This window comes from Cavia porcellus, unplaced genomic scaffold (assembly GCF_034190915.1).
Source record: "Cavia porcellus strain 051 isolate PalLab524CR breed Dunkin Hartley unplaced genomic scaffold, mCavPor4.1 scaffold_3, whole genome shotgun sequence".
NCBI lineage: Eukaryota > Metazoa > Chordata > Mammalia > Rodentia > Caviidae > Cavia > Cavia porcellus.
In genome coordinates, this window is record NW_026947486.1 from 26,725,143 (window position 1) to 26,869,321 (window position 144,179).

General features: G+C 38.4%; 1 protein-coding gene and 1 pseudogene across 1 annotated transcript; both read right to left on the reverse strand.

The window, feature by feature from the left end:
• Nucleotides 1–2,001: 2,001 nt before the first annotated feature.
• LOC134475350 (protein argonaute-4-like) lies at nucleotides 2,002–4,545 on the reverse strand (annotated as a pseudogene).
• A 47,223-nt stretch (nucleotides 4,546–51,768) lies between these two features.
• Nucleotides 51,769–98,224, reverse strand: Itih6 (inter-alpha-trypsin inhibitor heavy chain family member 6; the record flags this gene model as incomplete). Its single annotated transcript, XM_063245552.1, is given in 17 exon segments — nucleotides 51,769–52,314; nucleotides 52,364–52,576; nucleotides 52,578–52,731; nucleotides 52,733–53,213; nucleotides 53,216–53,274; nucleotides 53,276–53,739; nucleotides 53,741–53,805; nucleotides 53,808–53,933; nucleotides 54,798–54,957; nucleotides 63,346–63,416; nucleotides 63,419–63,461; nucleotides 75,335–75,499; nucleotides 79,655–79,676; nucleotides 85,999–86,092; nucleotides 86,095–86,207; nucleotides 87,037–87,147; nucleotides 98,067–98,224. Coding segments are annotated over 17 exon segments (3,045 nt in total), but the record flags the coding sequence as incomplete, so codon positions are not given.
• Between the last annotated feature and the right edge of the window lie 45,955 nt (nucleotides 98,225–144,179).

The following is a 144,179-nucleotide window of genomic DNA, read 5'->3' on the forward strand; positions in this document are numbered from 1 at the left end:
GTATAAATACCATATTGTCTCCCTAGTGTAAGAAATGGTAAGAGTAGGCAAGAGTTTATGGTAATCATGATTTCCCCATTACATTGCTTTAAAGCCTTATAATGTTTTCATTCATTAGTTGGAATGGTCTTATCCTGGTTTGTTTGATTTTATTATCTGTGATGATATGAAGAGCTATTTTGAAGCAAACAAGGCATTATAATAGCCAGTGCTGATTTAACATCATCTTGCTCTGAAGTCCTACCATGCTTTTGTTCTTCTGTTTCCATTGGTTCTATCATGTTATATCTTACTCGATTTTATTATATGTGATAGTATAAACAAAATTTCTATGGAAAATGAGATACTATCATAGCCATTGTTCATTTTCTGTTATTTGGTTCTGAATGCCCTGTAATACTTTCATTCTCTTGAAAGGTTTTATACCATTTTGTTATGCTCGATACTATTGTAAACGAAATTTTGCTCAACTATTTCAAAGAAAGAGACAGTTACTGTTAATTATGGGTTGTCTTGTGGTGAAATAGTGTGCTGCTTACATTGTTCTGTTCTGATCTGGTTTGTTATGTCCTCTTTTGTCTTAATTTCTTTAAAATAAAAATTTTAAAAAAGCAAAATTGATGGAAAAGAGTTAGAAGTAATAAAACTGAAAAAAAGGGAAAGGAATCTCATCTCCCTATAAGTGGAACCCAGAATCTATTAAGAAAAAGCAACCATTTCTACAGTTTTATTTGAACAAAAGGGAAGAAAGCCCATCTCTTTCAGTTGGAAAAACAAGAAAAAGAAACATTGCACTGCAAATAACCGTGTGCATAGTCTTGATTTCCACTTGGAAAAAATAAATGCTGGTACTTTTTTGGAAGTGCAACATCACTCAAAGTGCCATTAAGGACTGGTAATGCCTGTCCAATAGGAAAGTATCCTAGTTCCAGCTTACTCTAAAACAAAGTAACATAACACTAACTGTGACTACAATATTATTGAAAACCATTCTTTCAAAAGGCACAGAAATATATATCTTTTCTGATTGGTTTTGGAAATGGCCGGATTATGATATATAAGAAACAGCTGATAACATCATAGCAAAATCTCATCTAGAAAACTATATCATCAGGGGGAAGAAAAGGCAGGACTTTGAAAAATGCTTATTGCCAAAGTTGATTTTCTATGAGAAAAGTTTAAAAATGATGCAGATCTAATATACTACACAGCAGCATAATATGGGCACTTTTGAAAACTTGGAAAAATACTAAAAGCTAACTTTTTTTTCTAAAGGGAGAGAAATGTGAGTACCTTGTTCATGGCAGTGTTATCTGTCTCTGTGGCAAAGTCAACCAAATAAGAGAACTGCCTGTTTGACTCTGCAGCCAAACAAAATACAGAGGCCTGACAGCCTGTACTTGCACCAACACAAGTCTGCAGAGATCAGTAAGATAAAGTAGTAAAATTAATAAAACTGTAAAACTTTCAGAAATTAATGCTCATTAAAGATATTTACAGTGGCAAAGTTAGAAATCTCCATTAAAAAGTTATGAGCCCACACAACTAAATAGTTACACTGAACTGAAATAGATTCATTGGTTTTTCTCTCTCACTTATGCACACACCCCACTCAATGGACACAGAAAGAAAGAATGCTCTTTCTTACAAGATGGGAGGGATGTCGTAAACACCACAGCTAGCAAAGTAATCCATAGAAATCCTTCTTCTACAGTCCTTTAGAAAGTTGGGGCTGATCAGCCTTTGAACACTGAGGTAAAAATTCTGTTCAGTGCAACAGAATCATCTACTACTCTTAAAAATGGCTCAATTTTGTCAATGCATCAGACAGTGCTGTGAAGTAGAAATTCAGTGCAACTATTCTGAGCTGCTGGTAGAAGATCACCTGAAGTCAACTTGGCTCTAACTAGAGGTGGTAGGAATTTGAAACATTTTTAGGCTTTGTGGGGTGCCAAACTGGTTGAGTTCCTTTCCTGAGACTCAGCCAATATATTTCATGTGTTAGGTATCATGGTGAATCTGCACCATTGAGGATCCCGATCATTGCTGTCTCCTGACACATGACTGCCTTCCACAGTGTCATGGTCTTTATCCACCAGATGATACCTTGCCCTGAATGCCACAAGCTGGGCATAATATGCAGTGGATGGAATAGAGACTGAGTGTGTGCACCTCACATAGATGTGACATAGTTGGTAAGTCAGTAGCTGGAGCTCATCTGCAGTGAACCAGTTGTCATCCTGTAAGACTTGGTAACGTGAAGGATGACTGGTTCCATGAATTCCTGCATTAGTACAGAGGTAAAAGTCAAACTCAAGTGGATGTGTGATGATGCTATTCATTGTAGTTCCTGCTGATATGTTACCACTTTTCCCCACCCTCTCTGTGTTATCTGCACAGAAGTAGCGTGTTATGTCTGTTTTACACAATGTATGTTTTTTTTCCCTAGACAATAATCTTCTTCCAAGCTAACACATGCCTTTTGAATTGCTATTAGTTCTAGCCAAGCTACCTGCTTCATCTGTCCCTCAGCTATCCCTCCATGATAGTAGATGAGAATGATTGAAGAGCATGGATTTGTAGAACTGGACCAGCAGTTCCCTAACCATGTTGATCAGGTCCCGGATGACCTCCTGGCTATAGAGGAGATCCTGAAAGATCTTCTGCCAAAAAGTCTGTGCCCGGGCTGTGTCACAGTACTGGTTGGGGTGGCTGTCCATACTGCCTACCACTGCAGCAATGGAGTGTTTCTTCCCATCTCCTGCTGGCAGGTGTATGACATCTGCTCCCAGGAAGATGACAGGCTGCTAGAATACTGAGGGCTTTTGAAGTGGAACAAGCACATTGTTGATTCTTCCAACCTATGCATTTATCTTCAGGCAAAGTTTGGAAAGTGTTTGAGGTGAGATTTTCACTACGTCTTTTACCTGGACACACTGTGTGGCCATACCCCCAAGACTATCTCTAACAGGTTTCACTTCCACATGTACTCGTGCCTTTCCAGGCAAGATAACCACTATTAGCTGCAGACCCACATATGTCATCCTCAGATGTTAAACATGGACTCCATCCTGTCTGCAACTTGTGCATACTTGCAGAAGCATGGCTGACCCTGGATGGGCATCCCTAAGTCCTTGGAGATTTTATGCAGTTGGTGAGTGATACTCAATAGTAAATCTTCCCTACATTGTTTTTGAGGCACAAAACAAGCAACTTCACAAACTTTAATTTCAGTGCCAGCATAAAACTGCTTTCCTTTCATGTCCCAGACACCCTGGGTGGATGTGGCTACTGTTTTATTCCTGCCTCCATATTGCAGCATTGGTGCTGGAAGTACCCTGCCTGTAAGCTCTGTCATTTTGTTGCGGACAACATTGCCAAGTTCTTTAAGGTATGGATCAGGTCCACCCACCATTCTGTTTACTCATCACCAGTCTACTGATTTCTTCCTTCCTACCTGTCATGAGTAGATCTTGCTGCGGCTTTGATCATCACAGATGTATGATTGTCTGTGAGCTTCTTTATACGTCATCGTCCTGCCACTATATTATACACCTCAAGTCGTAAGTATGTATGTTTTGGATCTTGTCGCACTTGGAGACAGGGAAGATGGGGGTATTTCAGCTGCAGAATAAAGAGATTTTAGTGTTGAACTATACTGTACAATCCATAGCTTGAACATTTTCTAGCTGCAAAGGAAAAGTTTGATGACTGGCTGGCCATCTGGTCACTTTACAAACTCGGCATTGTTGTTTCATTTGTCCACAGTGAGTCACCACCACTTTGAGTCCTCTGATTTCTTTTGCAAACTTGACATGCTGAGAATCTATTAGAGGTTTGGTCTGTTCAATGATGTTTTGAATGTCTAAAACCTAACACATGAACTCAATGATGGCTATCCTGGTAGAAAGCAACTGCAGATACATCAATATTAAGCATCATATTCCAAATGGCAGGTCTCACAGACTGATGAAAGCCAGACCAAATGTCTCTTCCCCCTCCCAGATGGTGGTATTAACCTTCAGGAGGTGAGAACAAAGATCCATCAGCCCTCCAGAGTATACCTCATAAAGGGAAGGTGTCTTGTGATAACATTGAGTGCTTGAAATGAATCACTTGGGACTTCATTCAGCTGCCCAGATAAAGGTGCTAAAAGCTCCTAAAGGCTCACAAAGGACACCCAATTAATGGATACTTTGAAGTTTTGGCCTTTGCCCTCACCTGGGAGAGTCACTTGCATGTCAATCCTATCACATCTGATTGGCAGTGGGTGTGTTGTGTACATGTTTCTTTTGCCATCATTGCCAGGCTGTCAATCATCAAATATCTGCATTTTGAAATGCCAAACCATTGTATCTACTACCTCCCTCTTGACTCTAGGAGGCTGTTTTTCTAGTTTAATATCCACATCATGGTGATACACCTCTATTTTCGGGATATGATCCTGAAGTGATTGACTAACAGTCAAACTGGTTTTCCAACAGTTCCAGGGTGACAGGGAGGCTGAAAGAGGCTGGTTTGAGGCCCAGGTCCCCGCACTGCCATGGTGGCAGTGGGGGCCACCTCACCCTGTCCCCAGTGCTCTGGGGCCCACCACCACCCTATAATACGTCATCTCTGAAATATTGGTACTGGAGTGGTGTTGCAGAGTTGTGGGCATTGGGCAGAGGGAGGCAGTTGTGCCCAGCCTGGGGACAGGGACCCAGCTCCTGAGGTTCTTCCAGCCTTGGCAACAGCAAAAAAAAAAAAAAAAAAAAAAAAAAAAAATCATTGCTGCTGCCATGGCTGCCAGTGGGAGTGGAAGTTGTACATGTCTGCCAGGTTCACTCCTGCATTTTCATTCACACTTATCAAGCTTATATTGTTTTTCTTTGCATCATCTTGGAGCTGTTGCATTGTTATTTCATAGTTCCCTGTTATTTTTAAGAATTCTTGCCTTTCGTGATCACTAGCTACAATACTGTCTTTATGGTCTGAAAGTCTATCTTCAGTTTCATTCAGGAGATTTTGACAGCTCTCAATTTTCATTTCCTGGATGTTGTGGATTGTGTGTGGGTGTCCCTGCAAAGCCTTGCAGTCACAGAGATGGCTGAATCTAGTGTTTGTGATCTGCTCATTGTCTAGTGCTGGGATTGGTGGTGAGATCATTGCACCTGCCCAAGGGCAGGTAGCTTGCATACAATATATGGGAAGGAAGAAGCCATGCTTGCCCATTTTTGCGCTTTTCACTCTTGTCACTTGTAGCTATCATGAATGGTTGACCCGCAGCCATGCTTCTCTGCCTTGGAGAAAGCTGAGTATGGACTGCAACCTCCAAAAACTCTAAATAAAGCTTTGCTTCCTACATTTTGGGTGTCAAGTATATTGTCTTAGCAACAAGAGAAAAGTAGTCAAGACACAATTTGGGACCATAGGAGTGGGGTTGTTGCTGTGACTGTGCCTGACCATGTGGCTTAAGATCCTTTGGGAATGGCTTGTGGGAAGAGTTTGGGAAGGGTCAGAGATGTCACCTGAAAGAGTCATGCTGGAACACCTTAGATTGTTCTGCATGGGAGATTCTGGTCAAAGCTCAGGAGACCAGAAGGCTGATGGAAAGCCTGTTGGTAAAGACCAGGCTTAGGAGGTTTCTGCTGGGAAGAAGGACTGCATTGGGTGATTGACTCCAGACAATGCATGTTACGGCTTGGCACAAAGTTTATCTGCATTTTTCTTGTATCCAGAGACTTTGCCTGAGACTAAGATTCAGGGAAGCAGACTAATTAATCTGGTCAGACAAATTTCAAGGCAGTCAAATGTTGAGATGTTGGCACGGCTATTTTTGTGGCCTTTTAGCCAGATTTATGTTGCAAATCTAGAGCAAAGAGCCCAGCAGATTAATTTAAAATGTGAGTTTGGCCAGACAGCTATGAACTGTAAAGATAGAGCTGAGACCTCCATTGCTGAGAAGGAACAGAAATAAAAAAGATGGTCTGTGAGCATCATGAGAAGCAGTGGGTCTCCATGCTTTGTAGTCCCCAAACTTTAAAAGTCAAAGACTTTGCTTAGAGGAGAAAGTTGCCTAGCACCATCTTCCAGAATGGTGGTGGTGGCCATGCAAGGTTCCAAAATGGCAACTGCCGTACCAGATTTCAGAATGGCAGCAACGTAGAGAATTTGTTCCTCACAATCTGATTCAAAGTGCTCAGTGATCCAGGCACTTGGCCCTTATGGCCAAGAGAGAGAAAGAGAGAACCCTGGCTACTTCTCTAACTGATAAGGGACCTTAGTCACATCCACATAGTGCTGATTTTAAGAGTGCAGAATGCATGAGTTCAGGGGTTAAAACAAAGCTTCCACTGTGATTTCAGAGGGCCTCAGAGGCTAGGCAGTCTGCCCTTAGAGGGAAGTGGTGAAGCTGTGAGTGTGAAGCCAAAGGTACAAAGGAGGGCCCAGAAGTTTGGAAAAGCCGGGAGTGTGGATTATGTAAAGAAATCTGCAAGGATTGAGCAGAGTAGGCCAAAAAGAACAGCCCTGGGAGCTATAACTACTGGAAATGCCACTAGGATGTAGTCACTCAAGCCTTTTGGAGCTAACAACCAGATCGCTTCAGATGCTGAGCGTGGAACGCCAGGACTTGCCGACAGCTTTCAGACTTGTTTTGGTTTTGATCTTTTGTATCCTGTTTGTACCTGTTTAAATGATGATGTTTATTTTGCACCACTGTGTGTTGAGAGTGTTTAACTTTCTTTTCTTTCTTTACAGGGAGTTACAGCTATGAGTTTGCCTTGGGTCTTGAAGGAGACTTGGGACTTGGACTTTTCAGCAATGTTGAAACTGTTAGGATTTGGCAACTCTTGGAGATGGACTAAATACCTTTTGCATGAAGGATTTGCATGAGTCTTTAGGGGACAAAGGTGAAATGTTATGGTTTGTGTCTGGGCATCCCTCCAAAGACTCATGCAGTCACAGAGGCAGCTAAATCTACCATCTGTGATTGGTTCATTGTCTAGTTATGGGATTGGTGGTGTGATTGCTGTACTCACCAACCCAGAGGCAGGTAGCTGGCATACAATATAAGGGAAGGAAGAAGGTATGATTGCCCCTTTTAACTCTTTTTGCTCTTGTTGCTTGCAGCCACCATGAATGGTTGCCTCTTGGTGATGCCACCCTGCCTTGGAGAAGGCTGAGTATGGACTGCAACCTCCAAAATCTGTAACCTTTGCTTCCTTAATTTTGGGCATCAAGTATTTTGTCTCAACAGTGTGAGAAAAGTAACCAAGACGCTATCTTTTTAAAATTGTTTTATGCATTCTGGTTCTTTCTTATATTGTTCATTCAAGGTTTGCATCATTTCCCCATGCTCCTGTACATTTTTATCTGTCTTCTCTAGCTATGCTGTGCAACTCTTCTCTTAAGGTTGTCATTTCTTTCCTTACCTAAGTGATTATTTCTAATTTAACTTCCTCTATAGCCTCATGGGGTTTTTTTCTTTATTTCGCTTGCTACCTTTTCCAAAATTTCAGCCATGTGACCTCCAATGTCCTCTGTTTCAATGTACTTGTTCCTGATGGCTGGACATTTGAGATTGCCATTTTGCTGTGTTTTTTTTTATTAAGATGTTAAAATCCAGCCAAACAAAACAGAACAAAGTGAATCAAAACAAAGCAACATAATTGGTACAGAACTTCAAAGCAGGGAGACAACAACAGCTACCGTAAGAAAACAACAATAGCTACCATAGTATATCTTATTGTCTTCACAATAGTTGTCCATTCCATCAGGTATAGCAAAATCAAACCAAAATCAAAATAGAATAAAACCAATCAAAACAGAGCACTGAGTAAAGCAAAACAGTGAGAACAACATTGGGTTTCAAAGACAAGATAGAAGGAAATCCCCCATATTTGCTCTATTGCATACTGTCATTCTCCTAAGAGATGATCAGACCGATGGCCCCAGGCCCGCAATACAAGCATTTAATTGCTTTATGTACCTTAGTTGCTATCATCTCAGCCTGTTCTCCAAAATGTTGGGTTGCATATGGGGCTGAGGGGTGGTGTTTGGTGGGCCAGTAGGCTCACAGGAGGCACTGACTTTTCTCTTCCTGGAAACCACATGGCTTGCATGGCTTACCAGAAAGACTGGCTGCCTGGCTTCTTCTTGGATCCTCCAAGTCCCAGTGTGGTGGATTCCTGGGAGGCGCTGGCTTTTCTCTTTCTAGAAGCCGCATGGCTCGCATAGTTTACCAGAAAGGTTGGCTGCTTGAATTCTTGTGGGATCCTCCCAATCCCAGCATTGCATTTTGTTTTTTATTTTGTCATTTTCACCTCTTGGGTTAATATTTTGGTTTTTCAAATCTGCTAGTCTCAATTGTCTGTCATGTGTATCTTGGGGTTCTATTCTGTGGCTGACTTTCACCCAATCACTGGGTTCCACAATGTAGGGGATGGGCCAGTCACCTGAACTTATCCTGCAGGCCAATTGCATCAGTCCTATATTCTTTCTAGGCTAACTAGCCCAGAGGTATTGATGTGAACCAATCCTTTGCTCATATTGTTACTGTGGCTTCAGGCTGTTCCAGGCTGCCAGACCCACTAGTCTATAATGTGTGCTTCAGCAGGGACCCTACTGTGCCACTGGATGTCTAGCAGCCCCAGTCAAGTTCCTCTGGATGAGATGAGGCCTTGCTGAAACTCTTGTCAACCCTCCTGGGGTTCTCTATATGGAAAGACTCACCTGTGGTCTCAACAGCTCCCAAGATTCTCTGGGTTGTGCGAGGGTTTGCTGAAGCTCCTGTTGACTGACTGAAGTCCTGTGTTTTGATGGAAGATCACCACATTCTGACTGGCCTGCTGAGGTCCTCCAGGTATGTGCAGCTGGGCCTTGATGCAAGATGACACAACAACTGTGCATATTGCTGCATGATCAACTTTGAACCTGTGGATTCTGTGCGCGGGCTTTGGACATCTAGGAGCTTTTGATTGGTTCTATCTTTTGTTTTTTCTTGGTCTGGGGCAACAAAGGCACCAACTAAACTGGCTGACCTGATCATAGAAGGAGCTGCTGTCCTGGGAGGGAATGTAAACTGGGAGGATCAGCAGACGTGGAGAGAAAATACAGACCTGAGCTGCCATGCTAGCAAGGGAAACAATTGCTGTAAACTACAAAAACAGGGTAAGGTTTTACTACTTCATGGCACACTGGAGTTAGAAAAGAGACCCAGTGGAGTGGAGTTTCATACTGACAGGAAGTTTAGTCAAGCTCCATTATGGGAAGGGGTTGTTTAAAACTGTGCCACAGATCAAGTACAGAACAAATTTACTTCACAGTTTCCAGTGTTAGCCTCCAATAGTGACTAGGTGAGAGACAGTCACAGAGAGGGTGTGAGCTGGACATAGTCCCTCCCAAGAATTTAAACTCAGGCCAGGGACATAGACTTTGCCCTCCTTGGTTTGAAACCAGACCTGCCAACTGTGACTTTCAGAGGAGACTGCATCTAAAAGCATTGGCCCATTGAACCATTATGCTATGATCTAAATCCAGCTGAGACCAGAAGGCTGATTGTTTTCCCATCTACCAAAGTGGGCAAAGATATGTCTCAGAATGGATGACTGTCACAGTCAGGAGTGAAGGAACGGAAGATTCTCTGAAGTATGGAGGACACCTTACATATTCACAGGCCTTAAAGATAGGTAGAGAACATTGTGAGTTTCTGAATTCCAAGACTAAAGATCCTGGAAATAGACTATTTATTCAAAAACACTTAGGAGCCAGGCATGGTGGTACATGCCTGTAATCACACCACTGGGGGAGACTGAGGCAGAAGGCTCATTGTGATCTCCAGGCTATTCTAGGCTACAAAGTGAATTTAAAGTCAGCCTGAATTGCACTGTGAAACCCTGTCTCAAAAATGACACACCCAAAAAACCCTCAAAAATTCATTTTTTTGCTCAATTTTCTCTCTCTCTGATTCTGTCTCTGTCTCTCTGATTCTGTCTCTGTCTCTGTCTTTGTCTCTGTCTCTCTCTCTCTGTCTCTCTCTCTCTCTCGTCTCTCTCTCTCTCTGGCTGTCTCTCTAAGTTGTCTTCCCTTAATGAATTTTTGGGAATTTGCATTTTTCCCCTCTTTTTCTTTTATCTTCTCCTTTTGAACATTTTTCCTTTTTATCCTTATTTTTCTCCCTTTTATTCTTTTATTGTTGCATTTCCTTATTCCTTTTGTTTACTGGTATGTAATATTACTAATTTCTGTTTATTGCTAAATAACATCTTTTATCTCAATATTCTCTTTTCTCTTTTTCCAATCATTAATTTTTAAAATTTTATTTTTCTTATTTTCCAATTCCCTAACCCCATCTAACTGTACTAGTATAACCACTAAGCTTTAAATACATAACTATGCTGTGCCTGTGCATCCCATTTAATTTTTATTGGTGGAAAGTTATTCCAATAAGTAAAAATATACTGCAGGTCAATATTTTATTTATCTTAGCATTCAAGCTATAATTATAAACCTTTTTTCTATGGTTAAAGGTAACACATTATTCCTTCTAGGTATGTAAATATCCAGTTATCTTTTCATTATATTTGTGTTGCTGGTTTCATTGCTGTATTTAAGCTGACATACTTATTGCTACTAATATTTTTTCTCCATATGCCAATGTGTGCATTGCCTTTGAGTCTTTCACAATACTGCCACTCACTCCTGGTAAACTGGATACTGAATCAAAGATGCTGCAACCTCCCTTGTCATGTAAAAATGGGTGGCTGGATTCTAGGAAAGAGTCAAAGAACTATAGTTAACCACAGGCAGAATACACTGCTAAACATTGGACATTAACTAAAGAGGTTTTCTTTCTAACAAAAGACTTCCATTAGAGTCAAGCTCATAGCCCCGGTGTTCACATACACACACGTGCATACACACACAGACACACACACACACACACTCACAAAGAAAAACAGATGACAAAGAAAAGAAGTAAGACAGGACAAGGCAATAAAACAACCCCCCAAACTCCCAGCTACACGCATCAATGCTGATCCATGCAGCATGAAAAGGAAGGAAATCAAAAGCCACAAAACTGAATTATGCAAAGGGATAAGAAAGATAACTTTTAAAAATCCCAGATCAGTAATGTGTTTGGCAAAATCAAAAAGTCATAGCTAAATAGACAGCGAATCCAGTAAGCAAAATGTGCAAAAGGGCTACAGCAAACACTAATGAAAAGCTAACTGAATTGAACAAAGTGAAACAAGACATAAATGTCCAATTTAGCAAAGAATTAGAATCCTAGAAAAGGCACCAAATAAAAATTCAGGAGCTTAAAAATTCTACTGAAAGTACGAGCACGTGAAACAACCAGTGTGAGTGCAGATATCAGAACTAGAAGATAGAGTTGTTTATATGGACTACTTATGGAGAGATGGCTGAAATACAAGATATCAAAAAATGGATAGAATAGCTACTAGATGGCACAAAAAGTCTAATCTTAGACTAGTTTCTTAGACTAGTTGGAATTGCTGAAAATCGGAAGACAATACAATGGCATAAAACCCCCCATGTTTACAGAAATTATAGCAGAAAATGTTGCAAGCATGGCAAAAGAATTTCACATGCAGATATGTTAAGCATATAAAACCCCCAATATCCACTATCAGAAAACCACTGATTCATAACATGTCATCAAAATCCAAGAAGTGCGGAACAAGGACAAAACTCTTAACAGCTGTTAGAAAAAAAACAAACAATGAATTTCTTATAAAAATCATTCGAATTATAGTAAACTTCTCAGCACAAACATGAAAGGCCAGAAAGCTGCGAGTAAAGTGTATAAAACCATAGAAAACAAATTTCAAATTGCAAATGATATATCCTAGAAAACTATCTTTTGAAATTGATGGAAACCAAGATACTACCAAAATATAGAGCACCTAAAGAAATTTGTGACTCCAAATCAGCACTACAAATTCTCAAAAATATCCTAGAAAGAGACATTGAAGTAAACAACACCAAAATGTCTAATAGAGTGAATACATTAGGTATGGTGAGTAGGTAAGTAGAAAATAAAGAAAAGTAATCAGCAATGGGAAAATAATGTAGTTAAAAGAATAAGTCAATAATTCAGTAATAACTCTCAATGGAAATGGTGTTACTTCCCCGGTCAAAAGACAAAGATTGGAAGAATGTATCAAGAAACATATTCATTGTTATGATGTATATAAGCAAAAACATTTAATCCCCCCAAAAACCTTCTGGACTGAAAAAAAAAAAAAAAAAACCTCATAGAGAGGCAAATGATATTCCATGCAGGGGAATCTGTAAACAGGCAGGGATACTGATCCTATTTTCACACAAAGTAGACTTTAACCCAAAACTGATCAGAAGAGGTAAAGATGACAGCTACATATTGATTAAGGGAACAATTTTACAGGAAGTGATAACAATTATAAATGTAAATGCACCAAACAACACTGCACTCAACTTCATAAACCCTCTTGGACATAAAAACTCAGATGAACATCAACAAAATTATAGTGGGACACATCAGATCCCCACTGTCACAAACAGATAGATCTAGTAGACAAAAAACAAGCAGAGGAATATCAGAAATGAGCCCAACCTTCAAGCCAGTGCACATACTAGACCTTTACAAAGTGTTCCACCCAAAATAAAAAAATATTCATTCTCAGCAGTGCATGAAATTTTTCCAAACTAAACCACGTGATGGTGATAAGTTATACTTAAATAAATGCAAAGGAGTCAAAATTATCCGAGGCATGTTATCAGATCACAGGACAAAGAAACTAGAATTTGATGGCAGAAGAAGCCACAGAAATTATACAATCATATGGAAATTAAGCAGCACACTCTTGAACAATCAATGAGTCACAGAAGAAATCAAGGAAGACATAACACAGTTCCTAGAAGCAAACAATAATATCAGTACAAAATACCAGAATCTATGAAAGCAGTAAGCAGAAATACAAAACCTAAGGATTCAACACAAGGTCTTACAGGAGCAATAACAATCCAAATCCAATACTGCTACAAGAAAGATAATAAGGATCAGTATTAAAACCAGAAATTCTTAACATTAAAACAGAAACTCTTAATCTTCCAGATGGTAAATTAGGTAAGACACTCAAGCACAGATGCAAAAGCAAGGATTTTCTGAACAGAAGTACAGTTGAGTGAAAAATAACACCAAGCATCAACAAATGTGGTCATATAAAGTTAAAAATATCTGCACAGCAAAGACACAACCAATAGAGCACTTCCACAGACAGTGGACTAATATAGAATATAGAAAGAACTCAAAGCATTTCAGCTGTCCAAATGTAAAGAACCAAACAAAAATGTGCATCTTAAATGAACAGACACTTCTCAGATGAAGCAGAACAAATGGCCATTAAATACCAGGGAAAATGCTCAGCATCGTTGGCCCTTAGAGAAAGGCAAGTTAAAACAACACGGAGCTTCCAGCTTTCTCCAGATCAAATAGCTACCATATTTCTCAAAAAATAAAAGTTGGTCTTACATTAATTTTTGCTCCAAAAGACACAATAGAGCTCCTTTTCATGGGATGTCTTATTTTTTCATTTACAGCAATCTACATTTATTCATCATGTACAGCAACCTATATTATTCAAATATAGTCACATCATCTTCTTCAGGACCACTTTCATAAATCTCCAAATCCCGAATACTGGCCTGAATTTCTTGTGACTCCATCTCCTGTAGAACCATTGGCTCCAGTCTCTCACGTCCAGCAAGAGACCCCTCCTAAAAATGAGCACTTCTTGTCTGTGTAGACTGCTTGTGGCCCATTGACAATACGCTTGACAGTGATTTTATGCCATGAACCCTTCATCCACATCACGACGTCCTGCATGCTAGGCTTCACAAAGTTTCCTTTAAATCAAGAGTTAATTGAAGACATATGAGACAGAAGTGGCAACAAAAATGGTGACAGTTCAGAATAATGGTCCACAGAAAGTGTCATAAAATGACATGCACCAAAATGCAGAAAACATTCCTTTATTTTGCAAGAGCGTACTAAGTATGTCCATTCCAACACACAAGATATTGAATTATGAAGATTTGTATTAGACACAGTCACGTTCATTCATTATCAAGTGCATATATCATTCATGTGTTCCATCTGTACTGATTGGTCACTCAGCAAAAGTCTTGAGTTGACCTGTTAATATAGGTGTTTACCTCTTGTCCAAATGTGGCTGCTTGGTTTTATAAATAATTATAGTTTATTTATCATTTGTTTTAATAATTAATGTCAATCATATTATTATCTATATTTAACTATATATCAATAATAATATTGTATAATTCAATATGTGTGCCATGTGCTGCAACAGATATGCTAAATGCATCAGTCTGGTTGAAAATCTTAATTGAGGTTTATTCTAAGTGCAGGGCTTGTATTACAACCACCCTGAAACATCATGCTAGGGTTTAGGGTCTGTTTGGGGGAAATGTGCTATTATCAGAGAATAAAAGAGCAGCAATTGCTAGTGAGGCTGTAGAAGAAAAAGGCATTCTTCTACATCACTGGTGAGAATCTAAAGTATTGCAACCATTATTTAAACTTGTGTGCCTGCTTTATTTCATGAAACATCATGGTCTTCAGGTGCATTCACTTTCTGACAAATGACTTAAGTTTATCCCTCTTTATGGCACATTAGTACTCCAGTGTATATAGGTATCACATTTTATCCATTTATCTGTGGATGGACACGTAGGCTGCTTCCAAGGTTTAGTTATTGTGAGTTGTGCTGGTATAAACATGTGTACGCATGAGTCACTCCAATGTGATGTGTTCAAACATTTAGGAGCAGTACCTAGAAGGGGACTCCTTGGGTCAAATAGAACTTCTTGTTTTAGGATTTTGAGAAATCTCCATGCTGATTTCCATAATGATTGCTCTAGGGCTAAATCAGTCCCACCAACAATGTAGAAGGGTTTCTTTTCCCTCTGTTCCTCACCAGCATTCACTATTATCTGATTTCTTGAAGATAGTCCTTGTTTCTGGAGTAGGATGGACTGTCAGTGTTGTTTCAATTTGCATTTTCATAATGGCCAGAGATCTGGACTTTTTTTTTTCTCTTTACCTATTTCTTTGTGTTTCTAACTCTTAGAAATGTCAGTTCATTTCACTTGCCCATATTTTTGATTGGGTCATTTATTGTGAGAGGTCTAGTTGTTTGAGTTAGTTACATATTATAGATATTAATCTTCATTTTGGTGGAATACCAGACAATAATGTATTTCTATTGTGTAACTTGTCTTTTCACTCTGTTGGTTGTTTCCTTTCCAATGCAGAAGGTTTGTTTTTGTTTTCTGTTTTTTTTTGGTACAGGGGATCAAACTCACCACCTCGCGCTTGCAAAGCAGGCACTTATGCCATTGAGCTAAATCCCTGTCTCTATGCAGAAGCTTTTAAATTTGATGTTATTTGTTAATTTGTGTATTATTTCTTGTGCAATTGGGTTTCTGTTCATAAATTCCTTGCCTATGCCTGCGTACTTAAGAGTTGTCCCTAGTTTACTCTCCAGTAGACAGTGTTTTAAGATTTACATCTTTGATTCATTTTGACTTTAGTTTAGTAAATGAGATATGGTATAGATTCAATCCTCTGCATATGAGTAGACAATATTCCCAGTGCCATTTTTTAAAACAAGCTATCGTCCCCCTAGCATAAGTTTTTGGACCCCTTGTCAAAGATTGGATATCTGAATGCGCATGTTGCATGCTGTGTTCTGTTCCACTGATTCACATGTCTCTTTACTTTATGTTTGCTTTTGTTTCTATTTCTGTTTATGATGTTGCTATGTTTTGCAATGCTATGTTGTTTTTCTAGTTTTTATCACTTGCTTTGTAGTACAGCTGGAAGTCTGAAACTGCCACGCCTCTCTCCTTGTTCTTGTTGCCCAGGATTGGTTTTGGTGATCTAGGTCTCTTCTGGTTCCATATGGATTTTAAGATTGTTTTCTCTAATTCATCGATGAATGCTATTGATATTTTGACTAAGATTGTTCAAATCTGTACATCACTTTTGAAAATGATACCCATTTTGACTATATTGGTTGTATGTATTCAGGAACCGGCAATATCTTTCCATTTTTTGATGTCCTCTTTGATCTCTTGTTTCACAGTAGTATGGTTTTTCTTTCCCTTCCTTCATTAGGTTAATCCTAAGTATTTGCATTTTCTTGATGTTATCATGAATGGTGTTGTTCCCATAATTTACTTTCATGAGTTAATTTGTGGAGTACAGAAACATGACTGATTTTTGTGTGTTGACTTCGTAACCTGCTGTGCTACTGAATTTGGATATCCATTGTAGGAGAATTTTGATGGATATTTTAGGGGTCTTCTATGTACAGGAATATGTCATCTGCAATAGTGTTAATTTATCTCCTTCCTTTGTATACATATCCCTGTTATTCCTTTCTCTTGCTTGGTTTCTCCAGCTAACATTTCAACAACTATGTTGAGCAATAGTGGTGACAGTGGCCACCTTTGTCCTGTTTCTGGTTTTAGAGGAAAGCCTTCAGTTTCTCCTTATTTTGTATGATGTTGCCCATTGGATTGACATAAACAGCTTTCATTGTATTGATATTAGGTTGTTCTGTATCCATTTTCTTTAGTGTTTTTACCATGAATAGATGTTGATCACTCTGCATCAATTGAGATGATTAAGTGATGTTTTCCTTGCCTATGTGTCATGTCTTACATTTGCTGATAGGCATAGTTTGAACCATCCCTTGCATCTCTGAGATGAATAACTTTACTTGATCATGATGTATGATCTTTTTCATAATTTGTTTCATCATGTTAGCCAGTATCTTGTTATGAATATTTTTGTCTGTATTCACTAAAAGAATTCGCCTGTAGTCTTCTTTTACGATTGGGTGCTTTTCTGGTTTTGGAATCAGTGCAATGGTCACTTAAAGGAATGATCTGGGGTATATGCCTTACTTTTTTATTTTATTAACGTCTTTGAGTAATTTTAAAAGAACTTTTTTTTCACTTTGTGAGTAGTATTCATGTAGATCTTTCCTTAAAACCTTGTTGAATTTGATATCAGATTCATTGGGACTTGAGGCTTTCTTTTTGGTAGTGTTTTTTCTTACTTCTTTAATTCCATGACCTGATATTGAATTATTCAGGGTTTTTATAGCATTTGGGTTCAGTATTGGATTTTGGTAGAGGCCACCATGATTTCCTTTTTTAATATTTCTTATTGCATTGATTTGTGTGGTTTTTAAAATTCCTTTTCATTTTATAGGATTGGCTAATAACTTGTCTACTTTGTTCATTCTTTCAAAGAAGCATGTGTTTGATTTATTCATTGTCTTTTTGTCTCAATTTCATGGGTTTCTGCTCTGATCTTTATAATTGCTTTCCTTGTAGTAACTTTGGATTTGGATAGTTCTTGTTTTTCTAGGACCTGGAGGTGCACAATTAGGTTATTTATTTGGACTTGTTCTGATTTCTGATGTGGGAATTCACGTGTATAGACGTCCCTCTTAGGACTGCTGTCATCGTGTCTGATAAGTTCTTGTGTGTTTTACTGGCATTATCATTTGATTCTAGAAACTGTCTTATGTCTTCCTTGATTTCTTCTGTGACATTGATTATTAAACAGGGTATTATTTAATTTCCATGTGTTTGGATAAGTTCTGTGGTTTGTCTCACATTGATTTCCAATTTCAGTGCACTATGATCTGATCATATGCATGGGATCAATTTGATTCTTTTGCTTTTACTTAGCATGCTTTATAGGATATCATGTGGTGTATTTTGGAACAAGTCTAGTGTTGATGACAAGAATGTGTATTCAGCTGTCAAGGCAGGGGGCACTCTGTAGATCTCTATTAAGTTCATTTTTTTCAAAGCTTTAGGTCAACTGATATTTCTTTGCTTATTTTGGAGGGAGGGTCTAATTGATCTATCTATTTATAACAGTTGTTTTGACCTCCTCCTTTATAATTCTTTTGGCATTTTGCTGATATTTTGTATGTCCAGTAGTGTTCATTTTATGAAGCTGTACATGCTGGTGTTTGGTACATATATGTTGTTTATGTTTGTTTGTGTTGCTTGCGCTTTGTTTTTGTACTGGAGATTAAATTCATGCCAGGCAGACACTGTTCCACTGAGCTTTATCCCCAGGCCCTTGCAATGATATTTATAATTGATATCTCTTACAGTGGAATTGCTCTTTGAGCCAAAATGTAGTGCACTTTTTTGCCTCTGCTACTCAATTTTGAGTTGAAATCAACTTTGTCTGGAATTAATAATTTGTATAATGCTTGTTCAGTGGTCATAAATTTCTCGAGGTCATGATTTTTTTTTTTGTCATAGGAGCACTTTATGTTCCACCCATTTTTAAAGAAAGTTTTGCAGGTTATATGCAAGTCAAGCTTGAAAGTTGGTATCTTTCAGTTCTAAAATGCTTCACTCCAACATCTCCTAACCCTTTGTGTTGTTTTGAGAGGTCCATTGTAATTTTAGTGGAATAATCCTCATAAATGTCTCATTGATTTTTCTCTAACACATTTAAAATTCTGTCTCTCTGCTTGACTTGTGGTTTTGACCATAAAGTTCTTTTTTGAGCATGGCTATTTGGTGTTCTACAAGCTTCACTTATCTGTATGTTTACTTATTTTCCCATATTTGTACCGTTTCCTGCTATTATTTCTGTAAAGTTGTGCTTTTCTTCATTCAATTTGTCTTGTCTTTCAGTTGTTTCATTCATTCCAATTAATCTTTTGTCAGTCTCCCTTGTGTCATATAGAAGCTTTTGGATCCATTTCGATGTTTTCTTGTTGTTTTTCAAGTATCTATGAGCAATTGGTCTTTGAAGACAACCTTATCCTCTAACTCTGATACTGTGTCCTCACATTGGGCCTTCTTTTGCCCATCTTTCAGTAAAGTTTTCAATCCTGAATTTCGCATTGAAACCTTTTCACATACTCTAATTGTTTACTAAACTGGTCATGTATGTTTTCTATAATTTTGTTTAGCCACCTGGCTTTCTATTAAGGTCTTCTGTCAGCTCCCTGAACATTTTATTGCCTCCATTATCTGATTATAGTTATATCTTCTATGAGCCTGCCAAGCATTTTATTGACCTGTTTTCTTTATGTCTTGTGTTTTCCATTGGAAAGTTTTAGCTGTGTAGCTTTTTCTTTCTTCCTCCACTATGTCCAATGGGTCAATATTGCAGGAGTTGGGAATTTGGGAAGGCATTTTGTTGCCTTGTCCTCTCATGTTTCTGTTGGGTTTTGCTTTGATGATTTAGTTTTGTGATTAGGTATGTGATTGCTTACAGTGAAGAGTATATGTTGCTAGTATGGATTTGTCTTTTGTTACTCTGCTTTTCAGCGATGCACTCATGACATGGCTAACTATATTCCTCTGCCCCCGTCTCAAGATCTGACCAACTCTGTTACTTTGGGGATGAGGGATTCAGTGTAACTGGCCCAGAATACAATTCTCTGGGAGTGGATTGCAGAATTTCTAATGTCACAAACAGAATATGGGTATTGGTATACAGAAAAAAACCTACAAAGAGCAACAACTCAAGAAATACCAAGTAAATCAGCAACAGTAATATCATGCAAGACAAAGTGGATATTCATTCCCATAAAAGCCAATATCGCATCACCCTTAACTTTAGAAAAAAATCTATAATTATGGCATAAAAACTAAGGCAAATTGAATATGGACATACAACAAATGTGCATTAATGTGATAATAATTATATCTCCACTAATGATAGAGAAGTATTCAACAGTAGTACCAGAGAGTTAACTGGCTACATAAATATTAGTAAACTTTAATGGCTATAGCATTGAGGATACAGGGCTTTGGAAATGGGAGAATGCTAGAAGAAAAATTCAAAAAAATTTTTAAAAGATGAGAAGAAAGACATAGAAGTGATAGAAGTAATCCTACCGAGGAGTAGAAGGATATTTATACATTTATTTAAAGGTAATAGGGAAATATACAGTAAAATATAAAAGATAAGACAAAGGGAGAGAAAAAGAATGAATAAGGAGACTAGTGAATCAAGAGATGGAGGAAGGGGGAAGGAGAGAAGGGAAAAACCAATCAAAAAGAATTGAGATAAGTCAGGTGCGTGTACAACTTCCCACAAGGAGCATTAAACATTATACACTGCAAAACAGTATTAATAATTTCTTAAAGAAATTAAAGTAAATAATGAAAACCTCAGAGCTAAATGTTCACCAATTGATGAATGTTTGATCTGTGATATATCTATAAGACCATATCATTCAGGTGAGAAAAAACTATTAAAAATTAAAATAAAGCATAAAAAACAAAAAGAGAAAAAAGACACATTGTAGTAAGAAAAACAAGAGTGAAAGAGGAAAAAAAGCAAGGACAAAGAAAATTCCTGAAGCCCGCAAAAACCAGTGAAAAAGGAAGAGGAAAGAGGCAATGGGGGTTTGAGGGTGGTAGTGGGGAGAAAATGCATCCATTAAGAGAAAAAAAATATTCCTTGTAGTTTAGAATAGTTCGTTTCTTTCCAGGATCCATGGTTTTGGAGCTCAGGCAGTCTTGGTTTTACTCTGCCTGGCCTTATGGCCCATGGGTTGTGAGGTGCTCCCACTATTCCAGAGGCACTATTCTGTTTACCCCAAGCTGTGGCAATGTCCATGCCAAGATAGGTCCTTGCTCATGTTGACAGATATGGAAGGCCTACAGATCTCAGATCTGTGCTGGATGTAAGCAGCAAGACAGTGGTACAATTACTCAATGTCAGCAGTTTCAAACTCAGTTGTTTCTGAGTACAACTCAGCTGGGCCTGGTTTCTCACTCCAGGAAGCAGGGCCCATGTCCTTCCTGACCTGAGTTTAACTTTCTCACAGGATCTCTTTCTAGCCCACTCCCTCTCTATGGCTGTCTCTCCCCTCCTCACCGTGGAAGGGCAACTCTTGGAGCCCTGAACTGAAGTTGGTTTTTAGTTGTTCTGAGTTCTAGATTTAAATAATCCATCCCTGCCTGAAATGGTGCCTGATTAAGCATTGTCTGGCTCTATGGGGGAGGGGGCCTGTGATGGAATTCCTTTTCAACTGTTACTTGCCTTGTGGAAGGAATACCCTCAGACTACAACCCCACACTGATTTTGCAGTTCATGAGGGCCATGGTCTCCACTGCCATTCCTGTTTGGATCTCCACCCATGGGAGCTTACCTCCCTTCTTGGGAACCAACACAACCTCCCTTCTGAACCAGGAGCCAGAGAAAGAGTCTAGATTGTTCTGTTTTATTTGTTTTGTTTTCCTGTGCACTCTTGACCAGCTCTCCAACTTCTCTGTAGCTTTTGATTTTCCTTCCATGCCCAGTTCCCAGCCACCTATCCTCTCTGTGTCTCTGTCTCTTGTCTCTGTCTCTGTCTCTATCTTGGTCTCTGTCTGTCTCTGTCTTTCTCTCTGTGTGTCCTCACAAAGTTGTTATTTTCCAGTGTCTGGAATGGATTCTAGATCTTAGAGAAGCTCAGTTTTCCTCCCAATCATCACTCTGCCCTTTTGCTACTTGGAGATAACGTTTTTCTGCTTCAGAAATTTTACAACCCACATGCCTTTATTCATGCTGTTTCCTTTGCGGGGGAGGCTCTTCCTTTGCTTGGGTGCTGAGGAAGCTTCTACTCTGGAAAGAGCAGTAAAATTTATGGACAATGAACTAGCAGGAAGTGAGGGCCTAGGACTTTCATGCATTGAAAGGAAACAAGCTGGACTTAGTTGTCTGGGATGTTACTGATTTAAAAATTCAGGCAGTCTCAGGATCATTTTTTGCTTGCATCTGAAAAACTTACTTTATAATTCACACACTCTAACATTTCCAAGTGAAAAATCAAAACAATTTAGTAAATGTATAGGGTTTTCTGATCATTGCTGCTATTTAATTTTTGAAAATTTCTATCACCTCCAAAAATTCTCTCTGCTGGCTAATATTTAGTCTGAATTTTCAACTCCCACCCTAGGCAATGATAGATTTGTTTTTTATCTTTATAAATTTGCCCTTTCATGATATTTCATATGGAAACTGTCATGAGGCAGTGTTGTTGTATATACCAATATTTCATTTCTTTTAATTGTAGAATGAAATACATATATACTACTTTTTGTTAATCAGTTTATTCATCAATGGACATATAGGGTGTTTCCATCTCTTGGCTTTTGTGAATAGCGCTGCTTTGAACATAGGTATATAGATACTGTTCTGAGATTCTGCCTTTGAGTTCTTTTCCTTGGCTCAGCAGTAGAATTGCTGAATCTTTTGGTATTCTACTTGCAAGTTTTGAGAAACCACTATAGTGGCTTCTATAGTAGCCATACCATTTTGCATTCCCACCAACAGTGCATAAAACTTCTAGTTTTATGCATATCCACACTAACGCTTCTTATTTTCTGTTTTGTTGGCATTGTGTGTGTGTGCACACATGTGTTACACTAGTAATCTTAATGTATGAGAGATAGTATCTCATTGTGATTTTGACTGAGATTTCTCTAATTATTTGTGATATAAAGCATGTTTTCATACGCTCACTGTCCATTTTTTATCTTTTTTTTAGAAATCTCTGTTCAAGTCATTTGCCCCATTTGTAAGTTGGATTGTTTTGAAAGTTTTTTATTGGCAAATACTTGAATGCTTTCCATATTTCTTTCTATTGTTTGTTTCTAAGTTATTTTGCTGCGGTCACAAAGAACACATACTTTTACAGTTTTACGACTCATTTTATGGCCTAGAGTATAGTTTATCTTGACTGTTTCCTATGTGGTTGCAAACAACGTATATCCTGTAACTGTTTGCTCTAGCTACCTATTGACACACCCTCAAGGCACGCACACATTACCTCCCCTTTTTTCCTTTTACTTACATGTCCATTGCATATTGATGTGTAATAAACCCAGTAACATAGTATCACAGTTTCGATTTAGTCAATATTAAGATTTCAATATCAGGTAATAGAATACATGAACATAAATTATATATATATGGTTATCTGTTCTTGTGGTTTTATCATCTGGTTTCATTTCTTTCAGCCTGAAGCATGCCCTTTAATGTTTCTGCCAGGGAGGTTTGGCTAGTCATAAATTCACCATCTTTGTGTATTTGAGAATGTCTTTATTAACCAGTTTTGATCATTTCATTTTTATTTCAACACTTTGAATATATCATTCTGCTGCTTTCTGGCCTCCACTGTTGATAAGAAATCAATTACTAACGTTGATTCCTTTGTATATTTTAATTTCATAATTTTCTTTTCATTTTTGATATTTAGAGGATTGACTATTATTTGTGAATGGCTCTTTGGTATTTATCCTCCTTAGAGTTTGTTGAGCTTCTTGAATTTGTAATAATTTACATATTTTTTTTATTTTCATAGTATTTGTGGAGTTTACATTATTTCTTCATCTATTTTTCTGTCACCTTCCCTCATCTTCTTCTGGAAATCCTATTACGCATCTTTTCTTTGTCCAATTGACATTGAGCTGCAGGATTTTGAATATCTGTTCATTTCTCTTCAATGTTTTATTCCCTATTCTTCAAACTGGGTTTGCATTTGGTCTTTCCTCAGGCTCACTGAGGCTCTTCTGCCATCTTGAATCCACTATCGAATTTTTCTACTAATGTTTCTATTAATGTTTTCTTTAAATCTATTGTGTTCATTAGTTCCAGTGTTTTCTTTTATCCCTATCACCTATATCCTATATTTTATTTTTCTCTTTAAATTATTCATCCTTCAGTTTTCTCATATAAGAGAAACCATGCCACACTTAACTTTCTTTCTGATTCATTTCACTTTGCAATATGGACCATTTTCCTGAAATGACTCAAATTTACCCTTATTTATGATTGCATACGTGTATAAATACCACAGTTTCTTTATCGGTTGAGAGACTGTTTTCAAGATTTCACTATTATGAGTTTTGCTACTACATTCATGGGTATGCGTGTATCATCATAATATAATGTCTTTAACATTTTCAGGAAGATATCCAGAAGAGGTACTGCTGGGTCCAATGGAATTTCTTTGCTTAGTTTTTTGAGGAGCTTCCATAATTATTTGCCCAGTGGTTTTACTACTTTACACCCCTATCAACACTGTACGAGATTCCATTTCCTCCTACAACCTCACAAGTATTTGTTGTGTTTTGAGTCCTCAACGATAACCATTCTTTATGGTGTCAGATGGAATCTCGGTGTTATTTTGATTTCCATTGTTCAAAGGTCCTGAATATTTTTCTTGTGTATATGGACCATGTGGTGGTCAGGGGCTTGCAAGGAGAACAAGACGATACAGGACATATAATTTATAGAATTATTTATAATGGTCACCCAAGGAGTCAAATACAAGAAGTGCAGGAAATCTGTCCACACATTAAAGACCTAGAAAATCCAGTCAAGGGCCTGGATCCCATGGCAATAACCTGTATGTATTCAGGTAAAGACCTAGAGCCCATGGCAATGTCTCCTACGAGTCCAGCTGGAGACCTAGAGCCCACGACAATGACTCATGCAAGTCTGCTTCACTGATCTGCACTGGGAAGACCCAAAGGTTAATGGCAGAAGCTAGAAGGTCTATGCCAGTGGACTGAAGGATCTGTGCTAGTAGGTTGAGGTTTTTGCACTGGAGCCAGGAAGCATTGCTCAAAGTAAGAACAAGGGCCCCCCAAAAAGTACCACAGTCATCCTTTGCAACAATGGGGTCCTGAGCTCCTCTGACGATGAGAACAGCTGACTTCATACAAGGAAGCCAGCATGACAAGCTTCTCCTGGAGATTGAACAGCACACATCTTCCTCTCTGGAGCCAGGAAGTGATGGTCCAAATGAAGACCAGAGCTCCCCAAAGTGAACCACAGTCATTCTCAGCAACAAGGTCCCAAGCTCCTCCAATGATAACAGCTGAGTACGTATCTGCAAAGCTAGCATGACAAGCTCCTCTAGGAGAACCAATAGCTCCAAAAGAACCAACAGCTCCAAACAACAACACTCAGGAGAACCCACATTGCTATTCTTCCTCTCCACTTCTTTTTATGTTGGCAACAGTCCTCAGATGGACCCTCTACACTCAGCACCATGCTGGTTCAGTTCAGCTGGAGTTTAAATTGACCATCACTTTTCAATCCACCACAGTCCATGTGTATTTCTCCTTTTGAGAAGAGTCTATTCATTTCAGTTGTCTTTTGTTGACAGGCTCTTTTGGGGTTTATTTTGGAGGGTCTACTTTTTTATTTCTGTGTACATTCTGGGTATTAATCCTCTGTCCAAAGGGAAATGTCCTTTGTTTTTAACAAACTAACTGCTGCCAGTACAGAATTGTTATATTTCCCCAAAAGTTTCTTATTTTGTGCCTTTTAACATTAACCATATTCAGTATTTACCCGTCCCCCCACCATGGCATGCAGCCACTGATGTCTATTTTCTTTTAAAGCAAAGATTAGCTTTCTTGTAATTACCCTTGTTTCTTTATAACTTATTGTTGAGCCAATGATTGGACAGAGCTTATGTTCTATGTCACCTTCAACTAGTAAGACTTTCTCCTTTCACAGTGTATCTGTGTATGTATAGGGAATGAATGAAAAGTTTAGACTGTTTCACACTCTGGTCTAGGTTTTACATTGTCTTGTAAGTCTCCTAGGTGCTTGCGCCCAATGTCAGGGGTGGGCAGGAGGACTGTAGACTCCTCAGGCTCTACTCACATTTATGTTGTCCCAACCATAGAACTGAAATAATAAGAATCTGAGCTGTTTGGGTCTCATCCACCTACCCACTATTAAGCAGTACTTCCACTGACAACGCTATGAGTCTCGGGCCTTACCTACCGCTTCAAACTGAGTGAGCTCACTTTAAGAGTGATAGAGGAAGTGCTGGTGCACGTGTCCTGTATTATCCTTGGCAGAACTTTTCCACCTGCCTGGCTGAGGGGGGGGGGTAGGAGCGAAGTGAAGCCAGAACTGGGGACATAGATTTCCTCTGTTCTTGATCCAGGTTCAGCAGTTTTTAAAATATCAACATTTCTTAAATCGTTGTATGTCTTTGTCCAACTGTTTAGTCACTTTTTGGTGGAAAGAAAGAATTCAGCCATAGCCTGAAGTCCCAGGTTTATTTTGTTTTAAAGATTATAATTAATTGTATAAGTGAAAAAGATTCATGAAGACATTTCCACATATGCATGTATTGTTGATTGATCATATGCACCCAACATTGTCTACCCAGCCCCCGGGCTCCTTCCTGGTACCCTAGTCCCTTAGAAATGCCTCTTCTACTTCAGATTGATTTGTTGTTGTTTCCATATATGAGAGAAAGCATATGGTACTTGTTGTTCTGTGTCTGGTCTGTTTCACTTAACGTGGTCTTCCAGTTCTATTCAGAATGATTTTAATTACAACTTGTTCAAGACTGAAAAATTGTAGTTATCCATATCAAAGAACATTATTGTCATTTGATATATGTGGAATGAATGTAACCGGATTTGCTACACCCAAAGTCCACCTGGAATGAAGACTTTTTTCTGTAAGTGTTAGATGAAAGAATGAATAAACTGCAGAAAGCAGGCCAACACCCATTAGAGGGGCAATCCATTGACTTTACTCTCATAGCATGGACTGCAAGAATAGGTCTTGATTTGTTCTCTGCCACCATTTGGTGTGAGCTCGTAGGCAAAGTGTTTTCATTCTCTGAGCCTCAGTGCCTCAACGTGCCAAAGTTATGTGTTGGAGTGGCTAGTCTTTGTGCTTCCTTCTAGCTCAGGAATAATAGCATCAGATAGCACTTGGGTGCTGGATATTTAAATGGGCACTGTAGATGCATACATATATGTGTATTTCATCCTCATAAAATTTCATAATAAAGTTCATTATCTTTGTTTTATAAAGAAGAGATGGAGATTCACAGGAAAGAATTGGCTGACCTGAAATGAAACACAGCAGGGGTGATGCAGGTGGTGTGTACATACCACTCAAGTGCATGACAGTGGAAGAGACCATTGCTGGACACTATTCTATACCATTCTGGTTGGTGTGTGTGTGTGTGTGTGTGTGTGTGTGTGTGTGTGTGTGTCTGTGTGTCTGTGTGTGTGTCTGTGTGTGTGTCTGTGTGTACCATGTGTCTGATGTTGGACCCAAAGTGGGTCTTGAGATCTGCTTTAACAATCGTCTAGCATCCTAGGTACACTCTGGCAACAATATGAACAGGCTTTCCGACAATCTGTGACAAAGTAGAGACCAAATAAAAAAGAAGAGTTAAGGGCAGAGACTACAATGCAATGTTTTTTTTTTTCCCTTCTTTCCTTTCTTTCTGAAGTCTTTCTGTCTCTCAAGGTCCAGATCAAGACTCACTTCCTCTGTAAGTCCTCCCAGCCTTATTCCAGAGTATTTGGTGCTGTTTTTCAAAGAGTTACTACATAGGTAAAGCATTCTACCCATCCTGGGATGAGGAAAATATGAATGATATTTTCCCAATGCTCACATTTCCCTGACAATGTTTGCTAGCCTTCCATACTTGGGAAGAGCTTATTGAATGTCTGGTTTCAGAGTAGATGACCCCTCTGTAGAGGCTCTGTGAAGTGGTTATACGGCTGGTAGAGTGGGCATTCCCTAATATTCTGGGTTACCCATTCCTTTCCTATGCTTGATAATCCACTGTCCAATGAGGCAGAGCCCACCTATACAGGAGCTTGAAAATATTGAAAAGGCTTCCCAGTTGCCCAAGATCATTTGAAAATAGGGCTTGGGCACATGATCAGATGCCAACCCTAAATTAATTTATCCTTTAGAATCAGGAACTAGTGCTTAAGGAAGAAGAACTGCATGGAATCCATTTTGGTGACCAGTGAATGCAGCTACAGAAGCTACATCTGGTTTCCAGAGATGGTTCAAATACTCAGTTTCAGTGATATGGCACTGCACACGGTAGTATCTCATTTGTAATAGTACGATCAGTGCTTCCTCTAGGAAATTTCTGAGGTGGGATTTTGGGCATCATTTTGGGGGTATTTTGTCTCCTGTACATAGCTGCTTATTACCTGTTTGTCAGCTGTTTTTCTGCTTAAACATCAGTTTATTTTTTTTCCTGACAACAAAGAATTGACACATTGGGGATTTTAGTCCTGGTTCTGCCATTGTCTTTCTTGGTCCTCCAAAGGAGGTCACGCACATTCTCTTGGCCTCATTTTTATCTTCTATTGGGAGTTGGATCGATAAACTGCAGATTCCACTTGACTCACTTTAAGGGAGGGAAGAAATATAAGCATTATGTTGACAGTCACTAGGTACTCTGTAGAACCAGGTATGTGAAGATTGCCTTCAAACTCATCAATATGTTGTCATTTTATGCCAGGTTTCTAAAATATTCAAGTTATTTGGCTGAATTGCTATAGTATTACCTTATCTGGATCTCCTGGTGCAATTGCTTCTTTATCAGTATTGCCTACTTATTCCTTTCACCTAGTTTATGGACTTTTAAAATAACTAAACCCTTTATTTATGCTTGTTAATCTATCCAGCATCCATTTCCCCCCCCATCTAATATGTAGAAACCACATATATAGTCGTGTGGGATTGCCAGGAACCTCAGATTCAACAGAGGGCCTACGTTTGTCCTAGATAAGTTAGCACAATCCCAGATCCCAGGATTGAGTGGCACTGCAGAAGGTAGAATAGAGAGATAGAAGTTTGATCTAAACTAGAAAAAGTGATCCTAAAACTCACACGAGACCAGAAGAGGCCCAGAATAACCAAAGCAATTCTGAGCAACAAAAGCAAGACTGGGGGCATCACTATACTGGATTTCAAGTTATGCCATCAAGCTATAGTAATAAAAATAGCATTGTAATAGCACAAAAACAGACAAGTGGGTCAATATTATGCAACAGAAGAGAAAAGATAAACAAACAAACAAGCAAGAAACTCCCTATGTACCTACAACCTCTTGATATTTTACAAAGGGGCCAAGAAACATGCGCTGGCTAAAAATGTAGAAAAGACTGAAGTTTGATCCCCATGCTTCACCTTTACTGAAATCAAATTAAAATGGGGCAAAGACTTAGATACAAAACAGAAACTTTAAAATTACTAGAAGATAACACAGAAAATAAGCCACAGCAAAGACTCTATGGATTATTAAAAGCTGTTGGAGAAAAGACACATAGCAAAGACTTTCTGAACAGGATGCTTATAACACAGAAAATAATATCAAGAACCAAAAAACCAAATGAGATTACCTCAAATTAAAAATTTTCTGCATAGAAAAGGGAACAACCAAGGCAGTGAATATACACCATGCAGGATGCAAAGAAACAACTATTTTCCGAGCTATTCTGATACCTAGAGTGTATAAAGAACTCAAAGAAATAAATCAATCCTCTCCTAAGCAAATGACCCAGTCAAAAAATGGGCCACTGAAGTGAGTAGACAATTCTGAAAAGCAAAAAGTAAAAATGGCCAATAAGTACAGGAAAAATATTCAATACTTTAGGCATTAGGGAAATTAAAGCAACTCTGTGATTCCTTCTTACCCTAGTCAGAATAGTTATCATTAAGAGCACAAAAAGTAACAAATGGTGGCCAAAAAGGAACCAGCTTACATTGTAGATAGGAACATAAATTAGTATGGCAACTATAGAAACCTCAAAAACCTAAGAATAGAAAATTCCACTTGACCCAGCTATATCTCTCCTGGATATATTCCTGAAAGAGCTGAAGAAATCATACTATAGTGATACATGCATGCTAATGTTTATAGCAGCACAATTTACAATAGCCAAGCTCTGAAAATTGCTTAGATGTTTGTTACCAGATGGATGAATGAAAAAAATGTGATTATAAACAATTATATATATATACTTTATATATACATATATGTGTGTATATGTAATGGAATGTTATTAAGCCATTAAGAAAAATTAAATATCATTTCCAAGAAAATGGATAGAACTAGAGACCATAACATCAAATAAAATAAGTCAGACACAGAAAGTTAAATATCATATGGTTTCTCTTACATGAGATAAATAAATGAATGAATAAAAATAAAGGAAAGATGGTAGCAAACAAGAAGACACACTTGGGTGATTGGAGGGAGCAAATCATAGGGAGAGGGAGGTGAGAAAAACGGGAGTAAAAGGGATAAAAAATGATCAAGGTGTGTTCTATGCATATACTAATTCCCCAAAATTCACATCACTATTGTGTATTGCAAGCATGCACTAATAAGAAAACAAAAACAAAAACCTTGAGTCCTTCATGACCTCAGTGAACAACCAAAAGGCCACAGTACATTTGTACATTTTTCAGTAACATGAGCCAATGCTTCCCCTTACTGAAGCACTTTGTGTTGGATTTTCCATTATTTACAACCAAAAACATCCTAACAAAGAGATCTATGAACTCTCAAAAGGTTTGGGGGAAGAGACAAGATCAGAGATCAATTAATGAATAAATAATTGAGTGGCCCACAGATAAATTATTATATGTTCCTCATCAAAGCCTGCTTCTTCTCCTGCATTCTCCCATCTCAGGAAACAACTCAACACTCAGTTACCAAAGCTAGGAATAAACAGAAAGTCATACCAGATTCCTTTCTCTCCCTCACCTCCAATCAAGCCACTTATGACAACTTCTATCTATTATCTCTGAAAAATTTCCTCATCTCTCCAACCCATTACCTTTGCCTTAGACCAAACATCATGGCTACAACAACCTCCATGATCTGGTTTCTGTCTCCTTTCACACATCTTCTCATCCTCCTCTCTCGCCTTCAATTTCTGTATTCCTGCTCTGCTGGACTGTTCCTTGCACTAAATGTGATTTCACCTACTGTTTTGCAAGAAGGTAAACTTGTATCATTAATTTCTAGTTTCATGGCACTATGACCTGATAACATGCATGGGATAAATTCAATTCTTTTGCATTTATTTAAATATGCTATGAGGGCTAGTATATGGTCTATTTTAGAGAATGACCGATGTTCCACTGAGAAGAATTTGTATTCTGATGCTTTTGGATGGAAAACTCTGTATATGTCTATCAAGTCCATTTGTTCACAGGTGTGATTCAGTTCTGTTATTTCTTTGCTGATTTTCTGTCTGGTTCATCTGTCCCTTGGTGTCAATGGTGTGTTAAGGTCCCTATTATAATTGTGTTATTGCTAATTTGATTTTCATTTCTATTAATACTTGCTTTGTATAACTGGGTGCTCTGCAATTTGGTGCATTTGTACTTACGATTGTTATCTCTTCCTCTTGAAGTTTTCCCCTAACCAGTATGTAGTGACCTTCTTTGTCTCTTAGGATCATTCTTGGTTTGAAATTCACATTGTCTGCACGCAGAATAGTTACCACACTTTCTTTTCAGTTCCTGTTGCCTGAAGTATTGTTTTCCATCCTTTGACTTTCAGTCTGAGTTTCCTTTTGGGTTAGATGGGTTTCTTGTAGACAGAATATGGTTGGATGTTGTTTCTTGATCCATTCTGCCAGTCTGTTTCTTTTAATTGGTGCATTTAGACCATTTAGATTAATGGCTGTTACTGTTACATATTGGCTTATTGTTGACATGTTACCTTTCTGCTGTTGCATCTTTATCTTTCCATTCTGTTTAATTGTCTGCCTTGCTTAGTGGTTTTCTCCTAAGTGTATCTAAACTGTCTTTCAGTATTCTTTTCAGGGTTGTCTTGGTGATCATGTAGTTCTTCAGCTGTTCTTTGTCATGGAATTATCTTATTTCTTCATCCATTTTGAAGAATAGTTATGCATGGTACATCGTTCTAGGTTTGAAATCATTTTCCTTTAGGATCTGAAATACTTCACTCCATGCTCTTCTTGACTTCATTGTTGGTGTTGAGAGGTTTGCTGTGATTCTGAAAGGTTTTCCTTTATACGTGATCTGTCTTTTCTCTCTAACAGCTTTTAATATTCTATTCTTATGTTGGAATTCTAGGATGGTGATTATTGTATGTCTGGGTGTAGTTTTATTTTGGTTATGGCTATTTGGGGTTCTAAATGCTTCACTAAACCATATGTCAGTTCCCATTCTCATGTTTGGGAAATCTTCAGCTATTACTTCTGTGATAGCCTCTTGATATCATTTGTGTTATCCCCTTGTTTTTCATTTATTCCCTTCAATCTTATGTTGTTTTTATTTGCATCATCTCACAGCTATTGAATTGCTATTTCCTGATTCCTTGTTATTTTTAAAAGCAAAAAACCAACAAATACATGGAAATTGAATAATACACTCAAGCAATCAGTGAGTCACAGGGGCAATTAAAGAAGAAATTAAAAAATACCTAAAGCAAATGAATATACAAGTAAACTTACCAGAATCTGTGGGATGCAATGAAAGCAGTCCTCAAAGGAAAATATATTGCACTGAGTTCCTATATCAGGAAAACAGAACAAATACAAATAAACAACCTGATACTACACCTCAAACGTCTAGAAAAAGAAAAGCAAGTCAAGCCCAAAGCCAAAAGGAGGGAGGAAATTATGAAAATCAGAGCAGAAATTAATGCAATAGAGATGAAGACAATAATCCAAAGAATCAATGAATCAAAGAGTTGGTTCTTTGAAAGAATAAATAAAATAGATGAGCCCCTAGCAACCCTTATTTAAGAAAAGAAAGAAAAGCTCAAATTTAAGCAACAGCAAATGAAAAAAGTGAAATCACTACAGACTCTGTGGAAATACAGAAGATCATCAACACCTATTTCAAAAACTTCTACTCTCATAGGTTAGAAGACAGAACAAATGGACAGAGTCCTAGAAATACATGAAGTACCAAAGCTGGGTCAAGAGTATGTAAAACTGCTGAATAACCCTATTTCTATTAATGAAATTGAAAATGTCATTAAGTCCTTACCTACAAAGAGGAGACCAGGCCCAGATAGATTCACTGCGGAATTCCACAAGAAAAACAAGGAAGACTTAATGCTGACACTCCTCAAACTTTTCAATGAAATCAAAAGGGAAGCAACTCTTCGTAAGTCATTCTTGGAAGCAAATATTACTCTAGTACCAGAATCTGACAAAGACCCAACTAAAAAAGAGAACTAGAGGCCAATCTCCCTAATGAAGATAGATGCAAAATTCCTCAATAAAATATTGGCAAACAGGATGCAGCAAATCATCAGGAAGTTTATACACCACGACCCAGTGGGATTCATTCCAGGCATGCAGGGATGACTCAACATACACAAATCAAAAAATGTAATCCACCGTATCAATAAAGCCAAAAGTAAGAATCACATGGTCATTTATGTAGATGCAGAAAAAGCTTTTGATAAGGTCCAACACTCAAGCATGACAGAAAATTGGAATAGACGGTCTTTACTTCAATATAATAAAGGCCATCCTTGACAAACCAACAGCCAACACCATATTAAATGGCCAAAAATGGAATTCCTTTATCTTAAAATCAGGCACAAATCAAGGATGTCCCTTATCATTTCTTCTATTCAACGTAGTACTGGAGATACTAGCCAGAGCAATTAGACAAGAGAGAGAAATAAAAAGAGTAAAGATAGGAAGAGCAGTTCAATTACAATTATTTGCATATGACATGATATTCTATGTAGAAGCTCCCCAAAATTCCATTTAAAGAGTCCTAGATATAGTAAATAAATTTATCAATGTAGCTGGATTCAAAAATCAATATTCAAAAAGCAATAGCATTTCTATACACTAAGTACAAAATCACAGAGAGAGAAATAAGAGAAGCCACACCCTTCTCACTAGCATCCAAAAAATGAAATGCCTAGGAATTAATCTCAGGAAAGAAGCAAAAGTTCTATACAGGGAATAATACCCTGAAAACAGAAATTGAAGAGGACCTCAGAAAATGGAAGGACATCCCTTGTTTATGGATAAGAAGAATAAATATGTTGAAAATAGCCTTTCTCCAAAAACTGTTATACAGGTTCAATGCAATCCCAATGAAAATACCATCAACATACCTCATAGATGTAGAGAAATCGCTCCTAAAATCATCTAGCCCCAGAAGAGACCTAGAATAGCAAAGGCAATTCTAATCAGCAAGGGCAAGGCAGGAGGCATCACAATCCCTGACTTGAAGTTACACTACAAGCAACTGTAGTAAAATCAACATGGTACTGGAATAAAAACAGATCTGAAGATCAATGGAATGTATTAGAAGATACAACCACAACTACCAACACACTCAACCACCTTATGTTTGATAATGGGACCAAACATGTTCACTGGAAGAACAACAGTCTTTTACTAAATGGTGCTGGAAAAATTGGCTCTCTATATGCCCAGAAGTAAAACTAGACCCATGCCTATCACCATGCAATAAACTAAAATTTAAATGGATCAAAGATCTGAATAGTAAAACAGAAACACTAAATCTGTTGGAGGACAAATTAGGTAAAACTCTTAAAGGTAGCTAGGGAACTCATGAACAGGAATCAAACCGCACAGGAAATACTTCCCAGAAGCAATAACTGGGATCATGTCTTATTAAAAAGTGTCTGCATGTCAAAAGAAATTTCCAGCACAGTGAAAAGAAAACCCACAAACTGGGAAAAAATCTTAGTGATTTTCCCTTAGACAAAGGACTTCTGTCTAAAACATGTAAAGAATTAAAAAAAATCAGATCCCCTAAATTCAACGACCCAATCCAAAAATGGGCATCTGAGATGAATACACACTTCTCAGATGAAGAAATACAAATGGCAAATAAATACGTGAAAAAAAAGTTCATCATCATTGGTCATTAGAGAAATATAAGTTAAAACAACACTGAGATTCCATCGCACTCCAGAAAGAATGGCCAGGATCAAGAAAACTACCAACAACAAATGCTGGAGAGGCTGTGGGGAAAAAGGAAATCTCCTGTACTGTTGGTGGGAGTGTAGACTGGTCCAACTACTGTGGAGATCAGTCTGGAGATTCCGCAAGAGATGGGATTGGAAGTCCCATTTGACCCAGGTATTCCACTTGAATGCATTTTGGCAGAATAACTGAAAACATCATACCACAGTGATATATGTGCACCCATGTTTATAGCAGCACAATATGTAATAGCCAGATCTTGGAAACAACCTAAATGCCCATCAACTGAGGACTGGATAAAATAGATGTGGTATTTTTACATAGTAGAGTGCTACTCAGCTATAAAGATTGATCACGTTGAGGTATTTATAAATAAATGGATGCAACTTGAGACCACACTCATAATTGAAATAAATCAAACTCACATGTATAAATGCCATATAGTCTTGCTAGTGTGAGAAATGGCAAGAGTACATAATATTTTATGTTAATCATGATTCCCCATTGCATTGCTTTGAAGCCTTATAATGTTTGCATTCATTAGCTGGAATTATTGTATTCTGGTTTGATTTAATTGTCTGTGATGGTATGAACGGCTGTTTTGAAGAAAACAAGACGTTACAATAGCCAGTGCCAATTTAATCTCATCTTGCTTTGAAGACCTACCATACTTTTGTTCTTCTGTTCCATTGGTTCTATCATGTTGTATCTTACTGGATTTTATTATGTGTGGTAGTATAAACAAATTTTTTGTGGGCAATGAGATAATATAGTAACCATTGTTCATTTTCTGTTATTGGATTCTGAATGCCCTGTAATACTTTCATTCTCTTTTTTTATATTATTTTGTTATGTTTGATACTATTGTGTATGAAGGTATGCTCAACTTTTTCTAGGAAAGACATGTTATAGTAGCTACTGTCATGTTGAGTTGTCTTGTGGTGAAATACTGTGTTGCTTACATTGTTCTGTTCTGATCTGCCTTGTTATGTCCTCTTCTGTCTTAATCTCTTTTTAAAAAATCTACCAAAGAATATAAACTTTTTGTGTGTATAGACGATGTCCAGTTTCTTGCTTCAGAATTCTTGCATGTAGCACAGTGCTTGGCACATATTAGCTTCTCTCCAATGTTAGTGGAGTTAATCAGTGAACAGAAGAGCTAATCTTCAGCCTTGCCTCAAGATAAACTTTATGTCTGAAATGTCCTTCCCTGCCATTGTCTTCTCCTTCACTAACTCTCTCTTCTTCCTGAGTACACCTTGCCTCCTCTGGAAAGCCCATCCTGACCCTTAGGTTGGATACCCTGAGCACTGGGTGCTCCCACGGAATATTTTCCTTTCCTATATCCTGGCACTGGCCACATTGTGTCATCCTGGTCACATTACCTGTTTTGTTCCAAAAGGCCATCGCATGGTTATGGCACAGAGGAAGGCTGTGATGAAGTTTGTTGAATGAATGAATGAATGAATGAGGGTGTGCACATGAGCTGAAAATGAAGACTTCGCATTTGTTTATTCTCACCCACTGACACATTTGCAAGCCCTCTTCTTTCCCTTTCTCCTGTCCTCTCCCTCATCTGGCTCCAAATGCCTCCATTCTTTGCCCTAGGCTATGCTGGTTTTACTGTCCCCAGCAGAAAGTTCACATTTCTCATTCACACTACTTCTTTCCACTTCACTTGCTTCCCTAGACATCCACTTTCCTCTCTATTCCCTACTCTCCTTATGCAGAACACTACCATGCTCTCTCCTGTCTCAGGGCTCAGGATGAGTACCTTCCTCCCCTAAATTTTTCCTTCTGTCTTCTTTAACAGCAGTAAAACACATGGGTCAGCAAGGTCTTGAGTCAAGAGCACCTCGGGTGCTTTATATTCCATCATCTGTGTACTGTGCTATCTGCGCGTTCCATTGTTTGTGCATTCCAGTGTCTTGTGTCCCAATGTCTTAGTGTTACAGTGCTCGAGTACATCCAGTGACTGTGTCCAAATATTAGTATATTTTGGCTTCTGTGTGTCCTAGTGTCTTTATGTTTCAGTTCGCTGTATGTCCTAGTTTCTCTCTATGCCTAAGTGTCTATATGTCTTAAAGTCAGTATTTGTAACAGCTCATCATCTGTATTTCCTGGCACTGGTATTTATCCCGATGTGTAGATGCTTATATCTTTGCGTCCCCATGTCTGTGTGTGTCTCAGTGTATTGTCTCTAGTTTCAGTAGTTGCGTGTCCTTCAGTATCTGCATCCCTGTGTCTCAGTGTACCACTGCCCGTGTCATATATACGTGTGTGTCCATGTTCAACTGTCTGTATGTTCGAGTGTCTGTGTATTTCATGATTTCTGCCCTAGCATTTGGACATCTTGGCGTCTGGAGTGCCAATATCTCTATATCTCAGTGGTTTACATGTGTCCTAATATCTATATATCTGAGTGCCGATGGAGCACCAATATCTGTCCTAGTATCTGTATTTCTAACGCAGCATATCCCGTTTCCTGTTTACTCTAGTTTCTGTACATTTGTGTGGTCCAGAGGAAGAATGTCACATTGTACCTATGAGGCTCAGTGTTTTTGTCTGCCTTGGTTTCTGTATCCCAGTTTCTGATTGTGTGTGCATACTCCAGCATCTATATGTCCCAGAATTTCTGTATTCCCATGTGTGAGTATTTTCCACTGTTTCTATGTACCATTTTATGAGTACCGCAGAGTTTGTGTGTCCCACTATCTGTGTGATGTAATAATATCCGTGTGTGTCAGTATGTGTGTGTCTCAGTGCCTGTATGTCCCAGTGTTTATTGCAGAGTTTGTGCATCAACAACCTCCATTTCTCTGGGTGTGAGTGTGTCAAGGAGCGTATCCTCCAAGACTCTGTGCATGCAAGTGTGTATATGTATCAGGGATGTGTTCCAATAGAGATATAGCTCAGTGTTTCTGTATCCTGGTGTCTATATACCCCAATGACTGTGAGTTCTAATTTATGTCTTTACCCTTGATTATGTACCAATGTCTATGGGTCTGAGTGTCTGCTCTCGGTGTTTACATGTCCTAATGACTGTGCGTCACAGTGTATAATTCCCCAGTGTCTATAGATCACGGCCTTTCTGTTCTCTAATAACCTGGTTGTCCCAGTATCTGTTTATATCCTGACTATTTGTTCTAGTGTAACTGTCCCAGTATTTGAATTCCTCAGTGTCTGTATGTTCCAGCGCTTGTACACCCTGGTGACCTACACATTGCATTCTGTCTCTTAGTTTCATGTGTATCTCCATATCTGCATCCCAACTGCTTATGTGTCACAATGTCCCTATGTTCTGTGTTATTCCATGCCTGTACGTGTATGCATCAATGATTATATATGTCAGAATGCATCTCACTTTTGTGTGTCCCAGTGTCAGTGTATCTCAGTGTATGCATATTCTGATGTTTGCTTGTACCACCATGAATCTCAGAGTCTGCATTTCTCAGTGATTTTTATGTCCTTTGTCTTTGCAGCTTAGTGTCTGTGTGTTCTAGTGTTAGCAAATTGTTCTATCTCTGAGCTTCAGTGGTTATGTGCTTCAGATTCTGTACTTCATTTTCCTAAGTCACATCTCAGGTTCTAGATGTCCCTCTGTCTGTGTATCTCAGTATCTATGTGTCTTGGTGTCTGTGTAAGAGTGTCTGTTCCCATTGATTCTGAGTGCCAGTGTGTCTGGTATCTGTTTTGGTGTTAGTGTGTTCAATATTTGATCTTACTTGTGTCTGTGTGTTTTAGCAGTTGCCTATGTTTCCCTTTGGCCACACACATCTTAATATCTGTATAGAAAGCATCTGGCTGGAATTCAATACTTACAATGCATTATAATTTCCTACAGTTTATATGTCCCAGTGTTTCTTTGTTTGAGTGTCTGTGGTTTCCTTTGTGTATTGTGGTCCAATATCTGTATGCTTGTGGTTCTCTGAGTTTCTGTGTCCCTTTCTCTATTCATCCTTATGTCATATCCTATAAGTCTCTCTATTGAACTGCTTGTATGTTCTACCTCTGGATGTGCCTAAGACTCTATATTCTTTACTTCTGCCTTTGTCTTAGGGTCCTTAATGTCTGTGGTTAGGTGTCTGTGCATCCTCATGTTGAAAGTATTTGAGGGTTTTTTTATATCCCACCCCTCTGTTCTAGCATCTGTGTCTCCCAGGTTCTGCGTGCCAGTGAGTCTGTATGTTTGATCATCCACTTGGCTTATGTGTTTGACTGCATGTTTGGGCATGTGTGTCCTGTTTTCTGCACATCACTGAGTTTTTGTGTACTCCTGATTCCTTGTATGTTCATGACTCTTTACACATCTCTGAATATTTTCATGATTTGAAATCTCTGTGTCCTTGAATTTTTATATGCCCCCAGATCTGTTTGACCTTGAATCCTTATATATCTCTGGTCCTCTCATATAACCTAGTAGGTATGTGTCTCTCTGTGTGGATACATGTAGACATTTTTTGGTCTTTTTTGGACATGGTTTCACTGTGCAGGTCAGGCTGAATCAGTTCAGTTTTTATCCCAGGATGACCTTAAACTCACACTGATACTCCTGCCTCAGTTTCACAAGTGCTATGATTACAGGTATGCACCAAACCCATAAACTTTCATGTTCAACTATTTGTTTCTGTCTCTTTGCATCACCAAGTCTTTGTATGTCCATGAAAGCCTGTGACCCAATGTACATGTGTCCCTGGGTTTCTGTACCCTTGTGTCTGGGTGTCCCTGAGTCTCTGTGTTCCAGTGTTTGTATGCTCATGAATCTGTATATGCCTCCTTCCAAGTGCCTAATGTTGACGAGTCCTTGAGTCTCTGTGTCTCCAGAACTTTGTTCTTCAGGCCCATGTCTCCATCTGTGTTTTGGTATTCATACTCATCTTCAGCACCTATTTCTCCCATATTTTGCAAATGTCTGTGTATTATTGTTTCTCCTTGTTACCATGGCTAGTCTTGTTTCATTATTTGAGGTCTTTCTTAGTGGCTGGGTCATTTGCCCAGGTCCCCATGAATATGTTCTTGTTTGAAAGAGTTGGGTTGGGCCTGGGGTTTAGTTCAGTGGTGTAAGTGCCTGCTTGGCACTTCCTCTTGACCCAGCTTTGGTACTTCATACATTTCTAGGACTCTAGAATATATTTCTAGGACTCCAAAAATTTAGGTCAAAAATCTAGGTCAGAAAATTAAAAACTGCTGAATAACACAATTTCTATTGAAGAAATTTAAAATGTCAGTAAGTCCTTACTTACAAAGAGAGCCCAGGCCCAGGTGGATTCACTGCAGAATTCTACAAGCAATACAAAGAAGACCTAATGCCAACACTCCTCAAACTCTTCAATGAAATTGAAAGGGAAGCAATCCTTCCTAAGTCATTCCTGGAAGCAAATCTTACTGTAGTACCAAACCTGAGAAAGACCCAGCTGAAAAAGAGAACTGTAGATCAATCTTCCTAATGAATACAGATGCAAAAATCCTCAATAAAATAATGACAAATGCGAAACAGCAAATCATCAAGAAGATTATACACCATGACCAAGTGGGATTCATCCCAGGCATACAGGGATGTTTCAACAAACATAAAACAATAAATGTAATCCACCACATCAATAAAACCAAAATTAAGAATCACATGATCATTTCCATAGATGCAGAAAAAGCATTTGATAAGGTCAAACATTCATTTATGATAAGAACCTTGCAGAAAATTGGGATAGATGGTCTTTACCTCAAAATAATAAAGGCCACCTATGACAAACCAACAGCCAGTATCGTACTAAAAGGCCAGAAATTGAAGGCCTTTACTTTAAAATCAGGCACAAGACAAGGATGTCCCTTATCACCGCTCCTATTTAATATAGTACTGGAAATACTAGCCAGAGAATTTAGATAGGAGAGAGAAATAAAAGGGGTAAAGATAGGAAAAGAAGTTAAATTATCATTATTTGCAGATGACATGATACTCTATGTGGTAGACCCCCAAAATTCCATTTAAAGAGTCCTAGATATAATAAATAAATTTATCAGTGTAGCTGGATTCAAAATGAATACTCAAAAAGCAATAGCATTTCTACACACTAACTTCAAAGTCACTGAGGGAGAAATAAGAGAAGCCACACCCATCACAATAGCAACCAAAAAAATGAAATATTTAGGAATTACTCTCATGAAAGAAGTGAAAGACCTATAGAGGGAAAATAATAATGCACTGAAAAATGAAATCGAAGATGATCTCAGAAAATGGAAAGACATCCCTTGCTCATGGATAGGAAGAATAAATATTGTGAAAATGGCCATTCTCCCGAAACTCATACAGATTCAATGCAATCCCGATAAAAATACCATCAACATACCTCAATGATCTTGAGAATCACTCCTAAAATTCATCTGGAGTTAGAAGAGACGTAGAATAGCAAAGACAGTTCTAAGCAGCAAAGGCAAGGCAGGAAGCATCACAATCCCTGACTTGAAATTATACTACAAAGCAACTGTAGTAAAATCAACACGGTACTAGAACCAAAACAGAGCCGAAGAACAGTCGAATAGATTAGAAGATACAAATACAACTACAAACACACTCAACCATCTTATCTTTAATAAAGGGGCCAAACATGTTCACTGGAAGAATGACAGTCTCTTGAATAAGTGGTGTTGGAAAAACTGGCTCTCCATATGCTGAAAACTAAAACTAGGCCCATGCCTCTCACCATGTACTAAAACAAAATGTAAATGGACCAAAGATCTAAATATTAAAACAGTAACATTAAATCTATTGGAAGACAAATTGGGTAAAAAACTTGAAGACATTGGAGTAGGTAGAGAATTCATGAACAGGACTCAAAATACATAGGAAGTACTTCCCAGAATCAATAACTGAGATCACCTCTTATTAAAAAGTTTCTGCATGTCAAAAGAAATCTCTAGCATAGTGAAAAGAAAACCCACAAACTGGGAAAAAATATCTTAGTGAACTGCCCCTCAGACTAAAGTAATTCTCTTTAAAACATATAAAGAATTTAAAAAATCAGACCCCCAAAATTCAAAGACCCAATCCAACAGTGGACATCTCAGATGAATACCCAATTCTCAGATGAAAAACTACAAATGGCAAATACATACATGAAAAAATGTACATCATCCTGAGTCATTAGAGAAATGCAAATTAAAACCACACTGCGATTTCATCTCACTCCTGAAAGAATGACCAAGATCAAGAAAACCACCACCAACAAATGCTAGAGAGGCTGTGGGGAAAAAGGAACTCTCCTGCACTGTTGGTGGTAGTGTAGACTGGTGCAACCATTATGGAGGTCAGTCTGGAGATTTCTCAGAAAGCTGGGATTGGAAGCCCCATTATACACAGCTATTCCACTTCCAGACATATTCCCAGAGGAACTGAAAGCATCATACCACAGTGATATATGTGTACCCATGTTTATAGCAGCACAATTTGTAGTAGCCAGATCTTGGAAACAACCTAAGTGTCCATCAACTGAGGAATGGATAAAAAGTTGTGGTGTTTTTATACAATGGAGTACTACTCAGCTATAAAGAATGACCAGATTGAGATATTTATAAATAAATGGACGCAGCTTGAGACCATACTCATAAGTGAAATAAATCAAACTCCCATGCATAAATACCGAATAGTTTCCCTATTGTAAGAAATTATAAGAATGCATAAGAGTATATGATAATCATGATTCCCAATTTTATTGATTTGAAGCCATATAATGTTTTCACTCATTAATTGGAATAGTTTTAATCTGGGTTGTTTGATTTTATTGTCTGTGATAGTACAAATAGATATTTTGAAGAAAACAAGACATCATAATAGCTAGTGCTGATTTAATATCATCTTGTTTTGAAGTCTCATTAAGCTGTCATTCATCTGTTTACATCAGTTATAACATGTTGTATCTTATTATATTTTAATATATGTGATAGTAAAAACAATAATTTTTATAGGCAAAGAGATAATTCAGAAACTGTTTTTTTTTTTTTTTTGGTTAGCTGTCTCTAAATACCCTGTAATGCTTTCATTCTCTTGAATGGTTTCAAACTGTCTTGATATGTTTGATGCTATAGTATACAAACTTATACTCAAATATTTCAAGGAAAGTGACACTGTGGTAACTACTATTATGTCAGGTTATTTGGTGGTGAAACACAATGATGCTTAAATTGTTCTGTTCTGACCTGTGTTGTTCCGTTGTTATGTCCTCTTTTATCTCAATCTCCCAGTTTTTTTCCATTTTTAAAAAAAAATAATTTATTTTTTCTTATTATTTTTAATTAAGGGAAAAATAAACTATAAAATAGCAGATTGTGTTATAGTAACTTTTTTGTTTTCCTATTAACCTGAATTGAATTCCTGTATTGCTCTCCCAATCTTGTTTTGACTGATTTTACTCTATTCTGTTTTGTTTCATAGTATCAAATTTGAGGGTATAGGCAACCATTTTGAAGGCAATAAGACTTATTATGGTGCCCATTATGGTTAGACTATTATCTTCTTTTGAAGTCCTGTAAGATATCCAATGTTTATGTTTTATTGGTTTTGTTCTGTACTGTTTTGATCAATTCTATTATACCTGATGATATAGGCAACTATTTTAAGATAGCAAGAGGCATAATGGTTACCATTGTTGATCACCTGGTATTCTGTTTTTACATCATGTACTATGTCCATCCTTCTGTTCTAACTGACTGTTTTGCTTTGTCATATTTGGTTTTTTTCTCTTCAAAAAAAGTAATAAGAACTGTGGGAGCAATAAAACCCAAAACGTATAATTGTTATTGTAAAAAAGAGAGGAAAAAAAGTGATCTGAAGGATATAACTGCATGTATATTTAAGTGTGTAAGATAGAAAACCATATTACTAATTTTGGCTCATTGAACAGAAATGTTTGCAATCTCACTTTTTGAATGTCCAATTTGTATGCTTTAATTTTGTAATTTGAACAATTATTTATAAGATGACAATACATAATCTATTAACTAGTGATTTTTTACTGCATATTTTTTCTTGACATTCTGTATTACTTGTACCCTTTCATTGTTTTGTTTTGTTTTGTTTTTCTCTTTAAATAAAAAGAAAACAGAATTCTTCAGGGATTCCATTTGGGCCTGGGCTCTACTTTGTAGATAAGGACTTAATGACATTTTCAATTTCATTAATAGAAATTGGGTTACTCAGTAGTTTTACAACTTCTTGATCTAGCTTCAGTACTTCTTCATATGTTTTTAGGAATCTGTCAATATCTTCTATATTATCAAACCTATGAGAGTAGAGGTTTTCAAAATAGGTGTTGATTCTATTCTGCGTTTCTACAGAGTATGTATTGATTTCACATTTTTCATTCCTTATTGCATGAATTTCAGCTTTTTCTTCCCTTTTTAAAAAACATGGTTGACTAGGGGCTGATCAATTTTATTTTTTCTTTCAAAGAAACAACTCTTTTATTCCCTGATTCTTTGATTGTTTTCTTTGTATCTGTTGTATTAATTTCTGCTCTGATTTTTATAATTTCCTCTCTTCTTTTGGCTCTAGGCTTGACTTGCTCTTCTTCTTCTAGATGTTTGAGGTGTAACATCAGGTTACTTACTTATATATTCATTCTGTTTTCCTGATATGGGAACTCAGTGCAATAAATTTTCCTCTGAGGAAAACTTTCATTGCATCCCACAGATTCTAGTAGGTTGTATTTGTATTTTCGTTTGCTTGTAGGTATTGTTTAATTTCTTCTTTAACTGCCCTTGTGACCCAGGGATTACTCGACAGAGTGTTATTCAGTTTCCATGTTTTTGTGGTATTTTTGCAGTGTCTTTTATCATTAATTTCTAATTTCATGGCACTATAATCTGATAACACGCATGGGATAATTTCAACTCCTTGAATTTATTTAAATATGTTCTGTGAACTAATATATGGCCTGTTTTAGAGAATGTTCTGCTGAGAAGAATTTGTATTCTGATGTTGAATGGAACATTCTGTATATGTCTATCAAGTCCATTTGTTCACAGAAGTGATGCAGTTTTGCTATTTCTTTGCTGATTTTCTGTCTGGTGGATCTGTCCCTTGCTGTCAATGGTGTGTTAAGGTCTCCTGTTATAATTGTGTTACTGCTAATTTGGTTTTTCAATTCTGTTAATACTTGTTTTATATAACTGGGTGCTCTGCAATTTGGTGCATATATATATATTTAACATTGTTATCTCTTCCTCTTGCAATTTTCCCCTAACCAATATGTAATGATCTTTTTTATCTCTTCTGATCATTCTTGGTTTGAAGTTCACATTGTCTGCAAAGACAATATCTACCCTGCTTTTCTTTTCAGTTCCTGTTGCCTGAAGTATTGTTTTCGATCCTTTGACTTTCAGTCTGAGTTTCCTTTTGGGTTAGATGGGTATCTTGTAGACAGAATATGGTTGGATGTTGTTTCTTGATCCGTTCTGCCAGTCTGTTTGTTTTAATTGGTGCATTTAGACCGTTTAGATTAATGGCTGTAACTGTTACATATGGGCCTATTGTTGACACGTTATCTTTCTGCTGTTGAATCTTTATCTTTCCATTCTGTTTAATTGTCTGCCTTGCTTAGCAGTTTTTTCCTAAATGTATCTAAACTGTCTTTCAGTATTCTTTTCAGGGTTGTCTTGGTGATCATGAAGTTCTTCAGCTGTTCTTTGTCAGGGAAGTATCTTATTTCTCCATCCATTTTGAAGGACAGTTTTGCAGGGTACCTCAGTCTACGTTGGAAATCACTTTCCTTTTGGATCTGAAATACTTCACTCCATGCTCTTCTTAACTTTATTGTTTGTGCTGAGAAGTCTGCTAATGATTCTGATAGGTTTTCCTTTGTAAGTGATCTGTCACTACTCTCTGACAGCTTTTAATATTCTGTTCTTATGTTGGATTTCTGGGATGGTGATTATTGTATGTTTGAGTGTAGTTTTATTTTGGTTATGGCTATTTGGTGTTCTCTATTTAATGATTCTGATGTCAGTTTACAATCTCGTGTTTGGGAAACTTTCAGCTATTTCTTCTCTAAATATCCTCTTGACATCCTTTATATTTTCCCCTTCTTTTTCATTTATCCCCTTCAATCTTATGTTGTTTCTCTTTGCATCATCTTGCAGTTGTTTAATTGTTATTTCCTCATTACTTATTATTTTTAAAATATCTTTCCTGTTCACTAGCTGCAATATTGTTTTCAAGGTCTGACAGTCTATCTTCACTTTCGGTGAGCCAGTTTTTACAATTTTCAATGGAATTTTTGATTTCCTGTATATCTCTTTGCATCTACTTTATGTATTCTGTTTGTTTCTTATATTGTTCATCCAGGGATTCTATCTTTTGGTTTAGTTCCTCCAATTTTTTAACTGTGTGTTCTTTCGCTATGTTCAGCATCTCTTTCATTTCTTTTATTATTTCTTCTTTTACCTGGGAGATAATTTCTAGTTTGAATTCCTTTAAAGCCTCCCACAGTTGCTTCTTTATTTCAATTATTATTATGTCCAATATTTCAGGTGTATGCCATGCATTTTCTTCTATGTACTTAGCTCCTAAGGTTTCCTGGGATGGGCTAGAGTTTTAAGATTGTAATTTGGTCTTTTGTTTTGTCATTTTCCTATATTTCTGTGTTTCAAGTGTTATTCCAAGGCTTCCTGAAGGCCCGTTGAAAATCCTCTTCTATGCCTTCAGCTCCTGGGACTATGGACGCCCAGTTCCCCGGATTGAGAAAGGATCACTGGGGTGGGGAGGCTGGTTCAAGACCTGCCAAGCTGGTCCAATGCAACCTGATGTGGACTTCCCTGTCCCAGGCCAAGTGAGGATCCCAAAATAGCTGGGCTTGGGGATGGTGCGGTGACACTCTCCCCAGGCTGCCCACCCTCTGAACTCAATGGCACCAGCAGGCCTAGAACTCTAGAATCCACCAAGCACAGCAGGGAGTGGCAAGGCTGTTCCAGACCCGCTGAGCTAGTCCAGTGCAACAGTAAGGCATGGAGTTTCCTTTCCGGGACCAAGCAAGGATCACACACTAGCTGGGCTTGGGGATCATGCAGGAACTCTCACCCCAGGCTGCCCAGCCTCTGGAAGTGATGGTGCCAGCAAACCTAGAACTCAAGAGTCCGCTAAGCATGGCAGGGGGGAGCGAGGCCCCCTCAAGCCCCGCCGAGCCCGTCCAGTACAACAGAAATTGTGGAATTTCCCATCCGGAGTCAAGCTAGGATCCCAAACTAGCTGGGCTTGGGGATCGGGTGGAGACACTCATCTCAGGCTGCCCCACCTCTTGGAGTGATGGCACCTGTACACCTAGAACTCCAGAGTCTGCTAAGCATGGCAGGGAGCAGCGAGGCCCACTCAAGTCCCACTGAGCGTGTGCAGGGCAACAGGAAGATGTAAAGTTCCCTGCCCGGGCAGAGTGAGGATACCAAACTAGCTGGGCTTGGGGATCATGTGGGGACACTCACCCCAGGCCGACCAGCCTCTGGGAGCAATGGTGCAGGCTCAACATGCCCAAATTTGCATCCCCATGACTTACAGTCACCCTCAACCCAACCCCACCCTGTAAAGTCACCCAGCAAATGGCACATCTTGCCTTAAGAAAGCAGAATAAGAGGAGGAGCAAAGATGGAGGGATACATAACAACTGGCTACAGAGGTTCCCTGAGATAGTCAACTTAGAATTCAGCATAGTACAGAGTGGGGAATCCCAAACAGAGGGAGATGAATTCTCTCGTCTCAAGAAGAAATTAAGGTGACTTGCTAACCACTTGAGGTTCTGCTGTGACTTGCCGAGGTCCCACTGTGATTTGCCAAGGTCTCACCATGATTTGTCAAGGTCCCACTGCGACATGCTGAGGTCGCACCATGAGTTGCCGAGCCATCTGAGGTGCCGTGGCTTCGACATTGAGTTTGGGGTTCGGTAAGCCTAAAGGAGAGCTGAGTTGGTGAGCCAAAAGGAAAGTTGCGTTGGCAGGGTGCCTACATTGACCTGTGGTGAGTGACAGGACTAAAAGCATTCCATAAATAGGGGGGATCCAGCGAATGACATTCTGGGACTGGGCAGGACTGGCAAGTACAAGGGGCAGCAGTGACTTCAGTCAATTTTTCCTTTCCTGAACAGGATTGGTGGAATGAGGTAGGTCTGGGTCACATGACGTGGCTGAGACCCAATAGGTTATCCAAACTCAAGTCCTTACAACAGTGGCATGCACTAACCACACTAACTCAGTGAAACCTCAGAAGTTTGACTGACAGTGTAGGTGACAGTAGCTTGACTGGCCTGGAAGGGAGGTGGCACAAACAAATACAGTGTATGCCACAGCAGCTTGAATTGTCTGGCACCATCAAGCTCCAACCACTGCCTCCGGTGCCTCTAGGCCACTGGTGAGAACTGTCACCATGGGCCGCCAGAGGCTGAGGGAGCTGAGAGACTTGGCGACCTTTGGCTGCAGCCACCCCTGCCCCCTCTACCCCCTCCAGTCTGGAAGGGAGGTGGCACAAAGTAATACAGTGCAGGAAACAGCAGCTGGACTGATTCGGAGGGGAGGGGCCAGTATATGCTGTCCCTGTCTGCAACTGACTAGCACATGGCAGTGTGATGGGTCATCTAGGCAGCATGCTTCAGAAGAATTATAATGAACAAAGAAAGAAACCTGGGCCTCCTGCAAGAAGCAAAAAAGATGGGAAGAGGAAGCAACAACAAAAAGTCCCCAGGTCCCAACCTTGAGAACATTGACCCAGGACAGGTAAATAGAAAGGAGAATGAGAACAACAAACATGAGTATCAGACACAACACCAGTGGACATAAAGAGATATATTCAGGACCTCATAGAAGAGTTCAAAACTGAAATATTTAGCCAAATAAAGACAGATATAAGAAGATTACTAAAAGAGACACTAACTTGGAGACACCTTCAAGCAGACACAGAGGGAAGAAGGGAGGAACTTAAACAATAGAGAGAACCATTTGATGAAGAATATAAAAAATATAGAATACATAAAGCAGATTCAAAAGGATCACCAGGAAATTATAAACTCTATGGAAAGATGGAAAAGCAGCTTGAAAGAAACTAAGGATAGATTATCCAAACTGGAGGACAGGTTTGCAATGTGGGATCATGAAAGGAAAAGTTTCTTAAAAAATAACAAGGAAGCAAGCAGTAACATTACAAAGGCTAGAAGATGAAAAGAGGGTCTATAACTTAAGAATAAAGAATGTGAATAAAGAAGTAGGGGTACAAACAGTGGACCTACAAACGCTATTCACAGAAATAATTAAGGAAAACTTCCCAAACACAGGAAAAGGAAATGATATTCAAGTGTATGAGGCATACAGAACTCCAGCCACGTACAACCAAAACAGAACTATACCCAGGCATAAAATAATCAAGATACCAGAAGTCCAATATAAGAACAGAATATTGAAAGCTGTCAGGGACAAGAAACAGATTACTTACAAGGGAAAGCCCTTCAGAATTATGGCAGACTTCTCGGCACAAACCATCAAATCAGTGGAGTGAAGTATTCCAAGCCCTGAAAGAAAATAAAGTCCAGCCCACATTGATTTACCCTGAATAATTGTCACTAGAAATTAATGGAGAAACAAGATGCTTCCAAGATAAAGAGGAACTTGGGAAATTCAAAACCACCAACACAACTCTACAGAGGATACTGCAGGGCATTCTAGGGAGAGAGAAAAGTACTAGGATACCAGGAACAGTGGCAAAGAGGCCCAAATGAATGGAACAGAAAACATAATAAAGAAGATGAGCAGACAACTGATGGCCAAAAAAGTGCTTAACAGAAGTGAAGTAGAGAAGATTTTATTCAAAACTGATAAGCTTGATAGTATCTAGTCTGAGAGTATAGTCAACTACATTGAAGATGACAAGACTCTACGATACACATGCTGGTTTGATAACTGCTGGTTTTTTGAAGTTATATACTATACACAAAGTTGTGTTTTTATTAATACTGTTATGTACTGATATATTCAATTATACAATGTCTGATGATACAGCCAATTCTATTGGAGATAACAAGAGACAACAGAGGAACCAGGTAGAACTCTTTGTACAATGGTCTTACATGTTTATTTCATTTCATGTGTTTATAGGAATATGTTTTGATTTTCCTTGCTTTGTTTTGTTTCTCCTTCTAATATAGAAAGGATGAAAATATATGTTAAGACTCATGCATGTGTAGAATCTATAAACAGTTTATGAGAACTGATTTTATTTTATTTTATTTTATTTTATTTTTTTTTTTGTCTTTTTCATTTTTATCGGTACCAGGGATCGAACTCACGACTGTCTGCTTGCAAGGCAGGCGCTTATGCCGCTGAGCTAAATCCCCAGCCCGAGAACTGATTTTATGACACATGATGAAATGAACAGCTACTTTGAAGAAAAAGAGACACTAAAGTATCCAGTGCTGATCCTGGAGTTTCATAATGTGAAACCCAGAAATAGTATTATACTTTGTTCAGAGTGATATTAGCCTGCTTGGGTTTGTTCAATCTCAACATAATTGAAGATATGGATAACTACGTGTATGTTTAAGTGTATAGGATTGATAACCATATTTCTAAGTTTTTGTTGGATAGTTGAACAGAACTGGTTGCCATCTCACTGTTCGAATCCACACTTTATATGCCCCACTTTAGAATCTTGAATAACTATTTGTAAGAAGACAATCTGGAATCATCTACTAGTGATTCCTTACTCTTTATTTTTTCTTTGAAACTATGTATTATTTCTACCCATTTTATGTTTTGTTTAGTCTTTCTTTAAATAAAATTTTAAAAAAGACTCTAAAGTTCCCAGTGCTGATCACAGAGTATCATGATGTGAAATCCAGCAATACTAATATTCTTTTTCAGAATGATTTTAATCTGCTTTAGTTTGTTTAATCTAAACATAAATGAAGCTATGGATAACTGCATGTATGTTTAAGTGTATAGTATTGACAACCATGCTACTAAGTTTTTGTTGGACAGTTGAACAGAACTGTTTGCGGTCTCATTGTTTGAATTCCCACTTTACATGGTCCATGCTTGTATCTTGAACAACTATATGTAAAATGACAATATGTAAGCATCAACGAGTGATTTCTTACTGTTTATTTCTTTCTTTGAACATATGTATTATTTCTACCTATTTTCTATTTTGTTTAGTCTTTCTTTAAATAAAATTTTTTTAAAAAAGCAGAATAGTAGAGTGGTAAACACATTTATTTTGGAACCAGATTGTAATGCTTCACACCTCTGACTAGCTATGTGACACTGAGCAAGTTACTTTTCCCTCTCTGTGCTTCTGTCTCCCATTTGTATAATGTGTGTATTGACAGTTTCTTGTAGGGATTAAATGAGAGACTACAGGCACATTATGTAGACAAGTACCTGCACATAGGAAGCCCCCAAAACTGTTGTTACTTGGTTCTGGGAATGTAACTGAGGGGTAGAGCACTTGCCTAGCATATAAGAATCTCTGGGTTTGATTCCCAGTGCTGCAAAAACAAGATAGTTATTACTTCACAGTCTTTGGGAAATTTAAGTATATTATCATCTTCCCAAATTTTTATACCCTTCTTATGATGCAAAGCTCTTTTTTTTTTTTTTTTGTCTTTTTTCCTTTTTATTGGTACCGGGGATCGAACACATGACCACCTGCTTGCAAAGGCAGGTGATTATGCCGCTGAGCTAAATCCCTAGCCCCGATGCAAAGCTCTTCACAGGGCATAGAAAGACCAATCAGATGTGCCTTTCCCAGTAGTGCTCCAATTTATACTCTTATGTCCCTCTCTTGTTTGGGAATCATTAGCAACTCACCTTTCCAACAATGTCAAAGCTATAACTTGTTCAGTGTGTTTCTATTCAGTCTTCCAAGTCTTATCTCTCAAGGCTCCAGAATCTGTGCCTATGTCTTGGGGCATGGTGGTGTTAAATAATTTGTCTGAAAATTCCAAAGCCATCAAGCAAGTAAGTGTCTCGACTATCACTACACCCTGAAATGCCTTGTAGAATTGCAGCTCCTGCTGCTCTCCATTCATATCTTCCCACCATAGCTTGACATCCCATCATGGGACTCACCATCTTTGTCAAGAGGAAGATATAGAAAGTCGATGGACTCAAGGACTCCACAAATTTATAATGCACCATCAACTCAGAAAGTGGCTCTACTTACCCTGGGAGAAGGAGCAGACTGATGGCTTCAGGAAGAGTGCTAGAAGGCAGCAAATTTGGCAGGTTTTGGAGTCTGCCTTCTGGCGTAGGTCTGGAGCCATTGAGTAGGCCCAGTGATGAGACTCTTGGGAAAGTTGTGCTCTGGCACCCTAGTGGCAGGCCTTGCCTGTGCCAGGGTTTCCCAGTATGCAACAGAGAGGGCATTCTTGTGGTAAAGTGAGAGATGTGGGGTTCTCCAGGGACAGAGGTGGTCATGGTACTGCTGGGACCTTTGCCACTGGAGACTCTGGGGAATCTGGGAATCTGGGGAATAGCACAGTTTTGGGCATATGGGGAATGGTGGGATTCCAACCATGGAAAATGATAATCTTGTGGAATTTTGGTGAGGTGATGCACTGGGTTTAAGAGGTGATGGGACTTTAGGGCTTCTGGGCAAGAGGATCACAAGTGTAGAGTGTGGCAAGTTGTTTTGGGTCTAGAGAGCAGGAATCTTAGATCTGGTGTGTGGTGAGTATTTGAGGATCTGAAGCATGGAGATTACAGATCAGGACTGTGGCAGGCTTTTTTGGCAACCATGATGTGAGTAGCCCAGGTTGGGGGTGTGATGGAGTGTCTGATTTAGGTTATGATGGAGCATCAGGTTTGGGATGCTGTGGAATAAAATGTTTCATGGTTCCAGCACTGAGCTGAGTTGGAGGTGGGACTTGTGTATTAGAATTCTAGGATGATATAATGATCTTGGTGTGATGGAGTGCGGGGCCTCAGAGGCAACAGAATGCTAGAGTTTCAAGGCATAAGGGCAACAAGTTTCATCATGGGAGTTGGCTGGGTCAAGGTACCAGAATCTTACTGTGCTGGATCTTGGAGCTTTACGTATAGTGAGGTTGATAGAGAACTAGAGTCCTGACTCAGTGGCTTCAGATCCTTGGAATTGAGCATCTTATTTGTAGAGGCACTTGTACCTGAGGTTGCTCTCACAGGCCTTGATTTGGGGGATACCCTGGGCATCAAGACTGCCTGAGCTGTGCCTGTTCTTAGACCATGGCCACTGCTGGAGGAGGATGTGATTCTGTCTGATGCAGATGTGTTGGATGACTGTCTCCCAGGCTCCTCACTGGCTTCCTTGGATTACACCACAATCACTGAAGTCAGAGATGTGACAATATTGTATTTAAGGGATATGTTGAGGACTTTGAAAGGCAAGTGGTGGTGTCACTGCCATGGAAGCATGCCTCCCGCAGCTCTCCAATGATGACATAGGCCAAGATGGCAAATAAAGCGCATCAGATTGAGGGCAGACTCCCCTGGGAAACCAAAGGCTTTCTGGCTGCTGTTTGTGGCTCCTTCACTCTGGTGGTCCACAAGAGGCAGACCATCAGGGTCACAGGTTGGCAGGCAGTCCAGCTCCTGCTCCCCTGGATGTGCCTGGCCAGCCACCATCAGCTCTGACCCACCAAAGCAGCTGGGGAAAAAAGGCCCAACTGGAGGTTCCAACAGGTAGTCCAGACACACATCTGCTAGTAGATGCATGGCGAACTCTTCATAGTAGTGCTCTAGCTGGAGGGCCATGTCAGCATCCTCGTATATGCATCAGGCTGCCCCCACTCTCACCCCGGTTCTTCAGGGACAGGTGATGCAGCAGTGGGGGAGTTCAGCATCACCTCCAAAGGCCAAGATGTAAAAGGGTGCCTTGTAGCCCAGCACCCATTGAATTTTGTGAAGGATCACTCACACTGGCTGTTGTCATGCTGGCTTTAGGCTCCCCATCAGTCACGAAGATGGCAAGTGGAACCATCCCACACTGGCGCCCTTCCCTGACTCATGGTTGTTATGGTCCAATACTGACACAGCTTCCAGCAGGGCTGCATTGATGCCGTCCCTAATTGGAGAACAGACTGTGGGACCATCTTCTCTAGTCATTTCTGTCCATACAATGGGTAGCCCACCAACCTTACTGTTTCAATCACATCTCAGTTTTTCTCACCCTGTTTCTGCGGCTTATCCCTCCCAACTCCTGTACCCCCACCCAGCCTACCTAAGATCGGAGAGGAGACCCACATGTCCTTGGCTCGTCACAACAGCTCAGACTCTTCTTTGCTTGTGCTCTGGGGGAATGTTTCATTCACTAGTCAGACTGGAAGCTATGCAAGAATACAGTCCCCACCTTCTTCATGCTACAGGAAAAGAAAAGGCTGAGATGACAGGTGGTAGGCAGGTGAGACTTTGGTAATTGAGAGAAGATTGATCAAAACCTGGAATCAGGGCAGCAGTTTGTTCAATGCATGGAAATAAATATCTAGGTAGTTGGTTTTTGAAATCTTAGCAAATTCTCTCCAGTGTTTACTTTAAGGAGGGGAAAACTCAGGACCAAAGAGAATGTGCCCTTTCAACCTGGAATCAGTTGTTTCCGCTAGGAAAGAAAGATGGGAGGGGAACACAAGACATGAAGGCACATAAGTGTGTAAAATACAATAGTGATATTTCAAGCACTGTGAGAGATAAAGAAGATGGGGGAATAAAGGGATGGTTTCAGGAACTTCTCATGTTTCCACAGCCTGCATGTTTGAGTAGGTAGGCTTAACACTTCCACTTAACCTGGAATCAGTTGTTTCCACTAGGAAAGGAAGATGGGAGGGGAACACAAGACATGAAGGCACATAAGTGAGTAAAATACAATAGTGATATTTCAAGCACTGTGAGAGATGAAGAAGATGGGGGAATAAAGGGATGGTTTCAGGAACTTCTCATGTTTCCAAAGCCTGCATGTTTGAGTAGGTAGGCTTAACCATCAGCTTCAGTGTGTCCCCTGGCACTGTGGATATTCTGCATAGTGGCCTGGATCAAGCTTTCAGATTTCCAGACACAAATTGCATCAGAAAAGTAGATGATGTGGAAGTAGTTATTGGTTTGCAGATCAATGAGGATCACATTGATGGCTTTTTCGGTCTGCAGGATATGGATGATAAGACAAGATTTAAAGTCTATGAGTGCGAAAGTCTCTTTGTACACTGAGGTACTGGATTTTATATGCTGTAAGATTCCAACACCTTCTAATTTAGGCATTCTGTGGGTCAAGGGTTATCAGGTCAAACTACTCTGGTGGGCTTTATGATCCAAGGGTTAGATCTAGAACTGCACTGGCCAATATTGCAGTTGCTAGCCATAAGTAACCATATAAATTGAAGTGCAAAATAGTTTTAAAATTTAGTTCTTCATTTTAAATAGCCATATTTCAAGTGTTCAATAACCACCTGTGGCCAGTCACTACCTTTTAAGCAGCACACAATTTTAAAACATCTTCAGGCGAGTGTGATAGTATGTACCTGTAATCCAAGCTATTTGGGAGGCCGAGACTGGATGACAGTGAGCCTAAGGCCAATGTGAGAAACTTAGTAAGACCCTGACTCAAAATAAAATGAAATAAATAAATAAAGAGCTAGGGTCTGGCTCAGTGGTAGAGTGCTTATTAGCATGTGCAAAGCCCTGAATTCAACCCCTCATACTGAAATAACACTAATACTACTAATACTAATAGTACTATCATCAAAAATGTTCTACTAGATACCAGTGGCCTCACGGGTTTGGGTTCTGCATTTTCAGAGGTCTAGTGTCCATTTCTGTTATGATTCCTGACCCCATAACCCAGGATTCAGTGATTTCAGAATCCTAAAGTTTGAGATCCTCATGATTACAGGTCTCTATATATGTCTCTCAGTGACTTCACACACTTTGGTTCTGCTCTACCCTGCTTTTCACTCTCATCCTCTGTTTCTTTCAGGCTAGTCTTCTTGCTAGACTCCTGATAACACAGATTCTATTTCACCTCCATAAATTTGCTCTTGTTGTGCCACCTAGATAATGTTATGATTTGTGTCTAGATGTCCCCCAAAAGCCTCATGTACTTTTAGATGGGGCTCTTTTGGAGGTAACTGAATCTAGAGTTTGTGATTGGTTCATGGTTCAATGCTAGGACTAAGGGTACTGAGATGAACGGTGAGTGATTGCTGGATCAGTCCACTGATTGTATTGGCAGCCAATCCCTAATCCCAGCTGTCTGTGTAAGACAAAACAGACAGAAAGAGGCTTGTTTCCCCCTTTTTCTCTCCTTGCATTTTCTGTCTTCCATCACCATGAACTGTTTGGTGCCTTTCTGCCATGAGCCACCCTGCCTTGGAGCCAGCTAATTATGGACTGAAACTTCTATGAACTGTAAGCAAAATGAACCTTTCCTCCCTTAAACTTGGCATCAGTATTTTGTCTCAGCAATGAGAGAAAAGTAGCTAAGACAGAATTTGGCACCGGAGAAGTGAGGTCGTTGTGATGGTTCAGGAGCCTTTGGGTATGGCTTGTGGGAAGAGATTGGAAAGATTGGAAAGATTTGGTCGTTGTGATGGTTCAGGAGCCTTTGGGTATGGCTTGTGGGAAGAGATTGGAAAGATTTGAAGAGATTGGAAAGATGCTGGCTGAAAAAGTAGATCTTGAATGCCTTAGGCTGTTCTGTATGGGAGACTGTGGTCAGAGTTCAGAAAACCAGAAGGCCGATAAAGGCCATGCTCAGGAAGGTTCTGATGAGAAGAAGGGATGCATCGGTTGTTGGAATCCGGACAATGTGTTATGGCTTGACAGAAAGTTTGTCTGCATTTTGCTTGTGTCCAGAGAGTTTGCCTGAGACTGAAATTAAGGGTGTGGGCTAAATAATCTGGCAGAAGAAGTTTCAAGGCAATCTAGTGTTGAAGTGGTGGCATGCCTACTGTTGGGGGTTTTAGCCAGGTTTAGGTTAAGAATCAAGAACAACGAGCCCAGCAGAATGATTTGAAACATTGTGAGTTTGACCAGAAAGGCATCTCCAGTAAATTCATGGACTGCAAAGATAGAGAAGAGGAGATCTTGATGGCTGAGAAGCAATAGGAAAATAGAAAAGATGGACTGCAGACATCACAACCAGCAGCAGGACCCCACCCTCTGCAGCCTCAAACCTGCAAAAGTGAAAGACTTTGCTGTGAGAAGAACGCTCCAGAGCACCATATTCCATAATGGCAGCAGCCTAGAGAATTTGTTCCTTGGAAATGGATTCATACCTTTCAGTGATCCAGGCACTTGACCCTTACAGCCAAGGGAGAGGAAAGCCTGGTTACTGCTCTTTCTGGCAGCAGACTTTGGCATCATCCATGGGGTACTGATTTTAGGTCCATGCAGAATGGAAGAGTTGTGGCATCAGGAAGGCTTCCACCCAGACTTCAGAAGGCCTGGGAGGCCAGGTAGTGTTCCCAAGAGGGCAGGGTGTGAAGCTGTGAATGTGAAGCCAAAGGTTCAGTGGAGGCCCCAGAAGGGTTTGGAGAAGCCAGGGATGAGGATCATCTGAGGAAAACTGCAAGGAGACAGCAGATTGGGCCCAAGAGATGAGGTATAGGAGCTGCAACCACTGGAGGTGCCACAGGGGCAGAGCCACCAAGCCCTTTGGAGTTCACATGTTGCCACCGATTGCCTCGGGTGCTTCACATAGAGCTGCTACAGGACTTAATCTTTGCCCTGTTGGATTTTGTACTTGTGTTAGTCCCATTCCTTTGTATCTTTCTCTTTGCAACTTTTGAGATGGAGATGTCTGTCTTGTGCCATCAAATGTCAGAAGTGTTTGACTTTCTTTTCCATTTGTTCAGGGCCTCACAGCTAAGTTTGCCTTAAATCTCAGAGACTTTCAACTTAGGCTTTTCAGCAACACTGAAACTGTTAGGACTTTGGCAGCTCTTGGAGATGAATGAAATGCCTTCATGAATAAAGAGATGAATAAAAGGATGGAGGGCTAGGGTTGGAGTGTTACGATTTGTGCCTGGATGTGACAGTAAAGCCTCATGCAGTCATAGGGTTTTTTGGGAGGTGGCTGAATCTGGAGTATGTGATCGACTGGTAGTGTGATGCTGGCATCAAGGGTGCTGGGACTAAGGGTGGGTGATTTTTGGATTAGTTCACTGGTTGGATTGGCACTACCCTAATCCCAGTAGACTGTATTCTATTTACAAGACAGAAAGAGACTTGTCTCTCTCTCCCTTGATTTTTGGCTACAGACTGCCTGCCATGAACTGCTTTTGTCTGTAATGGCCCTGTGCCAAGCCACCCTGCCTTGGAGCCAGCCAATTATGGACTGAAACTTCTACAGACTGTGAGCAAATTAAAAGTTTTCCTCCTCTAACTTTAGGTGTCAGCTATTTTGTCTCAGCAGTGAGAAAAGTAACTCAAACAGGTAACATTTGCATTAACGTATTCTTATCTTCATTGATGGTGGCATTTCTTCATCACTGATTGCTGCCATGGCAATCTGTCAATTACTGATAGAGGGGTGATGAAGTCTCCAACTACAGTAGTGAATTCATCTGTCTCTACTCCCTGTTCTAATGGATCGTACTTCATGCATTTTGGTACTGTTATTAGGTGCACACACATGAAGCACTGATATATCTTTTGGGAGAACTGAACTCTATCAAAATATTATGCACTTATTTCCCTGACAATTTCCTTGCTCTGAAGTCTTAGTTGTCATAAATTAACATAGTTACCCCAGATATCTTTTGATTTGTGTTTCCATTGTCCGTGTTTCTCTAGTGCTTTATTTTTAGTCTTACTTGTATCTTTATATTTAAAGTGAGTTTTAGCCAGGTATGGTGATAATCAGCAGGCCTGTAATCCTAGCACTCCGGAAGGATGAAGAAAGAGGATGGAGACTATGAGCCCAATTTGGGCAAGGTAGAGGCTTTGTGACACTCTGTTTCAGAAGAGAAAGAAAGAAAGAAAGAAAGAAAGAAAGAAAGAAAGAAAAATGAAAGAAAGAAAGAAAGAGAGGGAGAGAGAGAGAGAGAAAAGAAAGAAAAAAGAAGGAAAGAAAGGAGGCAGAGATGGAGAGAGACAGAAAACAAAGTGGATTTCTCCTAAATTAACATGCAGTGAATTTTTTTTGATCATTCACAATGATGATCTTGGCCATTTCATAGGTGTATTTAAACCATTCATAAATCTAGTGATGACTGATATAGTTGATTGATTTCTATTTGTTTCCCTTATTCTTTATTTGTGTGTGTGTCTTCCACTCATTTTCCACCTTTTTCAGTTTTAATTGTACATTCTGCATGATCTCATTTTTCTCTCATTTCTTAGCATATTTGATACACTTAAAAATAAAATTTTACTGGTGCCCTGAAATTCCTGATATACCTTTGCAACTAATTCAAGTTTACTTTCAAATAATACTATATAGCTTTATATCTAGTACAAGTATCTTGAAGCAGAGTGTTCCAAATTTTTCTGTCTCATCCCGTATCACATTGCTGTCATTAATTTCACTTTCTTAAACTGTGCTCACTGAATACGTTGTTGCTATTATTTTGAAGAAAATATTTTTTGTTTTACCTTCTCCTTTTCCTTCTCTAACACTTCTCCTCCCTTTATGTACATTCAAATTTCTAATATATGCCATTTTTCTCTTTGCTGAAAAGCTTTTAACATTACTTGCAAAACAGTCTACTGTTGATAATTCTCGCAATTTTTGATTCTCTGAGAAAGTCTTTCTTTCTTTTACACTGGAAGGATAATTTTGATGTATACACAGTTCTAGACTAGGGTGGTTTCTTTGATTTGACACTGGAAATATTGCCCTGCATTCTTCTTCTTTCCATGGTTTCTGAAGAGAAATCTGGTTAATTCATATCCTTGTTCCTCAGTAGGTAAGGAGTTTTTCCTATAGTGCTTTGTTTTTCAAGATTTTCTCTTTGTCTTTGATTCTTCTGTTGTTTGAATATGTGACACCTAGGTGTAGATTTTGAATATTTATCGTGCCTGTTGTTCCTCACGCTTCCTGGACCTGTGGTATGGTCTCCGTGGCTTGACTTGGAAAATTTGTATCTATCGTTATTTCAGATATTTCTTCTGTTACTTTCTTCTGTATGATTCCAATTCAATATGTGCTGTATCGTTGTAATGCCTTCACATTAGAAAATGTGATGTAAAAAGGAATGCTGTCTTCTATTCATTTTTCTTTCTATTTTTCAGTGTGAGAAGTGTCTGTTGACATATGTTCAAGTTCACTGATTCATCAGCCATGCCCATTCTCCCGATAAGCCACATTTCTTCACTCATTCTTCACTCCTGTTACTGTGTTTTGCATTTCTAGCATTTCCTTTGATTTTATTAGGAATTCCAGAACTCTTCTTACATCACACATGTGTTCTTGCATGTTGTCCACTTATTTCATTGGAGTACGTGGGATACTGATTATGCTTATTTTATTTCAACTGGGGAGGGGTGGTTACTAGGAACTGAACCCAGGACCTCACACTTGCCAAGCAGGCACTACAGCACTGAATCCCGGCTAAATATTTGTTCCCAATTATGCTTATTTTAAATTCCTCCTCTGATAATTTTAATGTCTGTCATATGTCAGGGTCTGCTTTAAATGCTACATTTATCTCTTCAGATTGTGAGTGTTATTCTTTCTTAGCATGCCATGCAATTTTATGCAGAAAGCATCCATAATGTATCAAGGAATGGGAAGTGAAGCAAACACTTTTCCCACCTGTACTGGAGACTGAACTCAGGAAGATGTGAGCTATCTCAGAAGCTCTTCTCATTTCAATTTTAATTGAAAAAAGGTCTTGCTAAATTGCTCAGGATGGGCTCAAATTTATGATGCTCCTGCCTCAACTTCCCTGGCAGCTAGAGTTACAAGTGCACACCACAGTGCAGGTTGTTCTTACGATGCTAGAACTTAGGCTATGGTTGTTGTTTGCAGTAGTTTTAAGGCCCACAGGCTATAGCTTCATCTAAAGTCTATACATGGGTCTCCATTTTTGCCTATGAGCTCCCATAAGGACTTTTTAAAAAAAAGAAGGGCTAAGGCTTACAGTTCTTTCAGCAACAACCTTCCTGTGTTATGTGGGAGCCTCAGTTGATGTGGTATTACTGTGTGTGGTAAGAGGAAGGATTCCATAATCCTGTAGCTAGGTATCATCCTTTCAACTGGGACACAAACTTCACAAATGGTACTGAGATCTGTCCCTCACCCTTCAGAAACAGACAGGAAAGCTGGAAAGGTTTTGAGTTGGGGAGGCCAAAGCTCTACTGAAGGTTGTGGAGTTGGCTTGGGATAGTTCCCTTCCCACATGTTGATGACCTCTGGTAAAACACCACTCAGTTAGATTGCAGTCTCAAGAGCTCTGAGGTTAAAAGCTCTATGCATGCAGGCTCTACTTTCCCAGGACACTTGAATCTTACTGCTTGGGAAATACTTCAAACAATCAACAACTGTGATCTCATCTTATTAAAAAGAAATCACCAACAGAGTAAAAGGAAAATGCATGAATTGGGAAAAAAATAGCCAATTTTCCCTCAGACAAAGGACTTCTAACTAGATCATAAAAATTCAGAGACCCAATCCAAAACTGGGCATCTAAGATGAATGCACACATCTAGATGAAGAAATACAAGTGGCAGACAAATACATGAAAAAAATGTTAACATTACTGGTCATTTGAGAAAAACAAATTAAAAACAACACTGAGATTGCATCTCAAATCAGAAAGAAGGTCTACTATCCAAAAATCATACAATGACAAGTGCTGGTGGGATTGTGGGGGAAAAGGAACCCTTCTCCTTTGCTGGTGGGAGTATAGACTGGTGAAAACACTGGAAATCAGTGTGGAGGTTTTTCAGAAAACTACGAATAGAGGTCCCATTTGACGTAGCAATTCCCCTTCTGGGTATTTTTCCAGAAGAATTCAAAACATCATCTCACATCGACATATGCATACCCATGTTTATTACAACACAATTTGTCATAGCTGAATCTTAGAAACAACTCAAAAGCCCTTCAGCCAATGAATGAATAAAAATGATGTGGTACTTTTACACTACTCAGTTATAAACCAAGATAAACTCGAGGCTTCTGTAGGTAAATGGATACAACTAGAGATCATATTCAAAAGTGAAATAAACCAGACTTGCATATTGTTTCCCTGTGTAGGAAGCTGAAAACTAAATATGATCAAAAAGGTATAATAAATATTGTGAAAGGGAAATAAATTGCTCAAAATGAAAGAAAAATAAGGATGTGAGATTAAAGAAAAAAGGTAGGGTAAACACACACACATATTTATATATAATATGATAATTAAGATCATTATCCTACTAATTGTATTAGTTCAGTGAAAGGAACAGTTAGTATTTATGTTGTTTGATCAGTTTTGCATGCCTATATCTGGTAATCTGAGCAAATATTTTGAAGATAGCAATATGCAATATAATAAGCACTGTTAATTTCCTATCATCTTGTTTTAAATTCTGTATTATTTTTATTGTTTTTATAAAATTTAAAACAAAGGGAAAAATTTAAAAAGTAACTGGAAAATAAAAAGCCCTAGATTATTATGGTTTGCAATACTCCTTCCAGACTATTGTCAACTGAAGTACTAACACCAAAGTCTGGCTCCAATATTCTGACTCAAGGGTAACTGGTAGAAGAGCTACAAGATCCAAATTGATAGCCCCAGAACTCTATGGTTTCTAAGCCTATAGTGCTAGTACCCTATTATATTTAAACTTTAAAAGATCAAACTAACAAAGCCTAGAAAACCCGTCATCTTATGAAATTTCAGAGCCTGTGTTATGTAAGGTTTGTATTGGATCATGAGTATATGATGGCAGGGTGCTCCAGTTCAAGGATTCCAAGACATGAGGACCTACAGAGTGATAGGATTTTCGGTGCAGTTAGAAGAGAGAACATAAAGTAAAAAGGGCCTGTATTCTAGGATGCAGAGAGAAACTTCATGACTTCATGACCACCGGGGATCTGGCTTTCTCTGCCCGACACATGGTGTGGGGGGCATACATATAGCTTGGGTCTGGGGTGGTGCCTAAAGGGAACATTGCTGATGCACAAGCAGCCTATTGGAATTCATTTCATTCCACAGGTAAATTGCCGAGGGGCGGGAAAGTGACTTCAATGTAAATGTCCCTTAGTCCTGCCTCACTCTGCTGTAGTGTCCTATCTAGGGCAAAACCCTTTCACAGAGCCCTGGAATTTTACAACTCAGGGAGTTGACAGTTTTAGGAAATATAGACCAATGTTGCAATGTTCCTAGGGCTCCTTGGTTCTAGATTTCTGTGGTTTCTGTTGTATGAGGTACCACGGCCCTATGGCAGGATCAGGCTCAGACAGAAGATCCAAGACTGATGGGCTGATGGGCTGATGAGAGCATAGAATCTCTGGTTCTAGGGCCTCACTGTTCCAGCATTCTCTGCTTTCTGGTCTTCTAAGGCCAAGACTAAAGTGATCCCCAGGGTCCTTGTTACCTGCTTCATTTTGGTACTAAACTTGGAGCTGCTCACATCAATAACAAGCACCACATTCTTCACCACATTTAGAGGCCTCTGGGGGCAAAGCAATGAATAAAATAATTGCCATAAATCTGGACAAAAAGAAAGGAGATCAAGAAGAGCTGTAAGAGTCAATCCAAATCGGACCTCTCTTATTCTCCTGCATAACACTCTGCCCTTTCCTACCTAAGACTTCTCACTGCTTACAGTTAAATAGTCTTCTGTGTGACTGTTTATTCAGTGTCTGTCTCCAAAAGAAGTATGTCTCTGCTGTTCAGATCTTCATCCTAGGCCTTGAACACAGCTGTGAAGCAAAAGAGACTGGCTTGTGGCCCAGGGCTCCAAGGATCAGGGTCTCCATAATTTGTGAGTTCCTGCCTGTGAGAGAACTGGTCTTGCACAGTGTTGAGATTCCCCAGGGACATGTGGCCTAGGCTCCAGGAATGGTAAGTATTGTTTTAACCTCCCTCAACACAGTGAGCCTGGGGCCTACCTCATTGCTGCCCAGGGCTGGGAGATTGCAGGGCCTTGCTCTGCTCCACAAGCCTTCTTTCTGGGTTGCTGGGCAGAGCAAGAGGGGGAGGAGGCAGCAGAGACCAGCTGAGTTCTTTGTTTCTAGAAGATTGGTTATACCACGTAAAGATGCTTGGGGGCTGTCCTGGATGTGACTGGATGTACACACACACACACACACACACACACACACACACACACAGTGCAAACACACACATGCCTTTCTCTGTCTCTGTCTCTGTCTCTGTCCCTGTCTCTCTCTTACTCTCTCTCTTCCCCTCCCTCCCCTATTTGTGTTTTGTCTCTCTCTTCTTGTCTCCCTCCCTCTCTCTCTGTCTCTCTCTCGCTCCCCATCTGTTTTTTCTCTTTCCTCCCCCTCTCTAACTCCCTCCCTCTCTCTATGTCTCTCTCTCAGTCTCTGTCTCTGTCTCTCTCTCTCTCTCTCTCTCTCTCTCTCTCTCTCTCTCTCTTTATCTATCTATCTCTCTGCAGAGCCTGAGGGCTGAGTCACCTGAGGGAAGGTCCCTCAGGACCAGTGTCAGCTCAGTCCAAAGATGTCTGTGTTTGCTGAGGGTTTGTGCTGTCCTGAAGCCTGAAGTATAAGCAATTCATGCCCAGTGAAACTGGCTCATCCTCCTCTCTACTCTAGGAACTATGTGACAACAAGCCTGGACACTGCGTTCTCTTTCCTCCGGGGAGAAGAGGAAATAGAAGTACATGGTGTTCTTCCCCTCACCCCAACCTGTGAATTCGCATGTGCTCAGCTATAGAACTGACCCTGTGCTATCTGGGCCCCAACTTCCTATTTCACAGCATGGGGATAGGACTCAGATTACCAACTTCTCAGAGTTCCCTCTGCAGTCATCTTAACCACCTTCTCAACTCAGAAAAGACATAGAGGTCATGAGGCTAGACACATCTAGACTGCCCACCCTGCTCTTGGGCAGGGTCTATCTGTATTCCCATAGCCTCTCTCCTCTGCAGAGAACTGCATGGTACTGCCACAGACCCTAGGCACTCTCAGGCCCCAGCACTCCCTATTCCTCAATCTACTTCTCACCACGCCACAACTACCCATATGACCTTTACTGGATTTTCCTTAGAATATAGAAATTAAATACCTTTCCCAGCCACTAAAATAGGCCCTCACTCCCGAACTTCCTGAAACTTCTAACTGGCCTTTTCCCTCCCCTTAGCATCCCGAGCTGAAGGGATGAGCACCTGCTATCCTCTGACACCTCCAGTTTATATGTGTGAATCTCACAGGACAATTCCCACCCCTGATTGCACTGAGACTGCTCTCACTAAAGGCAACTATGCATACCTTGTCTCCAAACCCAAGGGACATATTTGGGGTCCCTTCACACTGCACCTCCCTCATGTTCTCACTGCTGCTGATGACTTCTTTTTCTGAAACCATTTCTCCCTGAGACTCTGGGATGGGCTGCTCTCTGTGTTCTCCTGCCACCTCTGAGTCCACCTCGTTCAGTCTGTGTCTCTAAGTTCCCTTTACCTTCATACCCATTAGCAGTACTTCCAAAATTTGCCAGGTCACAGTATACAAAGAACATAATTATGACTTGCTCAAAGGAGTGAACAGGAGGGGGTTAGTGGGGAGGGGTGCCAGTCTGAGCAGGCTGTTTGCAGATGGTTGACCAGGCAGCCTGAGGCCTGAGGTCTATGACTGCTGGATTGGTAAACTCCACCTGAGTTGATGTCATAAGGGGCCCTCCCTCCTGGCTCTACACATTCCCCATGGGTGACTTCTCTCATTCCTCTGAATGATACCACTGAATTGCCACTAGTGACCCCACATCTCTTTCTGCAGTCTGGTCTGCTCATTCTTCCACCTCCACAACTAAGTACCCACTCAGTGGGGACCTGTTGACTCAGATGCCTCCAATGCATCCTAACCTGTATTGTCCACAGTGCCATGGACCAAGCCACGAGCAGAAGCTGCCTGGTCTCCTGGGTGTCCCCCATGTCTGAATGGCTAGACCTCTTGTAATCTACAAAGGAGCCCCCAAACTCAAGTTCAAAAAATGAGGCAAAACATATTTTAAAAAGCAGCACTGATTTATTTTGTCCTGGGCCCAGTGACACATTGCAGTTGGAGACGCAAAAGCTGTGCATTGTTCCTCTATACTTGCCACATTTAAGAACCTATCACAATTTATAAAGTAAGGGGTTCTGGGTGTGGATCAGGAAAACTGTTAATTAGGAAGGCCTTTGTCTTCCTAGGAGAGGATAGAGCAATCTAGCAGTAATTAAGAACCCCTGTTAGCTTATTAGGGAACCACACCTGTTATTTGTAGAGGGCAACAATGGTTAACATATCAATTAGGTTAGGTTTTACAATTCTTTACAGAAGACAGCATTGATTAACATGTCAATTAGGTCACCCAGAGGGAAAGAAACATGCACATAGAACAGTAGGCCACATTACAGGTATTTTGGTATAATACAAATATAATGAAGCTCTTTTTGCTAGTGTACAACATTCCCCACTGATTTTGGTCTGTGAGTCAAATCATTGACTCATAGGTATCTGTTTATAACCTTGTGTGCATCTTTAAAATCATAAGCTTTTAAGATCTTTGATATAGTTTATCAACTTGTTTACAATATAAGGCCCAATAGGAGGACTAACAAAGGTCTTGCAGCTGTCATTATTAAAGCTGTTAACCAAAAGGAGAAAGAAATTTAAATTTACTCTGTTCTGTCATACAAGTAACATTTATTTTTAAAGTCAGACAGAGGCCTCCTTGGGTTTTTATAAGGGAGAACACAAGATTACCAGTTACATTTGGCAATCTTAAGCTTTAAAGAGTCCATAGAGGGAACGATAGTCCACTTATCTGTAGGTTGATCGCCTCTGGAAGCCAGGACCTGCTTGAACTGGGAATGATGAATCCAGGCAGGCTTTTTCGCTAGTTTGATAGTCCATTGCAGCTCAAGAGATTCACTGTGACGCCTCTTGATAAGGGCCGGTGTCTAGGCTCTACAGCAAGGTGTTTGCCCTTGCAGTGGGCAGCAGTGAAATCACCAGTGGATGGAAGTCAGAACTGGCTGAAAAATCTGGGGGGGGGGGTGACTTAATAAGATCTTGATTAGCTAAATCAGCCAAGTTTTTTTAGAAACCTTAAGGATAAGAGGAAGAGGTCTTCCATATAAAGCCCCGAAAGGGGAAATACCTGCAACATAAGGGGTACAGCATGCACGCAAAAGAGCAAAGGGAAGGAGACTCACCCAGTTCTCGCCAGTTTTTAAGGCCATTAGTAATTATTGTCTTTAAGGTCTGATTCATCTTTTTTACTTGTCCTGAACTTTGAGGCCAGTAATCACTAAGCACAATAGAGTTTCCAATTGATCTGCAAAGCTTAGGTTGGTGTTTGACTTATCTGGGCTATAGAAGCTTGGCCATTGTTGGACCCCATGGATAAAGGGAAGCCAAATCGGGGAAACTGCTATCAGGGCTGACACAGACTTAGTAGGCAACACTTTAACCCATCTAGTAAAAAATATCTATCATTATTAATAAGTACTTACTTTCTTGAAGTCCAGGCTTTTCCCTTTTTGTAAAGTCTATGTCTCAATGTTTTTTAGGCATAGTCCCACATAGTGAGTGGTTTCTATTTGTTGCAGTTGGCCAATTGGCACTGAGGGCATCTGAGGCTCACAGACTGGGCTAGCTTTAATATTAGCCCCCAGGGATCACTCTGGAGTTGAGCTGCCAGACACAAGTCTTTTCAAGTGCAAATAGGCTCTGACAAAGTAGGTGGGATCAGCAGTAATGTCAGGGCTATCTCAATCCCCACTGGTTTTGTAGTTGCCTTTTGGGCGGTGGCATCTGCCAAGTTATTTTTTGTATAACAAGGCCATCTCCTGCCCAATGGGCTCTTCAGGGGATAATTGCCACTCTCCTTGACATCCAGATGACAGCCAACAAGTTTAAAATTTGGGGAGCAATTTTAATCTTTTGACCCCAGAAGTCAATAAAGCACCATTCTTGATAAATGGCCCCATGAACATGGGCAACAACAAATGCATATTTTGACAAATTTGGGCCTCAGTGAGGGCAATGAGTTCAGCCCGTCAGGCCAGTGTTTCCAGCTCCAGGGTTGGTTCCCATAGAATCTGAGAGTCTGTGGTTACAGCAGCTCCCGCGACTCATTTACCTTGATAGATGTAACAGCTTTCACTGGAAAAATATAAAGGAACTCTGAATAGTGACTCATCTGTCAAGTCTGGTCCCCAATACAGTCGTGGAGGGGCAAGGAGGGGCATCATCAGGTAGCAGAGTAGCAGGGTTTCAAGCTGCTGTTTTCTTGAAACTGATGTAGTCAGATCTAGAAGTAATATCTGATAATGCATGACTTGGGAATTGAGCAGCCATCAGTGCGGCAGAGCCTGATAAGAGTATCCAGCAAATAAGAAGGGAGAATTAAGAGTTTTTGTCCGAAAGTCAATTTTTAAGCCTCCCTTACCAGGAGGGCCACTAAAGAAATCACCCACAGACAGGGTGGCCATTTGGCTGCCACATAATCAAGTCTCTTAGAAAGATAGGCAACAGGCCTCTGTCAGGGTCCCAAAGTCTGGATCAGTCCTGTGGGTCCTAGAAATTTCTGCACTTGCCTTTAGTCACAGGGACTGGAATCTGTTGGATGGTTTGCATTTGCTGGGAGGAAAGAGTAGTTTTTTTTAATGGAGAGTCCAACAACCAATGTAGTCTTTCTGCCCAGCAGGCACCTCTTAAGCCTGGTCTTTAGGGTCTTTTCAGTTGTCAAATCTCTATTAAGCAACCTCTAATAACTGACTGAAGGGTATTTTTTAAAATCTCTCAAACTTTTGCAATTTTTTTCTAATGTCTGGTGCCAACTGAGTTACAAAGGCAATATTAATGGCCCTTGCATTTTTAGGTGCTACCGGTGTATAAATGTGATAGGCCTTTTGCAATCTTTTCAGAAAACCCTGAGGGAGACTTATTAGCCAATTGTCTCACCTTTGCTATTTTGGGCAAATTGGTGGATTTTCTGGTGTGCCTTAATGGCTACTGAGAACAACTGACAATACTGGGAAACCTCCTTAACTCTGGTTGTTCAATTGGGGTAGGACAAAAGGAAAACATGGTTCTGGCATTCTGGATCAGAGGGCAGGCTTCATTTGGATGCTGTATTGCTTTTTTTTGTCCCAGGGTGCCATGTGGCAGGCCATTGTTTTACTGAAATTACATACTTAACAAAAAAGGCTTTTTCATAGGTAACAAAATTAATTTTGCGGCATAACCTCCCAGATGTCCACAGCACATGCAAGAACTTGTATTTATCTGTATAATCACCAATCACATTAGGCGCAATCAGTATTTCTTTTAAACTTAGATGGCTTTTTCCAGTACAACACGAATTGTTTCTTTTTTTTTTTCTCTTTTCTATTTTAGCAATCAAAATCTGAACTCTGTCTTTATAATCTATAGCATTCCTGGAAATTCCCCTCCCCCAAACTCACAGTATTGCAAATTATCCTGTTTGGCTCTTTGCTCTGATAGCCATGCCACAGAAAGAAAGCATTTTCTCTTTTACATTTTTACTTTAAGACAAAACCACCTTCTTTTTTTTTACTTATTATCATTCAATTACTTTTCTCCTGCTTTTTAAACACCATTAAAACCTTTAACAAAATCCTTGAAGTGACCTTTTAGTAGTCTAAAACATATTTAATCATTTTATGTGTTTTTACCACATTAAAATGCTACATTTTAAAAACTGTAACTTTTTTAACTGGCTCAATTACAGTATGATCTGATTTTACTTGGTAAAGTTAATATGATTTTTAAAAACCATAAATATACATATATATGTGCATATATATTTATATTTTAACCAGAAAGAAAAAATACTTTTAAAAACATGCTGAGGTTGCAAGTAATCAATTGAGGACTAAAACATTAAACAATGTGCTACAAAAGACAAGACCTACATTAAAGCCACAAACAAAGGTTGTTTTGTGCAGTTTGATGAGCTAAATGAAATAATTTTTATTATGAACCTTGAGTCCAATGAGCCACCTGGATCCTGCAACAGAAATAGGCAACGAGCCCCTCAGTTAGTAACAAATTCAAGCAGTTCAGATGGCCAAAAAAACCCCCCAAAGTTAGTAATAGATTCAAACAGGCAGACAATTACCTAGTACAAACACACTGAACATAAATACACACAGGCAAAAGGCCCCAAAGATATGGATGGGCCAAAACCCCAAATGGGCCAAAACCACACACGTGGGATAAAGCCCCAAACAGGCCAAAGAACCACACACATGGGCCAAAGTCCCAAACGGGCAAAGCCACACATGGGCCGAATCCCCAAATGTGCCAAATCCACACACATGGCCGAAGCCCCACACTGCAAATGGTCAATAGTCCTCGGATTCCAGTGCAGAAGGAGCCCTAGCTCATCTGCAGTCATTGTGCGCATCCAATTACAAATGGGTAAAAACCCCTACATGGGCCGAAGCCCAAACAAAGTTACAAATGGGCCCCAGAAGCCCTAAAATACAAAAGGGGGAAAAAGGCCCCTAGAAGTTGTCACATTTTATCTGCAGTTACAAATGTGTGCACTCAGATTATAAACAGGCAAAAAAAGCCAAATACTTACAGAAGTGTAGCCGATCAGTGAGGGGGGGGTCCCCCATTAATCCAGAGCAAGCCTTCAAATCTTGTAATCCACAAATGAGCCCCCAAACTTAAATTCAAAAAACGAGGCAAAAACATATTTTAAAAAGCAGCACTGATTTATTTTGTCCTGGGCCCAGTGATACAGTGCAGTTGGAGATTGCAAAAGCTGTGTGTTGCTCCTCTATACTTGCCACCTTTAAGTACCTATCACAATTCACTTTTTTTATTTAAAAGGAAGAAGAGAAAAAACAAAACAAAACAAAGCGGTGTAAGGGTACAAGTAATACAGAACTACAAAAAAAAAAAAAAACAGTAAGAAATCACCAGTTAATAGATTACATATTATCATCTTAGACATAGTTGCTCAAAGCATACAAAGTGGACATTCAAACAGTGAGACTGCAAACAGTTGTGTTCAATGATCTAACCAAAAACATTAATATGGTCAGTTATTTAACACACTTGCTGTTGTATCCTTTAGAGCTCTTTTTTCCCTCTCTTTTTTACAACAAAATTGACACATTTTGGGTTTTATTACTCCTTAGTTCTTATTACTTTTTGGGGGGGAGAGAATAAAATCAAATGTGGCAAAACAAAGCTGTCAGTCAAAAGCAAGGATAGACATAGCACATGATGTAAAACAGAGTACAAGGTTATCAACAATGGTTATCAACGTTGTCTTTTGTTTCCTTAAAAAGAATTGTCTATCTCATTAGATATTATAAAATTGGACAAAACAGTAGAGAACAAGACCAATAAAACTTAAGCATTGTAAACATTACAGGACTTCCAAAGGAGACAATAGTCAAACCAGAATGGGCATCTTAGTGAATCTTATTGCCTTCAAAGTAGTTGCCTATACCCTCAAACTTGATACTATCATACAGAATGGAACAGAGTCTAATCAGTCAAAACAGGATCATGGGAGTATTACAGGACTTCAAAACAAGTTAATAGGAAAGCAAAAAAAGTTACTATTATATATCCTGCTAATTTTTTGAATTTTTCCCCTTAATTAAAAAAAACATAGGAAATAACTAAATAATTTTTTAATGAATAAGGGAGAGATTGAGATAAAACAGGACATAACAATATAACAATACAGGTCAAAGCATGACTGTTTCAGCAACCTAGTTCTTCACTGCGAAATAACCCGACTTAATAGTAGTTACCATAGTGTCTGTCTTTTTCCTTGAAATATTTGAATAAAACCTCATATACTATAGCTTCAAATATTTCCATATCAAGAAGCCCAGAACAAAGCCTTTCCAATTAATAAGTGAAAAGTTTCTAAGGTTTCAAGGCCACATAATGGGGAATCATGATTACCACATATTTTTATATATTTGAATCATTACTTACATTAGGGAAACTATTCGGTATTCACACATGTGAAATTGATTTATTTCACTTATGAGTATGGTCTCATGTTGCACCCATTTATCAATAATGATACGTATCTCAATGTGATCCTTCTTTATAGCTGAATAATACTCCATTGTATAGAAATACCACAACTTTTTTATCCATTTCTCAGTTGATGGACACTTGGGTTGTTTCCAAGATCTGGCGATTACAAATTGTGCTGCTGTAAACATAGGTGCACATATATCACTGTGGCATGATGCTTTCAGTTCTTCTGGGAATATGCCTAGAAGTGGAATAGCTGGAATAAATGGGACTTCCTATCCCAGCTTTTTGGGAAGTCTCCAGACTAAACTCCACAAAGGCTGCACCAGTCTACACTCCCACCAACAGTGTTGGAGAGTTCCTTTTTCCGCACAGCCTCTCCAGCATTTGTTGTTGTTGGTTTTCTTGATCCTGGCCATTCTTTCAGGAGTGAGATGGTATCTCAGTGTGGTTTTAATTTGCATTTCTCTAATGACCAATGATGATGAACATTTTTTCATGCATTTATTTGTCATTTGCATTTCTCATCTGAGAAGTGTGTATTCATCTCAGATGCCCATTTTTGGATTGGATCATTGAATTTTGGGGGTCTGAGTTTTTTTAATTCTTTGTATGTTTTAGACAAGAGTCCCTTGTCTGAGAGCGAGTTCACTAAAATTTTTTCCCACTTTGTGGGACCTATCACAATTTACAAAGTAAGGGGTTCTGGGTGTGGATTGGGAAAATTGTTAATGAGGAAGACCTTTGTCTTCCTTAGGAGAAGACAGAGCAGTCTAGCAGTAACTAAACAACCCCTGTTACCTTATTTTAGCACCACATCTATTATTTCTGGAGGGCAACAATGGTTAACATATCAATTAGGTTAGGTTTTACAATTATTTACAGAAGGGAGCATTGATTAACATGTCAGTTAGGTCACCCATAGGGAAAGAAACACGCATATAGAACAATAGGCCACATTACAGGTATTTTGGTATAATACAAATATAATGAAGTTCTTTTTGCTAGTGTACAACAGACCCACTGCTCAAATGATACATTCATTGCCACAGTCACACACTCTCTACAGCCCTTGCATGCTTTTTCTCTGTAAGGGCACCACCAACCCCAGGATCCCTCCTCACATAAAGCTGAGTGCCCCCTTTAATCTGCCTGTACCCATCCAGCCAGCCAGCCATCAATTCTGCAGGATACTTGTCAGGGTCACCTCACCTCTACATTCGAGATTTGTTTAAGCCTAACTTGTTTTAGGTTCCCTGTTCCTACTCACAGCCAACCCGCCCCCCCAATCCTGCTGGGTCTCCACACACACCAACTCACAGATTCATACTCTCTCTGGCTCCCCAGACACCTACACAACAAAATGCAAGTTTCTTGCCCTGTTTTTGCAAGACTTGCCAGGCTCCTGTATCTCTTACCATTTTGCATTCAAATGCATGCCCCTTGTAGTCCCCCCCACCATGAATACCTGGATATTTCCAGCCTCCATTCCTTTTATTGTAAACACCCACTTTAATAGAATGCTTTTTCCTTTCCTAGGGGCCCCCATATTGTCCACTTCCCTACATCCTTTAAAACCCAGGCCAGCCTTCACTTTCTCTGAGGAAAATTCTCTGGCTATTATCCTCCCCTTATTCTGGCTTCTACCATGTCTGGCTTCTACCTTGTCATGGGGGTGTTTCTGGCCTCCTTTTAGTATTGTCTTGATCTGTTACACCCACAGACCTGTGACTGATATCCTTCAGCATTCCCAATCCCAGCCAACATAGGCCATGACACAGAGTTGGCGGCCAGTGAATCCTGACTGAATGAGCAGGTGATGTTCAGGGTTTGAAAGGTGGGTCTGCTCAAAGAGGAACTAGGATATGGATAGAGAGATCCTCATGGGATGGCATCAGGAGTCAAAGTTCAGCTATCAGGACTATTGGTTGTACTACTGAATGATTAAAACTATCTATTCCATCTGAACTTTTTCCTCTGAGCAATTGTGAACAAAGTAGTTAATGAAGTAGCAGACATTTGCTCTATGAACTAAATACAATCACATGGCAAAGACCAGGTTAAAGTCCCTGTTGCCACTTCCTGGTATCCTTAGCTCTTCTTCTGAGAGGGTGAACTAATTTCATTTCCCCCACCTGACAGGCTTGCCATACCTCTGAGCCTCTGTGCCTGCTGTTCCCTCTGTCTGCATGCCTTTCCCTTCACCATATCCACTGACATGGAAGCAAGCCTTACTCATTTTTCCCATAGTAGCTGAGAGACCAACTCCTTGAGGAAAAATGTCCTAAGACCTTCCTTTATGCATGTCACCACATAACTCCTATGGGTATAGACACAGCACATAAAACCTTTGATGTCTATAATGGCCCTGTGAATCTGGCTGCTTCAAAACCAGGAGATACCAGAGTGAGATTAGGAGCTGAGTCCAACTAATTTGTGAGTTTCCAGATTCAGTAGATACAAAACTGGGCTACAGTAGCTGTGCTGGATGGAGATGTGCCAATGTATGAATACATGAATGATGCCTGAACAGAGATCTAACTGAAGCACTAATTTAGGGCAGGTCAGAGAGGAGAACTGTGGCTGGGTGGAGGGGAGACACGAAGGAGGAGTTGTTTGAACAGAGATTAAGTTGGTGGAGGACATTGATCAGGGAAGGAGGATGAGGAAGACACTCTCAGGGCAGCAGGTAGTTGAGCAATGCTCATACCCAGATAAGAGGCAGGTTCTGGTGCTTGTGGAGGATGGTAGCTTGGGGTGGCCAGGGGATACTTTGTGTGCTGGGGGCAAGGAGAGGTGTGGTTGCAATGGTGGGCCAGGAGAGGTCTTCTCATGCTGTCACCACCCTTTTCATTAAGCAAGGGTCTTGAATCAGTACTTCACATGCCAGTACAGCACAGAAGCCCCACAGTCTTCACAAGTGTGTGTGCTGAGAACTGGAGGGCTCCCTGTTTAGGCAGATGGCTCCACTGAAGCAAAAGGAATTTTTAGGAAATGAGAGACAGCAAGAAAGCTCAGCAAAACACAAGAATATCATAGCTATAGAAAGCATGAGAGAGGAATTACTGGCCAATGGTTCCCTTTGAAAGAGGGCTGGTTCAGACTCAGCTATGGCTTGATTCAATTAAGGATGTGCTCATTTGGACCCTGACTCAATATCTGAAGTTCCAAGCCTCCAACCATGTTGAGTATGCATGTGATTCCCAAGATGGAAGACATGTGTCTCTACCCAACATGCTGCCTTTTTTCATTTGCTCTCTTTATCCCTAGGGAGCCTCTGATCCAATGGACAGCTTTATGGACCAGAGCATTGCCTAGGCTTGTCTGGCTGCAGAACTCAAAAGGCTCCTTCCTCATCTTGGGGCCCCTCACCTGCACATCTGCAATGTCCTCCGAAACCACATCACACTGCACCACGAAGTCAGCCATAATGCCTGAGCTGCAGAAGACAGACTGGTCTTGTAATTTTGGGCAGAAGGTGATGCAGACACAGGTCTCTCCCTTCACCATTCTGGTGGATGGGAGTGAGCTGGCATCCTGTGTATGGGTGGGGCAGATTGGGGCAGGGTGACATGGAGGGCTCAGCAGACACAGAAGACAGGGATAAGGACACAAAAAGGGGCAAAGTCTGAGGAGGGTGAAAAATTGTGTCTAGTAGTTCTTGCTTCTCCTGGCCCCACACTCTTCCACCTGCCCCAATGTTACACTCTTCTCCAAATCTTATAACCAGCTCCTGCTCTGCCTGATGTACCCTCCCCTGCCCACACCTCCCAGCACTAGCGGTCTGTCCCTCACTTGCAACCTCACTTCCCTTCCAACCTAGCCAGGTCCTTGGGAGACTGTCATGTCCCAAGGTCAACCACAACCCTAGGTCTTCTCCCAGAGAGGCAATGTGTGTATGTTAGGACAGACACAGGCACACAGACAGGGCCTGGGCCTCCTCCCATTTCCCTTCCTACTATGGGAAACAGCAGTCTAACAAGGCTCTGATCTGAGGTAGAATTTCATGTTTTCTTTCCCCTCTGCCTCCAACTCCCAGCATCACGTATGTGAATAAGCCTTTTAGTGTCTCATGACATCACTGATGAATTACTGATCCCAGATGTTTGCTGAGCCGGCCACAAGATCAACTCCTCTGGAATTTTAGTCCAAGACAAGTGTCCATTTAGAAATGTCTCTGTGCCTCCTTCTTTCCATAAAATGGAGGCTTGGGAATTCTTGCTGTCCTCCCTCCCCACTGCAGCTGTCAGGAAGCTTAGGGGCAAACTGAGCCCCCATACTCTCTGAGGTGCCTAATCACATACATTCCCTAGGCTTCCTTCCTTTCAGAGCTCTTTGTTCTGTTTTATTCCCTCAGGAATGGTTCTACCCTCTGTTTTAACCTTTAAGGAGAAGGGGGAAGGGAGCTGCCATTTATAGCCCAGGGCTTAAGAGTGCAGGCTGCATGACTCAGATGGCCTGTGGCCTCAGGTCCCTGCTGCAGCTCCAAGTCCCTGGACAAGTTATTCCCTGTCTCTGAGCCTCAAGCTCCTCTTCTGTAGGGCAGTTTTGGTAACAACTCCTAGTTCAGAGACAGTGTTTGTGAGGATTAAATAAGCATTTGCAACTGTGCCTACATCCCTGTGAGTGCTAAATAACACTAAATCTAACTGACATGTTCTAACATTCATTAGTCTGTACCAAATAATTTGAAGGGAGAAGCACTTTCAAATTCTTGGACCATTGATGGACTCTCTCGTATTTTACAGATGGGGAAAGAGAAGCAGCATGCCGAGGTTACTTGTTGGGATAATTCCAGCAGAGTGTCAAAGCTGGAATTTGAACCCAGAATGAGTGTCTTTTCCTCTCCAGTTGCTTCTCTTGGTCAGCAGAGGCAAACTAGGCAGGACCTCCTATGCCAAACAGCTGTGTGTGTGTAATCACATGTGCTGGGGGCTTTCCTTCTGCCTCTCCATTCATCTCTCAGATGAGATGTATGGCTTGGTTCAGTGCTTTTCTAGCCTGGCTGGACTTTCAGGTTCACTTGAGACCAGTTGGACATGCAGATTCCCAGGCTCCACCTTGACTTCCTCAAACAGGCTCTAGAGGAATGAAGTCCAGGAATCTGTGCTCCTAAACCTCTGGTAGTGGTTCTGATGTAGCCAGTCTGGCTTTCACCATTCTGTTGGTCTCTGAGCTGGCAGGATCTCTTTTGTTAGGGGCACCATCTCTTTGGTGTTAGAGGGCATTGTGTCTTGGCTCTAGCTGATTCCTGCTGAGAAGGGGGCATTGCTGGGGCCTAGGGTGAAGGAGAATGTGACTGAAGGATCCCTTAAGTCCATGTCTGTGAGGTAGTGATTTTGCTCAGTAGTAGGATTTCTTTGGTAGTGAACACCTGTATTGTTGCTTGGTTAAACTGTGAGAGGAACTTGAAGGCACAGTGGACAAAATGCAAGAAATTATTATAGTAATTAGTGAACCCATAATGGGCATTAAAATGGGGGCCCATTTGTCTAGGGAGCCCCACCATGATGACCACGAGGTAGGTATTGAAAGGTAGTGTCTGCTTTGTATATTGTTTGCCATTTATTTTTTAATTTTGTACCTCGCCTTTACTATACCCAACTGGTTAACAAAATAGCAGCATTCTTTTCCCAACATGGCATAATATCCCCCTTTTTCTGCTGTGAATATACTGAGTGCCCTTCCTTGTTGGAGAACTACAATGGCCAATGAGTTTATTTGATCTTGGAGTGGATTAATATTTTGGGAGACTGATCACGTGATATCTGATACTAGCATGTGAGGCTGGTTTTTAATCTCCTTGGTCCAAGACTGATGGCTGAATATATACTTATCCCAGTCACAATAGGTGCTATGACCACTCTATGTGTGATAGTGTAATGAGGTAGGCCTTGTAGATGTTGGTGTAGGGTTTGTGAGTGAGTATTTAAAGTGACCTGTGGTGTTATTGCAGCCATGTGTATGATCCCTACCACAGGAAGGGAAGACACATGTAGGACCTATGTCGACAGACAAAAAATTATCTTGAGGTACAGGTGGTTGGCCTTTTTGTGTCAATCGTATGTATGTTTTGTAGGAAGTTAGGATTTTTTTTACCTAAAGAACATTTTGTGTGTTGTCAGGTTTGAATATATAAGTTATATCTATAGGCCATAGTTGTGATGGGGCAATTGTAAGTGGTCCCACAATTTTGGTTTGAGGTTTATTTTGGAATAGAGATTTGTTTAGTTTTTAAAATTTTATTTAAAGAGAAAAGAGCAAAACAAAAAGAAATTGGTTTAGTTTAATCAGAGAGGTCATATGAAGATTTTGATGATAGGGTAGACATAGCCAGCAGCTAGTGTCTGAGATATCTGAAGCATATAAAAGTTGAAAAATGTTGTTTAAAAGTTGAGGTATGGGAAGAGTTGTGAAATGTGTGTCTCTTAAGAGTGGGGAAGGTGTTAAGAGTTGAGATGTGAGGGGCTGGAGGTTTAGCTCAGTGACTTATGTGCTTGCCTGGCAAGTTCAAGGTCATTATTGTCCAAAATAGAAGATTATTATATCTTATGGATTCACATTTCCAGTAGGAACAATAAAAAATGGAATGGTCAAAACATGGTGTATAGTTTGGATTTTTAGGGCAGAGGTAAAAGTGAGGATCATAGGTTGCATACTTAAGTTGTTCATTATGGTAATCTTTAATAAGGAGCACACTCCAAGGGAAACCCCATATTGAAGGTCTTGACATCTAATTGGCTTGAGTAATACTTGTGTGAGAAGGACTCACTGTTGCCTCATGTTTAGTCAGGTAGAATTAGTATTTTTTTTTTGTCTTTTTCTTTTTTATCAGTACTAGGGATCGAACTCACGACCACACACTTGCAAGGCAGGCACTTATGCCGCTGAGCTAAATCCCAGTACCTAGAATTGGTATTTTGGGGTGTCTGAGTGTTGTAGGGTCAAGTGAAGGAATAGATTGACGTAGAGGAGTAAGCCTATCATGTTGAGGAATGTAAACAGTAATATTATTAATATGAAGAGTGTGATAACTGTAAGCCTTTGGAGAATGCTGTATTTTGGGGTGTAGAGTGTTAGAGCACCTGTGAGGAAAAGGCCAAACCAGGTAGGGTAGCAAAGCATTAGCATTTGTGTTGTGTCAATCTGAGATGGAAGTCCCTTCAAAGTGTTAGGAATGAGATTACTGGGCAGCAGATTATACCTCTTTGTTTGGGTAATGTGGAAGCAGCCTGGGAATCTCTCTAGCTTTACTGCAGTTGGAGTCTCAAGGTACACCAGGTAAGATCCATTTTACTTAGGTTGAAGAGGTGAAGTTGAACCTGTGGGCTTAAGAATGTTAATGTAGCTGGGAATTTAGCTTAGGGGAGTAAGTGCCTGCCTTGCAAGTGTGCAGCTGTGAGTTTGATCCCCAGTACTGCCAAAAAAAAAAAAAAAAAGAATGTTAATATAAATTAGCTCTCCTAGAGGCAAAGGAGGAGTTGGTGTGTGTTCCCCAGAGGACTGAGGCAGGCAAAGATCTGCATATTATTGAAGAAAGTGACAGAGAAGTGACAGAACCAGAATGTAGACAGCTAAGGGAGGAAGATTCGAAGGTGAAGGCAAGTTTTATAAGACAAACAGTCTACCATATATTGCTGTACCCTAGCAAAAAAAGCTTTGTTATGTCAAAGTACCTGTAATGCAGCCTACTGTTCTGTATGCGTTTTTTCTTCTGGATGACCTAACTGATATGTTAATCAACGCTCCCCTCTATAAAGAATTGTAAATCCCTGAGAATCTTACCTAATTGATATGTTAACCATTGTTGCCCTCTACAAATAACAGATGTGGTGCTAAAATAAGTTGACAAAGAATTGTTAATTAGTGCTAGACTACTCTATCCTCTGCTAAGGAAAACAAAGGTTTTTCTCATTTCCTCAGCAGATTTCCTGATCCATGCCCATAACTCCTTACTTTGTAAACTGTGATATATACATAAAAGCTGCAAGTATGGAGGAGCGACGCATAGCTTTTGCAAATTGCAACTGCACTGTGTGCTGGGTCCAGGATAAAATAAATCAGCACGGCTTTTTTAAAAAACAAGTTTTACCCTATTTTTGAAACTCGAGGTTGGGGCTGGGGATCATTTTGGGCTATAACATATATGGCATATGTGGGATTGGAGGAGTCTCATACTGTAAGATCAATGAGGGAGGAGGGAAGGTGAGGGGCTGAGTCAGTGACATATGATTATTGGGATTGAAGTATGAGAGCCATGGGGAGAGAGTATAAGAGAAATTGAGTTTTTGGAGTAGAATTTTTTATCAAAAAGAGGTACAGGACAGGTTAGGATGATAAGACAGCTGTTTTTAAAGAAAGGGTTTGGAATCTGCAGGGAGTAGGATTTTTTTTTCTGTGGTGGTCATGTACATTGGCTGTCAACTCCCACAACGGAGACTGCAGACCAGAAACATCAGCCTTAAAACTCAGGAAGAATATCATGGGTGGCTTACATATCAACAAGAAAAGAGAAGGTTTTATCTGAGATGTCCAGTGAGACTCAGAGCTCTGAGGGAGATAACCTTTGTGAGGCCAAGGGCCCCAAACCCCATCAATCCTCTTCAGCAGTGATGCCAAGCAGATCAGTGGTGATGAGTCCAGGACATCAGTGTCCTGTCCGATGAGGGCAGGGAAGATGGTGATTACCCACTCTCTGGTGAACATGGCAATCCAGTGGTCCTCTTGGTTGCAGATGGAACTGGTTCCCAGTCGTGGCTGCAGGTCAGGGAAAACTCATGTCCAGTGTTGTTTTTCTGCTGCACTTGAAGCATGATGGGGGGGAGGGGCTCGAGTTTTTAGATAATTTTTTCTTCAGCCTGTGTTTTATCTCAAGCCCCAAGTGCCACAGCTTCAGCTGCTGTGGCCACAAATTGATCTTGGAGTTTTAGCCTGGAATGTAACTTTTTTTATGGTTGTCTTGGAATGTAACCTTTTAAAAGTCATCCTATTTTTTTTGTTTTTGTCTATTGTTGAAGACATGGAAAGCCATAAGTAAGAGATCTCCCTGGGGAGATTGAGGACCAAGGTCTGACGTTTTGAATGTAGTCTGAATGTTTGGTGCTGTTTGGGAAATAAAATAGGAGTTTAGGAGCATGAGATTGAGTATGATGGACAGGGGGAGAGAGAAGAGAGGGCAGAGTTGGGTAAACAGAGGAGAAACTTACAGTGCTGTTGTCCTCTGAGAGTAACTTTGAGATGAGGAGGAGAAGGAAGATGATGGGGCCTCCACATTACTTATGGTGATAGAGGGGTGGAACTATTTCATGTATTAGGCCTGAGAAATAAGAAGGGGAAGAGTCATGGTGTTAAGCTGATAAAGGAGGAGGATCTGTGAAGGGAGTTAAAAGAATTTGGGAGGATTTACAGGTTTGGGTTAGATCAGGGTAAGCCCACAGCTGGACATAAGGTATTTACCCCCACTTGCCATTTCAGTAGTAAAGCTTATGTAAATCTCGTAATGTTAGCCTCGTTGGCCTGAGAGTTTGTTTTAGCCCAAGTGTATCTAAGTGCAGCCCAGAGGAGTGGTTTCATCAGGTAATGATTGATTATTACCTGTGCATTCAAATCAGAAAAGTGAGCCAGGAGTTGGAAGGGTCATGAGTCAGTGAAGAAATTTTACTCTCCAGTGAGGCACAACCAGTAGTAGTACCTTAATGGAGTAGAGTAGTCCCAGCAATGAATTCTCTAGTCATCACCAAAGACAAAGGATAACTCCTGAAAGACATATAGATCCTGAAGGAGTAGAGGTCCCAAAGGAGTAGAGAGGAGTAGAGGGATCCTGGAATTGACAGGATGGAGACCAGCATTGGATGTTGGCTAGAAACAGCAAGTTGGAGGTGTCCGTAGTCCCAGAGAGAGAGAGAGAGAGAGAGAGAGAGAGAGAGAGAGAGAGAGAAGCAGAAAGAAAAGTTCTATAGGGTGGGGGGCTCAGACCAGGGGACAGACCCCAACCACTGGAGTCACAGCAGTAACTGATTGAGTGAACACTTTGTACTTAATCTAGAGCAGTGCAGAATATTAAAAGAGAGGAGACAACTAGGAAAGAAAAGAGTTTAATGGGGGTGCATGGAGGGAGTCACAACAGAGAAGGCTGTAGTGGCTCTCTACACACAAAGAGCAAGTTCTGCCTCATATAGGCTTTGATGGGGGTAAGGCTCTGGGGACTGATGTGAACTGATTTGTTTTGTGAGAGTTCAGGGAACTAAGTAAACCTTTACATGCTTGAGGTTTGGCAGACTTTTGGGAGAGAGACGCTAGAGGGTCTTGCGGGAAGAAGGAGTTATGCCTTATCATGGCACAGGTTTGAACTGTCACCATGCTGATTCTGCTGTCTGTCAGATGGGAGGATCTAACACCTTCACCAAAAATTATTCTTTTTAATGAGAAAAATGAGAAAACTAGGCTATGAATTGTTATATAACTTGTCAGTGGGTGACAGCCTTCAAATTGGACTAATATTGGACTTATATTGTCTTCATTTCCAATCTTTCCTGTTTTTAATAACTGAAAAGAGCAATCTGATAAAAGCCATCTATGACAAACCAATGGCCATGTCATATTAAATGACCAAAAACTGAAAGTTTTTACTCTAAAACCAGGAACAAGACAAAGCTGTCCACTATCATCACTTCTATGCAATATAGTGCTGAAATATTAGCCAGTGCAATTAGCCAAGAAAGAGAAATAAAAGGAATAAGGTAGGAAAGGAAGAAGTTGAATTATCACTATTTGCATATGACATGATATACTACATAAAATGCCCCCAAAACTCCATTGAAAGTCTGCTACACATGATAACCAAATTTTGTAATGTAGCTGGATACAAAATCAATACTCAAAAATCAATTGGATTGCTGTAGACAAGCAATAAACTCACTGAGAGAAAATAAGAAAAACCATACCCTTCACACTAGCATCCAAGAAAATGAAATAGGAATCAATCTAACAAAATAAGTAAAAAAAACTATAAAGTGAAAATTGCAGTACTCTGAAAAAAGAAATCAAAGATGCTCTCAGAAATTGGAAAGACATTCCTTGTACATAGATAGGAAGAACAAATATTGTGAAAATGACCATTTTCCCAAAATTGCTATACAGATTTAATGCAATTCCAATCAAAACACAATTTAGCATACCTCACAAATCTAGAGAAATCATTCCTAAAATTTGTCTGAAACCTGAAGAGTCCTAGAATAGAAAAGGCAATTCTGAACACCAAAGGCAAGGCAGGAGGCATCACAGACCCTGACTTGAAGTTGTACTACAAATTTACTACAATAAAATCAGTGTGGTACTGGAATTAAGACAAACCTAAAGTAAATGGAATAGACTAGAAGATACAACCACAACTACAAACACACTCAGTCACACTCATGTTTGCAAAGGAGCCAAACATGTTCACTGCAAGAAAGATAGCCTCTTTAATATGTGGTGCTGGAAAAAACTGCCTTTCTATATGCTTAAAACTAAAACTAGACCCACGCCTATCACCATGCACTAAAGTAAAGTCAAAATGGATCAAATATCTAAATATTAAAACAGAAAAACTAAATCTGCTGGAAGACAAAGTAGGTAGCAATCTTGAAGACATAGGAGTCAGTTCTGTGTTCATGAAGAAAAATCAAACTTCCTGGGAAATACTTCCTAGAATCAACAACTGGGATCTCATAATATTAAAAAGCTTTTGCATGTCAAAAGAAGTCTCCAACAGATTGAAAAGAAAACCCATGAACTGGGAAAAAACTTAGTAAATTGTCCCTTAGACAAAGGAAATCTATCTAGAACACATAAAGAATTAACAAAAATCAGGGTCTCAAAATTCAAAGGCCCAATCCTAAAATGGGCATCTGAGATGGATATACACTTCCCAGATGAAGAAATGCAAATGACAAATAAATACATACAAAAGTATTCAGCATCATTTTTCATTAGAGAAATGCAAATTGCAACAGCAACACTGAGATTCCATCTCACTCCAGAATGAATGGTCAAGTTCAAGAAAACTACCAATGACAAACGCTGGAGAAGCTGTGGGTAAAAAGAACAATTTTCTGCACTATTGGTGGGAGTGTAGATTAGTGCAAACATTGTGGAAATCAGTGTGGAGTTTCCTCAAAAAGTTGAGGTTGGAGGTCCCACTTGACCCAGTTATTCCACTTCTGGTAATATTCCCAGAGGAATTGAAAACATCATAGCACAGTGATATATGTGCATCCAAGTTTTTAGCAGCACAATTTGTAATAGCTAAATCTTGGAAACAACCCAAATGTCCATTAACGAGGAATTGATAAAAATATGTGATTTTTTATGCAATTGAGTACTACTCAGGTATAACAAAGGATCACATTGAGGCTTTTATAGGTAACTGGATGTGACTTGAGACCATACCCATAAGTGAAATAAATCCATTGCTGATTTCATACTGTCATGCTGTGAAATATAGTAATGCTTTTACTCTTTGCTAGAGTGGTTTTAGTCTGTTTTGTATTGTTTAATTTCAACATACATGAAGGTACGGACAGCTATTTTGAAGAGAACAAGAAACATTACAGTAGCCATTGTTGATTTTCCTATTGTCTGGTTTTGAAGGCCTGTAATTCCTTCATTACTGTGTTCTGATCAGCTTAATACTATTTTGTTTTGTATAAATTCATTATGTGTGAAGATATAGACAACTATTTAGAAGAAAACAAGAGACATTATGGTAGCCACTGTGGATCTTCTGTTGTCTTATTTCGAAATCTATGTCACTTACATTGTTTTTTTCTGATCTGCTTTGTTCTGATTTGTTTTATCCTCCTTTAAAATAAAATAAAAAAGTAAAAAGTAAGTGAAATAAATCAAACTCACATGTATAAATACCACATTTTCTCCCTCGTGTAAGAATTTGAAAGAGTAAAGAAGATACAAAATCTTCAGTAAGTATTGTGAAGGGATAGTACACTGCTTAAAGTGAAAAATAACTCAGATAGGAAAAAGGAGAGGAGAAGGATGGGAAAAGAAAAAAGTTATACATTTGTATATATACACTTAAAATAGCTAAGATGATTGTACTACTAATTCTATTAGTTCTTGGAAAAAATAGTTAACATTCATAGGATTAGATCAATTTTGCAGGTAAATATATCTGGTAATATGAGTAACTCTTTATGATAACTATGTAAAATAACAACCTTTGTTATGTTCCTACCACCTTGTTTTGAAAGCCTAAATTGTTATTGTTTTGGGAGTTATGTTGTTTTTATTTATTTTTCTCTTTTGTTTCTTGTTTTTCTTACATTTTTGTTTTGATTTGTTTTTCCTCTAATATAGAAAGGACCAATGTATATTTATAGGTTTATACATGCCTAGAATTTCTTCTAAGTAGTTTACAAGAATCTATTTTATTATGTGTTATTGTATGAACAGCTATTTTGAAGAAAACAAGACATTATGGTAGCCATTGCTGATTTCCTATTGTCTTGTTATGAAGTCTTATAATGCTTTTGTTCTTTGTTTTGATTTGTTTTAGTCTGCTTTCTATTATTTGACTTCAGTAAGTGTGAGGGTATGGACAGCTATTTTGAAGAAAACAAGAGACATGGTAGCCATTGTTGATTTCCTATTGTCTGGTTTTGAAGTCCCGTAATGCTTTTGTTCTTTTGCTTTGATTAGTTTTGTAATATTTCATTTTGTTTGAATTTATTGTGTGTGAAGGTATGGACAACTATTTCTTAGAAAACAAGAGGCATTATGTAGCTATTGTTGATTTCCTGTTGTTTTGAAGTCCTGTGTTATTTCCATTGTTCTATTATGTTTTGTTCTGATCTGCTTTGTTTTGTTTTATTCTCTTTAAAATAAAAATAAATAAGTTGGAAAGAACTTATCAGTGGGTACAAAATAAAAATAGCCCTAGAGATATGCTTAGTTTAACAGAAAATGTTCCTATTCAGTGAAAGCCAGTATGCTGGTGGATCCCAAGTACTGCTCATGTACTTCAGCTTTCTTGTGTGCACAAATGACTGGCCCTCAGCAGTGGAATATGCACACAGGTGATGCCTCTCCTTCCTGATATGGTGAACTCTAAACTCAGCTTTCTTGCTAATTGACAAGCTATTACTGGCCTTGTTGCTAGTGCAACAGTTCTTCACAGGCTTGAGTAAAAGTCACCTCTGTGGTTGCTGCCAGTTTGATGGAGATGTGGAATTTCTCTGATTTCTGGTCCCTGGGCAGGAAAAAAGAAGGTTAGGAAGGTAATGGGGTTTCCTGAGGATTAGTGGACTTGCCAGTTGACCCATTATTTAATTGGTTATTCTCATCCATTCCCTCAACCCAGTAGACCTGGACAGACTTTTAGTTCACTTTTGTCTCTGGCCTACAGATAGTCATTCAGGCAGCTGCTCATCAATCTGCCTCCCAGTCTTGTTCCTTCTTCTAAAAACCCTGCCTGAGAAATTATGTCAAAGATAGCTCTTTCTTATGAAAACTCAGTTTATAAAAATCTGAATGTGGAACCAATGAGAGCTAATGCTTTGTTTTTTAAAAAACTTCAATTTTAATTTACACACAATGCTTCTTCCTCCCCAAGTTGCCCTTCATTCCCATCTCTATGCCCATGTTTCATACTGAGTTTGTTAATATGGCATTAACTCAGTTTTTAGTACAAAATATAAAATTTTGCCTGTAGAATAAAACTTTCTTGAAAGCTGGGAGGAAACACTAAAAGAAGAGTATGTATTTCTACTAGATGAATGGAACTCAGTTTAAACCACGGTTCAATTTAGAAAAATCCCTTTTACATCTACTCTTCCTGGTGGGTGTCACTTCTTAAACCAGCCACATCCTGCAATAAAGAAAAAATGAAAATGGAGAGGTACACTTCTATTTTTAAATGCCTACTGTGTTATGGGCTTCACTATTCATTATCTTACATAGTCTTCATGTAGAAATCATTATTTATAAAAGTACCGACTGAGGTCCAGAGAAAACATATGTCTCCCCTGATCATACAGCTAAAAAGCCTTAGTCATATTTCAGGCTGGATAGAACCTTACCTGATGCCTACATAAACAGCTGTCTTTCCTAGGTAGTGGGTTTCCACATAGGTTTTCTCTGGCTGGTGCTTCTCTTTGATTTCCACAATATAGACTTTATTGTTGATGATCCTGATGGAGCAGGAAAGAGAAGGGACAGCAGATCCACAGAAAGAAAAATAAAGAAAATTAAAGGCATAGAAAAACATAGACATACAAAACAGGAAGAGGATGAGGTGGGGAATGAAGAAAAAGAAAACAAAATAGTGCCATAAGGCCAAAATTTGAGTAGGAAGGAGAGGAGAGAAAGATAAAGTTTTATTAAGTGGGAAAGATTTATTAAATGGGGAAATAGAAATCACACTGTATATGGTGGACTGGTGTTACAGTTTTGTGTTTCTCAAAAAGGTTGAATTTATTTTACTTTTCTTTTTACTTTCTGAGCCAGTGGTCTTAATAAACAGTTCACGATGGCCTTCAGTTCACTTTATAGCCCAGGCTGGTCTCAAACTTGCAATGATCCTCCTGCCTCAGGCTCCTGAGTGCTGGGATTGCAGGCCTGCATCACTACACACATAGAATTTTGCTTTTTCATATGAAAACTTTTTAGATGCATCATTATTGAACATTTTAATTATAAATTGTTACACAGTTACAATAACATGCATTTTAAAACATAACATATTGAATATAAGAGCTCACAGATATTATTGTCTAGGATAAGACTAACAATCTTCAGCAGTGTTTCTAATTTAAAGAAAATGTACTAAGTGAGGGTGTGCACATAATAAAAGTTGCTAGAGTGGTGTGTGTGCATTACTGTGAGCACTACTGGGCTTGACTAGTGAAGGAGCTTTTTTCTGATGGAGTTCAGAGATGACTGACTTACAGATTTGCTTGCCTCCATTTGTCCTGTTTTTCTAGGAAAAGCAATAAAATGTAAAGGAATTTAAAGAAAGGATTGAACACTTTTGTCCAAATTTTCAGGAAAGGGACTGTAGAAAATGACTTTAAGCCTAGGCCTGAGAAAAAGGAGGATTCAGACAAATAATCTTCACTGGTTATGCCTTCTAAGTCTCCTCTGCTCTCTCTTTTACTTCCTGACATCTAAATCTGTGGACGATTCTGAAGCGCTGTTCTCTCCCCTTTCCTGTCTTTCTGTCCTCCAGTTCTTTATGCATTCACTTTCTAAGTCATATCCCATAGACTTACATACTATTTATACACAGATAACTCTTAAACCTGTATCTCAAACACAGATCTGTCCCCTGAACTACAGAACTATATATCCAACTGCTTACTTGAAGATTCCATTAGAATATCCAATTAACATCTCAAGCTTAACTATCCAAAACTCAGATTGTGGAGTCTTTTCCCAAGACTGCTCTCCCCTGGTATTTGTCTCAAGAAATAGTTTCTCTGCTAAAATCATATTCATGTTTTCCTCAGCTCTTCCTTTGACACTCTATATCCAATCCATCAGGGATTTTCAATTTCATTTATAGATGTAGCCACAATCTGACCACTTTTCACCACTCCCACAATTATTGCCATTATTCAAACTACCAACATCACTTGCTTGAGAAAATAAAATAACCAATGAACTGGTCTCTTTTTTTAAACTCTTGCTTTTCAGAGTCTGTTCTTCTATCAGCAATAAGAGATCTTATTAATCCTTAAGCAGGCCATGTGTTTCCGCTGCTCAATACTACCTGTGGTTTCCATCTCAACTCAGAATAAAAGCCAAACTCCTCACCAGGTTTCCTATGAACCTACACAATCAGGGTCACTGTCAGCTCTCTTCCACTCTTCTCATCACTCATTCTGTTCCAGCCACACTGTCCTCCTTATTATTTTCTATAAAATTAAAGTTACATTTATTGCTAATGGATAAATAAAAACATAAAAGTTGTGACAGCAGAAAAATAGCTGAGCAGTGAGTGGCAGCAATGCAGCTTCTCCAGGGCAAAGTGTCTAGAGTGTGGAAAACAATAATTTGGAGAGTAATCAAAGTGACAGAAGAGTACATGGGAGCTACAAGGGAACTGACAGAGGAGAAAAAATAGGATTAAGTGACATAGAAGAGGTGGACCACACTGCACAAGAGAGATCATGGAATCACTGCCAGCAGCTGGGAGACAAAGTGAAACTAACAACTTTTCTGCTCACAGAGAATGGAGAGCTATCTTGGGATCAGGAGGATCATATGCAGTTGGAGACAGCAAAATGAATGCTTCTCAAAAAGCCCTTGAGAGTCAATAGTTGCTGAGTGACTACAGTACAAACTCCTGTGGACACAGTCATGCAGAGCACAAGATAGTAGGAAATAGCATTGTAGAGAAGGGCTGGGTGTTTGAACATGGGTTCTAAAACAGCCATTTGACTGCTTCACACTGCCAAGTTTCCCAAGTGGATGAGGAAAGGACAGTTACAGGAGACTACTAGCATTTGGAGAGTAAACTGGGGGGAATACCCCTGAAAATCAGGGACTGGTGATCACAAACTTGATTCTGGCAGTGAGAGGCCAATTTCAACTTGAGTTACACTGGCTTGGATGCTCACATTGACACAGTGTTCCTTCTGCCAAAGGGAAATCTAAAACAAAGTCTTATGGCATGTTACTTCTCAACTAGCCCTGACAGATACCACTGTAACATATTAACCTGTGTCTGCTGTAGTTGAATTGATTCCATAGGAATAATCCTGGATCACTGGACAAGTTAGTACCAGTGAACTTGTCTGCTGAATCCACCACCACACTCAGAGAAAGGGACAGCAAACATTCCTAACTGAAGACCTTGGACTGGATCAGACTTTGCAAAAATGCCTGCATCCTGACAGAAAGAGGTCCTGAGTCTGAATTAACTTCAGTATTGTGGTGGAGGGATCAGAGACATAATTGGAGTATAAGCACACAGACTCTTTGGCAAGAAGCTTTCTTGTAATCACACAGGCAGTGTCTCATTGAAATATCTAATCTTTCTGTTCTCATCTTATTGGTTTAAGTTTTTGCATGTTTCTTTTATTTTTTTTATTTTTTTTGGTCTTTTTCCTTTTTACCGGTACCAGGGATCGAACTCACGACTGCCTGCTTTCAAGGCAGGTGCTTATGCCGCTGAGCTAAACCCCCAGCCCCTTTGCATGTTTCTTGAGCTATTTTGTAACACGAGTTATTTATGTTCTTATATGGTTTCATGTATTTATTAGATTATCACTTCTGTGTAACTGTTCTTTCATTGGCTCTGATTAGGCATCCAGTTTCTCTCCCTTGTCTCAGCTCTTTATGTAGTTTCTTCATTTGAGTTATTTAGTAACATGGGTTGTATTATATTCTCTTATGGTTTCATGTATTTATTAGATTGTGACTCATATATTCTTTTATTGGCTCTGATTTATTAGGTGTTTAGGTTCTCTCCCTCATCTCAATTTTTTATCTAGTTACTTCACCTCAACCTCCTGGAATATTGTAAGAATTATTAACATATTTCTTTATTCTTTTTTCAAATACATAAACTCCTTCTCCAAAGTTTTTAAATTTACAACACTTAACTTCCCAACAATCAATCGTATCTTCACTAGTATAATTCCTTGATCCTCCCCATGCTAAGTGTTTGGTTTCTTCATATATTACCTAACTTATTGTCCTCTTTATAAGCAAGTTTTGATATCACATCACTTTCCTCAATCACAAACTGAACTCTTTTTTCTCTCATATCATACCCTTACCCCCACAAAATAGTCTCTAAAAAGTCTCAAGACTAAACCTTCAGATAAACTAAAAGTAGTCCAATAGAATCCTTAAAGAAAATAACAGAAAGAGTAAATACCAGCACTGGACATACAAAAGCTGAAAATTATTCATGGAAAAGCAACATCTCACTAAAAATCTCCATATAAGCCAGAGGAATAATATCTAGAATATGCAAAGAACTCAAGAAAATTAAACCATGTAAAATTAAAGATCCAGTCAAAAATATGGATAAGTTAAATGAGCACACACCTCACGGTGGAAGAAATACAAATGGTCAGCAAATATATGAAAAAGAGTTCAACATCTCTGGGCATTAGAGAAATGCAAATTAAAACCACGCTAAGATTTCATCTCACTCTAGAAAAATAGCAATCATTAGGAAATCCAACAATAACAAATGAATGGCATGGCTGTGGTAAAAAAGGAACTCTCTTGCATTGTTGATATGAATGTAAACTATTACAACCATTATCAAAATTATGCAGATTTCTCAAAACCTGAAATTAGGAATTCCATGTGACCCAGGTATAGCCTTGCTAGGATCCCCAAAGAAATTAAGTTATCATACTACTATAATACATGCATACTAATGTTTATAACAACACAACTCATAATAGCTAAACCCTGAAAGCAGCTTGAATACCCATCAACAACAATTGGATAAAGAAAATGTGGTATTCCTATATAATGGGGTACTACTCAGCTATAAAGAATGATACACTTGAGACATTTATAGGAAAATGGATGCACCTGGAAAATACAATGTTAAGTGAAGTAAACCAGACACAGAAACTTAAATACCATATGGTACCTTTCATTTGAGTGAGGCAAAATAAAAACAAAGAAGATGACAAAGGATGAATAGAAAGTGACAAAGTTAATCCTCTTTTAGAATAAGAAAGTGGTCCAAGGGAGCAAGAGTGAGAGAGGAGGAGAAGGGGAAGTGGAAATCAGAGGAATAAAGATGCACCATGTACAGGAACCTAATAACTGTAATGTAAGCAGTATATGCCATAATATGAGCTAAGATGAATAATATTAAGAAGTACAAAAGAAAAGAAAGGGAAAATGGAGGGGGAGAGAAGAGAGTTAGGGAAAGGGAAGGGGATTTAAAAAAAGAAATAAACTGTAATATGTACATGTAATCACTATGCCAAGATGACTATAAACTGCACAAATTGAAAATATGTACTAATAACATTTTTAAAATTATAAACAAAATATAAAAATTCTATATATGATGGGTATCATATAATGTTTGGTACATGTGTACCTTGTGTATTTAAATTAGATGAAATATATTTACAAAACATTTATCATGTTTTTCCTTTTTCTATTTTGAAGAGAATAAAACCAAGCAAAATGAAACAGAATAGAGTCAATCAAACAAAACAATAAAAATGGGATATGACTTTAAAAAATACAAGGAAATAAAAAATAACTACCATACTGCCTCTTGTTATCTTATCAAGAATTGCCCCTACCATCAGGAATGATAAAATCAAACAAAATAGTACAGAATAAAACCAATAAAAGCAAAACAACTGAAGCAGTTCAGGACTTCAAAACAAGATAATAGTAAAGATACAGTTGGTACCATAATGCTTCTTGTTGTCTTCAAAGTAGTTGCCTATACCATCAGAAGTGATACAATAAAAAATAGGATAAAATCAGTTGATATAAAACAATGAAAGCAACACAGTGCTTCAAAACAAGCTAATAGGAAATCAATAATGGCTACCATAATATATTTTGTTATCTTTGAAATAGCTGTCCGTACCATCAAATATAACAAAATTAGACAAATCAAAACAGAATAAAACTAAATCAAACAGAACAATGAAAACAATATGTTTCAAGTCATGATAATAGATTAACAATGGCTACTGAGTTCCCTTTTTAGACACTTCTTCCCCTTTCACTTTCATAGTATACTGTGCATTTTGGATCCCACTAACTCCTTTAGTTTTTTTATACTAGGGAGACAACACAATATTCACCCATGTGACTCTGAACCATTTCACCCCTGAGCATGATTCAAGTTGTTTTATATCTGAGTAGCTTTCCATTGCATAAAAGTATCATGACATTCTTATCCATTGCATAAAAGTATCATGACAGTCTTCAGCTGATAAGCAAACTACCCTCACTTCTTTCTGTTTCCCTGTTACATAAAGCATTGTTCTTTTTCCTTTGACATTCAGTCTTTCGTGTTAAATGTGTTTCTTGTGTAAAACACATTGATGGACCCTGTCTCCTGATCCACTCTGCCTGTGTTTCTTTTTATTGGTGAATTGAAGACATCTATATTAGTTATTATGGCCAGCTCTGCCATGCTATTTTCCTGCTGTTGGTTGCCTACTTTTGCCTTCCATTCCCTTGTCTACCCCCACTCAGTGATCCCCCTCTACTGCTGTTCCTAGAACCATCATCTTTTGTTATCTCTCTCTAAAATGTCCTTCAGTATTCTTTGTATGGTTGGTTTGGTTGTCATGAGTTCCTTCAGTTGTTTTTTTTGTCATGGAAGTATTTTGAAAGTATATTTCCATTAATTCTGAAAGATAGGTTTTCAGGGTGCATCAGTCTGGGTTGAAAGTTGTTTTCTTTCAGGACTTGAAATACTTCACTCCAAGTTCTTCTGATTTGATGGTTTGTGTTAAGAAGTCTGTTGTGAGTCTGATGGGTTTTCATTTATAGATGACGTGTTTCTTTTCTCTAACAGCTTCTAATATTCTGTTCTTGTGTTAAATTTCTGGGATCTTTATCTCTGGGTGTAGATTTACTTTGATTACGGGTAGCAGGAGTTCTATATGCCTCACTTATCTGAATGTCACTTCCTTTTCCTATTCTTGGGAAGTTTTCCAGTATTATTTCTGTAAATAGACTTCTGTTGCCGTTTGTGTTGACCCCTGCTTTTTCACTCACATCTGTTATTCTTAAATTATGTTTCTTTGGGTTGTCTTGCAGTTGTTACTTGGAATGGTTCCTTGTTAGTTTTAAGAGATCTTTCCTTTCACAACCACAAGCGGCAAAGCTGTCTTCAAGGTTTGAAAGTCTATATTTAGTTTCTTTCAAGCAGTTTTGCCAGCTTTCAATGGAAGTTTTAATTTTCTGGATATCTCTGTGAATCTGATTCATGTTTTCTAAGTCTTTTTTATATTGTTCATTTAAGGTTTCCCTCATTTTTCTATGCTCTTCTATTTTTTATCTATGTCTTCTTTTGAGGTGCTTAGCAATTCTTTTCTTCTTTTACCTGAGATACTATTTCTATTCTAATTTCTTTTTAGACTTATGTTGTTTCTTTACTTCAGTTGCCATCACTTCAGAAATTTTAGGTATGTGACTCCTGATCTCTTCTGTGTTTACATCTCTTGGATCAGCTCTGCTTGGATTGGAGACTAGAGTCTGCCTTTTGCTTTTTCATCTTGACATATTACTGGGTCTTCTGGACAAGTGAGTAGTGGGGTCCCAGGCACTTCCTGCATTGGCTACAATTTCTCTGAAGCAAGACTTTGGTTCTTCAAGCCAGTGCTGGCTATGTGTATCTGATGGTGGCCATTGGGTGTGCTGGTGCAGGGCTTTCTACTGTTTTTACCAGCCTGCACTGGCTCACTGATGGCTGATAGAGTGCACACAGGGACAGGGCTGGCCACTGCCTTCTAGACGGTTACACCCATTTATCATTTTTATGTTTAAAAAGTTTCAAAATGAAAATATATTAGACACAATGAAACCTCCTCTCAGAAGTGTGAAATGGGGTGGGTCAAGGGAACGATGAAAATATGACGGAGTGTGTTATGTTCATGTACAAATCTGCCAAAGTGAAACCCATTAATCTGGCATAACTGATATGCACTAATAAAAATGTGGAAAGAAAACTTTCAAATTCATTTACTCCAGCATTTTGAAACATACAGTACATCACTGTTAGCTATAATCACTATACTGTGCAATAGTACCCCAGAGTTTCTTGCTCCTATTGAAGTGTAACTTTGTACTTGCTAGTCAACCATACCCCCATCCTACTGTCCTCAGCCTCTGGCAACCACCATTCTATTCTCAACTTCTATGAGATCAACTCTTTAGGTTTCACATATAAGTGACATCATGTAGCACTTCTCTTTCTGTTTCTGACTTATTTCACTTAATGATGTCCAGTTCCACTTATGTAGCTACAAATTATAGGATTTCATTCTTTTTATAATTTAATAGTGCTCTATTTTTCATATGTACCAAATTTTCTTTATCCATTCATTAGTTGCCTGGAACCTTGCCAATTACTGTTCCTTTTGTCTGAAGAACTCTTACTCCAAACTTTCACAAGTCTTCACATTGTCTCTCTTTTCAGGTCTTTGTTAAAATGTCACTTCTTCAAAGAGACATCTTTGTTCACTTGAAAGTACCACCTTTGACCCTGTCTCCCTTTTGTTCTATTTTGGGTGTGTGTGTGTGTGTGTGTGTGTGTGTGTGTGTGTGTGTGTGTTTTGGTAGCAATCCTCATCTAGGAATGGATATGTTATGTATTTGTTTAATTTTTCCTATTTGTATTTTCTCTATAAGGTTGTGAACTCCTTGAGGGCAAGGATCTATTTTTTGTTACTTGATATTGTATCCCAGTTGCCTGGAATATGGACTGGCACATAATAAGTTATGGAGAAAAATTAGTATGGTTGGGTAAGCCTAGTCAATCAGGAGCTTTGAACTCAAGATTCAGTGAGCTTATATGGCAGCAAAGAATTCTTGCTATGGAAAGTAGGGAGTCATGGATAAATCTCATAAGATAGATAACAGCTGTTGTTTTGTTTTGTTTAATGCCGGGGACCAAACTCATGATCTCGTGCTTGCCAGTCAGGCACTTATGCCACTGAGCTAAACCCCAAACCCTCAGCTGTCTTTTGAAAAGTGGGAGGCTAGTGTCCTAAAGGATATTAAAATAACTCTGTAGGAAGCAAGTACAACAGTTCCCATTTCACAAATGAAGTAAGGTATAGATATGGAGAAAGTAACTTGATCAAATGAGAAGCTTCCATGAACACTGAGGAAAGATATGTAATTGGCAGAAGGGATTTCTCAAGGTAGCAGTGTTTCAAGGTAGCTGAAACAGCATTACCATGATTGGGCTAGCATGGGGGTTGGTCACCGTAGGGTCCCACTGTGTCCTGAGGGTGTGGTGAGGTATAGTAGAGCTACTCTCATAGCAGCACTATGTGCACTGCCTCCAGCCAGCATGCTTTCCACAAATCTTCCCAAGAACATTTCTTCTAACTATCTTTGCTTAATTTTTTAAAAAAAATTTTTTTGGCATTTTCCCTATTGAAACAAAAATCCATTTGTAACTGATTGCTTGGCTATTGCATCATTTGACCACCAACCTCTCAGGTTAGCCCCCATACTGCACACCATGCCTGTTCCGGTGTGTGTCATTGTTGTTCTGTTTTTGTCTTTGGATACCTAGGTTCCCCATATTAATGATATTGGTCCCTTTGAATGTTATCTGTCTGGAAATCTTATTTCCAGATAACTATAATTGACTAACTCAGTGCTTCTTCTTTGTATCTCCAACTGATTCCATGCTACTTCCTCTAACCTAGCCACTCTACCATGCAGATGTAAGAGGTGTTTGATGGTGAAATGTAAGCTCCAGGGCTACCCCTCAAGGCTTCAAAGATTGTTTATGGCATAAGAACCTTTGTGCTAACAGTGGTGAGGCAACTGAGCAAAGGCAGAAATTCTACCTGTGCTGGGCTTGCTAATCTGTTATATCTGAGTGTCTCTACCTAAAGTCAAAAGCCTTTCTTTAATTCACATTAAGGTATTATATAGGCTAGTGGGGCCCCACTAAACTTTCTTTTCATCTGTACCTCATCCCTTATTCATCACCTCAACAAAGTCCTGATCATCTACCACATATAACAAGCAGTAAAAAGATAAGTACTATTATTAATTATGTACTCCCTACATACAATCAGATTGTTTCTCCCTCTGGTGGTCTCTAAAATCCCCCACCACTGCCACATTCCAGCTTGAGTGATCCCACAAGTGGACTCTGCCTCCATTTTCTTAGTTTCCCAGATCGGGCTCTCTGGTTCACCCCTAATTAACTATTGTCACTCATTTCTTACAACTTTGCTACATATACTTATTATGGGTCACAGTTATTTCTAAAGGAGGATGCAAATGCTCCAGAGGATACTGGAAAAAATTAACAAGGAGTGGTGCAAGAATATTGTAACTCTATAGGTTTTCCTCATGTTTTAATGAATTATATTTACATGCTTCATAATATACTTAGTATATTTGCCTTGTAGTGTATTTATATATGTAAATTAATAAACACACATACTTTGGCAGCACATTATTATGTTTCTCTTGATAAGTGTTTAAACCCTGAAGATAATACGGAGATCATGAAGTTTCAAGTACTTGCTTTAGCATTGGAAGTCCTGCACAGCCTTTCCCTAACTCTCAAGTTGTGTTTCTGACTGCTCTTCTATCTCATCTGTTCCCTACACTCCAGTAAATCAACACATGCAGGTCCCCATGAAAGGGTCTTTGTGCCTTTATTCATTTTGTCTTAGTTCCCCAGCCTCTGCTTTCATCCTGTTTGCTGGTGATCACCTCACATTTCAAACCTCAGGGAACTGACCACTGAACCTCAGATTTCCTGCTCACCCTCATATTCCCACCACTCTACATTCAGATTTCTCTTTTTAAATTTGTTTTTCTTTTTCTTTTTTTATCAGTACCGGGGACCGAACTCACGACCGTCTGCTTGCAAGGCAGGTGCTTATGCCACTGAGCTAAATCCCCAGCCCTCAAGATTTCTCTTTCTTCTTAGCATACTTTATTAAAATTAGTTGCTTCTTTTTTCATGACTTCGATAAGACTGCTGACTGTTTGGGAACAGAGATTGTATACAATCCATTTTTCTCTTTCTGTCATACCCAGTTGAGTGTAAGCCATATAATCAGCATCAGGAAACTACTGTTTATCTTTAGCTAATATTATGAAGTACTTGTTATGTACCTGGCACTGATTTTAGCATACATTTCCACATATTTTATCTAATTTAAGCCTTGAAAGTCAATATTGTTTTTACCTCCATTTTATAGATGTGTAAAATGAGACTGAGAAGCGAAACAATTTGTTTTAGATCTTATAACTGGCAGAACGGGATTCAAACTCAAGAAGTTTGACCTCAGAGTACACACTTCCAATCTCTATGTCCTGCTGAAGGGGCACGCAAAAGAATGAATGTGTACATAAATGAATTATGTGCTGAGTTTGGAAGCAGACTTACACAGTAAAATTGGAGATAACAGTGAGATAAGGCAGATCCAGATCAAAGATGGCACCATGCACCTCAGCATATGGATTGAACAAAACAGATGTGACCAAAGTGTGGGCACATCAAAACAACAGAGTGGAACATATGGAATAGCACATCAGTAGCAGCAAAGAGAGACAATAAGAGGTAAGTTAGGTGTACTCTATCTTTGCTCTAAATAGGCTGACATGTGGGATACCGAGATTCTCAGTCTGGCCCATAGAGTATTGTGGGAGAAAATGAGGCCCAGAAAGGGAATATGGCCTTTGTCATTCATTTAGTGGACCTACCTGCTATTTCAGTAAACTTTAGCAAGTTCCAAAACCAAAGGCTTGCAGAAGTTCATGTACTGAAGGACTTCTAGAACCAGATATGGTAATGTACGCTGGTAGTCTTAATTACTTTGGAGGCTGAAACATGGTTTCAAGTTCAAGCATCCCAGCCTGGACAATTTAGTGACTTAAAAATAAAAGAATAAAAATGGTTGGAAATGTAGTTCAGTGCAAAGAATTGAGTTAAATTCCTGTTACTGAAAAAAATAGATAAGTGCATCTCCAATCTTAATGTGCACATGAATCTCCTGAGAATCTTGTTAAAATTCTAATTCAGGAAGTTTCAAGTGAGGCCTAAGATTCTACCTTTGTAAGAAGCTCCCAGAAGATGCTGCTGCTGCTGCTACAAATAATAGATTTCTTTAGAACAAATGTAAGTAGTTTTAGAATATAACAGAGAGGCTGCTCATCAAGCCTTATTCTGTGTAAAGAACTAAAATAAACATAAAGTCTTTCTTCTCTAAAATTTCAGGTAATTACTTGGCATTCACCCTCATCTTTAACCCTCATATCAGTCCCGTGAGCTAAATACTATTATTACCTACAGTTTATAGCCGAGTCAACTGAGTCCTGGAGACTGAAGTCATACAACAAGTAAAAAGTCATAGTCTTGCCATCTACCTACACACAATGAAGGCATATTTCAAACCTACTAGGGGTCAGTGAAAAACGAAGGCAGTTTGAGATCAAATCAACTTATGTTTAAAATCTGGTTCTGTCACTTCCTTGTCTTAATCTCTGAGCCTCTTTTGCTCTTGATAATGGAGATAGCAATAGATCCTGGTTGCCAGGGATGTTGTGAGGATTAACATGAACAATAACTCTGAGACCTCCTCATGCAGCATGTGACCCCTGGTTCAGCTCAGTAAGTACCAACTGTTTTCGCTAGTCTTAGCTTCTGGGTCATAGGACTTCCCTATTTCTCCCTCCTACCAAGGAGCTAATTTTCTCACAAATAGCAAAAATTTGTTCCCTCATTCCAGAATTGGCCTTTGTGTTTGCTGAGAAGAGGCCAGAAGGTCTCTGGTATGTCATTCAAGGAGAATTGTGAACAAAAATCTGACATAAATGGGCACCTCCAACCAGACTTGGTGCCACTTCTGGCCTGGGTCTGTTGTTCACATCCAGAAGGTCAGGACTTGATTTCCAAACCCTTGGTCTTTTTCAACCTCCATGTAGCCCTTCTTTTGAGAGGGAGACCATCCTGAAGGATTGAGAAGTCTCTGAATGTGGTATTGAGGATCACAAAAGCCAGAATTGTCCAAGAGCTGGGACTGACATCTTGGCTGGAGAATGGCCAGTTCCATAGCTCCATTTATCCCTTCATCTAGCTGTAAGATGAATGGAAACTAAACACTCCAGAGTTCTGGGTCTGTTTATTTGCTATGTTGGCTCAGGGTGGGATTTTTCTTTCCTATAAACACCCACTGGAGACCGGTAATTGGGGCCAGAAAAAGGTCCCTCTGTGCTGATCATTTTAGAAAAGTAGTAGAGATGAAAGAGGGGTTGGAAATGCAAGTCTCCAAACTTGATCTTTTCTGTTAATGACTTTAATCTCAAGAAAGAAGAGATTTATTCAGGGTCCCATAACAATTTCCAGGTCCTACAGACAATGAGACTTGCAAGCTCAGAATAGTCAGACACCAAAGAAGGCCAAGACAAAGCTCATAAAGAATTTAATGAAGTGTTTCAAAGTACAGGTTCTGGGCTCAAAGCATCTGGGTTTAAATGTCAGTACTTGCACTTACTGACTTGTAATCTTAAGCAAATCAACTTACTTCTCTGTACCTACTTCATAAAGTTATTGTGAAGATTGAGTTTGTACTTTTGGCATGCTTGGCACAAGGTAATTGTTCAGTGAATAGCTTCAAAGATGAGGGCAGAATGACACATGAAAAAGGTCAAAAGTATAAGAAGCTCCCTGTCCTTCAGTGATTTGAATTGGTGGGGGAGTAAAGAGATGCATGGGGTGGGGGAGGTGCTGAGATAAAGAGGTCTGCATGGGGTAGAGATGGGAGTCAGTATTTGTCAAACCCTTTTCTTTCTCCTTTCTATCAATAAGCATAGGGATCACATGCATCTCCAGCACCCACTTTCATGGATAGAACTTAAAAGTCATTTTATGAACCATTAGCTGGTGTTCAGTTTTCCCCTATGGCATTTGGCATCACACAAGAAAATCTTTTCATTATGCCACATGGGGCTTCCAAAGCCCATAATTTGCCATCTCCCCCAAATCCACATAAAGTTTCCTGTTGTAATTTCCTCTCAGGGGAGAATAATTGCTAGAGAAGAGCTTTGCTTTACAGCAAAAGAGAAAAACCATGTCAAGCATTAGTCACTTTTCTTACAGTTAAATAGACAATGAAAAACTCTCAAGCAAATAAAGAAAAGGACTGCAGCAAGAAAGTGAAGACTAAAATGAAGAAATAGAAAAACTGGAGAGCAGTTGGGAAATTTGGAAAACCAAAAAGAACTTCAGGGGAAAAATGGTAATATTCTCAGTGACACTGAAGAAGATACTACACACATAAGAACTAGGAGAAACCAAACAAAATAATAAATAGACATCTCAGAAATTAAAGTTTCTAAATTTTTTCTAATAAGTTTCTAAATTTTTAAAAATTCAAGGAAAAAATATAAGCCCCTCTTCCCGAAAAGCACACACACACACACACACACACACACACACACAAACCAGAAGGTATAGGAGAAATATAAGATACATAAATCAGTACAGTAGGTTCAACATTTAAGTAGTAGAAGTGCCAGTCTAAACAAGAAGAAACAATAAAGATAACTTTACAGAATCATATTATAAGTTGATTCCCTACAGCCAAAGAAAGATTTCTAGAGTAAGTGTCCAAGAACTGTGGATCTAGTAAATAGAGGATCCCATTTAAACAATCACTCCAACAATCATCCTTACTTTAACTTTTTAATTCCCTCTTATTCACTCTGTGAATTTATCTTTAAATCCTTTAAAAACTAAACTCAGACTGTTTCTCTTGTCTGTTTAAAACCTCTAGTGGATCCTACCATGGTTTACACATACCCTTGTAAGAGGTATTGGTAAGGTAAGCCCTCATTACTATTTGCTTTCATTTCTTATTAGTTCCATCACTTCTTTCCTGAGCCACCCTAGCAATTCTCACCTTTACATTCCTTTTGCTTATTTTAAAGAGGATAAAACAGAATAAAACCAAACAAATAAACCAGTATAAAATGTGCAGGACTTCAAAACATTACAAAATCAACAATAGTTACAATAATGCCTCTTGGTGTCTTCAAAATAGTTGCAGATTTCAGACACAGTAAAAATCAAGCAGAAAAAAATAGAATAGAAACAATAAAAACAAAATGAATGTAATAAAAGATTTTAAAATAAGCCTATCCTGGGGCTGAGGATTTAGCTCAGCGGCATAAGCGCCTGCATTGCAAGCAGGCAGTCGTGAGTTCGATCCCCGGTACCGATAAAAAAGAAAAAGACAAAAAAAAAAAAAAAAAAAAAAAAAAAAAAAGCCTATACTAAATCCAAAATTTTTACCATAATATATCTTGCTATCTTTGAAATAACTGCTCATACCATCAGATTTGACATAATCAAAACAAGAGATCTCTGACTCCGAACTTCCACCTTGGAGGGTGGCCACTCCACGCCTGCCCTCCCACCTCAGTCCCCAGACCTCCACCTGGAACCTTGGACCTCCACCGGGGAGGGTGGCCAGTCCATGTCTGTCCTCCCACCTTAGACCTTGGACCTCCACCTGGGACCTGCAGCTACCTCCCGCCTCAGATTCCAGACCTCCCCCTCAAACCCCAGACCTCTGCACCTGCCCCCCCCCCCACCGATCCTAGACCTCCAGCTTGGAGGGTGGTGGCTGGGCACCTGCCCACATTCCCTGACCCCCTGGAACTGGTACTGTTTTGGATTTTTGGCTGTCCCTCCCCCTCACAGAATTTGGACTGCAGAGGATTAACCTTGATGGGGATGGGACTCAGTAATCCCTCATCCTAGCAGAGGACCTCAGCAGGCTTCATTCAGTGTGGCGAGTTTGCCCCTAAAATAGAGGACTTCAGTGGGTAAACAGGAGCAGTAGTGAAGTCCCCTCCAGCTGTAAGACCTTGGTGAGCCTGGCAAGAGTGTGAGTGAGTCCTTCTTCCATATAGAGAACATCAGGTAGATTGAGGAGTCTGTCAATAAGGCCTCCCCCAACCTGGAGAAAATTAAAAGGACTTATGGGACACCCAGCAACACAGTAGGGGTCCAGCCAAGACAAACAGAATAGACAGGTAGATCTGGTGTCCTGGAACAACCTGAAGACATAATAACAGCAAGAATTTAGGGTTGCCCTTCATCAATCCTCCTAGGCTAATCAGCCTAAGAAGAATATAGTACTCACCCAACAGGCCCTGGGTACCCAAATCTTCATTGAGGTACCCAGCAATTGCACAAACACCAACCACACAGTAGGACCTGAAGATACACACTACCAACAGTTGAGACTAGTGGGATTAAAAGACCAAATATTAGCCCAAAAGGTGAAATGGCAAAATGAAACAGCAAAATGTAATCTCAGACATCTAGTCCATAAGGATCAAGTACAGGAGACACTGAAACAGAGGACTTTAAAGGCCATATACCCGAAATCTCTGAAAAGATAGCAAGTGAAATAAAGAAACAAATTCATGAGGCTATAGAGGAAATGAAATTAGAGATAATTTCTCATGTAAAGACAGAAATGACATCCTTAACAAAGGAGTTGCTCAGCATAGCTAGAGAATACATAGGTTAAAAAGTACAGGACCATGGGAAACTGACTGAAAACTTGAAGGAACAGTATAGAAAACAAGTGGAATGCATGAAACAAATTCAAAGAGATATCCAAGAAATAAAAAATTCTATTGAAAGCTGGCAAAAACATTTAAATGAAGCTGAGGACAGAATTACAGACTTCAGGACAGGATCACAGCTAGTGATCATGAAACGATAGAACTTTTAAAAATAACAAAGCAGCATGAAATGACAATTCAACAGCTGCAAGATGATGCAAAGATATAATACGAATAGGCATCAATGAAGATGCAGGAGTCAATGTCAATGACATCACAGAAATATTCACAGAACTATTCACAGAAGTAATAGCAGAAAACTTCCCAAACATGGAGAAACAATCTGATATGCAGATAGTGAGGCATATAGAACACCAAACATCACACACAACATAAATCAACACCCAGACATATAATAATTAAGATCCCAGGCACACAGCATAAAAACAGAATACTAAAAGTGTTAGAGAAAAGACACAACTCATCTATCAAGGAAAGCCCATTAGACTAATGACAGACTTTTCAGCACAAACTCTCAAGTTAAGATGAGACTGGAGTGAAGTATATCAAGCCCTGAAAGAAAACAACTTTCAATCCAGATTGATATACTCTATAAAATTTTCTTTGAAATTTAATTGAGAAATAAGATAACTCCATGACAAAGAACAACTGATGAAATTCATGTCCACCAAACCAACTCTAAAAAGAGTACTGAAAGACATACTAGATAGTGATAAAAGTGAGTACAATTTCCTGAAAAACAACAGAAAGAAACCACTAGAGAGGGCAAGCAATTAAACAAGGGGGGAAAGCACAAAACCAACAGATGAATATAACATGACAAAGTTAAACCAGTACATATGAGTTACATCCATCAATGTAAGTGGCCTCAATTTATCTATTAAAAGAAATCGATTGACAGAATGGATCAAAAAACAGTATCCCACAACATGATGTATAGAAAAAATGCATCTGACTCAAAAGGAAACTTATAGATTAAAAGTCAAAGGATGTAAAACAGTCTTCCATGCAATAAGAACCCAGAAAAAAGCAGGGGTAGCTATCCTATTTGCAGATAATGTGAACTCCAAACCAAAAACCACCAAAAGTGATAAAAAAGGATACCACATACTTGTCAAGGGAATAATTCAAGAAGAAAAGCCTACCACATACTTGTCAAGGGAATAATTCAAGAAGAAAAGCCAACAATCATAAATATACATGCACCACATACAGGAGTACCCAACTATATAAGGCAAATACTAATAAACATGAAAAACCAAATAAGCAACCTCACAATTGTAATAGGGGATCTTAACATCCCACTGTTCCAGAGATAGATCAGCTAGACAAAAACTCAGCAAAGAAATAACAGAACTAAATCAAATCTGTGAGCAAGTGGAATTCGTAGATGTTTACAGAGTGTTACACCCAACTACATCAGAATACGTATTCTTGTCAGCTATGCATGGGACATTCTCCAAAATAGACCATATATTAGCCCACAGAACATTCTTAAGTAAATATAAAGGGACTGCAATTATCCCTTACATATTATCTGGCCATAGTGCAATTAAACTGGAAATTAAAGGCAGAAGAACTTGTAAGACCTGCATAAATACATAGAAATTAAATAAGAACCCCATGAACAAACAATGGGTTGCAGATAAATTAAAGAAGAAATTAAGCAACACCTACAATTCAACAAAAATATAGATACACCATACTGAAACCTGTGGGATGCAATGAATATGGTCCTATGAGGGAAATATATACCAATAAATTATCATATCAAGAAAATGAAATGAGCACAAATAAACAATCTAATGTTATAACTCAAGCTTTTAGAAAAAGAAGAGCAAGTCAAACCCGAAACTCATAAAAGAGAGGAAATTATAAAGCTCAGAGCAGAAATTAACACAATTGAGACTAAAAAAATAAAGAGAATTAATGAATCAAAGAGCTGAGTTTGCAAAAAATAAAACAAAATTGATAAATCTCTAGCCAACGTTATCAAGAAAAAGAAAGAAAAACTAAAAGTCATCTGCACAGCTTCCTGCCATACTCAATGGGCTCCACAGGTCTTGGGCCTCCCTGGGTCACCCCCAATGACCTTCTCTCAGTCCAGGGAACTGGGCAGCTGGAGGTGAGTGTCTGTGCACCATCCCAAGTCCCAAGAGTTTAAGATCATTGCTCCCAGTGGTCAAGGAAGCTCCCAGCTTCCTGCCACATTCAACAAGCTCAAAAGGTTTTGGGTCCACCTGGGCCATGCAGTGAACTTCTCTCAATTGGGGTAACTGGGTGGCCAGAGCCACAGGAGCTGAAGGCATAGAAGACGATTTCCAACAAGCCTAGGGAAAACTTTGGAACAACACTTGAAACAAGGAAATACAGGAAAATGACAAAACAAAAGACCAAAATGCAATCTCAAACCTCCAGCCCATCCCAAGAAACTTAGGAGCTATGTACATAGAAGAAAATATATGCCATACACCTGAAACACCTGAAGTAACAGCAAGTGAAATAAAGAAGCAACTCTGGGAAGCTTTAAAGGAATTCAAACTAGAAATAGTCTCTCAGGTGAAAGAAGAAATGATAAAAGTAATGAAAGAGATGCTGAAAAATTAGAGGAACAAAAAAAGCATAGAATCCTTGGATGAACAATATAAGAAACAAACAGAATACATGAAGCAGATTCAAAGAGATAGACACAAAATCAAAATTCCATTGAAAGTTGTCAAAACCACCTCAACATAAGTGATGACATAACTTCAGAACTCAAAGACAAGATTGCAGCTAGTGAAAAGGAAAAGAAATTTTAAAAATAACAAGGAATCAGGAAATAACAATTCAACTGCTACAAAATGATGCAAATAAAAACAACATCATAAGTTGATAGGGATAAATGAAAAAGAAGGGGACAACACAAGTGAAATCAAGAAGATAATTAGAGAAGTAATAGCTGAAAATTTCCCAAACATGAGAATTGAAATGGACACAAGGATCAGTGAAGCATATAGAAGTCCAAAGACTCATAATCAATATGAAACAACAGGCAGAGGAGGAGCTGGGCAGATCTGGGGTGCCCTCATCGGCCTCTCTGCATGTCTGGAGGACTCTGGATATCTCCGCCCAGACTGTTGGAGTCCCCCCAGGCTTCCAGGTGCAGTGAAGGGGAGAGGTGGGTTTGAGGCTTCCACATCAGCCTCCCCATTCCCGGCTTCATTTGGAGACCTGCTGAGCTCCCAACAGGTGGGCGGGCCCACACTATCAGCCAAGCCCATCCTGTTTTGCGGCCATGCCTAGCCATCTGTGTACAGAGGAGGAGCTGGGCGGATCTGGGGTACCTGCATCGGCCTCTCCGAGTGTCTGGAGGACTGTGGATATCTCTGCAAGCAGGGAGGGACCACAGGTTCCTGAGGCACCGTGGCCTGTGGTGAGTACCCTAACCTGGTTGCGCTTGAAGAACTGTGGAGCTTCCAAGGGGCAGGTGGGCGCACAGTGTCCCTGAGGCCCAGCTTGTCTGGAACTGTGGAGTTCTGAGCAGACAGAGGAGGGCCACTGGTTCTGTAGGCCCAATGGCTTGGGGTACCGTGGTGCCAGAGTCTCAGTAGCTACAAACATAGAAGGGGATTTTCAACAGATCCTGAGGAAGCTTTCAAATAACACTTGAAACACAGAAATATAGGAAAATGACAAAACGAAGGACCAAATTACAACCTCAAACGTCCAGCCCATCTCAAGAAACCCTAGGAGCGATGTATATAGAAGAAAATATATCCCATCCACCTCATATATCGGACACAATAGCTACTGAAATTGACAAGCAACTCCAGGAAGCTTTAAAGAAATTCAAACTCGAAATAATCTCCCAGATAAAAGAAGAAATGATAAAAGAAATGAAAGAGATTCTAAATATATCTAAAGAAAACACAGATAAAAAATTGGAGGAACTAAACAAAAAGATAGAATCCCTAGACGAGCAATATAAGAAACAAACAGAATACATAATGCAGATGCACAGAGATATACAGGAAATAAAAAACTCCACTGAAAGTTGTAAAAACCGCCTTAATGAAAGTGAAGATAGAATTTCAGACCTTGAAGACAGGATTGCAGCTAGTGAACAGGAAAGGAAAGATCTTTTGAAAATAACAAGGAACCAGGAAACAACAATTCAACAACTTCAAGACGATGCAAAGAAGAATAACATAAGAATGATAGGGATTAATGAAAGAGAGGGAGACAACATGAAGGATGTCAGGAGGATATTTAGAGAAGTAATAGCTGAAAATTTCCCAAGCATGAGATCAGAAACTGACATCAGGATCAGTGAAGCATATAGAACTCCAAACAGTCATAACCAAAATAAAACTACACCCAGACATATAATAATCACCATCCCAGAAATCCAACACAAGAATAGATTATTAAAAGCTGTCAGAGAGAAAAGACAGATCACTTATAAAGGAAAACCTATCAGAATCACAGCAGACTTCTCAGCACAAATGATAAAGTCAAGAAGAGCATGGAGTGAAATATTCCAGATCCTAAAGCAAAATGATTTCCAACCAAGACTGATATATCCTGCAAAACTATCATTCAAAATAGATGGTGAAATACGATACTTCCATGACAAAGAACAGATGAAGAACTTCATCAACACCAAACCAACCCTGCAAAAAATATTGAAAGACATTTTAGATACACAAAGGAAAAAACCACTAAGCAAAGCAAATAATTAAACAGAACAGAAAGATAAAGATGCAACAGCAAAGAGATAACATTCCTACAATTAAAGAGCATTTAACAGTAATAACCATTAATGTAAATGGTCTCAATGCACCAATCAAAAGAAACAGACTAGCAGAATGGATCAAGAAACAAAATCCAACCATATGCTGTTTACAGGAAACCCATCTAACCCAGAAGTATACTCACAGACTGAAAGTCAAAGGATGGAAAACAATACTTCATGCAGCAGGAATCCAAAAAAAGGCAGGAGTAGCCATTCTGTTTGCAGACAACGTGAACTTTAAACCACCAATGACCATAAAGGACAAAGAAGGTCACTACATACTCGTAAGGGGAAAAGTCCAAAAGGAAGAGATAACTATCTTAAATATATATGCACCAAACTCCAGAGCACCCAGTTATATGAAACAACTATTAACAGAAATGAAAACTCAAATTATCAGTAACACAATTGTAACAGGAGACCTTAATACGCCATTGACACCAAGGGACAGATCAACCAGACAGAAAATGAGCAAAGAAATAACAGAACTGAATCACACCTGTGAACAAATAGATTTGATAGACATATACAGAATGTTCCACCCAACAACATCAGAATACACATTCTTCTCAGCAGTACATAGATCATTCTCTAAAATAGACCATATATTACTTCACAGAACATATCTAAAAAAATGCAAAAGAGTTGAAATCATCCCTTGCATGTTATTGGATCATAGTGCTCTGAAATTAGAAATTAATGATAAAAGATACTGCAAAAATTCCGCAAACACATGGAAACTGAATAGCACACTCTTGAGCAATCAGTGGGTCACAGAAGAAATTACAGAAGAAATTAAACAATACCTAAAAGAAAATAAAAATGCAGATACAACTTACTGGAATCTGTGGGATGCAATGAAAGTCGTCTTAAGATGAAAATTTATTGCACTGAGATCCCACATCAGGAAAACAGAACGAATACAAATAAATATCTTGATGCTACACCTCAAACAGCTAGAAAAAGAAGAGCAAGTCAAGCCCAAAGCCAAAAGAAGAGAGGAAATTATAAAAATCAGAGCAGAAATCAATGCAATAGAGACTAAGAAAACCATCCAAAGAATCAACGAATCAAAGAGTTGGTTCTTTGAAAGAATAAATAAAATCGATAAGCCCCTAGCCAACCTTATCTTAAAAAGGGAAGAAAAAGCTCAAATTCATGCAATAAGAAATGAAAAAGGAGAAATCACTACAGACCCAATAGAAATACAGAAGATCATCAACACCTATTTCGAAAACCTCTACTCTCAAAAATTTGATAACACAGAAGAAATAGACAGATTCTTAGAAGCATATGAAGTACCAAAGCTAGATCAAGAGGATGTAAAGCTTTTGAATAACCCAATCTCTGCTAATGAAATTGAAAGTGTAATTAAGTCCTTACCCACCAAGAAGAGCCCAGGCCCAGATGGATTCACTGCAGAATTCTACAAGAAATACAAAGAAGACCTAATGCCGACACTCCTCAAACTATTCAATGAAATTGAAAGGGAAGCAATCCTTCCTAAGTCATTCCTGGAAGCAAATATTACTCTAGTACCAAAACCTGAGAAAGACCCAACTATAAAAGAGAACTATAGACCGATCTCCCTAATGAACACAGATGCAAAAATCCTCAATAAAATATTGGCAAATAGGATCCAGCAAATCATCAAGAAGATTATACACCATGACCAAGTGGGATTCATCCCAGGAATGCAAGGATGGTTCAACATACACAAATCAATAAATGTAATCCACCATATCAATAAAGCCAAAAATAAGAATCACATGATCATTTCTATAGATGCAGAAAAAGCCTTCGATAAGGTCCAACACTTATTCATGATAAGAACTTTACAGAAAATTGGAATAAATGTTCTTTACCTCAATATAATAAAGGCCATTTATGACAAATCAACAGCCAGCATCATACTAAATGGCCAAAAATTGAAAGCCTTTACTTTAAAATCGGGCACAAGACAAGGATGTCCTTTATCACCACTCCTATTTAATATAGTACTAGTTGTACTAGCCAGAGCAATTAGGCAAGAAAGAGAAATAAAAGGGGTAAAGATAGGAAAAGAAGAAGTTAAATTATCATTGTTTGCAGATGGCATGATACTCTACATAGAAGACCCCCTAAACTCCATTGAAAGCCTCTTAGATACAATAAATAAATTCAGTAATGTGGCTGGATACAAAATCATTACTCAGAAATCAATAGCATTCCTATACACGAACAACAAAATCACAGAGAGGGAAATAAGAGAAACTGGACTATTCACAATAGCAACCAAAAAAATGAAATATTTAGGAATTACTCTTATGAAAGACTTATACAGTGAAAATTATAATACACTGAAAAAGGAAATTGAAGATGATCTCAGAAAATGGAAAGACATCCCTTGCTCATGGATAGGAAGTACAAACATTGTGAAAATGGCCATTCTCTCAAAACTGTTATACAGATTCAATGCAATCCCAATAGAAACACCATCAACATACCTTATAGATATAGAGAAATCACTCCTAAATTTCATCTGGAACCAGAAGAGACCTAGAATCGCAAAGGCAATTCTAAGCAGCAAAGACAAAGCAGGAGGCATCACAATCCCTGACTTGAAGTTATACTACAAAGCAACAGTAGTAAAATCAACATGGTATTGGAATCAAAACAGAACCGAAAATCAATGGAATAGATTAGAAGATACAACCACAACTACAAACACACTCAACCACCTTATCTTTGATAAAGGAGCCAAGCAGGTTCACTGGAAGAATGACAGTCTCTTTAATAAATGGTGCTGGAAACCTGGCTCTCCATTTGCCAAAAACTAAAGCTAGACCATGTCTACCACCATGTACTAAATTAAAAATCTAAATGGGTCAAAGATCTGAATATTAAAACAGAAACACTAAATCTATTGGAAGACAAATTAGGTAGAAACCTTGGAGACATAGGAGTAGGTAGAGAATTCATGAACAGGACTCAAACCGCACAGGAAATACTTCCCAGAATCAATAACTGGGACCAATTCTTATTAAAAAGTTTCTGCATGTCAAAAGAAATCTCCAGCATAGTGAAAAGAAAACCCACAAACTGGGAAAAGATTTTAGTGAACTCTCTCTCAGACAAGGGACTCTTGTCTAAAACATATAAAGAATTAAAAAAACTCAGACCTCCAAAATTCAAAGATCCAATCCAAAAATGGGCATCTGAGATGAATACGCAATTCTCAGATGAAGAAATGCAAATGGCAAATAAATACATGAAAAAATGCTCATCATCATTGGTCATTAGAGAAATGCAAATTAAAACCACACTGAGATACCATCTCACTCCTGAAAGAATGGCCAGGATCAAGAAAACCAACAACAACAAATGCTGGAGAGGCTGTGGGGAAAAAGGAACTCTCCTGCACTGCTGGTGGGAGTGTAGACTGGTACAGCCTTTGTGGAGATCTGTCTGGAGATTTCTCAAAAAGTTGGGATTGGAAATCCCATTTATTCCAGCTATTCCACTTCTAGGCATATTCCCAGAAGAACTGAAACCATCATACCACAGTGATATATGTGCACCCATGTTTATAGCAGCACAATTTGTAATCGCCTGGAAACAATCCAAGTGTCCGTCAACTGAGGAATGGATAAAAAAGTTGTAGTATTTCTATACAATGGAGTATTATTCAGCTATAAAGAAGGATCACATTGAGATATTTATCAATAAATGGGCACAGCTTGAGACCATACTCATAAGTGAAATAAATCAATCTCGCATGTGTGAATACCAAATAGTTTCCCTAATATAAGTAATGATTCAAATATATAAAAATATGTGGTAATCATGATTCACCACTATGTGGCCTTGAAGCCTTAAAAACTTTTCACTCATTAATTAGAAAGGCTTTATTCTGGGCTTCTTGATATGGAAATATTTGAAGCTATAGTATATGAAGTTTTATCCAAATATTTCAAGGAAAAAGACAGACACTATGGTAACTACTATTAAGTCAGGTTATATGGTGGTGAAGTACTGGGTTGCTGAAACAGTCAAGCTTTGACCTCTATTGTTATATTGTTATGTCCTGTTTTATCTCAATCTCCCCCTTATTCTTTAAAAAAAATTATTTAGTCATTTTTTATGTTTGTCTTAATTAAGGGAAAAATTTTTAAAAATTAGGATATATAAATAGTAACTCTTTTTGATTTCCTATTAACTTGTTTTGAAGTCCTGTAATACTCCCACGATCTTCTTTTGACTGATTAGACTATGTTCCATTCTGTATGATAGTATCAAGTTTGAGGATATAGGCAACTACTTTGAAGGCAATAAGATTCACTAAGATGCCCATTCTGGTTTGACTATTGTCTCCTTTGGAAGTCCTGTAATGTTTACAATGCCTAAGTTTTATTGGTCTTGTTCTCTACGGTTTTGTCCAACTTTATAATATCTAATGAGATAGACAATTCTTTTTAAGGAAACAAGAGACAACGTTGATAACCATTGTTGATAACCTTGTACTCTGTTCTACACCATGTGCTATGTCTATCCTTGGTTTTGACTGACAGCTTTGTTTTGCCATATTTGACTGTATTCCCCCCCCCCAAAGTAATAAGCACTAAGGAGTAATAAAATCCAAAATGTGTAAATTTTGTTGTAAAAAAGAGAGGGAAAAAAAAAAGAAAAAGAGCTCTAATGGATATAACAGCAAGTGTGTTTAGGGGTGTTAAATAGCTGACTATATCAATGTTTTTGGATCATTGAACACAGCTGTTTGCAGTATCCCTGTTTGAATGTCCACCTTGTATTCATTGATACTGTGATTTGAGCAACTATTTTCAAGATGATAATATGTAATCTATTAACAGGTGATTTCTTACTGTTATGTTTTTTTTTTGTAGTTCTGTATTACGTGTACCCTTACACCGCTTTGTTTTGTTTTGTGTTTTTCTCTTTTACCTCTTAAATAAAATAAAAAAAATATGAAACAACACCCAGACATATAATAATCACCATCCCAGAAATCCAAAATAGTAGAACATTAAAGCTGTTAGAGAGAAAAGACAGATCACCTGTAAAGGAAAACATACAGAATAACAGCAGACTTCTCAGCACAAACAATTAAGTCAAGAAGAGTATGGTGTGAAATATTTCAGATCCTAAAGGAAAATGATATCCAACCTAGACTGATGTACCCTGAAAAACTGTCCTTCAAAATGGATGGAGAAATAAAATACTTTCATGAAAAACAAGAGCTGAAGAACTTCATGATCACCAAGCCAAACCTGTGAAGAATACCGAAAGACAGTTTAGCTACACTTAGGAAAAAACCACTAAGCAAAGCAGACAATTAAACAGAATGGAAATATAAAGATGCAACAGCAGAAAGATAACATATCAACAATAAACCAATATGTACCAGTTATAGGCATTAATGTAAATGATCTCAATTCACCAATTAAAAGAAACAGACTGGCAGAATGGATCAAGAAACAACATCCAACCATTTGCTGTCTACAAGAAACCCATCTAATCCAAAAGGATACTCACAGACCGAAAGCCAAAGGATCGAAAACAATACTTTGGGCAAAAGGAACTGAAAAAAACATGCGGTAGCTATTCTGCTTGCCAACAATGTGAACTTCAAACCAACAGTGATAAGAAGAGATAAAGAAGGTCATTACATACTAGTTAGGGGAAAACTTCAAAAGGAAGAGTTAACAATCTTAAATATATAGGCACCAAATTCCAGAGCACCCAGTTATACAAAGCAAGTATTAATAGAAATGAGAAATAAAATAAGCAACAACACAATTACATCAGAAGTCCGTAAGACACCATTGACACCAAGGTACAGATCGACCAAGCAGAAAATCACCAAAGAAATAGCAGAACTGAATCACACCTGTGAACAAATAGACTTGATAGACATACACAGAGTGTTCCATCCAACATCAGAATATATATTCTACTCGGGAGGACATGAGACATTCTCTAAAATAGACCATACACTTGACCACAGTACATATTTAAATAAATGCAAAAGAGTTGAAATTATCCCATGCATGTTATGGGATCATAGTTCTATGAAACCAGAAATTAGTGATAAAAGAAACTGCAAAAATCCCACAAACACATGGAAATTGAATAACACATTGTTGAGCAATCAGGAAATCAGTGACTCCAGGGGAAATTAAAGAAGAAAGTAAACAATACCCACAAGCAAATGAAAATATGAATAAAAATTGCTACACTATGTGGGAGGCAATGAAAGAGGTCTTCAGAGGAAAATATTTTGTTCTGAGGTCTCACATCACGAAAACAGAATGAATACAAATAAATAACCTGATGTTATATCTCAAACATCTAGAAAAAGAAGAGCAAGTCAAGCCCAAAACCAAAAGAAGAGAGGAAATTATAAAAATCAGAGCAGAAGTCAATGCAATAGAGACTAAGAAAACAATCCAAAGAATCAATGAAACAAAGAGTCGGTTCTTTGAAAGCATCAATAAAATTGATAAGCCCCTAGCCAACCTTATTTTAAAAAGGGAGAAAAAGCTCAAATTCATGGAATAAGAATGGAAAAAGGTGAAATCAGTACCGACTCTATAGAAATACGGAAGATCATCAACACCTATTGCAAAAACCTCTACTCTCAAAGGTTTGATAATACAGAAGAAATAGACAGATTCCTAGAAGCATATGAAGTACCAAAGCTAGGTCAACAGGATGTGAAACTGCTGAATAACCCAATTTCTATTAATGAAATTGAAAATGTAATTAAATCCTTACCTACAAAGAATAGCCCAGGCCCAAATGGATTCACTGCAGAATTATACAAGAAATGCAAAGAAGACTTAATGCTGACACTCCTCAAACTCCTCAATGAAATTGAAAGGGAAGCAGTCCTTGCTAAGTCATTCCTCTTAGCAAATATTACTGTAGTACCAAAACCTGAGAAATACCCAACTAAAAAAGAGAACTATAGGCTGATCTCCCTAGTGAACACAGATGAAAAAAAATCCTCAATAAAATATTGGCAAATAGAATGCTGTAAATCATCAAGAACATTATACACCATGACCAAGTGGAATTCATGCCAGGCATGCAGGGATGGTTCAATATACGTAAATAAATAATTGTAATCCACCACATCAATAAGAATCAATAAGAATATCAATATCAATAAGAATCCATATGAATCAATAAGAATCATATGGTCATTTCTATAGATGCAGAAAAAGCTTTTGATAAGGTCCAAAATTCATTTATGATAAGAATCTTACAGAATATTGGAATACATGGTCTTTACCTCAACATAATAAAGCTCATCTATGACAAACCAACAGCCTGTATCATACAAAGTGGCCAAAAAATGAAGGCCTTTACTTTAAAATCAGGCACAAGACAAGGATGATCGTTATCACCGCGCCTGTTTAATATAGTACTGGAAATACTAGCCAGAGCAATTAGATAAGAGAGAGAAATAAAAGGGGTAAAGATAGGAAAAGAAGAAGTTAAATTATCATTATTTGCAGTTGACATAATACTCTACACAGAAGACACCCAAAACTCCATTGAAACACAGATATAATAAATAAATTCAGCAATGTAGCTGGATACAAAATCAATACTCAAAAATCAATAGCATTCCTATACACTAACAAGAAAATAATAGAGAAATAAGAGAAGCCACACCCTTCACACTAGCAACCAAAAATGAAATATTTAGGAATTACTCTCATGAAAGAAGTGAAAGACCTATACAGGGAAAACTATAATACACTGAAAAAAAAATTGAAGAGGATCTGAGAAAATGGAAAGACATCCCTTGCTCATGGATAGGAAGAATAAATATTGTGAAAATGGCTATTCCCCCAAAACTGTTATACAGAGTCAATGCAATCCCAATAAAAATATCATCAACATACCTCATAGATCTAGAGAAATCACTCTTAAATTGATCTGGAGCAAGAAGAGACTTAGAACAGCAAAGAAATTCTAAGCAGCAGAGAAAAGGCAGGAGGCATCACAAGCCCTTACTTGAAGTTATAATACAAAGCAACTGTAGTAAAATCAACATGGTACTGGAACCAAAACAGAGCCAAAGATCAATGGAGTAGATTAGAAGATACAACCACAACTACCAAACACACTCAACCACCTTGTCTTTGATAAAGGGGCCAAACATGTTCACTGGAAGAACGACAGTGTCTTTAATAAATGGTATTGAAAAAACTGGCTCTCCATATGCCGAAAACTAAGACTAGAACCCTGCCTATCACCATGTACTAAATTAAAATTTAAATGGATCAAAGATCTGAATATTGAAATAGAAATACTAAACTATTGGTTGACAAGTTGGGTAAAAACCTTGAAGACATAGGGTAGGTAGAGAATTCATAAACAGGAATCAAACTGCACAGGCAATACTTCCCACAATCAACAATTGGGATCACGTCTTACTAAAAAGTATCTGCATGTTAAAAGAAATCTCCAGCATAGTGAAAAGAAAACCCACAAAGTGGGAAAAAATCTTAGTGAACTATCCCTCAGACAAAGGACTTCTGTCTAAAACATATAAACAAGTTAAAAAATCAGACCCCCAAAATTCTCAGATCCAATCCAAATATGGGCATCTGAGATAAATACACAATTCTCAGATGAAGAAATATAAATGGCAAGAGAAATACATGAAGAAATGTTCAACATCATTACTCATTAGAGAAATGCAAATTAAAACCACACTGAAATTCCATCTCACTACTGAAAGAATGGCCAGGATCAGGAAAACCATCACCAACAAATGCTGGTGAGGCTGTGGGGGAAAAGGAACTCTCCTGCACTACTGGTGGGGGTGTAGACTGATGCAACCATTGTGGAGGTCAGTCTGGAGATTTCTCAAAACCTGGGATTGGAAATCCCATTTGACGCAGCTATTCCACTTCTAGGCACATTCCCAGAAGAACTGAAAGCATCATACTGCAGTGATATATGTCCACCCATGTTTATAGAAGCACAATTTTTAATTGCCACATCTTGGAAACATCCTAAGTGTCCATCAACTGAGGGATAGATAAAAAAGTATTTTATACAATGGAGTACTACTCAGCTATAAAGAAGGATCACATTGAGATATTTATAAATAAATGGGTGCAGCTTGAGACCATACCCATACATGAAATAAATCAAACTCACATGTATGAATACCAAATAGTTTCCCTAGCATAAGAAATGATATAAATACATAAAAGTATGTGCTAATCATGATTTCCCATTAAAATGCTTTCAAGACTTCTAAAGTTTTCACTCATTAATTGAAGTAGTTTTATTCTGGGCTGTTTGATTTTATTGTCAGTGATGGTATGAACAGCTATTTTGAAGAAAATAAGACATCACAGTAGCACTAGCTCATTTAATATCATCTTTTGAAGTCCCATCAAACTGTTCTTCTTCTGTCTCCATTGCTTTTATCATGTCGTATCTTATTGGATTTTATTATATATGATAGTATAACAAAAATTTTTATAGGCAAAGAGATAATATAGAAACCATTGGTCATTTTATGCTAGCTGGTTCTAAATTCTGTGTAATACTGTCATCCTCTTGAATGGTTTCACACTGTCTTGATATGTTTGATGCTATAGTAAATGAAGTTATACTAAAATATTTCAAGAAAGAGACACTATGGTAACTACTAAGTCAGGTTATCTGGTGGTGAAACACTATGTTGCTTAAATTGTTCTGTTCTGACCAGTGTTGTTATGTTGTTATGTCCTCTTTTATCTCAATCTCCCCCTTTTTAAAAAATTATTTATTGTTTTATTACTTTTTAATTAAGGAAAAAATAAATAAATAATTAGCAGGATATATTATAGTAATTTTTTGATTTCCTATTAACTGGATTTGAAGCCCTGTATTGCTCTCACCATCTTGTTTTGACTGATTTTACTCTATTCTGTTTTGTTTGATAGTATCAAGTTTCAGGGTATAGGCAACTACTTTGAAGGCAATAAGATTCACTATGATGCCCACTCTGGTTTGACTATTACCTTCTTTGAAATCCTGTCATATCTCCAATGTTTCAGTTTTACTGGTTTTGTTCAATTTTATTATAACTGATGATATAGGCAATTCTTTAAGGTAGCAAGAAGCATTATGGTAACCATTGTTGATTACTTTGTATTCTGTTTTTACATCATGTACTATGTCCATCGTTTGTTTTGACTGACTCTGCTTTGTTTTGTTGCATTTGGTTTTATTCTATTCCAAAAAATGTAATAAGAACTGTGGGAGTAAAAAAACCCAAAATGTGTAATTGTTATTGTAAAAAAGAGAGTAAAAGAAAGTGCTCTAAAGGATACAACTGCAAGTGTGTTTAGGTCTGTAAGATAGATGACCATATTACTAAGTTTTTGTTGGATCATTGAACACAACTGTTTGCAGTCTCACTGTTTGAATATCCACTTTGTATGCTTTAATTTTGTAACTTCCAGAACTATTTCTAAGATGACAATATGTAATCTGTTAACTAGTATTTTCTTACTGTTTTTTTGAAATTCTGTATGACTCATACCCTTTTACTGGTTTTTTTATCCTTCTCTTTAAATAAAATTTTAAAACAATCAATAGCATTCCTGCACACAAAAAACTCACTGAGAGAGTATTTACAGAAATATCACCCTTCACAACAGCATTTAAAAAAATGAAATATTTAGGAATCAGCCTAACTAAGAATGTAAAAGATTCATATGCTGAAAATTATGCTACGCTAAAAAAGGAGATTGAAAGGGATATTAGGAAATGGAAGGATATTCCTTGCTCTTGGTTAAGAAGAACCAACATTGTGAAAATGGCCATACTCCCACAACTGTTATACAGATTTAATGCAATCCCAATCAAAATAACATTAACAGGGACTGGGCATTTAGCTCAGCGGCATAAGCACCTGCCTTGCAAGCAGGCGGTTGTGAGTTCAATCCCCAGTACTGATAAAAATGAAAAAAAAAAGACAAAAAAAAAATAACATTAGCATACCTCACAGATCTACAGAAAACACTCCTAAAATTCATTTGGAAACAGAAGGAACCTAGAATAGCAAAGGGAATTCTGGGTAGCAAATGTAAGGCAGGAAGCATCTCAATTTCTGACTTGAAACGATACTACAAAGACACAATGATAAAAACAGCATGGTACTGACAAAGAAATAGACCTATGAATCAATGGAACAGATTAGAAGATGCAAGCACAACTACAAAGACACTCAGCCACCTGCTATTTGACAAAGGGGCTAAACATATTCACTAGAAGAAGGATAGCCTCTTTAATAAATGGTGATTGAAAAATTGGCTTTCCACATGCTGAAGACTGAAACTAGATCCATGCCTATCAGGACGCAAAAAGCTGAAGTCTAAATGGGTCAAAGACCTAAATATTAAAACAGAAACACTAAATTTACTGGAAGATGAGGTAGGTAGAAGTCTTGGAGACATAGGGTAGGCAGAGAATTCATGAATACAATGCAATCTGCATGGGAAACACTTCAAAGAATCAACAACTGGGATCTCATATTATCAAAAAGTTTCTGCACTTAAAAAGAAATCACCAACAGAGTGAAAAGTAAATCCACAGAATGGGAAAGAATTATAACCAGCAATCCATCAGACAAAGGACTTAATTCCAGGACATATAAGGAATTGAAAAACAGGAAGTCCCCCAAATTCAAAGACCCTCTGCAACAATCAGCATTGGAGATGAACACACATTTCACAGATGAAGATATACAAATGGCAAATAAATACATGAAGAAATGTTCACCATCACTGGTCATTTGAGAAATGCAAATTAAAACAGCACTGAGATTTCATCTCACTTCAGAAAGAATAGCTGCCATCAAGAAATCAACTGGTAACAAATGTTGGTGAGGCTGCTGGGGAAAAAGGAATACTGTTCCACTGTTGGTGAGAGTGTAGACTGGTGCAGCCACTATGGAATCAGTATGGGATTTCTCAGAAGACTAGGATTGGAAGTTCCATTCAATCCAGCTATTCCTCTCCTGGATATTTTCCCAGAAAAACTGGAAATGTCATATCACAGTGATATATGTGCATCCATGTTCATAGCAGCACAATTTGTAATAGCTGAATCTTGGAAACAATCAAGATGCCCATCAAGCACACAGAGGATTAAAAAAATGTGGTATTTTTATACAATTGCATATTACTCAGCTATAAAAAGTATGATCTTGAGGCCTTCATAGGCAAATGTAGACAACTTGAGGCTATCCTAATTAGTGAAACAAATAAGTCATATTTGAAAATATCACATTGTGTCTCTAGTGTAAAAAGTAATAAGAAATGTAGGAGTAATAAAATCCAGAACATGTAATTGTTACTGTAATAAAGTGAGAAAGAGAAAATGCTCTAAAGGACATAAAGAGAGCTACAGGCAAATCTCCCTAATGAGCACAGATGCAAAAATCTTCAATACTGGCAAACAGGAGGCAGCAAACATCAAGAAGATTATACACGACAACCAAGGGGGATTCATCTCAGGCACGCAGGGATGGTTCAACATATGTAACTCAATACATGTAATCCACCATATCAATAAAGCCAAAAATAAGAAGCACATGATCATTTCTATAGATGCAGAAAAAGCTTTTGATAAGGTCCAACACTCATTCATGATAAGATTGGAAGTTTCTTTACAGAAAATTGGAATAGATGGTCTTTACCTCAATATGATTAAGGCTATCTATGACAAACTAACAGTCAGCATCATATTAAATGGCCAAAAACTAAATGCCTTTACCTTAAAATAAGGCACAAAACAACCATGTCCCTTATCAACACTCCTGTTCAACATAGTAGTGGGAATATTAGCCAGAGCAATTAGAGAAAAGAGAGAGAAATAAAAGGGGTAAAGGCAGGAAAAGAAGAAGTTCAATTATAATTATTTTCAGATGACATGATACTCTGCACAGAAGACTCTGAAAACTCCATTGAAATACTCCTAGATATAATAAATAAATTCATCAATGTAGCTGGATTGAAAATCAATACTCAAAACTCAATAACATTCCTATACACTAACAACAAAATCACTGAGAGAGAAAAAAGAGAGGCCACAACCCTAGCATCCAAAACAATGAAACACTTAGGAATTAATCACATGAAAGAAGTGAAAGATCTATATAGGGAAAATTATAATGCCCTGAAAAAGGAAATTGAAGAGCATCTCAAAAAATTGAAAGACATCTCTTCTGCATGGGTAGGAAGAATAAATATGGTGAAAATGACTGTTCTCCCCAAACTCTTATACAGATTAAATGCGATGCCAATGAAAATACCTCATAGATCTAGAGAAATCACTCCTAAAATTCATCTGGAACCAGAAGAGACCTAGAATAGCAAAGACAATTCTACGCAGCAAAGGCAAGGCAGGAGGAATCACAATCCCTGACTTGAAGTTATACTACAAAGCAACTATAGTAAAATCAACATGGCACTGTAATAAAAACCAAACTGAAGATCAATGGAATAGCTTAGAAGATATAACCACAACTACAAACACACTCAACCACCTTATCTTTGATAAAAGAGGCCAAACATGTTCACTGGAAGAACGACAGTCTCTTTAATAAAAGGTGTTGGAAAAACTGGCTCTCCATATGCCAAAAACTAAAACTAGACCCATGCCTATCTCCATGTACTAAAATAAAATCTAAATGTATCAAAGATCTAAACAATACAACAGAAATACTAAGTCTATTAAAAGACAAATTGGGTAAAAACCTTGAAGACATAGAGGTAGGTAGAGAATTTATGAACAGAAATCCAGGTGTATGGTAAATACTAAACCAGAATCCATAACTGGGATCATGTCTTATTAAAAGTGTCAACATGTCAAAAGAAATCTCCAGCATAGTGAAAAGAAAACCCACAAACTGGGAAAAAATCTTAGTGAACTGTTCCTCAGACAAAGGACTTCTGTCTAAAAATATAAAACATTTTAAAAATCAGACCCCCTAAATTCAAAGACCCAATCCAAAAATGGGCATCTGAGATGTATACACACTTCTCAGATGAAGAAATAAAAATGGCAAATACATGAAAAAAATGTTCATCATCATTGGCCAGTAGAGAAATGTAAATTAAAACAACACTGAGATTCCATCACACTCCAGAAAGAATGGCCAGGATCAAGAAAACCACCAAGGACAAATGGTGGACAGGCTGTGAGGAAAAAGGAACTCTCCTGTACTGTTGGTGGGAGTGTAGACTGGTGCAGCCATTGTGGATGTCTGTCTGGAAATTTCTCAAAAAGCTGGGATTGGATTTCCCACTTGATTCATCTATTCCACTTCTAAGCATACTCCCAGAAGAACTGAAAACACCATATCACAGTGATATATGTGCACCCATGTTTATTGCAGCACAATTGGTAATAGCAGATCTTGAAAACAACCTAGGTGTCCATCAACTAAGGAATGAATAAAAAAGTTGCAGTATTTTTATATAATGGAGTACTGCTCAGCTATAAAAATGATCACATTGAGATATTTATAAATAAATGGACGCAGCTTGAGACCATACTCATAAGTGAAATAAATCAAACTCACATGTGTAAATACAGTATAGTCTTCCTAGTGTAAGAAATGGTAAAATACATAAAAGTAAATAGTAATCATGATTCCCCATTATATTTCTTTGAAGCCTCATAATTTTTTCATTAATTAGTTAGAATGGTTTTATTCTGGGTTGTTTGATTTTATTGTCTGTGATGGTATGAACAGCTATTTTGAAGAAAAGAGGTTATAATAGTTAGTACTGATTTAATATCATCTTATTTTGAAGCTCTACCATGCCTTTGTTCTTCTGTCTACATTGGTTTTGCCATGTTGTATTTTATTGGATTTTAGTATGTGTGATAGTATAAACAGATTTTTTATGGACAAGGAAAAATATAGTAACCATTGTTTATCTTCTGTTAGTTGGTTCTGAATGTCCTGTAATACTTTCATTCTCTTGAATGGTTTTATACTATTTTGTTAAGTTTGATACTGTAGCGCATGAAATTATACTCATATTTCAAGGAAAGAGACAGTATGGTAGCTACTGTTATGTTGGGTTGTCTTGTGGTGAAACACTATGTGGCTTAAATTGTTCTGTTCTGATCTATTTTGTTATGTCCTCTTTTATCTTAATCTTTTTAATATAAAAAAGAAAAACTAAAATTCACACAATAAGGACTGAAAAGACATTAGCACACATCCAATGGAAATCCAATAGATCATGAATACCTACTTCAAAAATCTTTATTCACGTGGGGTGTAAAACACAGAGGAAAAGGCCACATTTCTAGGAAAGTGTGAAATACCAAATTTCAGTCAAGAAGGTATAACAATTTTGAGTAACCTGATATCAGCTATTGAAATTGAAAATGTGATTAAAGATTACCAACAAAGAGAAGCCCAGATCCTGATGTATTCATGGCTGAATTGTACAAGTAACTTAAGAGATTTGATGTCAGTATTCCTCATACTCTTCAATGAAATTGAAAGGGAAGCAATCTTCCCTAACTCCTTCCTGGAGAAAAATATTACTCTGATAACAAAACCAGAGAAAGCCCCAACCAAAAAGGAGAACTATAGGCCAATCTCCCTAATGAACATTGATGAAAAGATTCTCAATAAAATACTGGCAAATAGAATGCAACAAATCATGAAGAAGATTATATATCACAACCAAGTGGCATTTATTCCAGGAATGCAGGAATGCGTTAACATATGCAAATCAATAAATGTAATATACCACATCAACAGAAACAAAAAAGTCACATGATCATCTCAAAAAGCTTTTGATAAAGTCCAACACTTGTTCATGATAAAAACCCTAAAAAAACTAGGAAAAGATGGTATCTACCTCAATCTGATAAAGGCTACATATGACAAACCAACTGTCAACATTATCCTAACTGGACAAAATCTGAAACCATTCACTCTAAAATCAGGAGCAAGACAAGGATGACCACTATCACCATTCCTATTCAATATAGTTCTGGAAATATTATCCAGAGCAATCAGCAAGAGAGAGAAGTAAAAGGAATGAAGGTACAAAATTAAGAAATTAAAATATCACTATTTGTAAGTGACATGATACTGTACGTAGAAGACCCCCAAAAACTCCATTAAAAGACTACTAGAATTAATAAACAAATTAAGCAGTGTAGCTGCACATTAATTCAACACTCAAAAACCAATAGCATGAAATGGTTTCAAAAATGGCAACTTCCAAGGCGATTGGGCGGAGAGTCTCTGTGGAGAAATCATATTAGATGCTAGAATATGACAACATGGAGAGGGCCAGACAAATGCATAACAATTCTTATTAACCAAGGCAATAACTGAAGGGAAAAATAAAACTGGGGAAAAGAAAAGGGAGGAAAAGCACAGATGGAAAGCTGAAGCACATTGTACTCACTGAACCCCATTCCATGCTGTACTAGGCATAGCCGAAAGACTTAACGTCATGCTGAGACCACAGATGCCGATAACTGGATTCTGCAAATCCCGCACCTTTAACGTGGCACACTGACTAGTGGATCCAAAAGGAAAAGCTGTATTGGCTTTTGGCAACTGCTGGAAATTGAGACCTGGGACCCCACAAAACAGCCAGGGCCACCTGGCTGTGCTGGAGGAGACTGTGAGAAGCTCCGGGGCTCTGAAGCTGGACACCATGCAGTTTTCTGACAGATCCACGCTGTGCTGGGAATGCAGTGAAGATAAGTGGCGCAATGTGCAGTGGAACCAAAAGGAAGATCTGCACTGAGTCCCGGTGAGTACTAGGAACTGGGTCCCCCATGGCTGTTGTCGCTGGCTGGAGGACAACTTGGAATTGGGCAGAGCCTGCCATTACAGTGGCATCAGCGACACTGAGAGGTCTGGTGGAGGACATCTTGGAGTTGGGCAAAACCCATGCCTTGGTGACATCAGATAGTTGTCCCTGGCTCAGAGAGGTCTGGTGGAGGACACATTGAAATTGGGCAGAGCTCAGCGCCATGACGGCATCAGCAACACAGAGAGGACTGGTGGAGGACATCTTGGAATTGGGCAGACCTGGCCCCACAGTGACATCAGATAGTCGCTCCGGGTGCAGAGAGGTCTGGTAGAGGACAGCTAGGATTTGGACAGAGCCCTGTGCTGTGGTGACATTAGTCAGACGCTTCTGATGCAGAGAGAAATGGCAGGATCTGCTCAGGCTGAACCACACCTCTGGTTGGGACCCAATAAGCAGATACAAAATAGTCGCAACTTTATGATGCTCACAAAGTGCAGCCTAAATTGCAGATTGACTGGTGCAGTGGATGGAGGCTAGCCTGCACTATTCCTGCATCCTTGCCTACCTCAGATAATAGCAAATTGGGGAGGGAAGCAAAAACTCAAGTCAATATGCTTTGGAAAGGCCCTAAGCAATACGGAGAGGGCCAGAGATCCCCAGGACCCTGCAGTCTGAAAGAAACCAGAAACATGACAAGAGATAGAAATTTATTTTTTTTATTTTTTTTTATAATTTTTAAAAAATTTTATTTAAGGAGAAAAGAAAAAAAAAGCAGGGAAAGGGTACACGTTATACAGATTTACAGAAAAAAATGAACAGTAGGAAATCACTAGTTAATGGATTACATATTGTCATCTTAGAAATAATTGTTCAAGTCACAAAATTAAAGCTTGTAAAGTGGACATTCCATCAATGATACTGCAAACAGTTCTGTTCATTGATCCAATAAAACTCTGTGATATCATTTTCTATCTTATACACTTAAATATACATGCAGTTATATAGTTTGGAGCACTTTCTTTTCCTCTCTTTTGTACCATGACTATTACACATTTTGGGTTTCATTGCTCCCACGGTTCTTATTACTTTTTTGGAAGAGAGTGAAACCAAATGTGACATAACAGAACAGAATCGGTCAAGTCAAAAGGGTGGACATAATAGATAATGTAAAAACATAATACAAGGTGATCAACAATGGTTACCATAATGCCTCCATCTATCTCTAATAGAATTGCCTATATCGTTAGTTATAATACAATTGAACAAAACAGTAAAGAATAAAACCGACAAAACTCCAGCTGTCAAACGTGAGAAAATAAGCCCAGGAGAAGTAAACACAGAAGATAACCAGCACAGTAACCATTCAATACTAGACACAGCATCAGCCAAAATAAAGAAATACCTTCATGACCTCATAGACAAATTTTGAACTATACTTCTGATCCAAATGAGGCAAGACATAAAGAAATTAATTAAAGAAATGATAAGCCCCTCCCAAGAGAACACAGATGGAAGAACGAAGGAAATCAGAAAAGAAAGAGAAACTTCTGAAGAAGAATTTAAACATAATCTAGAATACAAGAAACAGATCCAAAGAGATTACCAGTAAACTAAAAACTCCATTGAACACTGGCAAAATGCCTTGACAGAAACTAAAGCTAGCCTTTTGAAACTTGAAGAGAGATTTATGTTATATGATCATGAAAAAAAAAGACCTCTTAAAAATAATGAGGAACCAGAAAGAAACAATTCAAAGGCTAGAAGATGACAAAAGGATATATAACTTAAGAAAAAAGCATGTGAGTGAGGAAGCAGGAGCAACCAAAAATTAAATACAAAGAATATTCACAGATATATTAAAGGAAAACTTCCCAAGTATAGGAAAAAGAAATGATATCCAGATAAATGAGGCATACAGAACACCAGCTACTTACAAACAAAGCAGATCTACACCTAGACATATAATAATCAAGATTCCAGAAATCCACCAAAAGAACAGAATACTAAAAGCAGCCAGGGAAAAGAAGTAGATAACCTACAATGGGAAAATTATCAAAATAACAACAGACTTATCAACACAAACTCGCAAATCGAGAAGGGAATGGGGGGAAATATTCCAAGGCCTGAAAGAAAATAATTTGCAACCAAGACAGAGGTACCCAGAAAACTCTCTCTCAAAATTAATGGAGAAATAAGATGCTTCCAAGACAAGGAGGAATTGTGTGAGTTCATGGCCACCAACCCAACCCTACAGAGAGTGCTGAAGGACATTCCAGAGAGAGAGGAAGGGATACCAGGATTCCAGCAACAATGGCAGAGAGGCCTCAATAAATGGGGCAGACAGTGGAATGAGGGAGTAAGGTGGACAAATTATAGCAGTAAAGTGGAGTAGCAGACATGAGGCAGAGATAGTCATCTATAATGTTTAGTATAGATAGCTTTGATAGACTATTCAAAAAAGGCAGAGGTCATTGTTAATAGTGTATCAGAATTTAAAAGACACAGTAATCTTATTGTCCTGTTTAGTTAGTTTTTTTTTATTTAAGGAGAAAAAGGAAAAAACAGAAAAAGGGTACAAGGAATACAAAATTTAAGAAATAAACAGTAAGAAATCACTAGTTAATAGATTACATATTCTCATCTTAGACATAGTTGCTCAAGTTACAAAACTGAAGCATATAAAGTGGACTTTCAAAAAGTGAGAGTGCAAACAGGTTTGTTCAATGACCCAAAAAAATTCAATAATATGGTTATCTATCTTATACACTTAAACATATATGCAGTTATAACCTTTAGAGCACTTTCTTTTCTTTTCTTTTGTACAAAGACAATTACACATTTTGGGTTTTATTACTCCCACAGTTCTTACTACTTTTTTTGAAGAGAGTAAAACCAAATGCGACATATCAGAACAGAGTCAGTCAAAAGGATGGACATAACAGATAATGTAAAAACAAAATACAAGGTGATCAACAATGGTTACCATATTGCCTCTTGCTATTTTAAGAAGAATTGCCAGTTATAATAAAATTGAACAAAACAGTAAAGAATAAAACCAAAGCATTGGAGACATTACAGGACTTTAAAAGAAGATAATAGTCAACAAGAATGGGCATCATAATGATTCTTTTTTTTTTTTTTAAGAGGAAAAAGAGAAAAACACAAAACAAACCAAAGCGGCGTAAGGGTACACGCAATACAGAACTACAAAACAAAACAAAACAAAACAAAACAAAACAAAAAACCATAACAGTAAGAAATTACCTGCTAGTAGATTACACACTATTTTCTTGGAAATAGTTCCTCAAATCACAGTATCAAAGAACACAAGGTGGACATTCAAACAGGGAGACTGCAAACAGCTGTGTTCAATGTTCCAAAAACATTGATAAAGTCAGCTATTTAACACCCCCAAACACACTTGCTGTTATATCCGTTAGAGCTCCTTTTCTTTTTTTTTTCCCCTCTCTTTTTTACAACAAAATTTACACATCTTGGATTTTATTACTCCTTAGTGCTTATTACTTTCTTTGGGGGGGGGGGAAGAATACAGTCAAATATGGCAAAACAAAGCTGTCAGTCAATACCAAGGATAGACGTAGCACATGGTGTAGAACAGAGTACAAGTTTATCAACAATGGTTATCAACGTTGTCCCTTGTTTCCTTAAAAAGAATTGTCTAATATGGCAAAACAAAGCTGTCAGTCAATACCAAGGATAGACGTAGCACATGGTGTAGAACAGAGTACAAGTTTATCAACAATGCCTTACGCCGCTTTGGTTTGTTTTGTGTTTTTCTCTTTTTCCTCTTAAATAAAAAAAAAAGAATTGTCTATCTTATTAGATATTATAAAGTTGGACAAAACAGTAGAGAACAAGACCAATAAAACTTAGGCATTGTAAACATTACAGGACTTCCAAAGAAGACAATAGTCAAACCAGAATGGGTATCTTAGTGAATCTTATTGTCTTCAAAGTAGTTGCCTATGTCTTCAAACTTGATACTATCATATAGAATGGAACAGAGTCTAATCAGTCAAAACAAGATCGTGGGAGTACTACAGGACTTCAAAACAAGTTAATAGGAAATCGAAAAGAGTTACTATTTATATATCCTAATTTTTTTGAATTTTTTCTTTAATTAAGACAAACATAAGAAATGACTAAATAATTTTTTTGAAACAATAAGGGGAAGATTGAGAAAAAACAGGACATAACAATATAACAATAGAGGTCACAGCATGACTGTATCAATAACCTAGTACTTCACCACCTTATAACCTGACTTAATAGTAGTTACCATAGTGTCTTTTTCCCTGAAATATTTGGGTAAAACTTCATATACTCTAGCTTCAAATATTTTCATATCAAGAAGCCCAGAATACAGCCTTTCTAATTAATGAGTGAAAACTTTATAAGGCTTCAAGGCCACCTAATGCGGAATCATGATTACCACATATTTTTATATATTTGAATCATTACTTACATTAGGGAAACTATTCGGTATTCACACATGCGAGATTGATTTATTTCACTTATGAGTATGGTCTCAAGCTGTGCCCATTTATTGATAAATATCTCAATGTGATCCTTCTTTATAGCTGAATAATACTCCATTGTATAGAAATACCACAACTTTTTTATCCATTCCTCAGTTGATGGGCACTTGGGTTGTTTCCAAGATCTGGCGATTACAAATTGTGCTGCTATAAACATAGGTGCACATATATCACTGTGGTATGATGCTTTCAGTTCTTCTGGGAATATGCCTAGAAGTGGAATAGCTGGAATAAATGGGATTTCCAGTCCCAACTTTTTGAGAAATCTCCAGACTGAACTCCACAAAGGCTGTACCAGTCTACACTCCCACCAGCAGTGCAGGAGAGTTCCTTTTTCCCCACAGCCTCTCCAGCTTTTGTTGTCGGTTTTCTTGATCCTGGCCATTCTTTCAGGAGTGAGATGGTATCTCAGTGTGGTTTTAATTTGCATTTCTCTAATGACCAATGATGATGAGCATTTTTTCATGTATTTATTTGCCATTTGCATTTCTTCATCTGAGAGTTGCATATTCATCTCAGATGCCCATTTTTGGATTGGATCTTTGAATTTCGGAGGTCTGAGTTTCTTTAATTCTTTATATGTTTTAGACAAGAGGCCCTTGTCTGAGAGAGAGTTCACTAAAATCTTTTCCCAGTTTGTGGGTTTTCTTTTCACTATGCTGGAGATTTCTTTTGACATGCAGAAACTTTTTAATAAGAAGTGGTCCCAGTTATTGATTCTGGGAAGTATTTCCCGTGCGGTTTGAGTCCTGTTCATGAATTCTTTACCTACTCCTATGTCTCCAAGGTTTCTACCTATTTTGTCTTCCAATAGATTTAGTGTTTCTGTTTTAATATTCAGATCTTTGACCCATTTACATTTTAATTTAGTACATGGTGATAGACATGGGTCTAGCTTTAGTTTTCGGCAAATGGAGAGCCAGTTTTTCCAGCACCATTTATTAAAGAGACTGTCGTTCTTCCAGTGAACCTGCTTGGCTCCTTTATCAAAAATAAGGTGGTTGAGTGTGTTCGTAGTTGTGGTTGTATCTTCTAATCTATTCCACTGATCTTCAGCTCTGTTTTGATTCCAATACCATGTTGATTTTACTACTGTTGCTTTGTAGTATAACTTCAAGTCAGGGATTGTGATGCCTCCTGCTTTGTCTTTGCTGCTTAGAATTGCCTTTGCGATTCTAGGTCTCTTCTGGTTCCAGATGAAATTTAGGAGTGATTTCTCTAGATCTATAAGGTATGTTGATGGTATTTCTATTGGGATTGCATTGAATCTGTATAACAGTTTTGGGAGAATGGCCATTTTCACAATGTTTGTTCTTCCTATCCACGAGCAAGGGATGTCTTTCCATTTTCTGAGATCATCTTCAATTTCCTTTTTCAGTGTATTATAATTTTCACTGTATAAGTCTTTCACTTCTTTCGTAAGAGTAATTCCTAAATATTTCATTTTTTTGCTTGCTAATGTGAATAGTCCAGTTTCTCTTATTTCCCTCTCTGTGATTTTGTTGTTCGTGTATAGGAATGCTATTGATTTCTGAGTAATGATTTTGTATCCAGCCACATTACTGAATTTATTTATTGTATCTAAGAGGCTTTCAATGGAGTTTAGGGGGTCTTCTATGTAGAGTATCATGCCATCTGCAAACAATGATAATTTAACTTCTTCTTTTCCTATCTTTACCCCTTTTATTTCTCTTTCTTGCCTAATTGCTCTGGCTAGTACTTCCAGTACTATATTAAATAGGAGTGGTGATAAAGGACATCCTTGTCTTGTACCCGATTTTAAAGTAAAGGCTTTCAATTTTTGGCCATTTAGTATGATGCTGGCTGTTGGTTTGTCATAAATGGCCTTTATTATATTGAGGTAAAGAACATTTATTCCAATTTTCTGTAAAGTTCTTATCATGAATAAGTGTTGGACCTTATCGAAGGCTTTTTCTGCATCTATAGAAATGATCATGTGCTTCTTATTTTTTGGCTTTATTGATATGGTGGATTACATGTATTGAGTTACATATGTTGAACCATCCCTGCGTGCCTGAGATGAATCCCCCTTGGTTGTCGTGTATAATCTTCTTGATGATTTGCTGGATCCTATTTGCCAATATTTTATTGAGGATTTTTGCATCTGTGTTCATTAGGGAGATCGGTCTATAGTTCTCTTTTATAGTTGGGTCTTTCTCAGGTTTTGGTACTAGAGTAATATTTGCTTCCAGGAATGACTTAGGAAGGATTGCTTCCCTTTCAATTTCATTGAATAGTTTGAGGAGTGTCGGCATTAGGTCTTCTTTATATTTCTTGTAGAATTCTGCAGTGAATCCATCTGGGCCTGGGCTCTTCTTGGTGGGTAAGGACTTAATTACACTTTCAATTTCATTAGCAGAGATTGGGTTATTCAAAAGCTTTACATCCTCTTGATCTAGCTTTGGTACTTCATATGCTTCTAAGAATCTGTCTATTTCTTCTGTGTTATCAAACTTTTGAGAGTAGAGGTTTTCGAAATAGGTGTTGATGATCCTCTGTATTTCTATTGGGTCTGTAGTGATTTCTCCTTTTTCATTTCTTATTGCATGAATTTGAGCTTTTTCTTTCCTTTTTTTAATAAGGTTGGCTAGGGGCTTATCGATTTTATTTATTCTTTCAAAGAACCAACTCTTTGATTCGTTGATTCTTTGGATTGTTTTCTTAGTCTCTATTGCATTGATTTCTGCTCTGATTCTTATAATTTCCTCTCTTCTTTTGGCTTTGGGCTTGACTTGCTCTTCTTTTTCTAGCTGTTTGAGGTGTAGCATCAAGTTATTTACTTGTATTCGTTCTGTTTTCCTGATGTGGGAACTCAGTGCAATAAATTTTCCTCTCAGAACGGCTTTCATTGCATCCCACAGATTCCGGTAAGTTGTATCTGCATTTTTATTTTCTTTTAGGTATTGTTTAATTTCTTCTTTAATTTCTTCTGTGACCCACTGATTACTCAAGAGTGTGTTATTTAGTTTCCATGTGTTTGCGGAATTTTTGCAGTATCCTTTGTCATTAATTTCTAATTTCAGAGCGCTATGGTCCGATAATATGCAAGGGATGATTTCAACTCTTTTGCATTTGCTTAAATATGTTCTGTGAGCTAATATATGGTCTATTTTAGAAAATGATCCATGTACTGCTGAGAAGAATGTGTATTCTGATGTTGTTGGGTGGAACATTCTGTATATGTCTATCAAACCCATTTGTTCACAGGTGTGATTCAGTTCTGTTATTTCTTTGCTCATTTTCTGTCTGGTTGATCTGTCCCTTGGTGTCAATGGTGTATTAAGGTCTCCTGTTACAATTGTGTTACTGATAATTTGAGTTTTCATTTCTGTTAATAATTGTTTTATATAACTGGGTGCTCTGGAGTTTGGTGCATATATATTTAAGATAGTTATCTCTTCCTCTTGGAGTTTTCCCCTTACGAGTATGTAGTGACCTTCTTTGTCCTTTATGGTCATTGTTGGTTTAAAGTTCACGTTGTCTGCAAACAGAATGGCTACTCCTGCCTTTTTTTGGATTCCTGCTGCATGAAGAATTGTTTTCCATCCTTTGACTTTCAGTCTGTGAGTATCTTTCTGGGTTAGATGGGTTTCCTGTAAACAGCATATGGTTGGATTTTGTTTCTTGATCCATTCTGCTAGTCTGTTTCTTTTGATTGGTGCATTGAGACCATTTACATTAATGGTTATTACTGTTAAATGCTGGTTAATTGTAGGAATGTTATCTCTCTTCTGTTGCATCTTTATCTTTTGGTTCTGTTTAATTATTTGCTTTGCTTAGTGGTTTTTTCCTTTGTGTATCTAAACTGTCTTTCAATATTTTTTGCAGGGTTGGTTTGGTGTTCATGAAGTTCTTCATCTGTTCTTTGTCATGGAAGTATCATATTGCACCATCTATTTTGAATGATAGTTTTGCAGGATATATCAGTCTTGATTGGAAATCATTTTGCTTTAGGATCTGGAATACTTCACTCCATGCTCTTCTTGACTTTATCGTTTGTGCTGAGAAGTCTGCTGTGATTCTGATAGGTTTTCCTTTATAAGTGAATTGTCTTTTCTCTCTGACAGCTTTTAATAATCTATTCTTGTGTTGGATTTCTGGGATGGTGACTATTATATGTCTGGGTGTAGTTTTATTTTGGTTATGACTGTTTGGAGTTCTATATGCTTCACTGATCCTGATGTCAGTTTCTGATCTCATGCTTGGGAAATTTTCAGCTATTACTTCTCTAAATATCCTCCTGACATCCTTCATGTTGTCTCCCTCTCTTTCATTAATCCCTATCATTCTTATGTTATTCTTCTTTGCATCGTCTTGCAGTTGTTGAATTGTTGTTTCCTGGTTCCTTGTTATTTTCAAAAGATCTTTCCTTTCCTGTTCACTAGCTGCAATCCTGTCTTCAAGGTCTGAAATTCTATCTTCACTTTCATTAAGGCGGTTTTTACAACTTTCAGTGGAGTTTTTTATTTCCTGTATATCTCTGTGCATCTGCATTATGTATTCTGTTTGTTTCTTATATTGCTCGTCTAGGGATTCTATCTTTTTGTTTAGTTCCTCCAATTTTTTATCTGTGTTTTCTTTAGATATATTTAGAATCTCTTTCATTTCTTTTATCATTTCTTCTTTTATCTGGGAGATTATTTCGAGTTTGAATTTCTTTAAAGCTTCCTGGAGTTGCTTGTCAATTTCAGTGGCTATTGTGTCCGATATATGAGGTGGATGGGATATATTTTCTTCTATATACATCGCTCCTAGGGTTTCTTGAGATGGGCTGGAGGTTTGAGGTTGTAATTTGGTCTTTCGTTTTGTCATTTTCCTATATTTCTGTGTTTCAAGTGTTACTTGAAAGCTTCCTCAGGATCTGTTGAAAATCCCCTTCTATGTTTGGAGCTACTGGGACTATGGCGCCGCGCTACTCCAAGCCATTAGGCCTAAAGAACCAGTGGCCCTCCTCTGCCTGCTCAGAACTCCGCAGTTCCAGACAAGCTGGGCCTCAGGGACACTGTGCGCCCACCTGCCCCTTGGAAGCTCCACAGTTCTTCAATCGCAGCCGGGTTAGGGTACTCACCACAGGCTGCAGTGCTTCAGGAACCTGTGGACCCTCCCTGGTTGCAGAGATATCCACAGTCCTCCAGACACACAGAGAGGCCAGTGAGGGCACCCCAGATCTGCCCAGCTCCTCCTCTGCAGACCTGTGGCCAGGCGCGGCAGCTAAACAGGCTGGGCTATGCTGGTAGTGTGGGCCAGCCCACCTATTGGGAGCTCAGCAGGTCTCCAAATGAAGCCGGGAATGGGGAGGCTGATGTGGAAGCCTCAAACCCACCTCTCTCCTTCACTGCACCTGGAAGCCTGAGGGAACTCCAGCAGTCTGGGCGCAGAAATCCAGAGTCCTCCAGACACGCAGAGAGGTCAGTGAGGGCACCCCAGATCTGACCAGCTCCTCCTCTGCAGACCTGTGGCCAGGCGCGGCAGCTAAACAGGCTGGGCTAGGCTGGTAGTGTGGGCCAGCCCACCTATTGGGAGCTCAGCAGGTCTCCAAATGAAGCCGGGAATGGGGAGGCTGATGTGGAAGCCTTAAACCCACCTCTCTCCTTCACTGCACCTGGAAGCCTGAGGGAACTCCAGCAGTCTGGGTGCAGAAATCCAGAGTCCTCCAGACACGCAGAGAGGCCAGTGAGGGCACCCCAGATCTGCCCAGCTCCTCCTCTGCAGACCTGTGGCCAGGCGCGGCCATCATAATGATTCTTATTGTCTGCACAGTTTTGCCTATACTTTCAAACTTGGTACTATCAAGCAAAGCAGAATAGGGGAAAATCAGTCAAAACAAGATGGTGAGGGCAATACAGGATTTCAAATCAAGTTAATAGGAAGTCAAAGTAGGTTACTATAATGTATCCTATTTTTCATTTATTTTTCCCTTAATTAAAAAGATAAAATAATTTTAAAAAGGGGGGATTGAGATAAAAGAGGGCATAACAACAGAACAGCACAGGTCAAAACATAACCATTTAAGCAAAATAGTGTTTCACCACAAGATATCCTGACATAAAAATAGTTACCATAGTGTCTCTTTCCTTGAAATCTTTGAGTATAACTTCGTATACTGTAGCACCAAATATATCAAGACACTATAAAACCATTCAAGAGAATGACATTATCACAGGGTATTTAGAACCAATTAACAGAAAATGAACAATGGTTTCTGAAAATCTCCTTGTCTATAAAAGTTTTTACTTATATTATCATATATAATAAAATATAATAAGATACAACCTTTTAAGACCAATGGAGACAGAAGAATAAAAGCTTGATGGGACTTCAAAACAAGATGATACTAAATCAGCACTAGCTATTATGATGTCTTGTTTTCTCCAAAATAGCTGTTCCTACCATCCGATCTTCTCTGCCTCGTTTCTGTTGGGCGCTTTTGCTGTTGTTCATTGTCAATTGTCTTCTTCATTTTACTTTCTGCTCCATTCATTGTGGCCTCTCTGCAACTATTTCTGGAATCTTGGTATTTTCCTTTTTTAGTATATCCTTCAGTATTCTCAAGTTGAATTGGTGGTTGCAAATTCCCCTAGTTCCACTTTATCCTGGAAGCACCTTGTTTTTCCATCAATTTCTAGGGACAGTTGTGCAGGATATATCAATCTTGGCTGGAGGTTATTATCTTTCAAAGCTTGAATTATTTCCTCCCACACTCTTCATGATTTGATGATTTGAGCCGAGAAGTCTGCTGTAATTCTGATGGGTGTTCCCTTGTAAGTGATCTGTTTCTTGTTTCTGATGGCTTTTAATATTCTGTTCTTATATTGGATATCTGGAATTTTGATTATTATATGCCTGGATATAGCTTTGGGTTGTAGGTGGCTGGGGTCCTGTATGCCTCATACATCTGAGTATCTTTAACATTTGCCAAATTAGGGAAATTCTCTTGGATTATTTCTGTGAATAGCTTTTGTAGTCCATTTGTTTGTGTCCCTACTTCTTCTTTTATGTTCTTAATTCTTAAGTTATAGATCTTCTTATCATCTTCTAGCCTTTGTATTGTTGCTGTTTGTTTTCTTGGTATTTTTAAGTTTTTCATTTCATGCTCCCACATTACAAGTCTGCCCTCCAGTTCAGATAATCTATCCTTAGTTTCTTTCAAGCTGTTATGCCAGTTTTTGATAGAGTTTTTAGTTTCCTGGTAATCTCTTTGAACCTGCTTCTCGTATTCTATGTTTTCTCTATTTTCTCCATCAAAGAATTCTCCCCTTCTTTCTGTTTTTCCATTCCACCATCTGTATTTTCTTGGGCGGTGCTTAGCATTTCTGTAACTATTCTACTTATATCTTGCTTCAGGTTGTTAATAACTTCATTCCTGAACTTGTCTATGAGGCTCTGGAGATAGCCCTTTATGTCTATTGGTGCTGTGTCTGATATTGCATGTTTCTCAGGATTGGGGGCCGAGGACCCTTTCTTGTTGCTCCCTCTTCCCATATTTTTTGTTCCTTTTATACAAGCGTATATAGGAGGCGCAATTTCTTTCTTTGTCAGTTACAGTTTGTTTGAATTGCACTGGCTAGGTGTTCCCGCCCACTTCAGTGTACTAGGGAGACACAGACCTAGGCATCCTATGCTGGGCCTGCCCCTCCACGTCAACCTACTGAAGGCTTCACTGCTAGGGTGCACATCCAGGTGCTGGGACCTGGTTTGGGCTAGCCTACTTGGTCTTAGTCAGTGGCATTACGCAGGCCAGGCACTCCCCACCAATCCCGCTTGAGAGGGGAATACGTGACTAAAGTCACTGCAGCATCCTGTTCTGGGTAGTGTGCCCCGTCCCAGTATGTCCTTTGCTGAAGCCTCATACTCTATGGAAGGGTCCCCGATATGCTCACTCACTGCAGGTCAATACAGTGCTCCCGGCCAGTCCTGCTCTCAACTCCATTCACTGCTTCCCACTCTCAGAGCTTTTGTGCCTCTCTCCTTGCCGTGCCAATTGGGATGCAGCAGCAGCTGCAGGAAATCACAGCTTCCAGTGGCATGGGGTCCAGCTTCCACACTGAGACCTTATCTGTTCCTGTTATATCACCGGGATTGTGTTTCCAGTTGGTTTCTCTTAGTTTAGTTCGTTCCTGGGTCAGCAAAGTATATCTCCCCTTGCTTAGGATTTCTCACCAGGGACCATTCCTGGATTTTAAGTGCAGTTTCTCAGAGAGCCTCCAAAGCTGCTGCTACCTATCCACCATGTTCTCCCAGAAGTCATCCTGTTTAGTTTGAATTTAACTTGTTCTGGTCTGTCCACTCATATCAGATTTGAGGGCACAGCCATCTGACCCAAAAATATCAGGTTATACCATAGTAACTATCCTTAATTTCCTATTAATTTAAACTGAAACCCTGTATTACTTACATTGTCTTACTATGAATGATCTTATTTGAATCCAATTCATTGGACTGCAGTTTTGCCTTGGTTGATTTTATTTGAATTTGGTATGCTTGATAGTATCAACCTTAAAAGTAGAGGCAACTACTCTGAAGATGACAAGATGTAAAAGATATCCATACTGGTTTTAATTATTAACAGCTCTCAAGTCCTACAATGTTTTCAAAGTTGTGTTTTTATAAAAATAGGTATGTAATACTATGTTTAACTATATTAATCCTGATGATGTGGACAAGTGTATTGAAAATAACAAGAGAAAGCATAGTAACTACAGTAGATCACCTAATATTGTGGTCTTGTGTGTCTTTTTCATTGCATGTTTTTCTAGGAATTTGTTTTGCTGTCTTGTTATGATTTGTTTTTCCCTATAATACAGTGAGGATAGACATACATGTAGAAATTCACACATGAGAAAATTTTTAAAAACTATTTATGGAAACAGATTATATAATGCAAATGTAATGAACAGATACTCTGAAGAAGAGACACTAAGAAACCCAATGCTAATTCTGTAGCATTATGATATAAAATCTAACAATACTATTATTCACTGATCAGAGTGGTATTAGTCTAATCTCAAGTTGAATTTCAGCATATGTAAAGATAAGGACAGCTACTATGAAGAGAATGAGAGACACTCTGGTAGTTATTATTGTCTTCCCCAATGTCAGATCTTGAAGACATAAAAAGCCTTCATCATCCTGTAATGATTTGATTAGTTCTATCATATGCAGTATGTATTTAATGTGCGTGAAGATCGGAACAACTATTTGGAAGAAACTAGAGACAATTAGATAAACAGTGAAGATCTCCAGTGAACTTGCTTTGAAATCTGTATTTCTTTAAATTGTTTCTTTTTGAACGGTTTTGTTCTGTTTTGATATATTTAATCTTACCCTCTTTAAGATTAAAAACAAGTGTGTAGGACTGATTACCATATTACTATGTTTTTGTTAGATCATTGAGCAGAACTGTTGGCAGTGTCACTATTTGAATGTCATTTTACATACTTAATTTTGTAACCTGAACAACTATTTCTAAGATGACAATATGTAACATCAAGTGGTGATTTCTTACTGTTTATTTTTCTATAATTCTGTATTATTTCTACCCTTTTTTATCTCCATATAGTTTTTGTTTCTTTCTCCTTAAATAAAAAAAATTTAAAAACCCAATAGCATTCCTGTACACAACAAAAAACTCACGGAGAGAGCAATTACGGAAATATCGCCTTTTACAATAGAATTTTAAAAAGTGAAATATTTAGGAATCAACCTAATTAAAACTGTAAAAGACCTATATGCTGGAAGTTATACTACTATAAAACAGGAGATTAAAAATAATATTATAAAATGGAAGGATATCCCTTGCTTGTGGATAGGAAGAACCAACATTTTGAAATGCTCATACTCCCAAAACTGTTATAGAGATTGAATGCAATCCCAGTCAAAATATCATTAACATACTTTACAGATGTATATAAAACACTCCTACAGTTCATTTAGGCAATTCTGAACAACAAAGGCAATGCCAGGGGTATCTCAATTCCTGAGTTTAAATTATACTACAAATCTACAGTGATAAAATCAGCAAGGTACTGGCAAAGATACTGGCAAAGAAATAGACTTGAGGATCAATGGAACAGATCATAAGATACAAACATGATTAAAAGATACTCAGCCACTATATATTTGACAAAGGGGCTATACATGTTCATTGGAAGAAGGATAGCCTATAGCATTGGCAAAATTGGCTTCCCACATTCTGAGGACTGAAACTAGACCTATTTTTATCACCATGCACTAAACTAAAGTCAAAATGGATCAAATATCTAGATATTAAGATCAAAACACTAAATCTTCTAAAAGAAAAGGTAGGTAGAAATCTTGGAGACACATGGTAGGCAAAGAGTTAATAAAACACAAGCCACAAGAGACGTACTTCAAAGAATCAACAACTGGGAACTCATTAAAAATTTTTTGCACTTCAAAAGAGATCACCAACCAAGTGAAAAGAAAACCCACAGAACGGGAAAGAATTTTAGCCAGCTGTCCCTCAGACAAAGGGCTTGTATCCAGAACATATGAAGAACTAAAAAAACTTCAAGCCTCCCAAATTTAAAGACCCTCCCCAAAAATAGGCATCTGAGGCAAATACACATTTTTCAGATGAAGATATACAAATGGCAAATAAATACATGAAGAAATGTTCACCATCACTGTTCATTAGAGAAATGAAAATCAAAACAGCACTGAGATTTTATCTCACTCCAGACAGAATGGCTGTCATCAAAAAATCAACTGATAACAAATGTTGGCAAGGCTGTGGGGAAAAAGGAACTCTTCTGCACTGTTGGTGGGAGTGCAGACTGGTGCAGCCACTGTGGAAATCAATATGGAGATTCCTCAAAAACTAGGATTGGAAATTCCATTTAATCCAGCTATTTCCCTCCTTGGTATTTTCCCAGAAAAATTGAAAAGGTCGTGTTACAGTGAAATATGTGCACCAATGTTTATGCCAGTGCAATTTGTAATAGCTAAATCCTGGAAAAAACCAAAATGCCAATCAACCACAGACTGGATGAAAAAGTAGTGGTAGTTTTATACAACAGAAAATTACTCAGCTATAAGAAAGTGATCTTGTGGCTTTTATAGGTTAATGGAAGCAACTTGAGACTATCGTCATAAGTGAAATAAATCAGATTCATATGTATAAATATTGTATTGTCTCTCTAGTACAAAAATAATAACACTGAAAGAGTAATAAGATTCAAAATGTATAATAGGTATTGTAATAAAGAAAGAGTAGGAAAGTTCTCTAACTGTATGTATATTTAAGTGCAAGATAGATAACCGCATTTGGAAGTTTTTGTCAGTTCATCAAACAGAATAGTTTGTACTGTCATTATTTGAATCTGTCCATTTTTTATGCTTTCATTTTGTAACTTGAACAACTACTTCTAAGATAATATGTAATTTATAAACTAGTGATTTCCTACTGTTATTTTTTTTTGTCTTTTTTGCTTACAAGGCAGGCACTTATGCCACTGAGCTAAATCCCCAGCCCCTCCTACTGTTATTTTTTGACTGGTCATTTCTCATTGTTAGTTTTTTGAAATTCTGTATTATTTCTACACTTTTTTCTGTTTTGCATTTTTTCTCTAAATAAAAAAGAGAATAAAACTCTACCCAATAAAACAATGGAAACAGTATAGAACTTCCTAAGCAAGACCGTAGGGAATCAACAATGGCTGCAATTTGCAGAAGGAGATTCCCCTAGACGTCACATTGTGTACCACTATCCTCTGACCCTTTGATCAGACCACTGGCAATAGCCCGGTAATGTTAGTGAAACACTAAATCACCAAAGGCATCCAATTGCATTTCACCTCCATAGCTATCATCACAGCCAGTGTTTCTCCAGACAAGTCTGTCACTTATGGCATCAGAGTAGGGGAGTGTTTGTACTTCTTGTTTGCCAGCTTGCATGCCAGAACAGGCTGGGGTCTATCTGTCCCAGTCTGGTGGTAGCCTGAGCATGGTACTTGTTCTCAGACTGAGCTTACTTGCTCGTGTGGATTTGTTCTCTCCAGCCTTGGTCCATGAATGGTGCTGAGTCACAGCAAGAGGCTGGGATCTATCTGTTCTAGTCCAGTGGTGGCCATACATGGTGCTGGTTCCCAGACTGGGTTTCTCATCTTTACATTCTTCAAAAATTCCAGGCATGAGAAAAATGCCATGTACCATCCTCCATCACCATTTTTGCTCTGAGTACTCTTTGCTTGTAATGTTCTTTCCCCACTTGCTCATAATGGTCTTTCCCCATTCGGCTAGCTCTCTCACTTTATGTAAGCCTTTGATTACTTGCTACTTTTTTCTTGATTAACTTACACAAAACTTAAATAAGCTTCCACTCTACCTGACATTCTCCATCCCTTTCACCTTGCTTTATTCTTCCCTATAATACCATGTATATTTTAACTTGTTATGTGCCTATTTATCTATTTATTTATCTGATTCTTTTTTCACTTTTCCTCACTAGAATCAGCTACACTGGAGGCAAAGATTGTCATTGTCTTCTTCACTGCTATATCCAGAACACTGAATTCCCAGATCCCAGAATAGTGCCTGGCATATACTAGACACACAATAAATATTTGTTGAAAGAGTGAATAAATAAAGGCATACAATTTGAGGAAAAGAGAAAAGCTATTAGAGTCTCTCTCTCTCTCTCTCTCTCTCTCTCTCTCTCTCTCTCTCTCTCTTTGTATAATTATGCAAAAAGTCATGGTTAAGTATGGATCAAAATAAAATACAATATGATTTTAAGTGTATGAATGAATATGAGAGAGACACTATTTGACCTTAATTCTAGAAACGCTAAGATGCCCCAAAATTCTGGCATTGGAATTTAAGAGAATGAGCACATTCCTGGGTCACTACTCCACTGGATTTTGAAAAATATTTGCACACCATGATAATGCAAATGCTGTTTATTTTTTACTAGATTTTAAAGTGAGTCTGGGGAAATTAAGCATGAGAAATCTGATTGTGATTTCACAATAGAATGTAAATGTTAATAATCTGGGTAACATAAAAAAGAAAGATGAAACAGACAATGTGTACCATTAAATGGGAGGGAGAGGATAATGGCCTTAATATATTTGTCCTAAACATTGGACAATCAAAATTACCTATTGTCTTCATTACTTTTCCTCTTGTTGCTGAGACAAAATACATGACACCCAAAGTGAAGGAAGAAAAAGTTTACTTAGCTTATAGTTTTTGAAAGTTTTAGTGCATACTCAGCTGGCTCCAAGGTAGGGTGGTGTGGCTAAGGGGAAACATGTCAGCTGTAGCAGAAGCCACAAGAACAAAACAGCCAAAGGGAAAAGCACACCTCCTTTGCTCCCTTACACTGTATGCTGGCTTCCTGCCCTAGGTGGGTGCAGTGCTCACACCACAAATCCCAGTTCTAGACAATGAACTAATCACAAATGGTAGAATCAGCTGCCTCCATGATTGCATGAGGCTTGGGAGGCATCCAAACACAAACCTTGACACAAACCTGTCAAAAGTGAATGGAGTCAGACGTGGTGGTACACTCCTGAAATCCCAGCACTTGGGAGGCTGAAGCAGGAGAATTTTTGTGAGTTTAAGGCTACCCAGGACAATATAGTCAGTTAGAGTCCAGCCTGCATTACATAGAATATATCTCAAGAAAATAAATAAATAAAAACTCTAAATATCAGTGAGATAGAATATGCTTAAAAATATTTATAAAAAATGAACAGAGTAAGAAATAGAGGCCTTAGTAGATATCTACAGAATGTTTCACCACACATCAGAATACACATTCTTCTCAGATTTACATGGGATGGTCTGCAAAATAGACCATATACTAGCCCATACAAAATGCTTAAGTAAATGCAAAGGAATTGAAATCATCCCATGCATACTATCTGACCATAGTGAGATGAAGTCATGAGAAATATCTAAAAACATAGAAATTAAATAACACTTTACTGAACAGCCATGGATCACAGATGAAGTTAAAGAAAAAATTAAACATTATCTACAATTAACTGATAATGTCTATACATTGTACTGGAACTTATGGGATGCAGTGAAGTCAGTCCTAAGACAGAAATTTATCATAGTGAATTCTCACATCAAGAAAAGAGAGGAAGCTCAAATAAACAACCTAATACTGAGTCTTTAATTTCTAGGAAAAAAGAGAGCAAGTCAAATCCAAAACTCATACAAGGATGGAAATTATAATGGTAAGAGCAAAAATCAGCACAATTAAGACTAAGAATACAGTACAAAGAACCAGTGAATTGAAGAATTTTTTCTTTGAAAGATTAAGTAAAATTGGTAAACCCTTAACTAGTCTTATCAAAACAGAAATTAAAGGCTCAGATTCATGCAATTAGGAATAAAAAGGATGAAATCACAATGAATCCTGTGGAAATCTACCAAGATGGAAAACACAAGAAATGGACAGATTCTGAGATACAGATACCTAGAGTTGAATTGCCAAAACTAAATTCAGAAGACATAAAAATATTAAATTAAACAACCCAATATCAGCCTATGGAATTGAAAATGTAATTAAAAACTTACCAACAAAGAAAATCCAAGGTCCTGATGGATTCACAGGTGAATTCTACAAGAAAGTTAGACAAGATCTAATGCCATCACCTCTGAAGCTCTTTAATCACATTGAAATGGAGGCAATACTCCCAAAATTGTTTCTGGAAGCAAGTATTACCCTATTACCAAAACCAGAG